This window comes from Aythya fuligula, chromosome 5, assembly GCF_009819795.1.
Source record: "Aythya fuligula isolate bAytFul2 chromosome 5, bAytFul2.pri, whole genome shotgun sequence".
Lineage (NCBI taxonomy): Eukaryota > Metazoa > Chordata > Aves > Anseriformes > Anatidae > Aythya > Aythya fuligula.
The window spans coordinates 46774719-46918897 of NC_045563.1; the positions used below are offsets into that span (position 1 = coordinate 46774719).

Consider the following 144179-nt stretch of genomic DNA (forward strand, 5'->3'; position numbering starts at 1 on the left):
CTGATATCAAATTAGTTTGGTTTTGGAGTGGTTTGGTTTGATTTGCTTTTTTGAAAATTTTCTGGAGGCTTGGGGAGAACAACTTTTACCTCATATTTACTCCTGGTGTGTTCTTACCACCAGGGCATGAGGTGAAAAAACTTCCAGGTGAGAAAAAAATAAAGTTGTTTTCCTATTTCTTTTTTCATTGAGAAGTGGGAGAACTGCCTGTTCAGCTGTCACTTTGTCTTCCCTGTAAGAGATCAAGTGTGCTCAAGACTTTCCACAATAAGAAACACCAAATTTTCCCTAACCTATTTTTGAACTACACACAGATTCTGTAAGAAGTTATCTCTTATCAAAGCAGTAAAAGAATAATTCTGTGCATTTACAGCAGGATAATGAAGGCTATGCAATATTATCCTGCAAAAATTCCAATTGAGTTATGATGAGTCTGTTTTCAGATAAGGAACTAATATTATTTGTAACATAGGCAACATTTTTTATAAGAAGTGAATATTCAGATTGTTTAACATTAATATGCATGTAATATATAAATGAATTATTTCACGTGCTATAAAACAAACAGATCAGAGAGATCATGTTTGCTTCTGAGGGAGGGAGTTTCTCTGAAGCCATCCCCCATCATGGCTGGTCCTGTAAAGAAAGTTGGTGGAGTTGTGGCTCTTCCTGAACTTCAGTGAGGCTTCTGCATATAGGTACTTTGCCCAAAAAGAAACGGTCTGTGGATGCACGAGACTAGAAAATGCAGTAGAATGTGCAACCTATATTGATCCACTACAATAAGAACAGGAAACCCTGGTAAATGGTATTTCTTAGAATATTTCAAATTCTCAAGGCTTTTCTCAGATTAGCAGAAAAACTCTCATCAGGAGAGCTTCTATTTTAGTCTGAATTCTTTAGGATATGAAGCTTATGCAGCAGTATGGGCTGGCAACCTGTCCTTCATAGGTTTGAACCTGTTGGCTTATTTTTATCAAATCTGACATATTTTATTTCCCTGTAAGTTTTATGAAAGAATAATTAAGACTCTTTGTTATCATTTTTCACAATATTATTGGTGTATGTAGCAATTCAGTTTTAGAATATTCCTCCAAAACTTCTATTGTTTCTTTTTTTTTCCTTTTTCTTTTTTTTTTTTTTCTATACACAATTAGCCTAAGATCATTGTGCTTCTTGAACCAAAAAAAAACATTTTAAAAGATATACTATGATCACAATTTTGTTGTAATGATATATGTAGTGTGAATAATAGCACTAGCAGCACACTGATTGATATAATAATAGGAAATTATTAGTTGATATCAGGGTAATTCAGAACAGAAAATAGCCCTTCATTCAGAAAGTATCTATAATATTTAGTTCTATTTGACACTGAGCTGCAGGTGGTAAAATGGGCAAAAGATTCACTCAGTGAAAATTGTCTACATTTTGCAGGAATTACAAAATGGGAAAATGGGAGGAAAACAATAGTAAAAGCTTTGGAAGGATGAAGAAAATGACCCTTCAATTATTATTACTTTTTTTTCTTTTCCTTTAAAAAAATAATAAAAAGCCACCATGTTCTCAGCTCTACATCCATTAAAGAAGAAAGTTCTATACACGTGAAAAAGGAAAATAATCAAGAGGTTTCTTGAAGACTTAAAGAGCAAACTACTTTAGTAATGATACAGTTGTGTATTGAAGTTCTATGTGATTTTCAGATAAATGCAGTGTCATGTTCAACTTGCCTCTTCTTAGGTTAACAATGAGCAACTAGAATGCAAATATCAAAGCGTGGGGTAATAGTGTTAGAAACACTCTAGAGAACTTTGCAGCTCTGTGTCATTGTCTTTGTTAGCCACTGAGCTATCACTAAATCTTTAGATCAGTGGAAGAGTTCACAGCCTTCTTGGCAGCCAGAAATTTTCATTGTGCTTGGATACTCAGAGCTGCCAGTGTCCATAGTCTACTGGAAAGAAATTTCTGTCATTCCCACTCAGAATTAGATTAGCTACAGAAAGCCTTGAGCTTGTGACCTCCATGCTCAGTTAAAGAAAAATTCTGTGTTTGGAGTTAAAATGATGATCTTAAAAATCTACAATTGTTTCCAGTGCAGAAAACTCAGCAACACAAGTTGTTGGTGGCAATGCATGGTAGCAGTCCCCTGGTAAATAGTGAACCAGATGCAAAGCTAGGTATCTCCAAAGCTCTACAATGAATCAATTCTGGTTACCTGGATGATGACCTCCCTCTAACAAAGCATTTTCTTTCTGTAACATTAGTGATTCACTGAAATTATTCCAGCATAGAGACAATTTTATCTTGTAAGTTACCTCACAGTCACCTCACAAGTCTAGAATTCATTTCCATTGCTCAGAAATTCTCACCATTAAGCTCATAGTACAGTCCTTAGGATTTATTTCAGGATTTACCACTTGTTCTCAAAATGAAATCTTCAGTGCAGTAAATACGTATATATGTTATATATATATATGTATGTGTGTGTATATATATATTCCCCAAGCCCAACATTTCTACACTTTTTTTTTTTTTTTTTTTTAAATCTATATAATCATTTCCTCAAATATTTAAAGGATTTTACTCTGGCTGAAAACTGTTTTTTCCCCAGTGTTTTCATTTAATTATTATTAAATGCATTTACAATTATAGAACAGAACACATGTTCTTGTGTGAGACAGCCAACGGTGTTCCAGTCTCTCAAGTGTCTCTCAAGTATTGATTTAGACATATTAGAGAGAGTTTTATAATCAATGCTTATTGTTCAATTGACTTCAGTAACTTTTAGGTGAATTTCAATGTGAGCTTGATGGTGGCCTTCTGGTAAGGACTGGGCATAATCTAACAGCTACTGCAAACTACCTTAAGTAAAGTTGTAAAAACAACTTTAAGTTGTTTTCCAATTAAACAAAAATAATAATAATAAATAAAAAAAATAAATCCACGGAAGAATTAGTATCTTGAAGAGCCACCTCAACAGGAAAATAAGCCATGTAGCCATTTTTCAAGCTAAGCTGGAAAAGGCAGACTTCAAACTAAATTCTAATTCTCTCTGAGCAGTGATGTTAAAATTCCTAAGGAAGATAAAAAAATAATAGCATTCTTGATAAGGAAAATTGAGGGAATGAGATCATCAATTGTAGAAATGACTGATAAAATTATTTAATTGACACTAACCTAAAGATAGATTTACACAAAAAGTATGATGGACAAATGATGGATTAACCGTTTGAGCATACAAAGAGGCTTCCTTTTTTTATCTGACTCTAATGAAGATGAAGAGGTCATTTTCCCCTTTAATTTGACAAGAAAATGCAAGAATTGTGGTGCAAAATTGGAATAAAATATACAGGTTAAAATACATTGTTTTAGATACTTTTTACAGGAACTTGAAGAATAAATTGTAGTCAATGAAAACAGAATTGATTACATTCTTATAATACCACCTGAATGCAATTTTTTACTTCACTTGATACAATTTCTGTGATTATACTCAAATAACATACATACACAGAAAAAAAAAATAAATTAAAAAAAAAAAAAGAAATCTGTCACAGTGTAGCTTCAGGTTTCAAAGAAGACTGCAGGGGATTTAACAGCTGAAAGCTAGGAAATTTCATCCACAAATGCATCTTTGATAAGGTAAAGAAGAACCACACTTTGCAAAAATTACCTTGCTGTTTTCCAGTTCTATCTAGTCAGAACGGCAAGGGTAATGCAGCGCCTGACAGAACATTGTCAAGAATGATGCGAAATATCAAAGCAAGTTGCTTGCTTCCCATTTAAGTACATTAGCATTTAAGGATCATATAAATTAAACTTTATTCAGGCAGATTTAAATTCAGTGACGTAGCTAGATTATTACAGCCATAAGACTCCTGACAAAAGAAGGTGGAAAACAGAACTACAAGACACAGTTTACACTTCTAGCCTGGATTACGAAGTTGTTACTTGAAATAAAACTACTATTTGCTTCAAAAGCAGTGAAAGGGAGGCATATTGCACTGTCCAGTAGCCTTTACTCCACATCCAGGTTCACACACACACTGTATAAAAGTTTGCAAAGCATCTCAAGCAGCTTCAGAAAAAGGAGCTGGAAGTATAATTTACTCTGTGCAACATCTGTTATGCTTTTCATACTAAAAGAGGGATTAGGGGGACTTATACTAAGTAAATTCATGTATTGCAAAAAAAAAAATAGAGTTTGACTGGGATTAAAGGGAACCAATATTGGATCCCGTGCCTTGTAATTCGATTTTGCACGTCCCCATGCTGGCTGTAACCACAGCTAAACTAAGCAAACTGGTGAAAATTTTCTGTTTGTAATTAACACACTAGGGTTAGTCTAATCATTGGTGAGAGCTTCAATTCTACCCTTTCACACAAGACCTTAAGGAAAACAAAAAAAAAGGAAAGATATTTCAGAGTCAAAACATTGCTGGCTTACAGCCTAGGCAACGAGCAAACAAACAAGACAGGTTTCTAAAGGACTCCTGCGTCTCCGAGCACTTTGAAGCAGCAGGGCAGCACAATAACGGAGTTTGTCTTCAGCTCGTTTTGCTGTGATGCTAGAGCAAAGGGCATAAGAGTCAAAGGGATTTTAAGGGACTGCAGGGAGCTCAAGGGAGAGCAAGTGGAAGAGGTGAGCACTGCATTCCCAAATGCAATACCCAGGCACCGTGAATCTTGCTAGCGGGCATCCCATGTAGACTTTTGTTTTTAGCTCTGAGCCTTTCTGACAAGGGAGCTGTATTTTGTTATATTTCCTTAGTGCCCAGCAGCACCCGAGGCCTTGCGAAGCTGCAGCGGAGGGAGGCCAGGCTGCCCAGAGCAGAGCTCCTCTCCCAGCTCCCCAGCCTACCCAAGGCTGTCGTAATCAGAGGTAATTGCCGGGACCGTTATCTCCCTGCAGCCCGCGTCGTGCTTCCAAATGCCTCTAATTGAATTGCTATCATTTTTTACCCTTCCTAATGCAGTGGCTTGGTGAGGGAAAATGACCCAGGGGAGGCGGAGGGGGGCGGTGGGCGGCTCTTGCCTCCCCTCCCAGGAGAGTGGCCCTCCGCTGCGGCAGCTCCGCAGCCCATAAAGAGCGGAGGGGACGTGGGGACGGGTGTGCAGAGCCTTGCCGTGCCGTGCCCTCAGAGCCGTGCCAGCTCCCTGGGGCCATGCACTGAGGACCCCCCCGGACCACCACGTCCACCCCGTCGTTGCCCGCCAGCACCCAGTGAAGCGCTGTGAGCAAGAGGTCATCACGCCCCGGCTCAAGGTACTGCCCTTCCTACCCCTTGCCCTTTCCCCCCCAGGGGGATTTGGGGTGCCAGACTCTTTGCAACCATCCCGTCCTTCCCAAAGGATGCTCAGCTCTGCTCCCACCAGCAGCTGGGGGGCAGAGGCGATGGGTAACTCAGAGCACTCACCCTGGTACGGTTTCCTTACAGATGCAGAGGTGCGCTAGTTTCCTCTTCCTGTCTTTCATCCTCTGTGCCGCCCTGTCAGAAACATTTGGACTGGTTTTATCTGTAAGTACTCATGTCCCACTCCGGGTCCTTTCCATTGGGCAGCATCTGTGCCTCAGCTGACAAATGACAGAAATCCCAGCAGTTATTTACCCTGTATTTAGGTATACGGGATGCAGGACTCAAATATTTTGGGCAGTAAGTGGGCTTTTACTTTGGAATACTAGACTTTTGAATTATAGCTCCCATGTAACTGACATTGGGACTAAAAGAAAAAATGTCTAGTTGACAGGACAAAATTCAGTGGATATCCCCATCTGACTCAGAAAAGGTAGTGTGCATAAGGACCTCGTAAAGCTCTCATGTAAATCCAAACAATTAAATGGAAATATTACCGTCTGCTAAGGTGATTATCTAATTTAATAATACAAACTTGGAGTATAAAGTCAAAATTGCTCCTTCCAAAGTGTGATTTGCAGTTTCATTCATATGGTGTGAAGCTTTTTGCTGTAGGTGGATGCTAACAGCGAATCTACTGACTAGATGGGAAGGGGGCAGGAGTGCAACAATAGTATTTTCTTTGACATTATTATATGCTATTCCTTTTTTTTTATCTTTTTTTTTTTTTTTTCTTATTTCAAACCTTCATAAGACTACTTCTGTTAAAAGAACATCCATTTGGGTGCTGCTTGCTTCTTGTCTTCAGAAAGTACTGTGTAGTTCATGCACTAACCTACTTGCCTTTTTTCTTCAAGGCAAAAGAAAAAAGGGGCTGGACTTTGAACAGTGCTGGGTACCTACTTGGGCCACGTAAGTCAAGCACTCTTTCTTGCATTATTTCAAAACTCATCTTTTTTTGTTGTAAAACATTTTACTGTTGTATGCTACTCACTTTTCTGATGACTACATTAAACCTGCAAAAACTGGGTCCTTGTTTAGTTATTTATTACGTGCCTATTATAGAACTGTGTTGCCTTAGACAAAAGATGTTCTCTAAAGAAGAATCATGCTGTGAGACTTTATATCCAGGTACACATTTGGTCACTCTTTGTGCTACTGACCTGAAATTTTCATATTGCAAATAGCTCCCCCCACTTTTTTTAGGGTCTGTGTCTGTGTTTGTCTTTTTCCTTCTCTTTTTTAGTGTGTTTGTGGTTTTTGTTTGTTTGCTTTTTTTTTTTTTTTTTTTTAAATGCATGGACGTATGGACATGTTATGATGTCAAAAGAAGACCGACAAAATGTGAAATTCTGGCACTACTCAACTTATTTCAGATTTCACTTAAAATCTATTTGAAAATGCCTTTACTACAGGGCTTTATTATACTACTGTTTAAAAATAGGAAGGAAAAAACTGTAAATTAAAATGACATAAAACTGCAAAGTATTGACAAGCAGTTCACCATGTGAAAAATATTTAATGTTTGTGGTGTTTAAAATACAGGAACACATATTGGTTTACAAAGATGAAGAATCATTAGATTAAAGAAAAATGGTAGATCATACATGCGTGTATATATATGACTCAATACACATAGATTTTAAGGGAAATTGAAATAAAGTGCTAAGCTGTCTCAAATATCTGTCCTTTATCATTTTTTCTTTATGTAGTATGTCTCATTACTGATGTTTGTATACTGTCAGTCTCAGATATATGACAGATACTACAGATATTTACTGTGACTCTCCATTTATAGACCACTAGCCTTAAGGATACATAAAAGCAGATTCATATATCTTAAATGTATTAACTAGTTTTGTAAGTTTATGCCCCAAAGCAGATCTAACCAAATTGGCTAGAATGGAAATGTGCTTTTCAAGTGTCATTTATCTAAGACTGGGTAATAGGAATCATCCTTTGTTGCAGGTCGTATTGATCAGCTTTTACTGATAAAGGAAATGCCCATGGCAAGGGGGAGAGAAGATGCACCAGGGGCATGTAAGATAGTTTACATGAATAATCTTCAAAAACTACCTGCAGTTTATTCTTAAGCAAGCTCATTGGCAGCACTTTCTAACAACTGGAGAAATGGTAGCAAAAACAACCTTCCAAATTACATATGAATGTACAATCTTGCAATTTATTTACAACTTCCACTTAATTCAATAATAACTTTGACAAGTATGTAGTACAGGACTTGGTCTGGTAGTACAGGACTGGTTAAATGATCATAGGATTGGTTAAATGATCAAGTCATAAGCACTAATTCAGAAGAAAGGTTATTTTATTTAGTGACACGTTAATTGTTTTGTTGTTGTTTTGTACATGTATCCATCAAAAGTGTTTGTTGTGTCTTTTTTTTAAATCCATAAAAGGCAAGCAACGTGACAAAGGTTGTTTTCAAGTCAATTAACTCCTCTGATTTTTAATTTATTTGTCAGATGCAGTAGATAACCACAGATCTTTTAGCGACAAACATGGTTTCACTGGTAAACGTGAAATACAGCCTGATGAGGATATAAAAGCAGGTAACAAAATTCTGAATACCAGTATTGTTGATTTGACTTTAGTTTTTTATGTAGTAATTACTTACTGTCATTGAGTTAACTTACTACCTAGATACAAGGTTACTCTTGCACTCTACCAAAAATCCCACTAAACACATGTAAGGAATAAAATTTAAATTTTGGCCTTTCATACTTAAACAAATTGATGCCTCAGGAAAAGTACCATAATCATATTTACTTAAAAGTAATATCATTTATTATATTTTAAACCTATTTTAATTTCTGTATATTCAAATCAGTATTTCAGACACTCAGGAGTTCCCTTTCTTCGGCAAAGAAGTGAAAGCATAAAGAATTATTTTCAGTAGGGAAACCTATATATATATATATATATATATATATATATATGTATGTATGTATGTATGTATGTAGGTTATATAAAAAATATATAAATATGTATAAATATATATTTTTTTTATTCTGATATTACAGAGTTATAACCAGACATCAACACTGTATGGCTATTTATGTTAGAAAATTCTTCACCAGTTCAAACAAACGAAAAATTCTCCATGTCTCACAGTATTTCCTGTATTTGAACAACCTTAATTATTTTCTTCGAAAGATTGGGTCCAAAAGCTAAGTCCAGTCAATGTATTTTTTTGAGGTTTCATGTATGAAAATTTAGTAAATGGGAATCAAAAGGATGCAGCCCAGATTTCTGTTAGGCTGTCTAGGCTCATCATCCAAAACTGGGCCTCTAAAACACGTGCTCTTTCTGACCAATGAAGAGAAATTGACACCTATTTCAAGGATAAGATGTAGAAATTTCTAGAAAAACCTGTCTCTTTCACCTGATGAGAAACTAAATCTGCTGCAGGCATCTAAAATGAGATAGAATGAATCTCATATTTAGACTGTCAAAAAGCCACATTTCTCACTCCAGTCACAGAAAATGGCACTTGTGTGCTGTCACATTCATCACCCCACAAATGGAGGAAGATAAAGTCCCAGCCCCAGAGATCACGCAGTTTATTTTAAATCCTCCCAATACAATACTAGTTTATCTAACAGTAAATAAGTTCATACATAATGGAAATGTGCTTCATTATAATTTCACGGAAATAATTACTCTGTAAATAGAAGAGCAGCATTAATATATACATTAGTTTTTGCATTTTCAGAGTAAGTGCTGTTTTAGTTCTGGTATGTACTTATATAACAACAAAACTAACACTATTTCCTCAAACACTGGTATTAAAGTAGTGTTTGGCTAGTCATAAACAAAGTGAGAGGAAGACAGCATTTGTAATCTAACAGTACAACTCAGACGGCAACAGATTGCCATTTGCAGATAAAGTGCCAGCTCCTTTACAGGAGTATGATGGTTAGGAATTATGGAACTCTTCTGCAGGTACTGCTGCATCTCCACGTTTAAAAGTAAAACCAACCAAACTAGTCTGAATAGGACATGTATATTAAACAACTGCTTCTATTATGGACCTCATTTTAGATGCTCTACTCTCATCAAAAGTTTCCTTTGAAGCTGAACTTTCTGATGGAATTCCTATCCAAAGGAGATATGAATGTAAAATTGGTTAAGGAACTAGAGCTCCTATTTTAAATGAAGTTGAAATGACCTTTACAAAAGTACCTTAAAACAGCGATCTACTTCTTACAGTGTTCCTGTAGAAGAATTCATTGCAAAGAACCACTCTGTTTCCTCAAAGGAACACTACAAAATTCACTAGCTCTCACGATATCCTAGAACTTGTAAGCTATGGTAGTTGCTTAACACAAGATCAAAATAAAAAAAAAATAAAAATCTATGAGCAAAATTAGGAAAATTTTTAAATTTCAAGAGCCTAACTCTTTCGCTACTGGAGCCCAAAAGTAATTGGCTATACAGACTTAAGGACCCATATACTTATAGGAATATGTATGCATAATATTCTCAAATACCTAAAAAATATTTATGCAATAATTATCATATTATGAATAAAATATGGGTCAATTAACTAAAAGTATAATGATATTAATCATAAAAAAGTCCATAACAAATGAGATCAGAATAAAAATTAAATGAAGAAACTTCAAATGAAAACACTAATATTATTAATATACGAATTAGCGTGTTTGTGACCATTCAAAGACTAGAAGAGAAGACATCTAGACACAAACTTCCACACAAATTCATGAATGCTGACTCTCTGTACACCAGAAACCTTTATATCCATTACGATTCATCTTAAATATTTTTCATTTGGGCTACACAGCTCAGTCTGATCTGTGCATCGCTACAGACCTGAATCATCTCTTCTGTCACAGAAGAACTCCCACAACAGTCACGTGCTGCAAAGCCAGTCTTTCAGACTATATTCTGAGATGAAACATGTCCTCTGTGATAACATCAAGAGACGGTATTTTCACCAGCGTAATAATGGACTGTGAATCAGATTCTGGTAGCCATCTCTTTTACATTCACAGAACTAAAATCCTCAGCAAAATTACCTGCCGTTTGTTCTCCAATATCGAACAAGCTTCCACCTTGTTGATAAAAAGCAAGCTGTCTCCATTTATTTACAGACAGAGCAAAACTATTACTCATTTTCCCCGAGTATAATAATGAGCTTCCAGAGAGCTTGATAATTTAGGCCATTTAAGAAGTATCAAAAGGCAGAAGATTAAAGGGGACTATATTGCACTTGATATATATGCAAAAGCACATATTTCTGAGCCTTTAGTCAAGTCACAGGCCTAGTTCGTGTGACTACACATCACTTCTGTAACACATGAGCAGACTAATGGGAACAAAGTCAGACTACATAGAGAACTTTTATCTGTTTGGTAAAGCTGATGAATTTGCTAAATTTACCTTTCCCTTCCTTCTCAGGCTATCAGACACAAAAAAGTGAGCTGAGAACAGAGGATATCTTTCTTCTGCAATTGGACTGGTATGGTCTTAAGGATCATGACCATTAAGGTGTCAAAGTAGTTCCTATGCAGCAGTGGCATAAAAAATTGGGCAATTTTTGATTCTGAGAATTGTAGCTTTTTACCTCAAAGTTGCTTTGCTTTTCCATGAAATGAGGCTTTCAATTCAAGGTGTTTTTGTATTTTTTTTTTTAATTTCATTTTTTCCAGATAACTTTTTCAGGGTACTTATAAACTCAGACACAACATAAAATGAATAGATCTTTACACCATGTTAACATTAAGTAACAATCAACATGTTTTCTAGGAAATCTTGGAAGACCACTGGCTGATGAAAACATTGTGCGCACAGTAATTGAATTTTTGACTTACTTGCATCTTAAAGGTTAGTGAACACTTTTTAAATCTGACTATACCTATCAGAATCACTGAAGATCCTGCTTCTGTTGTCCTTTTTGGTTTGAAATTTACTGAGATAGGACCAGTCATGAATGTACAAGCCTGCTACAGATTTGCCTTTGGACAGCGTTTCTGGGAGTAATGGTGGAAGGAGATGAACCGTCAATTTCACTTTAACGCATTTAGGAATATGCCTGACTTTAACAGCAAAGGCTGTCCTGTCAAACTGCAGGTCAATGAATAGCCAGCACAGCAGGGTTCTAATACTATTTGATTACTCCAGGCAGTGTGACAAAAGTAACTGTTGATACCAAAATTTTATGGACATGGCATATAGAATATTTGAAAACAAACTAAATACAGTCTGATTACATGGGAGTTATAAAAAACTGTTTGATAACAAATTAAATAAAGCCTTGGTTTACAACCAAGAGCAGTTGGTTGAAATTCAGAAATTCTTGTTACCAAAAAAAGAAAAACATCTTCCTTTATGCATGTATTCTACAATAAAGTTGCATCATAAAAATGCATGCTAGCAAACAGCCCAAAATGCTGCTACTAAAACTATGTGGAGCCACAAAATTTTGACTCTGTCACTCTATCCCTGCAGTTTCTTTTATATATATATAAAATATATATATGCAGTTTCTTTATATATATATATATAAAAAAATAAGTAAAATTATAACAGGAAAAGGTTCTTAACATTTAGAAGAAAAAATGTTTATAATTTAAATCATCAAAAGTTCAAAGATTTGCATCTTATAGTTGAAAGAAGAAAAACATAAAAATGTGTACTGCTGAAATTGGATTTTATGATTTATTTTCCAAGATTAATACACATACTTTTTTTTTTTTTTTTTCTTTTTTGAAGAGATGGGAGCACTTGACAATCTACCTTCACCAGAGGAAACAAACCAGTCTTGAAGAAGAATACATTTATATTTTGTTGTAGTGTAAATTCAGATTGAATTCTAAACAAAAGATCCAAAAGACCAGAAGATGAGAAGTATTGTTTGCATTAATCTGAAAAATGGTAAATGACATTTTGCCTCTTGGATTTTCTTTTCTCTACTGTAATGTTATGGTGTACAATTTTGCCTTGGTGAACTTTTTCTGTAGGTAAATGATAAAATAAAAATAAACAGCAACTACATTGTTTCATTTCCCTTTAAAGAACATTTAAAAAATAAATACAAAACAGCACACCATGTATCAGCTATAAGCCGCAGGTTAAATTGTAAGATTATGCTACACCTATAATCATAAAAAAATATGGTAAAAAAAAAAAAAAAAAGACAACAAATACTATGTATTGAGTTTTTTTAGCTAACTGAGACACAGGAGAAGAGTTTCAACTTCAGACTGTAGCCATTATAAGGTCTCACAGACCTATTTATCCTTCTACACTTCATGGTAAACATTCTTACTCTTCATATGTTCATAGACATGAATGTTCGTTCATCTGGTATTTCATATTATTCACCTGTAGTACATCAGCCCATGGACTGAAGCTTACTTTTACAAATTTAACTGTTCTGCACAGGTTTACACAAACTATATGTGTAGGCTTCCTATTCCTATGCCATCAAGAATACTGGATCTGTATTCTTTTATGAAGAGACTCTACTGTCTTTTCCAAGATTAAAAAATATTTTATGAGGTGCTTTAGTTTGAGTTCAGCAAAGAGCTTCAAGACATGCTTGACTCTTTCTGAGGAGTTTTGATGTAGCAAGACCAGGATGCTAGGCCCATAAAGGATGAATGTCATGGCAGAAATGAAGAAACGTTTTAGAGTATAGAGAATCTTATAAGGTTTCTTCATATTTGGATGACTTTGACACTCTGCTTAACACAAGGAAATCCTGTCCTTTCAAAACACCGTTTTCTAGAGTGCACAGACTTCGCAGAATTATTACATAATCTGTTTTTCACTTTTATCATAGCAGAGCACATTCTAGATGCCAAGCCATTAGTGGCTAATTTGAAACCACAAGGCTCTCTCACCTTCTCAATCCATCTGTACTGTTCTTATGGTAGTCACTCAGCCTCTGATCTAATGTCTGATGTACAGTTTCCAAAGCATACAATTTTTTTTCTCATCAGATTCAACAGGCTTCTGGGCAAGTCTTTCAGATACTGCTTTACTGCCTTTTTTTTTTTTTTTTTTTTTTTTTTGAAAGAGTAACAAAAAGTGTACATTGATATTGCTTCTAGTTTGACATTATTTCTAAAATTTATGGGTTTCCAAAACATAAAAAACCCTTAGTGAAATGTAATGTCTGTACATTAACATCATCCAGTAATTTCAAACTCATTTTCCATAGTAATGTCCACATTTCCAGTCAGAAATCTGAACCGTAACTCACTAAAATCAAGAATTCTTTCCATTGACTTCCATGGCCTTTGACTCTGAAATACCAAGAACCAGTAGTTATTTGCAGCAAAAGCAATAATCCATCTTTCTGTGGAAAAGCAGCTGAACCCATCGTCAATTAAAAATAACATAATTTATGCAGTAAAAATTCTTTTCTTTTGAAATAGCAAAAGAAACGAGTTTAAAATTAGAAGATATTACTTAAATTAGCATACTGCCAGGCTCATTAAAATTGGAACGGTCTTGTTGGAATGAATGTTCACTTGAAATTCTGAAATTTAAGATTATTTGAAATATTGAAAAAATCTCATTGGATCAAGTATCTTGGAAGATTTCCAAAACTGGCTAGGCAGGGAGGCCCACAAGTTCTTACTCATCGCACTGAATTTTTATATACATTTATTATTAAATAAAGAAGTAATCATTTAATTGCCTAAAGCAAACAACATATTTTCACTTAAATTTTACCACTTTGAAACACCTATTGGTAATAATATTCCAAAATACAGAGAGAGGTGAAATTATTAGTGTTTCTTCACTCTCCATAACACTATAATCTTTGCAAAAACAAAGGGCCAAAAAAAAAAAAAAAAAAGGTATTCTTCGTGGTCAGTTTCAGTAAGTCTTATTTTATTAATGTTCTTATTTTATTTAAAGCATGTCTTACATCTCCTCATCTCAGAACTAAATTGTGCAAATAGTTGGAACGGCATCTCCATAAATCTGCCGCTCAAACAAACACCTGATAAACAAAATCACCCTTAAACATTTGAAAACTATTAGTTTCATCAGAGCAAAAGCAAAAAGATTCCACAGGCTTCAGAAGAAAACAAAAATCCTAACCATTTTCTCTAGATTTCATTTATTTGCTCATTTCCATATATCATATCTCGCTTCTGTGTACACAGAAACCACGTCTGCACAAAGTCAAAAGCCAAAGTCTAGAAAATGAGTAAAACTTTGCTGTAATGTTTGCTAATGCTATGAAATTATTTGGCATACAAATTTAATACTGAAAATGAAGAGAAGGCTTGCATCATGCTGAATTATTGGACAATAAAATGGAAGATGAAATTAAATGTTGATGCAAGCAAAGGAATATACACAGAGAAAGAACTCTAATTTTACGTACGCATAATAACGGTCTAAATTATCTCCAGCAAAATAGCTTAGACTCATTGTACATGGTCCTGTAAAATGTCATTTTAAACTTCAGCAGCAGTCCAAAAGGCAAATGGAATGTTAGGAATCATTATAAAAGTAGACAAAACAACCCAGAAAACATCATTTTACCACTGTTCCCAGCTTTGACACCAGTTGCATTTCTGGTCACTTTGCAAAAAACAAAGGCTACTGTAGAAACATAAAAGCTATAGAGAAATACCATGACTATGCTCAGCAGCAGTGAGCAATTTTCATAAAAAGAGAGACTAAATAGGCTGAAACACTTCAGCTAAAGAGACTAGTAGGGTGAAAGATGGTAGAGTCACAGTAAAGGTACCTAGTGAATTCATTCTGTCTTGTAATCCAGGAATTAAAGATTACCTAATTAAATAAACAAGCAACATTTACAAACCCCACCCCAGAAGAAGAAGTCCTTTCCCATTCACCTCGTAGTGAAATCGTGGTACTGGCTGGCAGAGGACATTGTGGAGGCCATAGATTCGTGAAGGAAACAGCCATATTCAGAAGAAAAGTCCTTCAAAAGCTATTGGCCCAAATGAAACCTCTAGCTCAAAAAGTCTAATTGAATTGTTTTTTTATTGTCAATATAGAACACTTCATTGACATGTGTGTGCATGTGTTATACAACCCTTAGAGCCCGACCCATGATTTGGGGGTTAATTAAGCAGAGATTCTTCATCTGCACAGCACCTGATGCTAGTTTACAAAAGAAACCTAGAAATTCCACTTTTTCTTTCTTTTTTTTTTTTTTTTTTTTTTAAACAATTATACAGAAATGATTACTACAGTTAACCCAAAAGGTGTAGTTTTAATATAGTACCACACCTGTCAGATGGTCTCAGTGACATTTGTTTAAATGCAAAGCACTTTTGTGTAGAAGAGGGTATTTCGGGATGGCACAGCTGACACGGAACAGCCTATTCAGATTAGGAAGCCATTAAGCAGCTGACAGGATCCATGCATTTCCCACCTGTCTACTAATGCAAAGGTCAGACTGCAAAATTAGCATACAAAAATTAGACGGGGACTCAGAATACTGACGAAGTTGGAGGAAGCTTGACACTGGGATTGACGTAACTCTGCTTTCAAGTTTAGTGTTGTAATAGTTGAAAATATTAACTACAGCCCTTTTTCACATGACCAGCGCACTAACTTCCCAAGGTAATGGAGAACCTCAGTGTGAGTTAGTTCACAAAGGATTCTGACAATTTCTTTGCTCTTCATTTGCCTTTCAAGCAAGACAAGGAGATAACGATATGAGACAGTGCATGAAGTAACACATTAATAACTCACAGGAAAAGTTACAAAACTATTTTTATATGATTTCAGAGTACATGAGACAAAAAAAGAAGTCAGAAATAGACACGGGGAAACAGTTTGTAATCTATCCAGGATATAAATTACCTCAGGGGATTCCTAAGGCAGATACAATGTTTAAAAGAAAGCTTAGAACTAAGTTATATGAGCAGAAAAAATAAACTTTCACCCATTAATGAAGTTCATTAAAAAATTACAACTCTTTTACTGTCACTATTTTGTGTCCTATCATTTATTTTTACATAAAAGGAAATAATAATGCAGATACTTAATTTTGCAAGGACTGAGTATGGGCTGGGTATGGACAATGCAGAATTGGACCAAACAGAGAGAGCTGCAACTCACAGGTCCATCGACTACTCAGACTCAGGATACAAATGTCAGATGCTAAGGTGCGATACTTAGGGTTCAATATTTAATACCTCAGAGCATAGGTCATTTGTCATTGTGTGCAGGACTCAGCTTGCAGGCCTTACAGACCGAGCTTTAAAAAGCCAGGATTGAGTTACAGATGAGAATTATTTTATCTCCTTGCTTGTAAAGCACCGCATTATTCCAAACTACTTAATTTTCAGAGCAGTTGAGATTCAACTCAGGTATTTTTCACCACCTGTGGTATTCCTAGTTGAATTGATCTCAACAGATTTTCCACTGATTAAGTACATATAAATCATACAACCTTTCTGAGTGGTAGGAGACATGAGTCTCATATGGAATGTCTGTCTGAGAGGAAATTCTAAAATACATTCTATCACAAATCAGAATAAAAGTTATTATTATTTTTTTTTTCCTTCCTGCCTTTGCTATAATTTCCCACATATGCATTGACTATTTATCACTCATAAACACTGAAATAACTAGTTCGGAATGGATTGCTTCAACAGTTTCCCTTTCCGAATGTTTATGAACATGGTAATGTTCCCTTGAAGTAGTTCTTTTAATTAAAAAATGATCTATCAGATAATAATTGATCAGATTTATCAACATTATTGACATTATTTACATTTATCAATCTTATAGGTAGTATTTCAGATTTAAAAGTGAAACTTTGGTCCTTTAAGTCAAGATAAGTTCCTATGCCTTTTCTGTAGCACAAGTATTCTTTCCTTGCTGTTTATTCTGATTTCAGAATTACATCCTGCTTTCCTGCAGTTTCAGAAGGACGTCTTAATCCCCTTGAATTCCTGTTCTAAAAAATACTATATTTAGGAATCATCGTTTCTTTTTAGTGGATTTCACACCAGCTGATTTCTGCAACTACTAAAACCCTACGCAATGTAGACTCCAAAACTTTGCATGAGAACTGTACGCACCTCTTCTGCTTATGCAAATTAGTACTTGGGGACACTCATATTGGGCAACTTCTTTCTTTTAGGATTCTTCAGAGAAACTTCAAGCACTTTAAGTGAAGAGGGCAGCTCTGCTAAGTGACGATCTGAATCACCTTCTGCTCTCAGGTAGCTAAAAGGGTAAGTCCAGGCTCTGAATTCAGAATACTTTTTAAATTATGTATTTTTGCTAGCTTCTTCAAACTAAGCAGGATGGACCCAGGTCCAAACACTTAGAAAATCAGCAGAAGCAGACAGAAAAAATAATCATTTTTTTCAAAGCTAAGCATTACATTTCTGTATTACTATTCTAAGCACACTTTTGCAAATTGTGCCTGCTTGGCTTTTATGCTGGTTACCTACTTAGTTAATGTTTAAAAATGCATTTCTACAAAGTCAACTTATTAGTGCCAAATCTGACCTACTGAAACTTAGTATAGCAACACTAAGTTTTTTAAATACTAACTTTGCAGCAGGTTTATTTGTACCATTTAAGATCTGACCCATCTAGTGGAGCAATTTTATAAATAAAATCTCATTTTGTAAATTTTATATCTTATACTAAATATAATTCCAGAAGTAAAATCTATAGCAATCCTTACTCAATAAACAGTTCTCCTACATCCTGACTGCTGCAATGTAGATTGTTCATTAAATCTTTGTCATTTTGTGTCTTCAGAACCATCTGATTCAAACCATTAAAGTGATACCATAGCTGTGTATTATTTAGAAATGTCCTCATATCAATAAAATTCTAAATAATTTTATATAGTTCAAACTATTTAACTTTTTTTTTTTTTTCCAAAATACGTATATTTTCTTTGCCTTTTTTGTACCATTTTCATTTAAATTCCTTTTTCAGTGCACATTAGAGAGTACTTTCTCTCTCATCATTGCTCTCAAACATTTATTTACAAAACTAAGTTTGGAAACATAAAAAAAATTGTTGTATTAACAATTATTTTAGTATCCTTCTCACCACTCTACCTATCTATTGGCATAATACACACCAATTACCAGTGAGTCATATTTGTGACAGCGTTGACAAGCCAAATATTCTTGGCTAAGGGAACCTGATTTAACACATTTTTTCCTTTTATGATCAGTAGTAACTATTATGTATAGGCATTATTATTTTCCTCAGATACATAGAAAGGCTGTTTTTCTCTGGGGAAAAAAAATATATATATATATATATATATATCCTTTTTGACATCTTACCTTTTGTAAACTCAGAATGGCATCACATCTGCAGACAGACCTGAAATACTTACTTTTTTTTTTTTTTTTTTTCTTTTTTCAGAAAAATCAAAACCATAGAATCAAAGAATCACAGAATGCTTAAGGTTTCAACAGAAGGTAGGAAGAGACCTCTGGAGTCACCTGGTCCAATTTCCCTGCTGAAGCAGGGCTACCCAGAGCAGGTTGCACAGGACCATATCCAGGTGGCTTTTGGAGATTTCCAAGGAGGAGACCTCACAGCCTCTGGGCAGCCTGTGCAGTGCTGCCTGGGGTTGATACACTGTATATGTAAATCCTTCATCTTTAGCTGGTATCATGGCACTTTCCTTCTAAACTCCCTCATGCCACCTCCCTGTAAAATCACAGAGGCAGCACACCATATTTTCCTGGGAACATTTTCTGTTCAATACGCTAGCTCTGAGTCAGTATTAATAAATAGGGTTCTAAGTCAGCCATGAGTTCCTCACATATCCCAATAGCATTTGCACCTTACAGGGCTTTAAAAGCTTTGATGACTGCATCATCAGTTTGGAAACATTATTTGAAAAAGAGCTTGGTAGCTCAGTGCTGCTGAGCTAAAAGGCCAAAGGCTGGACTGGTACAAACTGAAACAATTTACTGATTTCTGGGAAAGAACAGGGATTTATACCAGAAAAGCCAGCCCAAAAAGGTAATATAAGCGCAGAGGTGAGTTAAAACAACTGTTAAACAGGATGCTTCATGTTGTTACCTAAATCATTTTTTTTGTTTGCTTTGTTTTGTTTTCTGAACAGAGGCATGCCACCATAGCTGAAATTTTAAGACACACTCTCCTGCCAGGATTTTGGGAATCAACAACAGCACGACAGCAGGTGGCCATACCTGTGGTTTCTGGATAGTTCTTTCTGGATAGTTCCTTCAACAGCAAAGCCACATACAAGCTTTAGACTGCAGTGATTTTTATTATTTTTTATTTCTGACCTTTGGGCTGACTGTTTGTATTTTTTATTTATTTATTTATTTATTTTAAGTGAGCCAAAGAGAAATCCTGAAGAGACATGCTGGTGTTAGAAAGAGAAGAGATATTGTGCCTCTACTGCAGTTGTGTCAAGAGAAGCTTTCTATAGCTTTAATGAAGGACGTGGTCTCTGGTAATTCTCTCTCCTTGCTTTGGTAACTGTAGCCTTAGTTATTTATTCAAGGAAAAAGAATTCTATGGAAAAATTTTAGACAAAACTTCTTCTATAAGTCAGTTCTTACATGGCAAGAGATTATTTCTATCTTCATATCCTTTCCTGACCTAAATATAAATAAACAAAACAAGCAAACAACCCTGTTATTTGACAAAAGTCAAATAACCTACAGGAAACATCAGGAATTCCTCAGAGAATGACTTATTTTTTTCTGCTTGCAAGTCCAGTAATTCCTCAACTCATAATATTGTTGGACAGGACAGCTGCTCGTAAACCATATCTGAAGAGTTCTTGCTTTTAAGATTTCCAGAATCAAAGGTTCAACAATCCCTACAAGAAAGTAGTCAGCGAGCGCTTCACTGTCCTTCACTATTAGAAAGCATTTTCTGATATAGAATTAGAATTCTCTTTCTGCCTTTTCTACTTAGCACTTTTATTTTTTTGATTGACCATGGTGCATTGAGTTTACAGGGCAAGGTTTTGGTGGCAGGGGGCTGCAGGGGTGGCCTCTGTGAGGAGAATCCAGCACCTGCCCCATGTTAGGTAAGGGCCAGCTCCAGCCAGCTCCAAAGGGGCCCGCCACTGCCCAGAGCTGACCCAATAAGCCATGTTGGTTGTGCTGGTTGTACCTTTGTAAGAGCAGATTTAAGACAGGAAAAACAAACAAACAAACTAACCTGTAGCTGGGAGAGAGGAGTGAAACTGTAGCTCCCAAGGTCAGTGCAGCAGGAGGGTAAGAGGTGCTCTGGGCCTCAGAGCAGTTCCCCTGCGGCCTGTGGAGAGGCCCCTGGTGGAGCAGGCTGTCCCCCTGCAGCCCATGGGTCCCACATGGAGCAGATCTCCACGCTGCAGCCCCCCCATGGGTGGAGGAGCCCCCGGTGGAGCAGGTGGATGTGGCCTGGAGGAGGCTGCGGCCCATGGAGAGCCCCCGCAGGAGCAGGCCCCGGGCCGGAGCTGCAGCCCGTGGAGAGGAGCCCACGCAGGAGCAGGGGGTCTGGGGGGAGCTGCTGCCCAGCCATGGGGGACCTGTGCTGGAGCAGTTTGCTCCTGGGGGATGGATGGACCCCGTGGGATGGAGCCATGTGGGAGCAGGTCTTGGAGAGCTGCTGCCTGTGGGAACCTCACACAGGATCAGTTTGGGAAGGACGGCACCCCGTGGGAGGGACCCCACATGGAGCAGGGGCAGAGAGGCACAGTGAAGGAGCGGTGGAGATGAAGCATTAGGGACTGACCGCAGCCCCCATTCCCCTGCCCCACTCAGGGGGAGAACAGAGAAGAGGGTAGATAGGGAGAAATTATTTTTTTTTAGTTTCTCACTGCTCTATCTTGTTAGTAATAGGTAATACATTTTTTTAATCTCCCTATGCTGAGTCTATTTTACCCGTGATGGTAATTGTTGAGTGATCTCCCTGTTCTTACCTCAACTCTCGAGCCTTTTCCATCATATTTCTCCTCCTTTCCCTTTGAGAACGGGGAGTGAGAGAGCAGTTGTGGTGGAGCTCAGCTGCCCAGCTGAGTAAAAACACCACAGATGGACACAAGAATAATTTTTCCCTCAGCTATTAGAGGCTTAATGCTTCAAGTTACTATGTCCTCTCTCACAACTCTTCTGGATTATGTTCTTAAAGCTAAATAACCACAACTTGCTGAAATTTGAGGGAATCATGGTAAAGGTTTCCAGAAGAAAAGGTTCAAGTATTCGCAGGGTCAAGGGTTATAGCTTTTTTTTTTTTTTTTTCCTCCTTTGAAGAAGCAATTTATAAAATTTATTAGGGTAGTTTTTTTCTTAAAGCTTTAACACCCTAACGTTTGTGTGTTCTGGTGAAAACAAAAGACATCTGTAAAGAAGATACAGCTGCCAGTTTAGAAGACATCGCAATCAATAGGACATCCTGTTCATCTGGGTGTGATAACAAATAGCCACAAGGTGGTAATGTTGTTCTACTTGAGAAAACCCATGCATTAGATTTTAAACAATACAAACGTTTGATTTACTTAGAATTGTAATTACAAACACCAGTAGAGTCTTTACAAACTAGGAAGTGAAAACAGACAATAAAGCATTGCATGTTTACTATTAGAGAGAAATGCAGTGGCTAAATGTCATATCTACTGCAAATTGTCAAAATTTTGTCTCTGTATTAGAGTGACAAAAATTAAAGACATCAGTGGAATAAAGGCAGGTAAGAAAAAACACAAGAATCTTGTGCAGTGGCCGTCTGGATGCTTTACTTATGTTTCAGTGAGAAATAATAAAGAGAAAAACACTCATAAGTAAGGCCTTTTAAACTTGACCAAATGAAGTAGAATGACTACATCAATTATCTGTGATAATTAAATGATTGTGTCATGTGACTAATTTTTTCACTTGTCTTCTAGCTATCGAATTTGTGGTTAATAAGTGCTCCTTGCACATTCTTTACCATAGGGATCGAACTCAAAAACATGTTATTCATGTGAGTACCTGTGCCACATCTAAGCAGCCAAATCCCCAGGAGCTGTTGGGGAGGTAGTTTCTGGGCCCTGGCATTCTGAGGGGATCCTGAACTCCTGCTATACTAAAAATTTGTCTGCAATGTACAATGGGATGCTCTACAGAGACATCCACACCTCACAAGCCAAATGGACCTGCTTCTCAGACCAAGGATTTCAGCATGGTCCTGCAGTATGCTAAACAGGAATAAGCAGAATTAGCTCTGTCTCCAGAAATCAGTGCTGTACACAGATGAATGCAGAATCCAAACGTGTAGAGCTGCCTGCTTTCTATTCCTCACTATGGCTATACATACTCAAGATAGGCTACCTGGAAAAGATTAACAGCTCTTCAGGGATCATTCTGACAGAGATTAAAAGAACTGTGGGTGCCCTCTCAGCTCTTTCCTTACATAAGCAGCATAGGCAAATGCCACATCTTTCTTCTGTGCAGTGAATACATTTCATATTCTGTTGCATTATTAGTGTTATTAGAGTGCTTATTGTCCCGAATGGTCATCACAATACAGATCTTCTGAAATAGCTAGTTCACAGAAACCAATTTAGAAAGTTACATCTTAATTTGTCATAATTTATCTGATACTCCTTTTGTATTTACCATGGAGAGATAATCAAAATCCAGTCAATCCAGCATTAAGAGTATCAAAAGAGGACTGAGCTGAAGTAGGCAGAAAAGGATTAATGAGCGGGTACAGGGGAAAAGCCTGCCAATTCTCTTTAACAATTAGGCTAGCATTAGTGTGTGAGGTGGATGTGAATGGGATTAAATTATTAATAAAAGATCAAAGCTACAACTGATATTACATTATCAGAGCTTGTTTGAGCAAGTTGTTAGAGATTGCTTCAGTTTGCTTAGGAAAAGATAGGAAAGAAAAAAAAGGAGATTTGGGACTGTCTGTAACAACAGTTCATCTGTCCCCTTCTGAAAGTCAGCAGGAGGTGGGTGGAAAATTTGTTTAAAGCAAGCACAGGAAGAGAAAGAGAGCTGTGATATAGTAGCACATTAAAAACTTGGCCAAGGACAGTGGACTTTCTGCAGTGCCTCACTGAAACATTTGAAGGATTGAGGCCTATACCTGATAATCATGGGAAAACACCTGACAATCTGTAAGACAGCTAGAGAGCGAGGAGATTGACTTCAATTTCAAAAAGGGAAAAAATATTAGCAGGTGGAGTAGGTTGATACAGCTAGAAGGTAGTAAGGGTAAAAGCAATCACTCTTCTAACGAAAGGAAGCAGAAGACCAAGCAGAATAATAGCATTGTGTTCCCCTGGGATCTGGTAAGTGGAGTTACTTGTGGATACAGTATAAGGCATAAGGGGCAAGCAAGTAACAAACACTATTAAACTCTCAGGAGCAAATTATCCCAAGAGAGGGGAAACGTATTTATACAGAAAAACAACCAACCAAGACATTTTTGCTACTTCAGTAGTTTAAGTGCCTGAAATTTGGGAAACACAAAACAAAACAACAACAAAAAAAGATGGGGGTGTTCAGGAAGGAAAAGGTCTGCAGTGAGAAAGAGTTCACAATAGGAAAGAACGCAAGAGCCAAAAAGAGAAAGTACTGTGCTTACAGAGAAGGACAAGGAAAATTATAGCCTGCTGCTAAATTGAAAGGAAGAGACAGTTAACACAGAGAGAATCATCACTGTTCCACTTTCCAGGATTTGGCAGCTTAGATATTGAATAAACCAATTTATTGCTAACCCTAATAAAAGTTATTTTGATAAAAACTCTTTTTAACAACTCTTTTTAATATAGGAAAGTCAGAGGCCAGACTTCATCACTTTGAAGATTAGTTCATGAAATATCATCCTGGGTTTGCTCAATTAAAAAAAAAAAAAAATATATATATATATATAAAAATAAATAAATAAATAAATAAATAAGAAAGAACTGATCAGCAGACACACACAATTATCTACACAACAGAGTTGGGTCAGTCTGTTTATGTTTCTTGTCCATAATCCAGTTCCTGGAAACGTAGATCCTTCTAGTTAGTTAAAATGAACCAAAGTTTCCCCTTGGGGATATGATTTTTCTCTTTTAAATTTCCTGAATTCATATTGCCACTAAGTATGAGCAGATCAGCTGCGGAAAATTGTTATTTTCTTTCATTTTTATAACTTCAGCTAGACCATTTTGGGGGAGGAAAAGTTATTTCTGTATTCCCACCATCTTTATTACTGTTTCTGTGTTAGCAGATCTGCTAGCAGAAAAATTAAACTGTAAGGTATGCTGAATTTAACATGCAACAGTCCAGACATAGAAAGCAATCCTATTTTCACTGTTTGCAAGATGTACATCGCTGCACACAGTGATATTTTGTGCATTAGAGTTCATCTTTTTCTGAAACGTGGGAGAACAGTTAATTTCACTTCATTGTCAATTGTCAATACAATTCACATTAGTGCAGTGCAGGTTTCTGTCTATAAAACAAATGGATAGCTTAAGCTAACCTCCTCAGGGAGAAGTTACCCTACCCCTCTATCCTCTATAGGAAGTATGATATTTAATAGTCAACAAAGCAGTGTGCTCACACGTGGGACCCTGATATTTCTTGCACTGAGTTATCTCAGCCGTGACCTTGAAGGACATACAAATGAACCTTTTCACTTTTCCCCTCAAAGAATAAACTTTTAGATAGCACATTTAACACTGTGTGTGTGATGTGATCCTCAGTAAATTGGAAGGCTTTCCTGAAATGAAATTGTGCAAAGAACTAATAAACATTAAAACCTCTGTGGTAGGGTTTTTTGTTGTTGTTGTTATTGTTTTTTTTTTTTTTTTTTGCCTAACAACACGTCACACAGATCAGTGGAGTGAGACAGACAAATCATTAGAGGAGTGCTTCTCAAAGTCTGTTTTAACTGAAGAAAACATAAGTTAATTAAGTCCAGACTAGAAACAGAAAAGATCTCATAGCCTGAGCAGACTGGTTCATGGAAAAAATAAAAGCCTTGATTTGCAAAATGCTTACTTATTTCTCATTACAAGCTATGGACGAAACAAAGGGTATTAAATGTTAAAAATCAGACCTGAAGTTTTCTGCAGTCCCCAAAATGGTCCCCAAATTACAAAAATCGCAAAACAATTCCCTTTGTAGAACTGGTAATACAGTTCTGGATGTAGAACAGGTACTGAGAAAGCCAAGTATGGAGTAGATTCCATTAGAAGGAGAAATTAAATACAACAGATAGCTTCTGTTTAGAAGGAATACAAACAGATTATTAAAATTTGACAGTTCTACAAAATCACAAATAGGGAGAAAAAGTCAATATGGAACAATATTTGTACATTTCTCATAACGCAAAAGTTAGTGAGGTCAAGTTAGGCTAATGGAAATACTTTGTCATAGCACATTGAAGAGCTCATTACAACAAAAGACTGCATCAAATATATGGACAGATTAAAATCTAATCCCTGATGGAGGCTGTCTGATTACCAAACCTGCTTATCTAGATGCATTCTTTAACACTGGTGACCTCTTGAGACTCAGAGGATAGAGAAGTCTAATTCCTTAAATGCCTTTTTCCTCACGGTTTTCTATAAATATCTGCAACTAGCCATTATAAACAACAGAATGCTATGTGTGATGACTCAGAATGAATCTTGTGCTCTTAGGGCAGCAAAGCTTTTACATAAAAATTAAAAACAGCTCATATTTAAGTTCAGGATTTTGCATATGCTTAATGTTTGGAATTGCAGAGCAAAACACCAGCATATCTTTAATGTTTTAAAGCAAGATATGAAGTTATTAAAACAATCAGGTCTTTTCAGATGAAGTCACTGTTTCAGAGTGGTAAATAGTTGTACAACTGCCCATTTTTCTTGGAACAGTTTCAGTAACTTATTTATCACATACCTGGTAACTCTCTGAAATCGTAATTGAACACACATAATAAAGACAAACATTAGGTTAAAACAAAGCCTAAAAAGCACTGTAATCACTGCTAGAGAAAAATAACATCAGATTCAATTTGTCAGGATATTACCAGTTTGAGAACTAAAGAGCATGTGTAGTGATACATTTAGGCCTTGAACTGATACCAGATTTGAAAATAACACTCTCCTGCCTCACCACAGGAAATTACATTTGAACAAGGTTTTTGCTGCATAGGAATGCATTTGCCTGTGTTTTCTGGACCTGGATAGTAGATGAGGAAGCCTGTGGAAGATGCAGTTGCAACTCATCTTTCCTTTCATTGTCCCAGTGAGAGAGAGGCAACTGGCATATGGCATTATGACATCTTGATGCTAGCCCAAGATTATCCTACTTTGAAGAATAATCCTATGACCAGTTAAATTTACCTCAGACATATTGTGTGTGCACCTCAGAAATGTTTTTATTTCAAGCTGAACCACCTGAAGATCATTCTAATAATGTCTTAGCCTAGTATAAAACTCCTTAAGCAAGTCCAACTTCAGACATTGGAACTCAAAGGGCAGGTAGCATTATAGCAGTAACTCTTGGGCCATCAATCACTCTGAAATGTTCTTGAAATACTGCACATAAATCCTTAAAGTCAAAAGAGTAGGTCAGATGTAGTCCTCAATTTCTGGAGCGAATCCAAAGATACTGAGTAGATGATTAAGCCTCTCTTCTTCGAGCATATTATTAATTCAAATGTCTTGTTTTCAAAGGTATTTTTAGAGGGGCTGCCTACTCAGTGACATACTGTTGGCAAACAGAAGAAAACTTCAAATTCTTTTCAGTTATGACTTACAAGCACTTGTCTTTGCCTGATTATTAATATAATAAGATGATTGCTTACTATGAAGATTCCTCTAAGTATCACTAAAGCAAGGCTAGCACTAGCTAGCCTTAAAAATAATGAGAACTGGCATTTAAAATCCTGCAACAAAATGCTTAGTTCAGAATTATTTATCTAGTGTCACAAGAGCCACATGACAAAACAAAAACAAAAAACATATGCATGTTCCCTTCTAAAAACTTGCAGCTAAAGTTTTAGTTTTTTTTAGCTTGCATAAAATCTTATCATCTACAGACTTTGCTCTCATAAATGCTTCCTAGCCAAAGAATTTCACATCATCTTTCTAGCTGTAAACAACCGATGGTTCCTCCTACTTCTTCACAAGAAACTATATCACAGATTCCCAAAATTGAATCAGTTCAGAGGAATAACAGCTAAAGATCCTGGCCCCTCAGAGCTAAGTACCATTCTTTTCCCACCATACATCGCTCTGAAAATTCCCTCAGACAAATAGTTACCTTGACTCTGAAAATACCTTCAGACAAATAGTTACCTTGACCTCATCTGCAATCTAAGTACAGCCTGCAAACCAAGACTCTTCTCCAAACCACATCAGACAAAGTAGTGATTGTGAATTGAAGATGAAAAGGAGCTGTCAATAAATAACTGTGGTGGATGTTGTAACTGTTGCTCATTTTATGATCTTGGAAGACACATTCTGGGTTACTCATTTCTATTGTACATACACAAGTGAGAGTGGCACCTGAAGGGAAAGAATCTCTGAAACATAAACCAGACATCTCCTAGTTCTAATCACACTAAACTACAGAGCTGACTTCAAGTTCCCAGAATAGATTTTTCTGCAAGAAGTGATTTGAGTTCTCACATTCTTTCTTCTTCATATCCACACTTCTTATAGCCACCATACAGAATGTGCAGATTTTACAGAGAAAAGGAGACGTGAGTTTTCATGTGAAATATCATCCTTTTACCTGTACTATGTACTTTTCACTCTCCAAACACTCCACATACACGTGGTGGAAATAAGTAATTCCATTATAAAGCATCACAAAGCCTGCTAAGATTGTTATTTAATTGCATTACTGACATGCATTTTGATTACGATATTGATGAGTAATGATATTACTGAGTTGAGGTAGGGGCAGAATTCATCTTGCCAAAGTTTAGCTAAATAGAAGTCACTTACCCAGTTATCTTCTGTCCCATACTGATGACCAGACCCCACGTACCATGTCATTTCTTTATTTAAAACACTACAAGAAGAATTTGGGCGATTTAATCTAATCAATTGCCTGAGCAATGCAAATCTCAACTCATGGTTACTGCAATAACCTTCAGGTTATCTGAGACAGGAGCAGAGCCTTGTCTTTTGAAGTCAGCATTGATGTTCTGTACTAGCTGCATGATTATTCCTCTGTCTGGACCCAGTCTCTTTCATACAATTTATGCCTGTTGCTTTGAACTGGATGCTGTGTTGGAACAGTTTTTCTGACTTGTTTCTCTTGTTTATCACTAGATGGCAGGAGATATGCCACTGACAATGATGAACAGTATTACAAACTTAATCTAGACAATTTTTATGTATTTTTAAAAAGTAATTTTTAAAGAATAACATTCATAACTTACAAGTGTATATTAGTTATAGCTACTTCTTTGTTGATGTTTTTCATCATATTAAAAGCAAAATCCTTGAAAAATAGAAATATTGTTTTCTGGTGTCGGTAGTTCTAACTCCATGGAATTACATACTCTGCAGAAGATCTATTCCCTGGTTTGGTACACCAGCTTAAATTTAGGGGAAAATAGAATGATTAAGGCCAGGATTTTTTAAAAATAAATTATTAAGTGAAGGAAAAATGTTAAAACATAGAAGAGACAAAAAAAGATGTATGCCTATGCATTTCTACTAAAGCTAGAAAAAAAACATGTGTGTGTACATGTGATTGGAACAAACAAAAGAAATGATCAACAACATAAACTTACTCCTAGAGACAGAGAAGTACTATGGCACTCCCCTTAATATAAATAAATAAATAAAACAGATAAATTCAAATACCAATGTTTTTGTTGCTACTCTAATTTTTACAAATAATGGTGACTAACAGAGCTCTATTAACAATTCAGATATCATTACCAGACTTGGACAATACATAACCTATGCCCTTCCATAATTATATCATCACTAGCACTGACAGCTTTCAAATCATGGCAGACCTGCAGCAACCTCTGATTATTATTATTATTATTATTATTTTACTCACTGCAGTCAGAATCTCTCATGAATTACCTGTTTCTGCTTTTTACAGTATCTAAATCTTAATAGGCTTCTAAACAAGGCATAAAAGAAAAGATAAGCAATGAAGTGAGTCTGGATTAATGATATCAAAGTGAAAAACATGTAAACAGGGACAACTCCACACTGAAATAGCTTTCTATTGTCCCCAGTCCTGCTGGGAGAAGCCCTATACCAGAGCGGTATCGTATTTTCTTCTATCACTTCTCATCATTATAAATAAATAAATAAATAAATAAAATTATTTTTGATGTAGTTACTTTGATCCTATTTGATTTCTAGTCATTTCAAAGGAGCCATTCTTTTCACCATAAATATGGCTAATAAATGACAACTACATACAACATTTGCTAAGATGCTTGCATCAAAGGAATTTAGCTTAAATTGACACTTTTCCCACCTGTTGTGTTAACTGAGCAATCTGTACTCAGGTGCTGGGCTTTGTAATCAAAGCAATTTGGAGCACCAGATTGTTCTTTTTATTTTTTTACTTTGTATATTCCACCACTTTTTTTTCTTTTTTCTTTTTCACCTCTTTCTTACTCCACGGCTATCAGATTGCACCCAGCAATTCAAACATGACATATTAAGGCAAGAGAAAGTAAAATTTGCAGGCAGAACTTGCATCAAGCATCACCAACCCAAGCTGCAGGTCTCAAACAACCAAGTGGCATCCTTTGTCTATGAATGTTGACGCTGCATAATACCAGCTTTTCAGTATCCCTTCTAGACTATTTAGGATTGAATTGCTTAGCTAAATTTACAGGGAATGGCCTGTCCATTGTTCCTCACCTGTTATATTAAACATCTAATAATGTGAGAAAATGTGAAATGTCACATTTCCCCCCAAAACACAAAGAAATTTAAAAACTCAAACACAAATTCTCTAGCACACAGACTAATTAGAAGCTGGTATTCAGGTCTGCCATGTGAACAAATTTTTACCTATTTTACCTCAGTGTAAAAATAAATCCATACCAGCTTCTCTGGATCATCCAGTTTAAAGAAAAATGCACATTTTGCATAATAAATCTACTTCAAAGACAGAAAACTGTGATTTTCAAAGTACAGAACAGAACCTCATTCACTTGTTTCAAATACATTTCCTCCATACTGGTTAACATAAACACAAAAGATCTTTTTATTATTATTATTATTATTATTATTATTATTATTATTTAACTATTATTATTATTATTTATTTATTTATTTGCCTTTAGGTAGCAGGAATTTGTGGCTAAAAACTATGACTTTGTTTCCATGTTCTGTCCAAATGTGAAAACTTCCCCTCCCCCATCCAAATAATGTAATTATACCTTAATGTTTCTCTTGTTACAAAGAATTGAAGCATTACATTGCCTTTTACCAGCCTCCTTGCTAGGACAGAATACAGAGGGATGTGTTTCTAGCTGCAGTAATTACCTTAATTTTGTAGGAACATAAGATTGCTGTGTAATCGGCTATTACTAATGCAATTACTCTGAAAAAATGACTCACAATGAGATGTGTCAGAGGTGCTTCTACATCAGCACAGATTGTAGTAATTTAATAATGAGTCACATTTGGTCTCTGAAGTGGATAATACTGAATGGCAAATATCCACGCTCCAATGAAGATTTATGGAAGCATTATTTTGGGGGGTATGCTTATAGGATATGCTACTGTTTTTTGCAAATTCACCATATACCTCTTCCTCTCCTTCACATGTTAGCAGTATTGCTGTAATTTTTACTACAGTAGACACCTCAACTGGGATCTGGGCCCCACTGTGTTAGGTCCGTGCTCCGGATCAGATATTCCTGACTCTTTCTAAAGGCCTAAGATCCTACTGAAGTAAAGGGAGAGACTTTGGATTGTTTATGGACTGAGACCTAAATAACTGGCAGACTAAAGAAAAACAGTAAGGGGGTCTGCTATTCTGCTTTACAGAACAGACAAGAACTATAATTCAAGAAGGCCCTTTTCCCTAAATCACAGCCACAGAAATTCAGTGAATCTCTCTCAAGACCAGACAGGAAGTCTAGAGCAGAGCTAAGAAGAGAACTCAGGTCCCCGAAGTCTCCATTTTGCTCCTTAGCCACAAACCATGCCCTTTCTGTAACACAGAGCTCTGTGCTGTGCAATGAATTAATAACATTTGTTAACTACTAGCACTTCTCAGAAGGCCTGTCTGACATAGCTTCGTTAGTTACTGACTAGGACGGTAAAAAAGAACTCTAATGAGTAAACAGCAAAGTATGCTACAGCAGGTTGCCATGCTGCAATATTTGGGATGGAGACCATCTGTGTACAGGTACCCTATTCATTGATTACAAGCAGCTCTGCAGAATGAAGTGACTTAATTGCTTTACTTCAGAAACAGAAATACAGACATGCGCCAAATACCAAACACTTATACAATTCTCACTGCAATGGCTATTGTAATTCTTTTTTCCTTTTTTCCTTTTAATTCCTGCAACCAAAAAATAAAAATAAAGAAAAATCACCTAAAGACAGAGATCAAATGATGACACTATCCTAGAGTTCTATCACACAGTAAGCTATTGCTATCAGTGCAGTAAAATACAATGCAATTAATCTAACAATTTTAAGTGTGTACAAAGTTCATCACTTTCAGTAATATTCATTACTTGTTAAGTATGCATACAGATGCCCAGACCTGTCCAGGGTTAACCCAACAGGGCACCAATGTTAGAAATTGCCAGATTCTGTAGACAAGGGAAGGGCTAAAAGTCAGCAGACCAACCTCAACCTGGGGCTAAACTAATAGGATAATAACAGAACAAATTTCTAGATGTAAAATGCTGAAAGTGCAGAGTCAGGAACTCCCTTTGGGTGAAAACTGAAAAGACAGTGAAAGGACATGTTCTGACTTAGTGGGGTCAATGGCAAGGATGAAACTATCAAACGAGGATGGAAAAAAAAAATCAGTAAAACTGGGAATAATGGTAAAAGAATAAAATGGTGGTGGGCTGTTTATTTGAGAGGGAGTAAAATGGGTCCCTGCTGAAGAGATCTGTGCCTAATCAAAACAACCTGGAACAGCACAATAAAACTATTGTTCTGACTGTATTCTTAAGACCCCAGTGCTATGGGAATCCTTGATGGGGGCTCCATTATCACTCAGGAGCTCAATTTAAGCTCAGGCCTTTGCTCCTTTCTGAATTACTTCACTGATACAACCGGCCCCAGCTATATACCATGGTGATGCTGACTCACTGATTTAAATTCCTGGTATGACATTTCATTTACTTCATCACTATGGACTTGTTGGGCAACAAATAGGACCATAGGTTAATTTTGTTACAGTCACAAGAGCTAGTTTGCTCTTTTTGATGAGGTACCATGCATATTGTTGGTGTGGTTTGTAGGCACAAGGGGCTGGATCTTCAAACATAGTCCCTTGCTGCTGCTGAGTCTTGTCTGTGTTCGGTTTAGAAGGGCCCATGGAACATCCATGTTACATTTCCCAAATGTGCCAGCAATTTCTTGTACATTTCACACATAAGAGATTCAAAACAGTACTTACTGTGCCACAGAAAGAGTCAGAGACTGAGGGCACCAGCAACATCAAATGACTTTGAACTGGCAGAACATTAAGAACTAAAACTAAAAATAAACTAAAAAAAATAAAAATCCTAGGTAGACCTACGTTACATAAGAAAACAACAAAACAAATTCCCCTGAATTTCCTGTCTCATGTGGCTGAAAATTCTTTCATGATCCCAAAGTGATTAATTCAGGCCTGCACATTTAGCATTCTAATACCTCTGAGAAAGTGAATACAGTCTGTCTGCTTCTTGCCTCAGCATCTGTTCATGTTCAGTACTTAGGGGTTCTAAGAATGACATAGCAAGAAGTATTGTTTCTCTGGGTCCCAAAGCTGAGTAGTAGAAGCTAAGTATGAGATTCATGCAAGGCAAATATAACATAATCTACTGGCTCTGCTTTTAAAAATCTCTTGAATATGCCAATGTACAAGAACCTAAACTCTTGTAGGACAGACATAACATACTGTCTCCAGGAAAAATATTTTATTTATGCAATTCTTTCCATATATTTATGAGGTTCTATTTTTAAATTGTTCAGATTCCTGGCCCACACTATATCCAGAAGAGTATTCTGCCCCTTTCTCCTTGAATGGTTACGAGAGTTTATTTTCCATTCTAAATGTATGTGATTTGTACTCACATCTTTTATCTAAAATGGCTTCTATTCCTCTTTGATATTTATACACTGGATTTATTTATAAAGAGTCATCGTATCTCCTCTCTGCCTTCATTTGCCTAGATAAAGCAGAAAATCTCCTTTGTTTGTTTCTAAAGATAGATATTCCACACACACACATTGATCCCAGTTCTCAGAACTGCACCTGTTCCAAATTAACTTTTATCTTTCTTAAGCACAGATGACCAGAACTGTACTTGGTACTCCAAATGAAAATTTGACAGCATTTTATAAAATGACACAAATGTTTTCCTGTGTCTACTAAAATTTTCCAATATTCCCCACAAAAATAAAGGCTATTATTATTTATTTATTTTTAAATAGCATGAATTCTTACCTACTATTCTGGCAAGATTATTTTTAATGAATCAACATGACATGGAGAATATCTTTATTCTTTTCAGCACAAAAGTCAGAAATATTCAAGCAAATATTATTAACCTAGCATAAATACATCTAAAACCAAACAGCATTATTTTTGATATAATCTGTCAAATCATTTAGATAACAATATGGCAGCAAATAGCTTACTCCTGCTGGAGAAAATAAAATTGAACAACAATGAGAATGCGAAGCAGAAAACATATCACAGAGAAGATATGAAAATTTTACACATTTTAGTTTTTATACATACTGAGTGTGTAGCATTTTAGATTTTAAACATACCAAAAATAAATAAACAAACAAAAGTTATTCAAAACTTTAAGGGAAACTGGATTGCAAATCTAGGTTTCAGCAAATTTTAATTCTGTATAAAAGATTCATAAAATCTTTTCATAAGATTTCATAATCTTAAAAGATTCATAAAAGATTTTTCTGTCACATACTCTTGTACTTTAAGATAGGAGAAAAAAGGACGTCAAATTCCTACTTTTTATTAGACAGGCTCTATGTCTACTAAAGCCACTGTTAGAAAAAAGTTAGGGGGAGGGAGTAGGAAGTGAGGGAGGAGGAGGGAGAGTGGCACTAAGAAAAGGATGCCAGTATTGTTTTAGATGTTTTTTTCCAACAATGAACACCAAACCAATTGACAATGTTGCTCTCTTTTCCAAAAATAGTACATCAGCAGACAGGAGAAATGAGTTGCCAAACCAGAGAAGATCCAAAGCTAAACACAGCAGATTTACCTACTACCACTGGAAATTAAATTGCTTCACCATTCACATAATAACCAAAACAAGACAGGAAATTTTTACTTAGTTTCTACTGGATGTCTACTCAAAAACATCCAAAGTCATTTTAAGTTAAACTGACTTTTAATTAGAGTCTAGGTAAAGACTGGGCCAATTCTTCAGAAAATCGTAAGTACAGAGAAAATCTTTTTTAGTAGGAAATGTAGTAAACTTTCTTTTGTATTAAGTTACTTGAAAAAATGTTGGATATTACATGGATTTCACTTACACCAGCATAACCCAGAAAGAATTCATGAGAAGTCAATGAAATTAGTCCTATGAAAGATCAAGGTAAGATCATTAAGCAGCGGCACTGTGGAGACTGACAATATATCCATATTAATACTCATTGGCTTTGTAATACATGGAAAATTATTGAAAACCTTCAGTCTTGCAGGTTTTAATTATGCATGTAAAATCTGGGATAAACACCTCCCAAATTCCTCCATGATCATACGTTCACCTAGACAGTCAGAGTATCCTCGTTTTTCTGCCTCTTCAGCTTGCACCAGGAGACAAGTACATGTTGCTTTCACTTCTTCCCAAGATAGATATCTCAGTCTGACAGAGAAAAAATAATTTAGTATAAAATATATCCATTTTAAATACAGAAAATAATTTAAAAGACAAACTTCAAACTTCTTAACTAAGGTACTAACAGTAAATTCAGCCTACTGCTGGCAAAGAAAACAGCACCAAGTTCCTCAAGGATTCCCGAAATGGCATTTTACCACCCCTTCCTTTGAATAAACTCTTTAAACTACCAGTTGTTAACATCGTATTCGGCTACATTATTAACATTATTCTTTCTTTTATGCAATTCAAATAAAGGCATAATTTGACATCATCTACCCCATCTATACATTATCCACAGCAGAAATTATTCAAATATTTTCAAAATTATTATTGTCTGAACACCACAAACATAATAAAAACAATTTTCTTACTACTTCTTTGGGAAAGGTTTTGTTAGAAATGAATGGACTGGAAGGGATTATGAAGATAATTAATTATGTGATCAACACAAAACTAACTTCTGTTTTTAAAGCAGAACTAATACGTAAGTCCTTGAAGTCTCCATAATACGTTCCTAAGGGATAGGAATAGTCTCCCCTTTATGTATTTATTTAATTAAGAGGGAAAAAGCTGTGTGAAGGTAATTCCTTTTATACAAACCACCTGTCATTTTAGTCATTATTTCTTAGGTAAATATGATACTGGTTACATGACACATTACTGAAGATAGACCAATGGGTTATGCATTACTATTTCCAACTATTCACCTGTCTTTCTCCAATTTTGGTAATATTTCCAATGCTGATGTTAAAACTGGGTTATTTCCTTCATTACTTCCTATGTCCATGTAGTTTAGCGCAGTCAGCTGTGGATTTTTATCTGGACTTTCTTCATAATTTTTGCAACCAATGCATTTACAAATAGAGGAACACATAATTTTAGCCTGGCAAATACAGAATATTTGTATAAAAATTATATAAAACTTAAATTAAACATACAACTGAAGAACGACTAGACCTATATCACCAGGGACTTATTCTAGATATACTGGTCTATATTCTCAGAGTGAGACTGTCGGTATCAATTTGAGGAAGCAAGTCAGTTCCCTCCAAGGATTCTCTGTGGAGAATAGTGATACTCCCTTGCCCTGTACACAGACAAATCACAGACTGCTCCCCTTCAATTTGTGGATTGAGCATTAAAGCTACCTGGATTGGCAGAAAACATTGCCTGCATTCATGATATTATGAAGAGTCTTCCAAGCCTGTTGGGGCCTGAAGACTACCACCCATTCCTACTCTTTCATGCAGGATCTAATGAGGCTGCAACACAGAGACTCCAAAATATCAAAAGGGACTTTATGTCCCTCAGAAAGATGTTAAAGGGATCAGGAGTACAAGCAATGTTCTCCTCCATCTTCCCATTTGGAGGCTGGGACCAAAGAAGAAGGAGATGAACAGACCAAGTGAACAATTGGCTGCATGGCTGGTGCCATGCTCAAGGTTTTGGGTTCTACGATCTCAAACATACTTTTAAGAGACAGGGCAATGCTGACACAGGATGGGGTGCACCTGACCAAGCGGGGCAAGAGTGTTCTGGTCAGCAAGCTGGCTGGCCTTTTAACTCATCAACTTCAGCTAGATTCAGTTCTCTGAAGTTAAAGACATGGCAAGAATGAGACTGTGACTCCTATGTTCAAAAAATTTTATGATCAACAATTCAAAGAAAGAACTAGTTACAAAATAAAATCAATGTTAAAGTAATAATCAACAATAGGAAAATTCACCTGACTCACCTCAAAGCACTCACAATAATTCTTGAGACATCCTGAACGCCTGCAATTGCATCCTTTGTTATGGTGAGGTTTAACTTCTCCCAGTTTTGTTTGCCCAATCTTTGGTAGGAAAGCTTCTGGGTTTCTATCGAGACAGACCTGAAACAAAAAATGTTAAATTATGAGACATTCAAAGACGTACTTTGAAACACTTGAAGAGCGCCGTGCAATATTTAACTACGAATTTCTTACTTTCTACTCATCCTTGGTGACATGAAGAACATATATAAAAGAGTCTTCTACAGCATGTGAAAGCAGAAATTCAAAGATTCCAGAATATTAAGCTGACTGGGCTATATCACAGAAAGCAACTCAAATTGGTCAAATAATATCCTAAATGACCCATCTGCTATTCACTTGGGGCTGGTTTTGTCTCACTGCTGACCCTACTTTCACCAGAAATAAAAAGTTGCCAGTGAAAAATAGTGCACATATGGTCACGTACATCTCATGAGTATTAATGATATTTATTAATGTTCCAATACAAGAACATTCAATGAAATCAGCATTGGATATTCCATTGGAAATGTAGTTTTTTTCACATCCTAAGACCTCACAAATGCCATGGACTACTAAAAGGCTGATTAAAGGGATTCTATACACTTTATGTCCAATATTTATGGATGACACAGAAGCTAGTATGCTTTCCTCAGGCACAGACAAGATCTCTTATTCTCTACCAGGATGCCATCTGCAACAGTGAAAGACAGTCATCAACAGACGTCAACAACCCCATCAGTACAACTACTGAAGAGCATTTGATTTGAAAACCAGTTGTTGCACATTGATCCCAAAAACTGATGTAGCTTCCACTGGTCGAATTCAGCAAAGTAATAAATCTAATTAGATCAAATTCTTCTACAATCCAGAGATTATCTGAATGATACAAAAGAGCTCTGGAGAGTTGCATGCAAGAATAACAAAGCCATTAATATATCCTAATTTTAAAGTATCAGCAGTAGAATAAGACCTTTCATTTTCACTCTAAACTTTACAAAACATAACAGACATATATACTTCTAAGATTAAATTATTGCCCAGATTTTGAAGTTTGAAACACAAACAAAAATCAGCCCCCATAGTACTCTATCTTTCATGAATAAATCAACCAGAAAGACTGGTACAGACAATTGCAGAAGATCTGTCAATGAGAATAATAATTTGGATAATGATAAATTCCTTTAAATTCCTCTAATTCCTTTAAATTCCTCTAATTTGGGGACACAATAAATTTTCCTTTAAGTGAAAACATTTCTGAAATTAAACTTGGGGTTCCATACTTCCTTCCAAGAACGAAAATTATCATTCAGTTATCATACCACCAGTTTTAATCCAAAGTATCAGAAGTTCTATAAAAGGAAATTAAATATGTATATATAGGTATTTATTTATGTAAGAAAAATATAGAGACACCACAGTGCTATTTAATATAAAAATAACATTTCAAGGAATTTTACTGGAGAAAAAACAATACTTCTGTATTTTTCATACGTATTTTTCACAAAGATGATACTGGTCTGTATTTTTTTTTTTACCTTAATGGCTTTAAATCGTTCAGTTTCATGAAGCGGATTGTTGTAACAATTATTGCAGTTGCAATTGCAGCAAAAATCACCATTGGCAAAGCAATCACAATATCTGTGATTAACATATAAGGCAAAATAAGAAATGAAAAGATTAACTGCTTTTAAATGTTATTCTATTTCAAGACAGAATTTATAGTTTCTACTCATGAAAAATGTCCCCTTCCTCAGTCATATAATCATACCCAAAACCATACAAAATCCTTCTCTCTTTCATTCAATTTTATGTTTTGTAAAACAAGCCCACTCCACAAATGAATCAAATTGTAATCATTATGTACACGGCTCCATGCATCTTATTTATGTAAATAATGTTTATGCATGTAAACATAATAATACTGTGCGCATAATATTTATGCATATATTATTATGCACGGCAGCCAGATAGATGCTTCACTACACAGCAATTACATTCCATAAATTATTTTCTGGATACACATTGATCATTACCTTCTAGCTTCTTATTGTATTTTCCGTATTTTTTATTATATTCAGTCATCCAAAACTCTGCACTACATTCTGAGCTTGTGTGAACATTAGTTTACATAAACTGTTGATCTTTTTAACTCAGGATCAGAGGAGTAACTTTTGACACCTATGGACTGTTCAGTGGAATACATTTATTGTATGTTTGTCCTTTCATATATACACTGCTACTAGCATTTATGAAATGTTGATAAACTATTACTTACAATTTAAGACACTGAGATTTTGTGCAGTTACATGGTTTCTTAGACTTTGTAAACCCTGAACGACAAGGTAGGCTACACAGGTTGAAAAAGGAAAAAAAATTAGAAAAAAAAAATACAAATACAGCTACTATGAAATTTAGTCTATACATTTAAAACAATAAAAACCTGTTTTGTTTTGTTTTGTTTTTTCTTTTTTCCCTCAGCACTATTGGAGCTACCTAACAAATGTAGAGTCACAGAGCAGGTGACAAAAAGAGAAGACTAAATAACCTGTAATCTCCTGCTACCCACCAGCTGTCTCTACCTGGGGCAAATCAGCCCCCAGTCACAGAATCCAGTGATAGTTGAGCAACTGCAAAGCATTCTCACCTCTCACCTTGGGGTTGCATCTGCCTTGTATTTAACAATGATCTCCAATTAAATATTATTAAAAGAATTCCACTAGTGTTAGAAATATGGGCAAAGCACATTACTTACATTTGGAAACATATTCACTAATTCAGAAAATTAAATGTTTTTCAGACACATGGACACCACAATTGCATTGATCGTAAGAAACCCTGGAAGCATGCTAGACAGCCTTGACCACCACCAACAGGCTTCATGACCACTGAGATACACACAGAAAGCATTTGTACAGAACTGCATTTGTATTACAAGAGAGAAGCAGCCATGTAACACAAAGATGTCTAGGAGTCATTTCCAGTATAAAATGCAGAAGTCATCATGGACTAAATGTTTCACTCATCTTACCCAGCTGAAGGCACTTTCACTTGCACGTTTGATTCTGGCTGGAATGTGGCAGTGCTAGCTGCCGATTGTAAGGATCCATGTTCAAACTGTTTAAGATAAAATTCATATAACTAGTTTATGTTAAGTTTTTAAAAAGACTTTCATGAGTTAGAAGAGATAAAGTAACACTGAGAAAATGCTCCAAGGATGCTTTGTTTGCCATGAATAGTGATAAAACTCATAGAAGTTTAAAACCATTAAAATTGCATGCATGTCCTCTGTGAAACTGCTCGGTATGTCAGGATCCCCATTTCCCCTGGCGTGAAGTACCAAGAACAGCTTTCAGTGCTGCAGTATTAGCGTACTGTTTTCAACATACTGATAATTCTATGTTCAGTTGCTTTTATTTCCAGTAGTCAACTGAAACTGGCTAGTGACTTGATAATTTACATTATGTTCATCTACCATATGACATCTAATTGGTTGAAGACTAAGCAAATTTTTAAAAAAGAATTAGATCACAGGCCAACAAAACAGACTGCAGATCTGTTGTCTCTTCAGATATGCGATTAATAACAGCCTGGTTATGGAGAGAGAAGGGAAGAACAAATAGGATTATGCTGTTAATACACGTAAAATGAGGGGCTGTGAGTAACTGTAAATCATGGTTATTTTAATTGGTGATTAATCTAGCTGACCATAAGGAAGAGGAAAATTAATATATTTAAAGCAAGAGAAGAAATTTAGGGAACAACAGACTGAGGATAAAATTAAAGAGAAAAGAATAGCTGTCCAGCCTATATCACTATGCCAGAATGTTTAGGCACAAATTTGCTGATATACTACTTCTAGTGCTGAAAAACTCTATAGTTGATTGTTTCCTCTAGCCCTTGGGTTTTCAGTTCCCTCCTTTATGACAATGATTGCTATTCACAACCCATCTGCTGTGCTCGTACTGACATCACATATTCATTTCACATAAATCAGAAGTTAACAGGTAAAAATTTGCAGTGATTTTTGCTAACAGCTCTGTTGGAAGTAACACACTAGAAATCAAACTTCTGCAAAGATTTCTGGTCTTCTGTTCAGTTTTCATTTTTAAAAATAAATTGAAATACTTTTCTACCACTTACTCCATCAGCAAAAAAGAAACATGAAAGAATTATGAATTAATCAGACATAATGACTACTAAATCCTAATCATGAGGAGAATGTAAAGAATTTTACTGGAAGAAAACAGTCCCCTTCTTCTGTAAAAGCCAATATGCCTTCCTACTCCCTCCCCCCAAAAGAGTTGCATAACAGTTCTGAGAAATAATATAATCTATTTAAATTCAAAATTCAAGTTCTGAAAACTGGAAAACATTTATTTTTCTCAGGGAAAACTATTTTTAATTTTGGTATTATTTCCAGAAAATTCTGAAACTGGGATAAGAGGCAACGGGCACAAACTGAAACACAGGGAAGTTCCATCTGAACACGAGAAAACACTTCTTTACTGTGAAGACAACAGAACACTGGAACAGATTGCCCAGAGAGGCTGTCGGGTCTCCTTCTCTGGAGATATTCAAAACCTGCCTGGATGCCATCCTGCACAACGTGCTGTGGGTCACCCTGCTTGGCATGAGGGCTGGAGTGGATGATCTCCAGAAGTTTCCAACCTCAACCATTCTGCTATTCCATGATTCTGTGATACCTTTATTGTCCTGGTTTCAGTTAGGACAGAGTTAATTTTCTTCCTAGTAGCTGGTAGGGTGCTATGTTTTGGCTTAGGGTGAGAAGAGTGCTGATAATATGCTGATGTTTTAATTGTTGCAGAGCAGTGCTTACACCAGGCCAAGGACATTTCAGCTTCTCACTCTGTCCTGCCAACAGGCAGGCTGGGGGTGCAGCAGGAGCTGGGAGGGGACAGACCCAGAGCAGCTGACCACAACTGGCCAAAGGGGTATTCCATACCATCTGACGTCATGCTGAACAATATATAGGGGTGGCTAGCCATGGGGGGGGGAGTGGACTGCTTGGGGTTAGGCTGGGCATTGGTCAGCGGGTGGTGAACAATTGCATTGTGCATCACTTGTTTCATATACATTATTAGTAGTAGTACTATTATCATCATTATTGTTATTATTATTGTTGTTATTATTATTTTTCTCTCTTATTAAACTGTCTTTATCTCAACTGACAGGCTTCACTTTCCTGTTTCTCTCCCCCATCCCAGAGAGGGAGAGGGGAGGGTGAGAAAACCGCTGTGTGGTGTTTAGCTGCCGGCCAGGTTAAACCACAACAGAAATTGTATTGGATGCAAAACTAATCTGTCCAGACTAACTAAACTGTCTTTAGAAAATTCATGGTTGTTATTCCTGACATAGACATAATAACCCTTATTAAGGAAAGTAAAAAGAATGTATGCTGCTACTTGATAAATGCAAAGAATAAAGCTTCTTTACCTCTTGCTCATTAAGATCCAGTTTACCTGAAACAGGCAAATACTGCCCCAGTACAGCTGTTACAGGGTTGCCCACATCTGAAAAGAAGATATTTACCTGAAGACTGCAGAACTACTACGTGTATACAGTTTATTTTTTGCATTTTTTTTTTTTAAATTAAGCATACCTGCAAATAGGTAGCTTGAACTTCTTATACTGACAAAGAAATTACTTCCCTGACACTGTCTGTCTTCTTTCTTCACCTCCTGTTACAATCTACTTTAGAAACCAAACTTACTCTACAATTGTGTCAATGAATGAATGAATGAATTGTGGCCTAGAAGTTCTCTCTCCAGGAATGTTTTTTTTTTCATTGCAAAGAAAAAGAATAAAAAGCTGATCACACACACACACAAAACAAAAGCAAAACCACCACCACCAAAAACTTAAAGAAGAAAAAATCGCCAATTTGTAAGCTAGGAATTTGAGCACAGGTTGTTTTTACTCTATGACACCAAGAACATTAAAAAACAAATGGCATAATGGCATAGAGTTATAATATTTTGATAAGATAAAAATGTCTGAAACGTGTTTATGTATGGTGCTTAATATTAAAAGGCTTTCTTTTCACATTGACATCAACATACAGCACTGTAATGAAGTTAATAAAATAATACATAATTATTAACAATTTAAATAAATAAAATGACAGTGATAAATAATGAAATATGCCATGTTTATCTTTCTGAGGAAGCTATATTTCAGTAAAGAAATATTCTCTCAAGTGTTGTATTGCTTCTAAGATGAAAATGTATTACTCCACCAAACATCAGAATAGCTAAACCATTAATTTTAGGGCCTCAGAAAGCACCTTCCTTAAAAATGGATGGTAATTCAAGTTCACCAAATGATGCAAAAATCAGTGGGACATTTTAAATCCCCAGGCTAAAGTATACCTGCGAGCCCTCGAAACTGCTCTTGTTTTATACAGAAACAGTGACACTTGGTGGCAAGCTATGGTAAATGCAAATGTATGCAAATATTTATGCTTGCATTGTATTCTACATATTCATTTCATCTTTCTTATTACATTGAAGTGCCTAGCATTTTTCAGTTATAAAATAATGTAATAACTTGTGATAGCTATGCTAACTGTGGCTCATCTCCCACTGTCGCTGCGTAAGAATATAAACACATGCAGTTGCACATTAACCATGATGTGCTTGCTATCTGACATGTTAGAGATAATTTTAACTTTCATTTTACCAGATTGAAGATAATTATGTTGGTCTTGATACTGGGGCAATAGATAAACTGGTTTTAGTTCCTGTGTGGCAGAGTTGTTTATGCAGAGTATTTGAGTACCTCCTTCCAACTGACAGATTACCTGGAATAAATAACTAATGATTAGCTTTCGTCTAAGAAACTTTAATTCTTAACATGAAGATATAAAGGTTTTCATAAGGGCAATGCGTTTCATAACGCTGCATAATCACAGACTGGAGTCTTTCAGACAAACTCATTATTATGCATTAAGTTGTTTGCTTTTTGACCCTTTCACTTTGTTTGGTTCTGGAAGCAGTTCTTGAGGTACCGTACTGTATCTCCTCAATCTAGTTGAGATGGACTCCTGGTTCTCTAAATTGTTGCATGGGGAGTGTTTTGCATGTTATGCATTTTTGTTGTTGTTGTGCGTGTGTGTTTTTTTTGTTGTTGTTGTTTTGTTTTGTTTTGTTTTGTTTTACTCTAGTTTTCTACTATGCTGGTCTAAGATTCAGTTCCCTAACCATAAAACACCACATTCTGTTTCAAGGTTTCATTTCACTTATTTAGAAGTGATTCCTTTGTGAGGTAGTTTTCATATTATCATATTTGCTTCTAGCAAGTATAGATAAGTAGAAAATAATATGTTATATACAAAATAGCACTGTACTTGATAAAATTTAGACTGTGAGTCTGAGGAAGTCTTATTAGTCTTGACAAAGGGCTTATTATGTAGGATTTTTTGGTGCATGTGTGGTATAAATAAGTTAAGAATTTTCTTTAGCATACAATTCTGCTATCAGTTACAGAATATAATCACCACAGGGTTGGTATCATTTCTGTGTAAACATCTGGGTTCCTCCACTACACCATGCAATGCTAATAACTTGCAGCCAGATTCGCCAACATTTGAACTCTGAAAAATTGTTCTGTAATTGTTCGGTAATTCTCAATAACATTTCTAATTGCCTCTCTTACCTCAGCCTGAAACATCAAGTACTACATCTTAGTAGCCATGCTTTAAAATCTACTTTGAATTCCAAACAAATACAATAAATTAAAAAAAATAAATGCATACTTACTATTTCATCATAGGCAGAAGCATTAGTCTGAGGTAAGCCACAAATACCGCTGGAAGATTCTAGTATATAAAATAAAGAATATTTTGTTTACTAAGAGATCAGTGTTTTTATACCAAGAGATCATTTATAGTGTTAATAAAGGCAGATTTTCATGTCACTATGGCATTACAGTCTTATGAAAGAATATTTAATATTCTCTTGTGACAGACTTGGGAAAAACAGACTTCAGTATGGGTTTGTTTGATGTCTCTAAAAGGTTTATTGTGCCCATCTGGTAAAATTCATTTAGCAATGACATTACGTTAGCAAGGCAGATGAATATGTCAGCTTCCATTGTAAAGACTGTATATTGCTAACATACAAAGGATGGCTGCGGGACTAAATGCATTATAAGGGACATTATATGCCAGAAAGAACAACTTGAGAACACTTGCTTTGCTAGATAGCATCTACATGACAGTAGGCTGTCTGTTTAACACTGACTGACATACAAGGCTTGGTACACAAAAAGGAAACTCAATCATTCTTTTGAGGGATACAAAAAACAACACGGGCCACGAAGTATCACCCTGCAAATACAGAATATTTGTTAAATAAGTCTCCTCAATACCATTAGAGAGAGCAGACTACATTCCACATCAAAAAAGAAGGCAACTTTCTTCAGTGCTCTTGGTCCACTCAGACCTGAGGAAAAACTATTCTTTCAGACCAAATCTAGCAGTCGGTTTAACCCTGAGCATGGTTGTGAACAGGCAGAATACACCAACTCAAGAGCTTACTATCATCAGCAGTATCAGAGCAAACCACAGTTTTAACACCTCTTGTCAGACTTCAAAGTGAAATAAAAACATTGTTTGACAAAATCCAAAGGGAAATTTTTTTGCAAGAAGGAATATTTTCTTCACACTCTCCTGAATGAATGGAGAAGGGGTATAGGAGCAAGGAAAAAAAAATCAAAAGTAAGACAACTACATGGTTGAAGCAACATGAACATACACAAAGAAATGGTGATCCATTTCAAACCTTGTTTCCTTCCAAGCCTTCTTAGCTCTACTAATGTTTTCAGAAATGGCTCAATGGCTCATAATGCAATTTTCCAAATCTAGAAAGTATGTTATTTAGCTATTTAAATGCTTTTCTAAGGTTATTGAAAAAAAAAAAAAATTCCACTCAGCCACTTGAGGCACTTACCATTTAAGCAATCTGGCAAGTTTTTTGACTGCATAGGGCTGGTTTGGATTCCCTTATATTGGTCATAACAAATACAGTTATTCTCACCTGCAACTGGAGGTATTAATGGTCTAAACACCTGAAGAACAGAATGTTTAATATGTTTAATTTATAACTTTTATATATTAAATGTCTCATTTTTAAAAAGCCAAACAAATAAACAAAAATGATTTATAGTGGCCTTCAAAATTATAAATTATTTACATTTTCAAGATATAATTAAGCACATAAATGCTGCAAACAGCATTACCAGATACCACTGAAATGTGAACATTATTTCTCCATTTTCTGTTCAACATGTAGTAATGGTTCAGATCTAATATACCTGTAACTATAATAGCATCATACCTAACATCTACTTTTGTATTTTCAATAATAAAGCAAATTAAGAGAAAATGGAAAAGATAAAAAACAACTATTTCTTAGTCTCAAATTAGGATTGAGATTGTTTGAATTGGACAATTTGCTCTCAGTCTTTATGTTCCCTACTTCCTCCACATAATATAGACAGCAGTTTGGAACGGTAAGTAAGCAGCACAGACACAGCCAATCAGCTTTTTTATTTTACTAAAAGTATGCGTAACCCAATTATAATTTTGTTCTAATACCTTCAAGAAACAGGACTGATTAAGGAAACACAGATTTAGTGTGGTAAACTCTGAGGGTAATAGGAAGGCAGCTGGTCCGAAAGATTTTTTCTAAATCTTATTTTTAGACCCTTTGTATAGAAGACCCAAGGCTAACAAATGTTTGTTACCTGCAGCTTGATTTTGAATAAAGGAACCATTGTGCCTTACTGATACCTCTATTTTCTGGAGAAATTTGAATCTTATCAAAAGGTCAAAAGACTTAAGATGATTATTTTGATTATTAAAGAACTACTGATAATATTGAGCATGAGCGTAGAGAAACTCCCAAGCCAGAGATCCTTTTAAACCATAACCCGAAATCAGAAAGAAACCTAAAACATGTAAGGTAAATAAGGTAAATATCATGGTAGACTTTGAGCATCTCAAGATGAAATGCCACTGTGAAATGCAAAGGGCTGGGTAATGTAAGCAATAGGTTCTGTGATGAGAGGTTTCCTGCACAGGTAGCCTCACAGCTGCCACATGACTTCAGCCTAGCACCTTGCTGGGATTTCAAAATAGTTTCTCAGACTAAGCTTTGGTGCTCCTCTAATAGCAGCCCACAGAGCAAAAACAAATTGAGGGGATTTCTGCAGAAGATACTATACAACCATAAAGAAATATAGAAGCACACAAAAGTATTCTAAATATGATTAGTCTGCATAAAGCACATGGATTTGGTCCTGTGAGCATCACAGAAAGTTTAATGATAGATAATACTTTATAGATAGTAACTGAAGCAACAGAGGTATTACCTTCAAAATACACAGAAAAACTTTGCCAAATGTAGAAAGTACACCACATACAAAACTACTTTCTCTACAGAGATTTAACAATATAGACCACAATTTACTGTTGCAAATTAATTAATTGTTAGCTCATTTGGACCATACTTTTTAAGATGTCTACTGACTCACCTGTAGAATTAGAAATTAATACAATATTTGTAATTTGTACAACTACCTAATACTTGCTAATACCAATGGTAGTATATAAAACAACAGTCAGAACTACATGTTCACTTCATGTTATTTATGGTAATACAAAACATAAATTTATTGCTGTATTTACTACGAATTTTGTTATAGTATAAAATTTATGATGTAACTTTAGACATAATGTGGATCTCATGTAAGTTTTAATGTGGTAGTTCCCCACATTTCAAGCACAAATAAGCACATACAAAATTCCTATTTCACTTAATCTTACTGGTACAGTTCTGACATTTTGATCGACTGTTTCTTCTGCTGAGAAAACGCTTGAATTTGGAACACTGCAATTTTTATGCTGTGTCATGACAGAAGAAAGAAAATGGACACCATCTGAAGGCAGATAAGGTGAACATGTATGTTCATCTTCTTCTGGAAGATTTAATTCCTTGTAATTTCCAAGATCTTCATTGCCACAGCTGTTGTTTCCATGTGGATATATTTCAACTTTTGCTATTGCATTCTGATTTTCAGCGGTAGGAGAATACTTAAAGTGATCCAACAGAGTCTCTCCCGCATTTACAGTGCATAAATGATTGCTTTGACTAGATGACAATCCTTCTTCAAATTGATTATTTATTACTGCAGTTTCCAGATTAAAATTTTCAGAAATAAAAGGATTATTTTGACTAAATATTTCAGTTACAAGTCCACCATCTATAACTGATCTTATATCGAGCAATATCTGATTCTCCATAGTCATAGACAGACCATCAGCTCCTTCTCATTTATTTGAAGATAATTACATTTTCTATTTCAGTATTCTTCTGAACAGCTTTTATATCTAGAAGTGAATGAAATAGACTAAGTACACACAATACTAAAGATTGATTCAATTAACATGAAACTGAAAAATATAACACTGCAAGTGGTCGTTAGGGTCCTGAATCTGGTTTTTAGAAAACACAGGCCACCACTCCAACGCAAACAGCTGCTTGTTACCATAAGAACGTGCCCTTGTAACTTTTAAATATGTTAACAGCATTCAGGCTTAAATCAGAATCTTTTTTTTTTTTTTTTTAATAGCAATCGAATCTGTCCTAGCACAGAGCCTGGACAGAGGTGTTGCTTGCAGAGCAATAATTATCCTGCTTCAGGTTCACAGCCCTAAGCAGCCCAGTGAGACCAAATGCTCTCCGTGCCACTACTGCCAGAGGCAGACCAGGCTCCTCCCTGCCCTTTAAGTACCACAGTGCCAACGTTAAGCTGCCATCGCTCCTATTTCTGGATTCAGACCACACCAACGCGGGGAGGCTCAAGCGTTAGGACACGCCAGACAGGGACGACTGAGGTCTCTCAGCTCCACACGCACCCATCACGACCCCCTCGGGGACACCCCCGGGGCAGGACTCGCCCCTCACTCCACCTGCAGGGCCGTGGGAGCCCCCTGCCCCTTCCCCAGGGACTTCACCTCCCCGGGGGCCGCCGCCGCCCCCTCAGAGAGCAGGGCACACACGGCCTCCCCCGGCCGTTACCGGAGGCCGCGCACGCGCCATAACGCCCCGCCCGGGGGCAACGGCCGCTGGCTCTCCACACAGGGAAACCTCCCTCCCCTCACAGGGCGCACAAGGCAGCTTGAAATGAAAAACAAACCAAAACTATTGAGTATTTCCAGGCAGATGCCGAAAGAGTAAATCTTAGTTCACTACTGTTAGGGCAGCTGGTACCAAAACACAGCAGGCACATTACAATTTCCCACTGTGTCCTGAGAAAAGCAGTAGTTACTCTCCCGCTGTACAAATTATGACCCAGCAACTGCATTTCCTTCCACTATACACTGCATAAACATTAGAGATTGCTCTTCTTTACCTTTTAAAAAGAAATAAGTTGTTAAATATGGGGGAACAGCAAAGGCTGTCACTTTAATTGGTGGCAGTTCTATTTAAATTTCAACTCTTGTTTCAGAGTTCATCCTTCAATGCGGAGCCGGAGGCTCTCAGATGGGAGTTGCTCTACCTCCCCTCTTGGAAATTATCTCACATTACAATAAGTCAGAGTCCCAAAGCCCTGCTGCTAGATAAGCTATTGTTTGTTATAGCCAAAAGGTATAATTTGTTATGCAGAAGACTGCTACTGATCAGTGGTGAGACCACACTTGGAATACTGGGTCTAGTTCTGGGCTGCCCCATACAAGAGCTACAATTGAGCTACTGGAGAGTGCCTGAAGAACAGCCACAAGTGATGGAGGGAGTGGAGCGTCCCTCCTAGAGGGGAGACTGAGAGCTGGGCCTGTTCAGTATGGAGATAGCTTGGAGGATTTTACCAGCGTCTATAAATACCTGAGGGATGGTGCAGAGGTCAGAACCAGGCTCTTTTCAGTGGTGCCCAATGCAAGGACAAGAAGCAATGGGCCCGAACTGGAACACGAGGGGGTTCTCTCTAAACATCAGGAAGTCCTTCTGTACTGTGCATAGAGCCCTGGCACAGGCTGCTCAGAGGCTGTGTGGGGTCTCCACTTTGAAGATCTTCAAAACCTACCTGGACATGGTCCTCAGCAACCTGCTCTGGGTGATCCTGCTTGAGTAGGGTTGGGACCAGATGGGCCCAGAGGCCCTATCCCACCTCAACTATCCTGTGATTGTGTGATTCTGTGAAATAGCTGGCTTCCAACTTCTGCTCCTAAAGCCCTTTCTACAACTCACTACTATACTGGATCACTATTAACTGTAAAGCAAAAACCAGTGCTGTTTATTGGCTTGCAGGCAGTTTCACAGAAACTTTCCAGCAGCTATTTGTACCTCATAAAAAAAAATCTGCACTAAAAACTTATGTTGTTTCTTTCTACTGACCCTGAAAAATTGTTCATTACCCAGCAAAATATCTACAGAACTTCTAAAACATCCCTGTAACTACTAAAATACGCTGAGTAGTCTCCTACTACCATTCCTAACTGGATTTAACAGCAATTATTTCACAAGCCCAGAAATGGGAGCAAGGGAGCCAGCAAAAAAAGATAAAAAAGACACAAAAACATTTTACTAAGTAGTGGTAATTGTGAAACTTTATTTTTTGAAGTCACAGAAGAGGGTAGAACATTGACACAGTGTTGAATGTAAATAACCAACCACAATAGAGTAAGTGAACAAGATAAAAAAACAGCTTAATACATTTTATACAAGAAAGCAATTGGTACAAAGGGTGAATTAGAATCATGATTTTCAAGGTCAGGCACACACCTCTTTTGTCCTTCAGAAGATCAACCCTTAAAAGAATATTCAGTTTGAGTGGTGTTAATTCTGGACAATGGTAGCCTCTAAATGCACCAAAGCTCTCCTACTCTGTTGCATTAAATAGCTGAATCAAGAAATTCTGAAAATGCATATTCGAGGTATTCAATCAATTCCACACTGCTATTTAATAAACAGGTTAATTTATCATCATTCAACCTGACTTTTACTACCTAGTCAATCCTAACCTGAACTCTTATCACTCATCAAGAAGTGATTCAAGGGATTCAAGGTTTAGTTATGGATGAATCATTTTTCCAAAACATTTTACTTCAACAATAAAGTACATTGTACTATAAAGTTCATTCAACTCTAAGTAATTTCAATTACATTCCTATGGCTTTTGAGCAAAGAAGCAAGTAAGTTTTACTGTATGTACACATATCAAACATCAAGATTTAAATTAATTATTTATTAATAGCCTACATTCACTGTGGATTGCTAAGATTTACATCCAAAAAGCATATTTTATTTACACGCTGTTGATGTTTTTAAGGAATGAAATAAAATCCTATCTGTTTAGGAATTATGATCTATCCCAAATTAAAAAAAAAAAAAAGATACATTTAACACCACTTTTAAACATTTACAATTACAAAAACAACTTTGTGCCAATTATGCTTACTCTAAGAATGTAAAATTGCATTGATAACTGCACTAGCTATAATTAGACTTAAAACATTTAACACCTGAGAGTCAAATCTAAACTTTTTTTTTTTTTTTGGAAAACCTACAAGCTAATATGCCCTATGTTAATTTAAGTATGGATTGGTCAGTGGTCAATACAAAAACAGTGCATTATTTCTGCAGCTCCAAAGGAATATATCGCTAATAATGTTGTTGCAGTAGTCTGATAAATGCCAGGCCTGTCAGCTGCAGTAAGGCTTATTTCAAAGTCTCCTTTCCCACACACTGTACCCAATCGAATAATGAGTCTTTGGCCAATTTCTATGGGGGGTCCTTTATGTAAGCATATATTTGCTTAAGTATGCATACTGGATCTTTGTTAAGGTTTCCTACCTCAAACATACACACAGAAGTGTTTTAATATCTAGAACATTGAAAAAAAAAACAAAACAAAACAAAACAAAAAACAGGAAAAGGCATATAAAGTTAGAAATACTGGCCAGAAAATATCCAAAAATCTAATGAGAAGTTTTGTATCATTCCCCAGAGTGCTTTCAAAATTAGCACAGCTCTGGAGCAGCACTTACTGTATTACTAAACATCGTGTACTTTACATTCCCAGAAAAATAAATTTGTTGCCCTACCAGGTACACTGCATTGCATGATCTAAAAAGTAATGACACCAATAAAGCCCGCGGAAGTGAAGCATCACATACCAAGTTACTTCGGTTTTGTAGTAACCATTTTACTTCTGCACTTGGGAATATTATGCCCCCTTTTCAGTGAAATTGTCCACCCTACTCCCCTACCCTAATTTCTTGTTGTATCCTCCAGAAACTGCTTGATCAAGGGCATCTCCCAGGAAGGATTTGATAAGGCTAGGATTTCCCCATTCTAGAGTTGATTTCTACTGCCTTCACAGCTTTTCTCATGTAGATAGCTGGCCATACATAGTATTGGTCCTTCCAGGCTGAAAGAAGGAAGACTGCAATTGCTCAACCTCTACAGGCAGCCCTGATTCCCAGACAATCCAACAGGCTTGCATTTAAATAATTTTTACAATTCCCTGGGATTCAAACTTACCTCAGCTGAGCACCGACACTATTCAGCAAAATAAGCTGATGAGTATCTGTAGCTCTGAAACAATTACTCCTACATTTCATAGAGAATGATCTTTGCTATTTAATATGAAATTATTTCATTAGGGCTTTGAACCTAGCTGCACCATACACAAAGATATTCAAGTCTACTTATGTCATACCCACCTAGTTATAATTTCAGAACTAGATATGCATTACTACTTCCCCTCACCCATCACTAAAATAATGTAAAACTGACTCCCAGCATAAGATTTTTTTCCTGGGTTTAGATTTTTTTTTTTTTTTTTTTTAAAGGCACTGGCATGAACAAGCACACAGGTCCATTTATATGGAAACAAAAATCAACAATGTGGCAAACGTGCTTGTAAGTAGTAAGAAAAATGTGATACCTTCTAATTTACATAGTATTTTACTACTCAATGTAGCACATACTTTCCAAAAAAAAAAAAAAAGAAAAAAATCCACTACACTAGTTGAGTGTGATGCACTGGTTTATATTACAATAGTGAGGTGTGATTCACTGTGTGTGCGTATATATATAAATATATTTATTTTTTTTAACATTTTTAAGAAATTAGTTTTAAGGAAGTCAATGAAGGTAAATAGCCACAAGTTTTGTCATTCATTGACATAAAGCAGCAGATACTTTGAAGAACATTCTACTATCAATATATACCAAATCAAACCTTTCGTAGGACTTGAGTTTAAGACTTGATATGTTTTATCCCTTCCATTCAGGGAGGGAAGTAGACTCAATTATAAGAAAGGGAAAAAAAAAAAAAAAAAAAAAAAGAACAGGGGTATACAGATTAAGGGAAAACTGCAGGAGTTAGAATACACATACCTTCATGCAATAATGCTATACTTCATCCCTAGAAACATACAAGATTTCAAAAGACACCCTTTGTGGAAATAAATTCTTCCAAAATATTGGAAAAAAAAATCATGAAACATTCAAGCCACTGCTAAGGTTTTCATAGATGATCAATAAGATTGTGACTCAGCTTCTTCACCAGCTATTGTTTGACAAGCCTTGCTTTCATTCACTGTTCAGAAGAGTCCCCATTCCGACAACAGGAGGTTGCTTTGCACCAATACGGCAAATCACTTTGTACAGTTTTTACTGTGGTTAAATAAACCCATGATGTCAACCATTGCTTTTTGGATGTTCTTTCCAAAGCGATGAGAATCCTTAAAAACAAACAAACAAGAACTATGAGCACAGTCAGGCAACGGTTGTCTTTTAAGCAAAAGAAGGAATTTTAACATTAAATTTTCAAACTTTGGGATATAAACCACAGAAATTCTAATGCTATATAAATTAATCCAGGTATATGCTGTTACTAACTGATGAGTTCTTCATTATGTATTTGTTTCCGTACAGAGAAGGGAGAATCTCCTTTTCAGAACATGTGCTTATAACTATGTATTACGACTTCAAAAAAAAGACGACTATTTTATACATGAAGATTTTGTAAAAGCTGATTTTTAGAAGACAGAAGAATGTTCAGAAATTGTATGACAACTTAGTAGTTGTGAAAAAGCATAAAAACATTTTTCAGTTGAGTTTCTACCAGAATCCTGAAACTATTACTATTGAAGAATTACATGAAGTATTGAAAATGAAAATTACATTTCCTTAAGTGCAAACAAAGTCTTCATGCTGTCAGATGAATGGTACAAGGAAGAAACTAAAATTACAAATATAAATCATTAGCTACATTATAAAACCTACTGCAGAGACAGCTTAGTATCAAGGCCAAGCACATGAAGTGCTGCCTTCCCTGTATGGACTTTTGCCTTGACTGATAAGTAAAATTACAGGGAAATCTAATGTATAAACTAAAAGTTGAAATTGTTTTTCAAGTGCCTATGTAAGAACAAAGTCGTATTTTCTAATATTTAATGATTAACTGAAGGCATCGAGATCTCTCGGACAAGTTAAGGTCAAAAGAGGAAAACTAGTTCAGCTATGTGATCCTGCCAAAACTGAGCGTGTCATAAGACAAAGAGGAAGGATGAATCAAAGCTCACTCAATAAACGCTTCTGAATCAGCAGGATAGTGAACAGATGCGACATTCTAATAGTTGGGTGTTACTCTGATAAATTATGATAATTATGTTTCCCAAGCACAGGTTACAATTTATGGGTCAACTTCCTTTCAGAACTACTTAGACCAAGCAAATTCAAAGAATAAAGAGCACACATTTCATTATCTTTACAACTACAGTCAGAGGCAAATCAAACTGAAAATATAAAACAAAAACCAGGAGATTCCTATCTTACTGTTTATGGGACAGGTATGAGTCATTTCACATAAATTCCAGGAACTATACCTGCATAAAGATGGCCTTCCTTATGCCTGAAAGCATAAGTGAAGTAGCATATGGTTTCCATGATTCATAAAGCTATTAAGTTTATAGAAGTTGAGAAAAAAATTAACATACAGCATACGTCATCCACAACACCAGGTGTAACAGGCGTCAAAACCCACAGTGTAACAACATTGTAAGTCCTACTCATTGTCTAAAAAATTTAGTAGAACAGTTTTACAAGCAGATATTCGTCAAATTTATTAAAATACAGGAAAGAATTGTCCCTTACTGTCTCAGAACAGGAGATTTTGCTGGAGACATGGAAATGGATAGAGTTTTCATCCAAGATAATGTAAGAAACACCATAACCATCATCAGCCACCTAAAGAAAGACAAAAACAAGTGCTATTTTTTTCCTTCATTTTCTACACGATCTTGTACATAATTACACAACTCTCACTGCGCAGTTTTTAACATCCCTTGCAGTTTTTCCTGAAGCAAAAAATAAGCTTTCTGTAAGCTTCCATCTTGACAAACCAACCAAAATAGACTAACTATCCTAATTTCTAGGAGCAGTCCTGTAGTCCCTCTGACTGTTCGTTTAATACAAATGCTTTTGGAAACAGATAAATCTAGTCTATCACTTGGTAAAATCTACTTAACAGACAGTGCTGACACATATTATCAACTATCACATTCAAATCCTGGTAAAAAATACTACAGCAAAGTCAGCAGCTCTTTAAATTTCTAAAAACATACTAGTTTCTTTAAAGGCTATGAAAGTTGTACAAAGTTTGATTTTTTTTTTTTTTCCTAAATCTAGCCACTACTCACATTTAGGAGGGCTAGCATACCAGTTTAATTAGCTTAATTTGGAAAAAAAGAAAGCATGAACATGTTTTTAATTAATCAGGAAATAATAAAAAAAAGTGAAATTACTTCTACAAATGCCAACCTTAAAATCTAGATTAAGTAATAAAGCATTTGTCTGTAATAATAGCCTGGCATAATCAATCTCTGGGCATAACTGATGTGATAAAAGCCCCCAGCTTATCAGAACATGGAACCCTGTAGCACATTTGGCAACTGTGCATTTCCTTAGGAATAATCCATTCCATAATCCCTTGGGACAAGGCAAAAAACATGATGTTTCCTCTAAGCACATCCATATCTTGGAAAACATTAAACACATACATTTAAAAGTGCAGCACGTGCTTTTAATGTGCAACACTAAGGTATTACACCTCTGAAATTTTTAGTCTGAAACTGTTTTCAAAATAGACACTTGTACTTAGCAAACATACTGGTCCAAATCCTCCACCACTGGAGAGCATTTCAGGGTTCTTCTTCAGATCAATGTGTTGCTGTGGTGTCTGACTCGTTGACAGCCTCCAAGGCTCCGACAACACCTTTGTTAGACAAGAAAGGGATGCAATCAAGTACAACATACTGCTTAAGAACATAATCAAGGTAAGTTATTAAACATTCAATAAGCAATTATTAAAGATAACTCCAGTTCATGTTAATGGAACAATCAATCAATCAGGTTAAAAGAAACAGCTGAACCTATCCCGATATGCAGGCCATATATGAGGTCTTGATGTTAATTTCTCAAAAAATAGCATTTCTGCTGCAAGAAATGTTATTTCAAAACAGATAAATCTGGTCTATAACCTGGTAAACCCTGCATACCAGGTCTTGTTAATAAGACCAAGAAAGGCAGCATTCAAATCCCAGTGAAATACTGTGGTAAGTCATTAAGTTTGAAAAATCTCTAACAATATACAGAAGTTTCTTGCAAGGTTACAGAAGTTGTACAAGGCTGTTTTATTCTTAACTTAAAGCAGGAATACACTCTTATTTTCAAAAGATGTACAATTTTTTAAAAATAAATCCTAGCCTTAAAACCTGGTTTAATAAAGCATTTGTCACTGTAACAAGCCGTGGAAAAAAATCATAATTAGTGATTTAGCTCACATTAACTTATAACAAAGTTTTTTTTTTTTGCCACAATTCCAGTAGAGCATTCTTAAGAGAAAGGCTGTAATACCTTGAAAATATGCTAAGAGCCACAAGTAGCCAGTATTTTTTTTAATACATATTACATCTCTCTTGTAAACCTCTATAACCTGTACATAACATTACTAAAATGCCCATTAGTAAGTGTAGATATAAAGCAAAACAAAACCAAGTTGTAATCTACCAGTAAATGTTAAGCAGTGCTACCTAAACACTTACCTTTTTTTCTGAGGAAAATTGTAATTACGTAAGTATGTAAGCAGATACCAGAAGACACTAAGTAAACACAGATTATTTCCTGTAATCAATAGACACCAATAAAGATCACTTACTTCCTTAAGGAAAGGAGAATCTACAGAAAGGTACTTGGAAACAACATAGAGGCAGAACAGATGGCGGTCAATGCCAGCACCAGTCATGGCAAGACGATATAAGTGCTGATGTTTGGTAGCTGCAAGCCGGAAGAACTTAAGCTTATTTTCATTCTAAAAAATGAAATAAAGAAGAAAATCAGGTAATGAACTGGATTGAGGGTGGGAGGTACAATAACTAAGTTACAGCAATGGCTCCTGAGCCTAGAGCATTTAAGGACAAAGTACAAGACAAGGCAGGCAACTAAGACCAAATACTAGAATTCACTCACTTTGCAACCTCACATATTTTCTTTCAGTATTAGCTATTACCTGCTGTAAATAGTGCAAAATGAAAACAAAACAATATTTTAAATGTGATATAACCACAGAAACAAACATGATTACAACTGTAGTTTATTACTTTGTATATTTAGCTTCTTAGCTACAGAAAAGCAAGTCTCAACATGACTTAAGAAAAGCAGGAACTTCAACAGCTATTTTAGAAGGCTAACTGACAACAACATATGAACGTAATGCAGAGGCTGACAGAAATTATTAGTTCCAAGCTCATTTTTAGATAGCTATTTTAAGATTTTTATAATATGGAATGCAATGCTGAAAATATGGCAACCTGTCACTTCTTATGTCTAGCATCACTGTATTTTATGCCACAAGCCATTCAACCCTCACCCCGCTCTCCGCCCCCCCCCTTCCCAGTAAAGTTCCTTAATGGGAATCAAGAGTTTAGGTTCCAAGTGATACCACAATTACCTGAAAACAATTAGCATAAACCTGTAGGTTGCTAGCAATAAGCTGGACATTATACATAGTAACTTAAAATTCAAAATAAATAAATAGTGTTTTCATTTCATTTTAAAGGAACAGTTACATATTGAAGATCATCCAGGATCACTATTTTTATTCCAGGTCCACAGTAGCAATAATTGGCATTTCTTAAATTAATTTTCTAATGAAGTGGTATATGACCATGTAATTTTTGGCTATTACCAATGTTGACAACGTATAACAGTCATTTCGAAATACTCACTTCTAAATATATACACATCAGCTAATCAGAAAAAATAAAAGTTGAACTACAATATAGTATTTTCCTGCATGAACGTTTATTCATAGAATCACCGAGCTGGAAAGAACCAGAACTGTTCATCTACTTAGACTTCTTCTCTTCCCTAAGATCAGATCAACTAAAGGTCCTTCCTGAAGAACCATTATGTAACTTACTTTAAGAGAAAAAAAAATATCTGTTTGAGGCTTCTGACTATTTACTTTTCTACTCATTATCTATCCTTAGTAGCAGAAAATGTTTCCCTAATGTGTTTCGTGCCAAAACTTAAGTCCATTACCTCTTGGGAAAGAGAACAGATTGTTCCCATCATCTTTCCATCAGCTTTTTTTTCCCCGCACTTGAGGACAGCCTGGCTTCCTACCTCTTCTCACTACACTAAGTTCACTTCTTTAGACTAGGCAAGAATAAAGAAGTTCAAGTTCTCCTCACAGATCCTGTTTGGATCTTTGTTACTTTCGTTATGACTCTCTCCAGTCCATCCATACCTCAAGTGTGGTGTCCAAAGCTGGGCATACCCTGCCACCTAAGGCCATAGTAGGGGAAGGAAAAAATACAGGGGAAAAAGGACTAATAAAAATAATAGGGCAAGACAAACTAAACTGAGTGCTGACACTTTCACAATGGTGTAACACTGAGCGTGCTACATCAGTGCTGAGTTACTGATTATTATAGTCCTACATCTTTTTCATTAGAACCTCTACCCATGCAGATGGAAACTCCCTTTAGCTTAGAAAAACCTGCAAACGCAATGATTTATTTAGCCTACTCTACCAGTGAAAACCATGACTATCAGTAGAATGAAGAACAGACTGCCATCAAGATGACCATCCTCCACGCTGACTGTCCTGCATCCTTCCATTTTGACAGCAAACATCTTTAACAGCATTGCCCAAGTTTTCAAAACCAAGCAGCTTTCCCCTAGGCCATACTTCATTTGTTTGCTCATCAGATCACAAGAAAGACTAAAAAGCCCACTGAAATCAAGATATGACAGCAACTACTTATTTCTTATGAATAATGTAAGCTTCCCTATCAGGGAGGAAAGCCTAACTGACATGGCATTACTTGTACACATAATAAAAAGTCACAAATCATCTCGGTTTTCTGGAATTCAGGGTCTGTAGAAGTTGGTATTCTGGTGGTTACTGCCATTCACCTTTGGTATAGCCTTCAATTCCTGTCATACTAGTGAAGGATGCAGACAATCATCTGATGCTACACTTCATTCCTCAAAACAAAGGCATAGATCTTTCCTTAAATCTTTTAAAACAATTCAGGAGTTTGTATGAATAAGTAGCGATAGCCATATGACTTACGAATTGTATTAGGAAACAACACAGTAAACTTACGCTTTCAGTTGGATCTTCCATGGTTCGAACAAAATTGCATGATTCAACAGTACATGAACGGACAGTTTCAGTCCTGCCTTCTCTGAACAAGCGCGTCATAGAGGCTTCATATGTCAAAGAAAATTTTCCCATGTCCTTTAAATTTGAAAAATAAGGACTTAAAAGGTTTATTTGAACATAGCCCCTTTCTTAATCAACAGTAAGGTTCAAGGTAAGCACACAGGATACGAATCACTCCACAAATTAAATGTTAAGTTTTTAGTAGCCCACCGTTAACAGTCTTATCTACAGATGATTAAAAAAAAAACAAGATTAATAATGGGATTTGATAAATACTAGTTGAACAACCAAACCAGAAAGGACTAACAAGGACTACACCATGCATTTTATATCCAGTCTTTTTCAGTCTGTTATAAACAGAAACCAATTAAAAAACTACCAAAAACCTGTAAGAATGTTCAGTGGCTTCCTAATTAATACAACTATGGCACATAATCCATAGAAGATTATGACATCCTAGAAGACTGTGACATCCTTAAGAATATTTTCAACCCCAAGTTTAATAGGATGAAGATGCATGGAAGCATGGGGATGGAAAGCATGTGAAAGAATGTGATTCAAGGATGTGAAAACTGAAAGTGAAAAAAAAAGTTGTAAAAGCTTATCTAACACATTAGCAACTCTTCCTGATCAAAATATACATCAGAACAGATCACAAGTCTGTTCAGCTTAAAATAAAGAGGATAGGTGGTTAGAAGAAAGAAAAAGGGGGGAAGGAGGGAAAAGAAATTAAAATTTCGTTATATTGGTGCTTTCTGAAAACAGACTGCAGAAAAAGTGAGCTACAAGAAAAAAAAAACAGGCAGGCACTTCTATTAATCTTCTTTGGGAATGTCCCTGACTACCCAATTAAGGGGAACTTCCAACTAAAAGATAAGTTTAATACCATTTAGATAATAACACTACTGGAAAACACACATGCTAGAATTTTCATATCTACGAAGTATCCAGAGATAGAACAACTAACGGGAAAAGAAAAAGCCGCATTAGCATCAATAAGCCAACCTTTGGACACTGAATTTCCAGCAAGTAATCTGTTCCGCATTTCTATTAACTTCCATGGAATGACCTTGCACAAGCAGTGCGAAGTTAAAGTACAGCGTACTTTACACAGCCATGTGTTTTAACCACAACAAACAGTTGCGTACTAATAGTACGCAAACATACTATTCCCAATTTAATGAGATTCTATAATCTAGATGACCATTCTTGACAGTTGGACTAGATGATCTTGGAGGTCTTTTCTAAGTTGAATGATTCTATGATTCTATAAGCCAGAAGCAGTCTGTTCTTACCCGATAGTGAGCAAGCTGCAGGGCAAGTTGAACGAAGGCATCAGGGCTAGTTTTTGATTTCTTTATTAGTCCCTTCCCAAAAACGTCAAAATAAAATGAACAGAAGTCCACATCATCTGCCAGAGCCGTGGCAGTGCTCAGAGACCTCTCAATCACTTCTTGGCACTATAATAAAAAAAGAAATTGCTTACTTATATGCAAATATATACATATGCATGCATTAGAAGGCATCTAAGAGTAATGTTGAAGAAGAGCACGCATTTTTAACTGACACATAAAAAATGTTGCCTTTCTGTGTGCCATGAACATCATTGTCTAATTACTCTTCCTTTGGAGAAGCTATCTTTGCCTGAAAGTTGAGATTCAAAGAGCTTTAAAAGAGTTTTAAGCCAACACTCATTTAGAGCCCAAAATTGGGCTTAAAAAAACACACAACATACTTAATTAAATGTATCACCAGCCATTACATTTTAAATTAAAGTGAAATAGGGTTATGGCAGTTTGTCTTGAACTCATGAAAAAAATAAAGAAAAAGCCTTCTGTACAGAACTTTTAATACTTAAAGACAGCTAATCAAAAGGAGATGTTACACAAGCACAATAATGAAACCATAGCAAAAAACTCTATAGCCGTACAGTTTCTATTTACAATGGATGGCCACTTGTTTTTGATATGTTGCCAAGCAAGAACGTTTCTAGTAAGAAGTTGAAATTTCCTAACCAGAATTTTAAAAAGCGGGTGTTAAAAACCCTGACATCATTTTAAGTGAACTGGGTAAGGTGAAATAATATCTTACAGGGGTCAAGGAAATTCAAGCTATTTATGAAGTTATCAGTAATTACTAAACTGATTTGACTGCTCAGGGGAAAAAAAAAAAAAAAAAAAAAAAAAGGACCTCCTAAGGACCTCCTTCCCCAGAGCATTATCTCCTCTGTACTTACTTCTTCTGGAATTTCCCACTGTAGTTTGGTAGGCATAGGAATATTTTGATTGGTATCTCCTTTGCAGTGTCCATCCTCTGAATAGCCCAGTTCAAGGTACTCAGTTGCCATTACATTCTGCAAAGATACATTTTCAAAATTGTAAATATAACATATTGCTATGAAATTAGAATTTTGAAGTCAGCATAATACAATTTCAATAGATAGTGAAGTATAGTACACGGTCTGTTTTCAAAGAGTGAGGATAGATGCTTTCCTACTACTTTAAGGGATTTTTGTCTGTCTTCTTCACAGGAAAACGTGAGATACGTACAAAATACCTGACTGCTGCAGTACATTTTGTTACATGGTACCGAAATAATCAGTGTTTTAATTAAAATCCCACCTCCAACTTAGCAGTAGTAACAAAAAGTCTTAGAGTCTTATATTTCACAAACTTTGTTCAATTTTGATTCTGAAGAGTTTCTGCAAGGTTATCATCTGTCTAAATTTGTTTGTAAAAAGTTTATTTCAGATTAAGTGCATATCCTTGCAAAAATTTTATCAGAAATATTTAATTCTCTTTAAGATTTGCATCCTATTCAGTGTTTATATATGTGCATTAGACTTCTTGTGTGAGGAAGTGGAATGTTTTCAGGATGGACAATACAACCTGAATGACAGGATAAAAAATTTCTACCTCACATGATTTCAAATGACATCCTCAATGTAAAAACACAAAGCAGATTTCAATCTGCTCAACATGGAAAGAAAAAAACTTGACAAAAGTCTGTTACACATACATACGTATTTCCAGTCTCTTAATTTAACTTTCTCACTTAGATGACAGAACATGCCAACTATGAAAAAAATCATTATATCTACAAAACACACCATGTATAAACACCTAACAATAGATAATTTCCTAGGAAACTGAATTCTTCTCAGTTTGTTTTGAGCTTTGTAATTCTTCACAGAAAAGGGAAAATCTAAGAGTAAGAACAAACAAATGAACTAAGTATATCTTAGTATATTCACTGAAAAGTAACTTTTCCATTACCCAGAACAGCTGGTCTGAACTAGACAGTCCAGTCAACCTCAAACAAGTTTTGACATTCTCCCCTGGTTAGCGAATGCAATTAGGACTTCTTGTTCTTACAAATAGATGCTCTCAGATAATAAAATCAGGACATGACTTGGGGGCATCATTCAGGCCTGAGTCCCATTTGCACAAATACATAATGAAATTAGAATTAGCTAATATTTATGAGTGATTGAGACATAACTGTTTATAGGCTTAAGCTTTGAGAGAAAAAAAAAAACAAACATTCAAATAGGATTTCAGGCAATAAACTATGCTCATGATGGAGAAATCTGTTAAAAAGTGCCTTCATCCCATTCACTGCAGTGAAACGAGCTAATTAAAACAACATATCAGTCTACACCTCATAAAAAATGGCTTAGAGGAAAAGTTATACTCCAGCCTGTATCTAAATTTTAAAAATAAGCACGGGGTTTGGATAGCACAAGGAAGCTTAAATGCTTCAGAAGCATGCATATATGCACCATAAAATGCTGTGTTAAACAGGCAACAGTGTATTTATACTGAATACTATAAACAAGCGGGATGGAATGCTGTATCACTTTTCTGTGAATGCATCTGTTGTCATTAAAATACAATTAAGACTTTAAATTTAAGGCATAGCAACTTCCTAAGCATTTTTAAAAAAATTCTGTAGTTGCTGTGTAAAACCGAAAATAGACAAAACTGAAAGAGGTCCGTAAATCCTCATCAGCTCAATAAATGCAGGGGACTGAAGACAAATCCAATGATCTTCAGAGGACCAAATAATGTTATCTTTTACGTTCCTTTTTTTTTTTTTTTTTAAATAAAACAATTACCTCCCACAGGTGTCCAACAATAGGCGCATCTGCCCAAGAATGCTCTGCATTCAGACCCATTCTGCCATTTTTGAATACTACAAGAGTAAATGTTTTATCAAACCACCTACAAAAGAAATTGAGATTATGTTATGGATTTTTATACTTTAAGAACATTTTTACACTGTATCTTCATCTCTACCAAAAAGACATTCAAACGCACAATGCTTTTTTGTTTGGGTTTGATTTTTATTTTTTTTTAAATAAACAGACAAACTTATTGGCTTAGAAGTCACTAACTCATGTATTAGCAAAATTCTAAAAATAAGATGTTTTCCACAGAATCGATACTGTACCTGTCATAACATTTGCCATGTATTAGGGACTTTGCATATGCATCCAGTGACTTCCCTGGATCTTCCTTCTTGTACCCTTGCTCGATGTCATCCAACGTCACAAAAAATGCTGCTTTTTCAACAGCATCTAGAGACTGTTTGTTCTTTCCACGGCTAAAATAAGTCTGTCGAGCCTTAGCCCATGGTATTCTGCAGAAAGAATTTGGTTTACAGCCAAGTTACAAAAATCAGTCAATATTTTATTACCCTTAAAATCACTATGCAACATTTCTCCTACTTTTATCAAATTCAAAGCTACTACTTTCACTATGTTTAAACTACATCAGAAGGGGAAATTCTAAGAACACAGATATAATGCAAAGCTAGGAAGCAATTCATTATCAATTCCAAAGTGATCTTATAGCACCCTTCCAGTACTTAAAGGGGGCCTACAGAAAGCTAGAGAGGGACTCCTGATCAGGGAGCATAGCGATAGGACAATTGTAATGGTTTCAAACTAAAAGAAACTAAAAGAGAGTAGATTTTGATTAGACGTCAGCACGAAATTCTTTATTCAGAGGGCACTGAGACACTGGAACAGGTTTCCCAGAGAAGTTTATGTTCTGTCTCTGGATGTGGCTTTGAGCAACCTGGTGTAGAGGAAGGTGTCCCTACCCATGGCACCGAGGTTGGAACTTGATGAACTTGTGAAGTCCTTTCCAAGCCAAACCATCCAATGATATCATCACACATGCACACCTTACTCTTCAGAAGTTCAACATGTCTGCTGCACCCCAAACGTATAGCATAGATCTACATTTAGTAACTGAACAAATAACTGATCTTGCACCTAGAACTGAGTATATGCTGCTTTATTTTGTAGGTGCAAGTCATAAATATAGAACAGCAGTTACTGAATTAACATTCTCTATCTTAAATTTTAGGATATTCTTTAAGATGCCAGGAAGCCTCAGAGCAGATTTAAGCTTTAGTTCAATATGCTTAACACTGAAAAGCTTCAAATTACTATTCTTACAGCAAACAATTAAAGCAGAGTTCCCCAGCTTTTCAGCTAAGTATAAGGAGCCTGTATACAGCACTGACACTGCAAAATTACTTTTAACTCCCTGTTATTACAAAGGGCCGTACAGCCGTTACATGTCAGCAATATACTTCTTAATATATTAATTAAAAAAAAAATGATAATAACCATACCTATCTCCTGCAGTAAGAGCTGCAAGTTTTGCTTCACCAGCCTGAGGCTCTGAATCATCATCAAGAATTCTTTGCATCTGCTGTTCAATTTCTCGAGGTTTCAACAGTCTACCATCATGGTACAGCCACACTTTGAAGTAACGCCCCTTATGGTACACAACAATGTGCTTGCTGTCTTTCACATGCTGGAGAGTATCTAGAATTGTAATCACTTACGTGAGAAGAAAGCTGAAGTTTCAAAATACCAATAATACACTATATAACATCAAATGCCTGCTGTATGTATTACCAGTTAGCCACAGCTTGCTTCTTTTAACAAAGAAATAAAATGTAGAATAAGAGGTACCACTCCCACACGTTAATTCAGAATTTTAGTACACAAAGATTGCTGCACGAAACAGTCAAATACCCAGATTTGGTAATCACGTAACAGTTCCACGGTGGAGACAACTAAAGCAACTACATCTGCATTTCTGTATCCAAAAAGTAAGCAGTACCAGTGTAGCCTGATGAAGCAGTCAGCAAGAGAACATGCTGGGTAAGTCTGGCAGAAGGTACATCCATGTTCATAAGCTTTTTTTCATGCTTACCCTGGCACATGCAGACAGAATACTACCTCTATAGGCATGAAGTGTCACATTACAGTAGTCAGTGAAGAAGAAACCTAGGCCGCAAGTTTGTCCTCACTTTATTTACAAATATAAATCCAATTGGGATAAGCCTAAACTTATGTCATGAAGGCATTGTGTCAAACCTCAAGTGAAGGTTTGTAAGCAGCCAGGAAAAGTCCTCATTTGATGAAAACTGTTCAGTTCTTTCACTACTCCAAAGAACTGTTTTCATTCTTATGCATCTGAGGAGACCAGTTAACGAGATGGTAAAGAAAAAAAGCCTAAGTCATGATTCTGAGAAATTTGAGAACTGTTGCACCAGGAAAGAGTGCTCAGAGCACTCAAAGTATAGAACTCTTAATAAAGTATAGAGCACTTAATGAAGTTTAGACAGGTATGCTCCATCCATTGATCAGAAGCATTTTCATGCTTCTGTGAGCCTATTATACTATTAAAGAGCACCACTATCACTTGGAAAGCGCAATCGAACATGCAGATTCATCACATCATGGAAGGCATTTTAAAATAAAAATAAAAATTGAGGAGCTGGAGTTACCCCAGAGTTACATGACTAACTTCAACAGGCATAGGACCTAAAGTGAAAATGAGAGGACCTAAATGAGAGAGGACCGAAAGTAGAATGTGACAAACCCTGCTTTTCTATCTATAGGCATTATTAACGAATGCACACATCTGCGTTCCCTCAAGATGTATTCAACTTCTGTTGTCTGTAATGAGAGCATGTTTACACCTACAATGAGAATGTACACATGAACTATCTTGTAACTAACTTGAACTAACTTGCAGATACAAATGTTTTTGGGGCTGAGCTAATATGATTGCTTGTGGTGATCATATAAACGTATTTGTAATGTTCCGCAGTACGTAGAAGTTGCAGAAGCAGACTGAGATGAAAATGACCCTACTGTAATTCAACAGCTGCCTCCCTTTATTCAACACTAAGATGTGAAAATTTAGTTACTCATCACTTAGGATAATCAGACCATTACTAGAATTAGGGTAGGACAGAAGCTCACCACCACCAACACTGTATACATTTTCTTAATGCATTACAGAGAAAGTTTTGGACAATCTCCTTATTACAGGTGATTTCACTTATCTGGTATCTTACAGTGCATGCCAAGTGTCAAGGCAATACTGGCAATGAAAGAAACTGACAAGACTAAGACTGCCTGTAAACCACGTAAACAATACTGTTGCTCATATTGAGAAAAATACATTATGATGTTATTGTGAATAATAAACAGAAAGGAAAAAAAAAAACAAGAGATGACATATTTTAAAATAACTTTGATAAAGGAACACGACTTTCACAAAAAAACAGATATCAAAAAGGAACCTGAAAGAGCAGAATGGAAAAAAAGTAAAGGTTATATACACATTAAAAATATGGGGCAAACAATTTCTTGAAGTCATCTTATAAAGAAAGAGACAAAAAACCACTAAACTTTCAAAATTACTCTGAAAGAGAAGTCATCTATACACTTTATGGCAATTCATTACTTCTTCAGAAACAACACTATTGGTGTCCTGTCTTTCAGATCCTTACATGGGAAAATACGATTTTAGCAGAAAATTCTCCCTAAACTGTAAATTCCATGATGTTTTTTTCTCCTTGGATGGTCCTGCTTACCTGATTCCACCCCTGGAATACGGGATGTGTTAAACATCCGCTCCCACTGAGCTGAGCAGAGCGGAACAGTTGATCCCATCAGAAGAATCTGCACCACAAATACACATTAAATTGTAATTTGTATACAGTTAGAATATTAACAAGGAAAGAAAAACAGTCTGGTTAAAAAACAGGCTGTAGAACAATGGGATTTATAATGCATCTGTTTTTTTGTGGTCCTCATCTTGACTTCAACTACATGCGGAAAGTTTCATTGACATTCCAGTAGCTGCATTTCCACATCCCCCCTCACCTTACCAAAGCTCTCCCTTCAGGAGGCATAACTAAAACTAGTTAGCATCAGAAATCCAAGGATCTCTCTATGGTCAGTCTGGATGCAAAAGATACACATGCAGCAAGCATTACCTCTTCACTTCTTTTTTTGTTCCTAAACAGCCAGAAGGAGGTTTAAAAAGTTCCAATTTCTCAGACATGCAGTTGCATACAACTAATTACACCCCTGCCATGATCTTCAACAGAACTCCTTAATTGCTTTAACAATATTTGTTCACTACAACACACAGTCACAGAGCGGGATAGAAATTCAGAATGGGATTCATCTTGCCTATCTCTGCTGCCTACAATTCAGCACAACTCTCCATAGGATTTTCATGTCATCTACCCTTAGGCTACCACTGGCCCACTCTTAACCTCAGGGTCTACTCCTTGCCTCAGGCAGCGAGTGCAGAGTCAGAATGGTATGAGGTACATATCTAGTGGAAATCAAGTGTTTCTACACTTCTGTTCAAAGACTTTTTTTTTTTTTTTTTTTTTTAGTTTCTCTAGCATCATTGTTGCATCAGGTTAAGAAACGAATAAATTCAGCTATACACTGCAGATTTTTATCTCCCGTCTTGATAAATTAAGTAAATACATTCATCATATTTGGTGGACCTACTAAGCTAGATAATTATGAGCATAAATCTAAAAGAACAACATGAAAATATAGCAAGCATTATGGCATTCAGTGTAGCATACAACTTTCATATGCTACTCCACTTAAAATCCATCCTTAAAGCCAGTATTAGCAAGAAATATGGAAATGTTTTCCTATGAGATTTTCAGACTTCAGTGGCTTGGAAGTACCATTACGTGCTTGGTACATACCAATAATTTGTGAGGTGGTACGATTAACACACACAAGTGGAAGATCCTATTTTCTTTTGGGCAAATAGGTACGTCAGTTTCAAATACTGAAGTCAGTTAGCATGACTGAAGTCTGTGTTTCTGATAGCTGGTACTTTCTGCCTACATGCAATTCAGGTGACAACCAAAATGTTTTAAGATCACAGATCTAGCTGCACCTTACTTATTGTTCTGGCATAAGATATTCCTCTCCTTTCCTGCTCCAGAAAAACAGATCAACTTCTTACTGGCTGTGCTGGAAGAGATCAAAAGCCATTTAAACTTATATACATACTGGCTTGATTTCTTGTCTGTCCAGTTTTTTCCGGTAGAGCAAGATGGCATGGATAACATTACCAGCTCTAGCTGCCTGTAGGGTTGTGGGTGTTAAATAAAGGAAGTCCTGTAGAACAAATAAGAATTTTAAGTTAATTATCACCATACTACATTGGGAAAAAAAAAAAAAACTCAGTACTTCTCATTCATTTTTTTCTTACAGTTTATTCTGGTCAGTAAAGAAGAGGCTTTAAAATATAATGAAGTATGCTAGTGCAGTGACTTGACGACTTCGAATTTAAAATTTCTTCAGTAGTCAAAGTCTCCTTAAACAGCATCAGTCTGAAAACCTACATGACAGCTATTAGTCATTCCAAATACTATTACTAAAAAGTTAAATTCAAGACTACAGTATTTCCTAATTTTGTTTTTAACATAAGGGTCTTTTGCAAATGTCTGTACAGAAAGTAAACTTGTAAATAAGAACATACAGCTGTGTTACTAATGAAAGTTTTACATTGAGATTTTAAAGATTGCTTGTGGCAATAAGTACAGAACTGGATAACAACTCATTACTGCATGAGTCTGCTTAAATGACAGATGTGCTAAGTTTATTATGAAAATAGCACTGTACTTAAGATATTAGTTTCAGGTTATACTCAAGAAAGAAAATCACCACATACTGGAGTTCCAAAACAGAAAAAATGAAAAAAATCACTGGCAGAAATTTTACAGTGGTTCTATGGCAGACAAGATGTTCACAGCATTTACCTACCATTGCAAAATAGTTACTATTAACCATAATTGGTCCACGTCCTCTAAGGTAGATATATTCTTCCCACCAATCACTAACCTGCAGCATGAAGAACAAGAAAATGAGTAAGACCTCATCACTTCCATAGTTTGTGTTTATGTTAATGACTCAACAACACTCCACACAGAAGCAGCATGAAAACTGTTAGCTTGCCCTTTCACTTAGGAAACACGCAAACAGACCAAAATCCTCCACTAAATTCTGTTAATATTTAGGGGAAAACAACAACAAAGGTTGAAAAAAATAAATTCAGCTCTAGCTCTCTGATCATAAGCTTCTGAAGGCATCATCTTCATATAATGTTTAAAATGCATCAGATCTCCTGAATGTGAAGTATGCCAGGGTAACTATAGATCATCTTAGTTTACCTCAGGCTAACTTGTACAGATAAATTTTAGATAATACCTCAGGAAGGAATTATACTACACAGTTCTCACTACGGTATTGGAGTCTGCATTTTCTTTTTGATAAAAAACTACGCATTTGTTATGATTCTTTACTTCACTTTCATATGCTTTACCTGCTCTATATAAAAAAAATTGTCCTAAATCCCTCTTCTACCTGGTCAGCCACACCCAGTGTTGAATTATAAATCCTAACAAGGTAACGAACAGCTTAAAAGCAATCATTACAGCTAAATTACCAGCTCCAGAAGAATAAACATAGAAATGAAGATCCACTCTTTCAAGTTCCATTTGCGACACTGTTTACTAAATCCCAGATCAAATCATTTCTGTGCAAATCAAGTGGTCTCCGCTTTACACAAATATTAGTCAATTTCAGTTGCTTTCTGCAACATTCATTCCTTTTTAAATGTTAAGCCAAAAATGCAACAAAGAACAAATAAAATAAGGTCAGTTGAATAGTTAAGTCTCCTGTTTATCTACTTACATAGTTTGTGGCCCACCAGGATTTTAGCTTCAAATACCACTGAAGCCTTGGTCCCAAATTAAATGCGAAGTCTTTGGCAAGACCTTCCATTCTTTTGAACTCTTCATCATTCATAAGTGGCCGGACTGATTCCAGATACTAGAACACAGGAAAAGAATCAGCATCAGTGTAGTCACCGACATGTAGCTTCTTATCATTTCTACACAAAATATTTGAACAGTAGACAGAGTATTCAGACTGAATACATAAGGTTTCAAATGTTATGTTGTTACAGTTAAGACTATACTCTATTCTAAATATTTGCCTGTGAAGTACAAAAATTAGATCTTTTCTACATATTTGTCAGCAAATTGCAAGTGGAAAAGGTCACTTTTCTAACATACATTCTCCCCTCAAGAGCAGAACATATCTTAAAGTACTTATTGTATTGAAGAACTCAGTATATAAGCGTTAACTTGTTTCTTTTTTCCTTTTTCAAAATAAGTTGGAAACTTTTGGAATTGTTTTTCTTCCTTAGAAATTAAATGATTCTGCTTCTTTAGCATGATGCAGAGAATTTTTTTTTTTTGTCTCAAAAACAAGAAAATCAAATCTTCAGCTTCTATGACATACTGCCCTACTTTGCTGCAAGACTTTTGTTTCATAAAACACTTTTCTGTATGCGTTAGGGAATGCAACAAAACCAAGATGTATCAGAAGCCCTGGAAGTCACATTTCATTGGACAGCGTTATGTAAGTTGGTATCATATTGTTCAACATGAAGCAAGCCAGCTTCAAACTGTCGTTGGTTTTAGTGATTTGTCATAGGCCTTGTTTTAATTTCTATGGAGACATTTTAATCCATTAGACGACATTAATACTACCATGCAATGATTTTAAAAGACATGGGAAAACAAAACAAAACCAAACAGTCAAACAAAATCACAATGGTATCTAAATACTGATTAAACCTTACTAAGGAAAGTGAATTAAGTTCAACATACCCTATTGACTGTGTCTTTGACAGCTGGAACTGGCAGTCGTGGTAAAGATGTCTGGAAACTGTACAACATGGGCTTACGTCCCGAGAAGAGCTTTACAAGTGACTGAAGAAAAAACAAAACCAAAATACACACCCCAAATTATTAGATTCCACAAAGGAAAGTGACAAGAGTAATAAGGAATAACATAGCTCTGAGTTCCTTTCATCAGTAAGCGATACATTTAGCAAACTACCACCTTTATCATTGTTTCACAAAGTTAAAAAGGCACTGACAGAAACTAACTTCCTAAAGGTTAAAACATTGTGTCAGTTGCAGAAATTGTGTCATGGAGTCTTCCTGTCTTCCCACACAATCTTTTAGTTGTTAAGCAATACTGTTGTTCTTGTGTGGCACGCTTTGATCTCAAAGAAAAACAGAGATGGTTACTTAGTGCTTTGTTTCTTCATACATTTCCTCTGCGAAGGCTAAAGAAGCGAGTCTACCTGTTGATATTTCACTTTTATAATAGGCAGTAAAAAGAAACACCCTACATTGTACTTTAAAACAGGATTCATTATCAAGCCTCTCATTCAGCTAAGGATCTTAGATAACTACAGGCATCATTAAAAACAATAATAATGGTTTGGAATCATGATTTGATATTTTCCACAGTTAGAGCTCAGTATCAGTATTATAGATTTACAGGGAGTTTCTTTAAGCATGAGACTGTCCCAGGTAATCTACTGCACAATTTGAACACATCAAGTTGTGTGAGCATGCCGGTTGTTATACTCAGTCCTTCTGTTATCAAAAAACAAACAAACAAACAAACAAAAAAAAAAAAAAAACAAAACACAACCAAAACAGCCAAAAGCCAACAGTTACCATTTCAGCTTCAGATTTCAGAGCAGTCCCTACTTTTCCATGAGACTGAAGACAGAAGCAGCATTTCTATCTGTGGCTGCCTCTGAGCTGTGACATGCACTAGGCTGAAAGTCTAGACCATGCAGCTTCTAGATTATACACAGAAAGATATTGGAACCATCACCCCATTTCAGCATGAAAGTAAAAACAAGCATTAAACCACTGATCCAGTGGAACCTTTATTGTGAAATCCAATCTGGGCCCAACAGACTACACAGCACATTGCACACAGTTCAATATACTAAATGGTATAATAGTCTGAAGACAGATGAAAACTGAGGATTTCCTTTCACTGTTTAATTGCAAGAACTTGCCCTCTCTACCCAAATTACAAACAACTGACAAGGCTACTTATTAAAATATTCACTCCTCTCAATTTCCTTGGTCAGCACAGCTACAGGAGGTTGTTTCAGGCAGCACAGACATTAAGAGTTTGTGTTAGCAACAAAGACCTCCCTGCAACAAACAGATCTGTTAGATGTGCCACAGTGATCAGCCCAATGAAATCTGAATGTGCTTCATGATGAGACAAATTTAAAGCTGAATGAGAAAAACACTCAGCGTTTCACAGGAAAATCTACTTTCCTTGCATGAAAACAATTTTATTCCAGAACTCAGGCAAGGCTGACACTTTCTTCAGACAGAAAAAAAGTACCTGCTCAACTGACAGACAGAAAACATTTCACAGTATTTCTCTTAAACTCAATGAGAATTTAACAGTTTGAGACCATTAAATTGAACTGACAGACACACATCCATAATTACTTCTCCACTTTCATATCCAGACACAGCAAATGATCTCATTCTTGCACATGTTGCATCTGTTCCAAGAATGTTTGTCTTTTGTTATTTTTAAACTGCAACTAATACTTGGAATTTCCCCTCATGCTGATCAGAAAATTTGACTTATTTAGAGGCTGGAATTTTCATCCAGCCTGCAAATCAATTTATACAGTGACTGAATCACAGCTCAAGTTTTCTATCTGCATGACGATTTGAACAGAGAACAATATACCCATGCTAATATTTTCATGCTGTTAATGAGCATGAAAAGCAGCTGAAAAAAAAATCAAAAACCCCAAACATACACATAGAAACCTCTCCTGGATGATAAAAATCTAGAAAGCTAAGGTACTTGGTACTTTCATTAGGGAAACCAGTCTTCTCTTTTGTTGGAACTAGCTGAAGAAAAGGTAAGGAATTAAAATAAAGATTCATATTAAGGAGAGATGGGACACTGTTGGGCATATATTTATATAGAGACTTGTTTCTAAAGCATATGTAACGCACAAGAAAATAGAAAAAAATATATGCAACCTATAATATAGGGAAGTATATAAATATAATACACAACAGGGCATGGTAAGTAGCATTACAGTTCACACTATTGAAGGCTGGCGTTATAAGCTAAGATTAAGAGCTTTAACACATCTATTTGGTAAGACATGCTGAAAACCCTGACAGCGGGAGCTTCAAGCAACTGACAGAAAGCCTTACCATTCAGAGCCTGTACTGTACAAATTCAAGTCATGAGGCTCTTGACAGTGCTTCCAGGAGAAACTAGTGATTAGAAATTTAATATTCATCTGTTACAAATGAAATTTTATTTTAATCTATATTCTGGATGTTGTTGATTACCTTCCATAATAAATCATTACATATTGTTAAACATAACCGTTAATTTTTGAGGCTAGAGACACTTATTTTATCTTAGTAGAGCACTTTAATTATTTCTACATTAATATTGGAAAGAGAGTTAAAATGACCAAGTCTGAGTAACAAAAGTTGCTTCATTTTTGGAGCACCTATATGTATATTCCCTCACTTGACACTCATCACTGCCTTTCAGGGAGATGACAGCCTCTTAGATCCTTTTCCAAAGCACCTCAATTATCGAGAGGAGCCAAATCACTCAAATCTTGTGTAAACTGTGTGACAAGCTACCTACCTCATGTTTTTGCTCCAACTCTTTTTGGAGTCATACCACTAAAATTGATTGAAGGGACATTTAATGTTATTTTCTTCAAACGTGGGATTAAGTTTGGAATGGATGACTAGAAACACCAACATTCACCTTCAACAAAGTATTAGGGTAGCACTTTGTGGGGAAAACAAGATTTTTTGGTGCCACGTGCCAAGAGAAGTAGGTATTTGAGTCACAGAATCCCAAGACATTGGCAAATTTAGAAGTTATTTTTAAAGTGTTTACTCTTCCTTCTACAAGGCCATACTGAACAGTTTAATTATAGCATCAAAAAGATGATAGTAATTAGAAATATTTAACAGCCTCCCATCTTAGGATACAGAAATGCAAGTGAGAATGAAAAAAACCTACAAAGTTATACTTTTTAGGGCCTTGAAAACAAATCAGATGCACACTAAGATAAAACAGAAAGACAATATATCCTTACCATCCAAAGCTTGGTGCCTGCAGAAAGTTTGCCGTGTTCAGCAAACATCCAACCATGGTAGGAAAGCAGCATTTTGAGAGAGTACCGCATTGTGACAATAAGGGCAACCCAAAGCCCTGTGCCAAAAAGTATTCCACTGACGATGTTCTGTGTTTGATTTGACATATAGCCACTATTTTAAGAAAAAAAGGCAATATCTGTCAGTTAACAGCAGTTTAAGTTTTAGAGAGAACTTAATATTGCAAACCTAAGTCCCGTGGTACTACAGGCAGACATTACAGAAGCCTGTTTGCCCCTTTTCATTAAGCTCCTTTACAAACATCCTCTCATACAAGAAGAACAAAGGCAACAGAAGTTACCAACCGTGCTTCCCAAACACTCATAAAACAATGCAGTAATACTGGTACAACAACCTACATGTTTCATACCCTTTTGCTTTAAGATTTATGCTTACTCTATCACAAACATACTGTTCAAAAACTTACACAGTTATATATAAATACTCTTAATCTAAATCCTGTCAAACTGATTTGGTTTAGAGAACAGTAAGTTTTCAGGCTACTTACGTTGTATCAAGGGTTCGGTTGATTTTAGCTATTATTCCTAAAGAAGGATCAATTTTGGCATACATTGTTGACATCACACCCACAACTACAATAAGCCAGCTAGATGGGCTAGCAGGGTAAACACCAGTGATAATTCCATTCTGGAAAGAAAAGCCTTCACATAATTTTTTCATACCAAAGTGGTTGACTTCATATTACCATGGAAAGAAACAAAAATCAACACATTTAAGTCATTTAGTTTTAAACAAGAAGTTAAGATTATCCAGCATTTTCTTACACGTGCTTAACTCATGAGTAAGGAATGGATTTTAGTGAAGTTTAACTGCTACTGAATATTGTCACAACAATACCAATAATTAAAGGAACTTCAAAAGTTTCTTTGCAGATGATACGGACAGTGCTTCAAGTCTTACTAAAAATACTGAAGTCAGCAAACTTCCTTGGAGCAAATGGCACTTCAATAATTCTCACTTAGCTCTGGATCAGGCCTCTCTAAATGAATAAATGGCAGAAAATATTCTACTAAACAATACACTGAAAACTGGAAAATTTCTGTCATGGAAGCAGTCCTCAAAGCTTTAAGAAATCTTTATTAAGACTACTTTAAAATATATAAATTTGAGTGTTAAGAAGATGCTGAAATTAACCGGTAGTTTACCTAGCTTTTTACTAATAAGATAGATACATTTAGGATCCCATGAACAAATAAATTCATAGAAATCTGTATCAAATATCAGTTTCATTTATATCCATAATACAGATCAGAAACATTATTACATAGTATAACTCTTTCAAAAATTACCTGAAGATCTGCCTTGAATATACCCCACATTTTCTGTAATTTGAAAAATTTAATTTTGGTAAAGATGTAAATCAAGAGTACAGTTGTTTGTGTGTTGTTTTTTTTTTTTTTTTTTTTGACCTGTGCTAAAAGATTACATAATTACATCATCTCTTATGAAGATAAGTAAACTAAAACTGCTATTAATTTCTACACCTGCTTTGTCTTGCTTTCCACAGAACAGATCAAAAAGATGTATCCTTGCAGTCTTTACACTGTCATTTTAGCACAGCATCAGCCAGTGCTACCTTCCTTACTATCTCTTGTTAACTAAAATCCATACAAGTCATTCACAATAAGGAACTTTATTTGCCACAGAGGCATAAAAATTAAGTTGTGCTTAAACAAAACTTCGATAAATCTATGAAACACTGAATAACCTTCACATTTAGTAGGCTTGACTAATTTTAAGTACCTTGAATCTGATGAACTTTTTCTTCCATGAATGGACACCAGACAGATAAATTTGTTTGAGTGCCTCATGGCTCATCCGCAGGTCGATCCCATCTGGAGTTACTGTAAATTGAAATGCTACCGCTTGATGGGCTTCCGCCATTTTTGAAGAGTTCTGTCAAAAAAAAAAAAAAAAAAAAAAAAGATTAAAAAAATTAGACTTTGTTCGAAGGTACTGGGAACTAGCCCATTTCTGTCAAGAAGTCTTCTCCACAGTCATTTTGGAAAACATTTCAAAGTATGACAAATTTACACATAGAACTTCCCTCTTCTTCACAGGCTATGCTTGCACTTCAGTCTGAGCCTCCGGTATGTTAATTAAGGTACTACTTCTAACCACAGCTGCTGAAAATGGAGACAAAACACTCATATATAATTTCAGCGTTTTGGCAGGCCTTCAGTAAGCTGAATATCGTGCGTACACATAATATATAAATCCCCAGCACAGAGCAGGAAGTTAAAGATATAATATTCAGAAGAAGTGTATTGCAGGTAAGTAGCACCTCATTCTGCTATGATAAAGGGATTTTTTTTCTTCCATAATTTTAGAAACAAAAGGTATTTAAAGTCTTCAACTCAGCTAGCAAAACAAAGCAGCTTTGGGCCATGCCTTCTTCTGAAATAGTCTCCTTCCCTTACTTTTAAGCTGAGAGGTCAAAACAATACGACAGCACAGCCCCAGTTCTCACCAGCAAATAAATGCAAAAATTAAAGCCAAGCAGGGAAAAAAAACACAACTATCAGAAAAGTAACCTTCATATAAACAAATCTGAAATTAAGTAAAGAGGAAATTTAATTGAACTAATTATGCCAACGTAACAAATCAACAATAACACAAGTACAGTAGAAAGACCATCATAACGGGCAGGCATACCAGGCTAAAATAAAATCCACCAGCAGTTAGAATAGAAACCCAACTGAGATCCAGTTCACATACATGTCTTAACTCTCTCTGAGGATACTGTCAATTTGAATTGAACTTTTAAGTTGTTCTTTATCAACTTATCTCCATAGCTTCTTTCTTTCCATAAGCAGCATTTCCACACAGATACCCTGGAAGTTACCCCTACTCATCATCACAGTAATGTTGTTTGAGCATCTACAATCATAGATGGTCTACAAAACACAGATTTTTCTAGGCAGGCTCTATGAATAGCATTGAAGTTGTTTAGTCCATATATTCCTGAGGAGACCACTGTGATAACAAAGTCTGTTGTACACACGCATTTATTAGCTTACCAGAAATTCTGTGCATAAACTTAAAACCATCATCCCCTTAGAAGTACAGCAAAGAGGTAAAGGAATCCGTATTCCCATTTGTAGGTCAGGATTCAAGGGCAGGTTTTAACTTCACATTTTACTGGTACAAAATACAATGTAATCAACACTAAGCGCTCTAAAGTAGCACTGGCATTTGTCTTTAAACAGAAAAGTACAACTGCTTCATACCTTTTGAATCCTAAATGCTTAAATTTACATTTCTTCCACAAATCTGAAGCTTAAACTGCTTAGCAAAACTTAAGTTCTGCTTGACCTTCATCCCTTGTAAAACAGTAAGTCAGAGCTAACCAGTGCAGTTTAGCTGGGCAATTCAAAAGCAGTCTATTATGCTATAATGCTCCTCCTCTTTGCTGGAAATATCCTATAATGTGAAAACCATCTGGAGGACAGAAGGTGTAAAAAGGTCTGTGTATGGTAAGGATTATAAGGGAATGCTACATTAATAACAGGCCTAGGAAATAAATATAGGAAGAGAAGGAGCACTAGGCAGAAGAACAAGATAAGTGCTGTTGCCCAATATCTAGTAAGGCAGTTGACCAACAAGTAGTGACTGCAATATATGTAAAGTACCTGTCCCTCAGCCAGCCTCTAATGATCCGCCTCTGCAATACAACTGCTCCTACAGCAGCTGATGGTAATTCAGAGATCTCCCAAATCCGTCAGTCACTGCTCAAGTGTTAGAGGCTCAAAATCCTGGTGAATCAGACTTTTGGCTTCCAGAAGAGTAGCTAAAGCTCACAATGCCGTACAGATAGAATGCAGTTGGATCTACGCTTGTACAGCATTTCATTAAGACAATGAAGAAACAAAATCAGCTTTTAACATGAGTCTCAGGACCTTTAAGTCCTGCATGCTGTAGCAACAACTGCAATCTGTAGCACTTCATGACTCAGTCACTAACAACCGTTCATTTGCAGGGGCCGTGCTGTTGGCAAGCATCAGGAAGTCAGTCAGCTGGGTATTCATTCATGTAAACTGTGCATCAGCTCTACATTGAGGCCAAAATTGTGTGAGTGATGAAATAGGCAATAGTAATACATGGCACACCCTGGACACAACAGGGCTCAAAAAAGGAGAGAGCAATCAAAGAATTCATCGTAAGTTTAGTGCTATTATTAAGACCAGGGTTAAAAACAAACAAAAAAACAAAGAGACACACACACACACCATATCCCTATGTGGAGAATCAGGCCCACAGACTCATTTCGAAAGAGCCACCTGGCTCTCCAGATCACACATAGAATAAGACACTGGCATCCCAGAACATAAAAGTAACAGATGAACTAGTTTCTGTTACCCTTCAAGTCCCCTATGGCTTCTCAGCCTGGAAATCCTCCTCCTGGTTTGCGAAGAGAAAGGATTTCAGTAAACCCTCCCTCTGAAGTGCATGTGTTTCTATTGTCCAATGTAGAAAAAGTTATAAATAGCATTCATCAGAAACCGTCAACCTGATATATTAACAACACTAAATTTAGCATGATCATTAAATATGCTTCAATAGGGAAAATATTCCTTATTACCAAATGAAGCACAAGTGAAAACTAATCCTGAATCAATTAAACAAGCCCTGAAAACAAAGACAGGTTTGGTTATAGGACTGTATTACTTGACCCTGAAAGATATAAAACCAAACGGCTTGTTTCTTTTCATATCCTTTTCCTTTACCGAAGGAAAATAAGTCTTTAAGACTAGTTTGTTTGTTCTGAGTTATGATGGCGAAGTACCAAAGAGACTTCCTGGAGTGCCTTTCTTTGAACACTTCTTTTAGCTCTTAAAGGCCAATTCAATCATAAGCTGCTGTACACTTCCCCTCCTTTGCATTCCTCTGCCATCACGTGCTTGCTCACAAAGTAGGTGAAAGAGCACAGGCTGCAGGAGCATGCGCGAGATTTTAGACTTCACTTACCACTGTTGGTAAGGCAGAGCCCACATCAATCAGCTAGCTAAGACTGAAACAATAACTTCTTTTAACTTAAGGCATTTTGGTCAGCAAAATATTTCTGTACAGCATATGTTAATTAGCCCTATTCCCAGCAGCGAGCCATAACGAAGAGCTTACGGCCTTAGCAGCTTGGCCAAGTCTTAAAGGAAAAAAAGAGAAAGATGAACACAATTTCTACAAGTAAACTTAAACAGTTATTTTCATACTTTTGAGCGTTCTTTTATAGAATTAACATATCTGACAGACACGTTTGCCCCCTAACTTGGTTCAATTTTATTTTATTGAAGGAGAAAGCTGTTCTCTGCTCTCTTCTGGTTTTAGTTCAATTTGAACGTGCTGTAACAGCTGCAAATGCTTCTCCTCCTCCCTTCTCATACTGCATCTTGAGCCAATCAAAACTTACCACATTATTTTTCCATTGTTATAAACAAAATACTGCTAGGTTGGAAGTCAGATTTTTGGTCAAGAAAACACAAAACATGCCGTGAGGCTCAAGCCCTGATAGATCTAATGGTCTGAAAATGGTAAAATGTAAAATCTATGTTGGTTTGTCTACTACACATAAAACCTCCTCATTGTGCTGTTTCTGCAATTTCAGGACATTGTCACAACAAAGACCAAGGTTTAACTTTTTAGATTCTCATGCCCACAGTCCTAGTGATTTCAGGGTGAAACCCCCAGACAGCCAGCTTTATATTAGGGCCTACATGTTCCTATTTCCAAGGAGATGTTGGTCTCAGCTCTGGGAAATCTGAAGCTAAAAAACATCCCATGTCCAGGAAACATTTAGTCAGACATGCAAGAAGACACTTCTGGTTGGTAACCTCTCTGAGAGATACAATACAGAACACAATGTCTAAAAAGACAGTGAAAGAATTTTCATGTGTATCTTAAAAAGCACCAGGCCATCATACAAAAGAGTTAAACGTATTAGTGTGCATTGAGCGAAATAAGTTATTAATTCCTGAATCAGATACTTTTGGAAATGCTATTGAGTATAAGCCTTAATATGTTTCTGCAGATTTCATAGGCTTTATATGGATAAAACGAGAGTGTTTAAAAAAAAGCTAAGGAAAGCCAGCACCTCCTCATCACAAAAAGCAACTCCTCTCCATATCCATATTGCCTCTAATCTCAGAGCTCATCCTAGCCCCCTGCTCAACTCATACATTTTCTCTAATTCCTACTCCTCTTGCAATAGGGAAAATCCAGCCATCTCTCCTTGGATATAGTCCAGTCACCAGGAAGAGACGTTACTTAAATGCAGTTTTCACATCCACAGATCCTTCTCCTGCAAAGGAAGGAAATTAACAAGTGCAGAGTAAAAACAGAGAAATCTTATTCATACAGCCCTGAACAGCTAAAATCTGGGTGAAAGAATTCTGTGACTCCCACTTTAAGCAATATTAATTTAGTCTGAAGCTCTCTTCATACTATTTTGACATCTACTTGTATATTAGCTTTTATATATGGTGCATATATCTGTCAAGAATCAAACTCAGTTCATCCAACAAATCTCTTCAATGATTCTACTTTGGCAGTCAATGGTTGACTCTTTTCTTGAAGAACAGTGACTGCTGGGAATGCCATCACATACCACCCTGCGCGAGGTTTAATACTACCACAGTTCTCAGACAGACATCTCTGACACCCAAACCGTTGTTCGTTGGTGGTGGGCAGACTTGCAGCATCACATAGCCCTGTGCTAAGAGTTAAAGTATGCTACTGGATTCAGCAGAACCTGGAAACCTCACACAGATGCACACATCTCTAAGGAAGAAAAACAATTTGAACTTCCTTCAGGAGATGAGCTTGCCACAGCTTTTAGAAGAAATGGTCATCCAAAAAAAAAAAAAAAAATCCCATTTGCATCTTCATTTGTTAACATTATTTTGGTGGTTTAGGATAGATCACTGAATGCCAAGTCTAAGGACAGACTTAATGAATCAGAGCCCTGGGTTAAAACACTAAAACACCTGCACTGTGTTTGTTTTAAAAGACAAATCAAGTATTTTGTCTCTCCCAGTTAAGCTCTAATATATAAATATGCATTTTCAACTTCCTTGGAAAGTCAAAACTATGAGTGCATTTTGTTTATATAAACCAATAATTGCTCATAATTGCTCGTGACCGAAACTGATCACTTCATACCAGATACTAAAAGTAAGATAATCATGAGCACTGAGGTGCCTAATTCTCTTCCTGGAATATTCCTTATTTCTCTTCAGATTTCTGCCATTGATGTTCCTCTGTCAGTTACACTTACATTAGGCAGCAGGATTTCTTCTTACACAAACAGAAAGACATTTTTTGCAAGACTTTAAGTACAGCTGGGCAACAGTCATCAAGGATGTCTTTGCCTATTTGAATTCTGCAGAAGTTCTCAGGTCTTATCAAACTGGCACCCTCTCAGATGTTTAGCAGAAAAAGTAGTATCTTTCCAACTTTTTAAATAAGCTTGAAATAAAAAAAAAAAAAAAAAAAAAAAAAAGGAACCACCATTCAGCAGATGGACATACAGGTGGGAGTGGCTGACAGACCGGGGGTTGTATTGCCACTCAGATGGGCTGAAGAAATGGGCAGGTTAAAACCTCTTTAAGGTCAACAAAGAGAAGTGCAAAGTCCTGCATCACAACCCGGTGCATTACCACACGCTGGAGACCCGCTGGAAATCAACCCTGTGAGTTGCACAAGGAGCCAGCAAGGGGCCCCTTGCAGCAGAGGAGGTTCACAGAGCCCTGGGACACATCAGGAAGAGCCTTGCCAACAGGTCAAGGGAGGTAATCCTGCCCTCAGGGCCGCTGAGGCCTCATCTGGAATTCTGTTTTAGGCTCCCCAGTACCAGAGATGAAGCTACTGGAGAGGGTAGTAATTAAGTGAAGAGCGATTAAGATGACTTGAAACACCTCTCCTGTGAAGGCAGGCTGAAAGAGCTACGGCTGTTCAGCCTGGAGAAGAGGCTTGCTCAGGAGGGATCTTATCAAAGGGTATAAATATCGGAAAGGTAGGGTGCAAAGAGGACAGAGCAGGGCCCTTTTCAGCGGTGCCCCGTACCAGAACAAGAGGCACTGGACACGCACTGAAACACAGGAGGGTCCATCTGAACGTGAGGATTTTTTATTTTATAATGTGATGGGGCCCAGCACTACCTATCCAGAAAGACTGTGGAGTCTCTGTCCCTTGGATATTCAAGAGCTATCTGGATATGATTTTGGACAACCAGTTCTAGGTGATCTTGCTTGAGTGGTGGGGCAGCTGGATAAGATGACCTCCAGAGGTCCCTTCCAGCCTCAACCATTCTGGGACTGTTGGTATAAGAGCTAAATAAAACAAAAATCCTGTATTATTTTAGCAAGGGGACACTTGGCATTCAAGGATCTTGAGTCCTGCAATCAGGGAGAAGAAAACAAGTGCTAGAATAGAAAAAAGAAGCAATTGCACAAAGTGCCTTACAAACAGCATGCTTTTCTTCTTTAATCTTCCTTTTACATATTTATGTACCAGGCATAACATTTCAGGAAAGAATACATGGAGAGCTGGAAGAACGCCTTCAAAGGCATGGAAAGAATGACAAAGTTTAGAATTTCAATGCTGGGTTCAGAAGAAAAAAAACAAAACATCAATACAGAAGAAGAATAAAGTTCTCAGTTGAGCCGTGCAAAGTTCATTATCCCCTTCAAAAAGTCCCTCGGGATGGCCTGAGTGCAACACAAAGCATCCAAACTCCAGCAGTCAGTATCTGTAGCATCCCATTTACAGTAGAGCCCGCACGTAGACCAAAATTCCCAGTTTATCATTAGTGCTGCTCATGTTGAACATAAAGCTCTGTTTTTGAGAAAGGTTTTGTATTTAACTGCATAGCTACCACAGATTCTTCCTGAAATTTGTTTTTTTTTTTTTTAAGTAGATCTACTTCAAAAAAATAAGGCCTGAACAAGAAATCTTAGGCATAAACAATTCAATTGCTTTAAAAGAACAGCACACCTTGGAAGTCAAATTGGGAACAGATGTTTAAGTGGAACAAGTTCTCTGCAACCGACAAAAAAATACCCTTAGTTTGGAGAATAAAAGCAGCTGGATTTTGCAGTAGGATTTGTACATTTGTAGATTTTACATGAACTTTTCAGACAATTCTTCACCTGATTTTTTTTTAAACATTATTCCAGTAACTTTGTCCTCTCTGAAAGCACTAGTGTGTTAGTATACAACGTTTATGGACTTACGTAGTCATTTTGAACGCTACTACGTGGTTGCATGAAAGCTAGCTAGTCTAGAGCAGGTAGATTTCTGATACAAGTGGTGGGACACAATACTAACTTACTGTTGCATGTATATAGATAGAGGAAAGGAAAACAGTGACTGGCCCTATCAAATGAAGAGCCTGTGTTCAATAACAAAGCTGATGTGACTTCAGTAAGGTGTTTTCACAGTTTGCTACAAGTACAGCAGATTTAGTCACTGAAGTATATGCTGCACAGCAGTATCCAGCACCAATGCAGTAACTCAGTCAAATCTGCTCTTATGTGAGTGCCTCTGTACCAGTACCTGACACAGCCTATCCTCTAGCATTAGGGCAGAATTTTGGTAGGGCAGGCAGCTAACCAGAGGATGCCAAAGACACTTTTACTCACAAGCATCTGGTGCTCCTGTGATGCACAGCTGAACAAAGCTCAAACCAACACGTAAAGCATCCAGTTCAACAGAAATCCAAACAAAGATCAAAGTTGTCTGAATGTACATGCATTAAAGTTTCCAAAAAGGTCACTACGCCTCCCAAAGGAAACTGTTTTTGATCTATAATTATCTTCAGTAAACAGCATCAAATATACAGCCGAAACATTTAATCGTGACCAAAAAGACATTTGTTTGTTGAATATTTTACTAGCTAATGCCACTTTCTTGCAGTGTAGATTAGAGTTCTGCAAAAATGTAACAAGATAGCTCAGAAAGAGTATAGGGCTTATTCATGAACCATGTGATATTTTGCAAGTAGCTGACTTCTGAACTTGCTGTAAAGATTAACCAACAGTGTTATTCACTTAAGAATCTCTATTTCTAACTAGCTTCCTTGCATACCAATTTTCAGTAATAAAAAATCATGCTTGAGGCTGCTGCCCAAGTCTTACCAACAACTCACCTTACAGTGATTAAGCATACTCTAACAGGTCTACAGACACAAAATCATTAAGAGAAATCTGAGGAGTAAAGCCAAGCCATGCCTTTGCAATAAACAGTCACGAGGATTTAAGTCACTCAGTAGGGCATCTCAGGTGAAGCTGGTGACTACAGCATAGAAATAAAACAAACCAAGCAATCACTCCCCTTTAAAATTTGCATTAAATGATGATCGACTGAATGTGATGTTAATCTATAAGTTAAACTGACGGGCTCTCTCATACCTTGTTAGTTGTGACTGAAACAAGCTAAAATCACTTTAAGTCTCCTAGAAGCTGAAGGTGATATTTATTTATGCATGAGTTCTCTCAAAGTTCCCAAAATATGACTAGTAGGCCAATGTGTGAAGTGGCTTAACCAAAGCATCAAAGAGAAAGGAGCTTTTCCCTCACTACCCATTATGAAAGTTTTGCGGGGTGGTTTTTGGTGGTTGTGGGTGGTTTTTTTTGTTGTTGTTGTTGTTTGTTTTTTTTTTGTTATTGCTAATCATTGGCTCTGATCGCTCTCATCCTCACTTATGGCTGAGGTCCCCTTACACTGCAACGTTTTAAAGAATTACTTACATCTAAAAATGAACAAATGTTGTGGTTTAACCCTAGCAGAAGACCTGAGTACACGTGCTTCTACAGGTACAGCAACACTGCAAACCTCACCCATAGCACACTGAAATCAGAACACCTCAGCAGTACTGCCCCACTGACCAAGCTATCAGTTTGTGACCTGTCCAGCATTTTCCAAGATCACTTCTGGGTATAGATTAGCTACTCTCTGCAGGCAACTTCTTTGGAATCTTGGCCCAATTTCTTTATCCCCTTCCCAAGAAGGGGACTGGAATGACAGGCATATGTGAAAGGATGAGATAACAACAAAACACCCACAGACAAACAAACAGACCAATGAATGAAATGTGAACATACCTGAACAGCTCTGTCTGCTTCAAAAAAGGACTTGAAACCTGCTTGTCACACAGAAGTCTTCCGCCCCACAGGCTCACCGCAGCTGGACTCTTGGGTAGGTCAGGACACGCTCAGAGCCAGATTCATTCCAATGCTGTCAGCTGCTAATATCCATTAAGCTACAGCAATGGCAAATAGTTAACTGCAGCTCTGAAACAGAAAGTCAAGAAAAACAGTTTGAACTTTGAGTCACACGCAGCTTTCAATGGCTCAGGACTGGATCAGACTGGAACCATTTAGTCAGAACTGATGCCAAAGGAGAAAATTGTCACAAACAGCAGCTTTGATACAGTGGTTTTTACTACACTGGATGAATACACTGGCCTGATCTGTCTGCATGTAACAGGTCCAAGATGGCAAAGAACCGTGGGATGAACAAAGTTCATCCACTACTCTGCTACCCTCCCGGTTATTTCTGGGGGATGAAATTAGTGGTTGCTGGCTAGCTGCAGTAAGAGAGGTGATCTTGGGTGCCTGACTCCAAGGCTAGTTTCATCTTGCAGTTTAAGACAAGTAAATGCAAGTGTTTGCTTATAGGCTTTAATCTCCCATTACAGTCAAACCAGATACTATCAAGATGTTTTGGAGACACGTTCATAGAACAGATTGCTTTCACTGACATCTCCACAGGAGAAAGACCACAGATAGTAAGCTGGCTTCTCACCTAGCAAACAGCCAGGCAAAGACGGGAAAGTATATCAAACAATGCGCTAATTACCAGGCTAATCCCTACAGCTTATGGATCATACAGCCTGTCTCCTCCTCCTGAATAGCATGTTGCTATACAACATGGTTCTGTAATGTACACTCCATCAAAAACAACTACAACAAAAACTCCACTGCTACACTCCACAACTGTAATCAAAACCGAAACTCTTACAGCTGTCATTATTTACAACATTTTCATTACAGGTTTGCACATACTGCACTGTTCCTAGGTATTTTAGATAATTCTAGTCTTCACTGCAATATGTTACACAGTACACATTCCAGCAAGCCACCTCTTCTGACCTTCTCAAAATTCACAATAATCTTGCTGAGTAAGAGATAAGCACACACACACAAAAAAAACACTGAACAGCTACTGTACTACGCAGAAACCTCACTCCCCCCTCAAAAACCTAAGCACTAGGATCTGGTTACTTTAAATACTGCTATAAAAGCCATCACTTAGGCATTTAATTACAGTAGTTGTCTCCCTTCTTTATCCCTTTGCACTAATTAGCTTCTAAGCTCATGCAGTAAAGAATTATGTTTATCCCCTCTGTGGTAACAAACGTTTCTAGAACTGTAGGCCTTTCAGCAGCCCTACAAGATGTCCATCTTCCAGCGTCTCTGAAGTCCAAAAACATGACCACAATGTCAGGTGACCAAGGACAAAATGAAGGAATTACTATCACAGTAGTTCAATGATTATTTACTGTGTAAGGATGAAAGTCTGGAATACCAAAGAGCCACATCTAAGCATATTCCTAATATTTAAGCCAACCATTCAAATTAAAGCTAATCCAGACACAGGAAAGAGGGATGCTTTTCAGCCATATAGCTTGTCTTTCTGGAGTTTGGGACTATGATACAGCACAGTGCAGGGCAAAGTCAGTATCTTCAGAATATGAAATAAATAAAAAAAAAAAAAAAAGAGAAAAGTGTATTTCCCTTAAATAAAAGCTTCCACTTAGGTCATTTTTTACACAAGACTTTCCAGAACCGGCCACGCACCACGCTGGGGATGCAGCGCTCCGGCCACCCCTGCGTGCAGCCAAGGCGAACACCCCTCCGTCACGCACGCACCAGACCTCCAGCCGCTCCACGCGCTGCCGGCTCGATCCGGTTCCCTTTGATCCGGTTCCCCTCGATCCTGTTTGTCCCGACCCACTCCGCTCCGCTCCCCGCCGCAGGGCGCCCGGAGCCCGCACCCTGACCACGCCCACCCATGGGCGGGGCCAAGCCCCGTAACCACACCCACCGCCCCCAGGCCACGCCCCCCGCCCACGTGACCGCTGCCGGGAAGTGGGTGAAAGGTCGCGGCGCCGAGCCCGAGCCAAGGCTGCCCCGAAGGCAGCGCAGCGCCCTCAGCTCACACGCCTCAGCTGTGGGATGTCACGGTCCTTCTTTAAGCTAGGAGTAGCCTTTCCTTGCAGCAGGGTGCTCGGATTGAGGCTGTCGCACCCCCAGAACATCCCCGAGCTCCCAGCAGGTCACGGCTCTGTCGGAGCCTTGTTTCTGTGTGAGCAGGTGAAGCTGCGCTTCTGCGTTAATTAATGGAGAGCCACCTCACTCACCTACAACATCACAGCTCAGTAATTATTAGTTGTATCAACGAACCAAGAGCACGTTCCCGGTGCCTACTGTACAACTCACGTTGGGCTGAGGACGCGCGACCGCGTTAGCCAAGCGCATGGATCCAGAAACTGAGGAGGGCAGGCAGGAAAATAGAATTGAGAAACCCCGCACAAAACATCGTCCCCAGCCCCACTGCTGCACTCCTACACACGTGATAAGGAAATGAGTAGTCCTCCGTACAGTAATTTCCTCTACGCTGCGGAGTTTCAACACAATCGTCCTTCAAGCGCTGACAAATTGCCAGGTGAGAGGCGCAATGGGCCGCTCCTCTCCATCCCGCTTTGCACTTTTTCCTTCCCCCCAAAAAAAGGCACCTGACGCTGCAGCTCCGCCACCAGCACCACAGCTATAATAAACAACCAAAGTCACGCCTAACGCTGCTTTTTCCCATTGAAAACCCAAGACGCGGCACAAAACCTTCACGGTGCGTAAAAACGCGGCGAGCAACCGGGGACCAGCAGCTGCTGCCAGCCCTCACCTCTCCCTGCCGCAACGAGCCCAAGCACACCTCAAAAACCACTTTTTTACGGTGACTGCGCTATTTTCGTGCAAGTTTCACAGCTTTTAGCCCCGGTGTCACGCAGAGCTCGGCAGCAGGGATAAAAACCCTGGGGGGGAAGCTTCTGGAGCCCAAACCAGGGGGCAGCAGCCCCACAGGCGCCCCCCTCCCCACAGCCCCGTCCCCTCCGCCGCCTCCCGCACTGGGGACACCTCACGGGGCACGCCGGCGGCTCAGCCCCGCTCCGGGAGGCTCCCCCGGCCCGGCCGGCCGCCACCCACCTGCTGAGGGCCGCCGCCGCCGCTCAGCGGCTCCACCAGGGGCGGCCCGGAGCCGGCCGAGCGCAGGAGACCGGCGCCGGAGCTGGGAGGCGGCGAGGGAGGGAGCGAGCGAAGGAGGGCGGCGGCCGCTCCCCTCACACGCCCCGCCGGAGCCGCGCTTGCCGCCCGCCCCGCCATTGGCTGCCGGTGGGAAAGGGGGCGGGGATTCGCCGGCGGGGCGGAGGAGCGGGAAGGGAGGAGGGCGCTGATAGGTCATCGGTGGGGGGTGCTGGGGGGTGATTGGTGGGCAGCGCCCAGGGGGGCGGGGTTTGAAGGGGGGGAGTTATGGCGGCCTGAGGGGAGTTGGGGAGGGGGGATGGAGCTGAGGTGGGATGGGGCTGTGGGGGTGAAGGGGAGCGGTGTCAAGGGGCGCACAGGGCTCCTGAGGCATGGAGGTGGCCGCTCCCGGGCGACAAAGCCCCAGGGATTGCGAGGAGAGGCAGTGGGGGTGTAGAGTTGTTGGGATATGGGTGTAAATTGGGGTAATGTAGCACATGGGGGACCTGCGAGGGTGCAACGAATGCAGGGAGGGGGCTGAAGAAGGAGGTGCGCTCGGTGCTTCCCAAAAGTAATTGCAGGCTTCCAAAAATGCAAAATCATGGAAGCAATCTAAATAAAAGTGTCAGTCCCAGAGCATGCAAAAGTTGAAATGATTAAATTTTATGCTTGCAATGGGCCAGTCGCTTTTGGGTGTCAAGATCTTGGAGTTTGAATATCTCTGTTGCACCTTCTGACTTCAGTATGACAGGTGCAGGAAGTTTCTGTCCTGTCTGAAATGACGTCAGACTACGGTGGTGTCGACACGACAGTTCTGAACTAGGACAATTTGGGATTCATAATCTTTCCCTTGTGGGCAGATCCACCCAACCCCACAGTCCTGCCAGCTGGAATTTCCAGGATGTGCCTGAAGGCTCCAAAGCACACAAACATATGATGAAATCCAGAAGCATGGACACTACAGACTGAGCCTCTCCCACATCCTTAAGATCATGCAACGTCAATAAAACGAAACGCTACTGGTCAGAATTTTCACCTCCAGTGTTCCATGCCTAATGATGTGATTTTAAGATGTTACTACTCCAGGAAGAAGCATAAAGCCCAGAAGAAAACAAGGAGAGGAGGCTTAGGTCTATTAGTATTAGTAAGAGGGGGGGAAAAAAAATAAAAATAAATAAATCACCACAAACCCATTTATGCGCCCAAGTTCAGCAGCATCCATGTTTACATGTATTTAGCCATAACAGGTATGGCTAAATAATGTATAATGTAACTTGAAGAGTTAGAAGAAGGTAATTAATAAGTTTTGTCTCTTTGGTGTATGTGTTCTACAAGGAGATTAAAAATAAAAAATCATCTGCATATTTTTCATTATGCACAAAGACAACCTAAAATGTCTTGATGTTTGTTGTTGAATGTTTTTTCTTCCGGGTGCTTTTTACCTTTGAAATATTAAACAAGCAAAAACCACAGATTTACACCAACGCAAGTGTGCTTTCTCTCATTCTACCAGGAGTTTCCTCATATCTTTGTCCCCAGCCAACATGTTCATCTACACGGTAATCAGGAAGGAATCAGTCAGCTGGGAACAGTTGTTGGTGTTGTTTATTTTCTTCTCATGAATTAGGGAACACCCAGATAAACTTGTGATTCTAAGCCCCCTGCAACTAACCTCCATAAGGACATGAAAAGCATTGCATTACATGAGGTTGTGTGATTGTGTCTTAGCCAAACTTGACTTGGCTCTGTTTTGCTGGCAGATGTAAACATAACATTACAGATAGTCCTGTGACTAGTTGCCAGTGGTCCTGCCACTATCACCTAGGTCAGGCTCTATTCACCCATTAACCCAGGTGAAACAAGTCAAATACTTCCTCGAGTAAGATCGTCCTAATCAGAACATGGACCATCTTTTACTGTGGCTACTGCTCCATTCTCTCTGCTAAGTACGCTTTCTCTTCATCTAGGGACATAAGGTGATTCTGCTTCTCATGACTGGAACTGTAGTCAGCTGCAAGCCTGCAATGTGGCCTGGAATTCTAACCTTTCACTGCCCAGCAAAGATAAGTCATTTTTTCCACCGTAATTCACATACTGAATATGTGCTTGGTACTATAAGACCTCCTAGTAATTAATTCTGATTCTTACAATCCAAAGAAATCAAAATAATCAATGACAACTATGCAGACTGAAATAGTTTAAGTGTAGCATTATAGATATGTACCTCTTGAATTAAATCCTTCTGGTCAGCTTACCCCAGTTCTTCAAGATTTCTTCTCTTCTGTACATGCAACATGGCTTCTTTGCAGCAGCTTTTCTTCTCCAGTACTGCTCATTATTTTTGCTTTTGTCTATTTTTGACAGATTTTAATGATGTCACATCACTAAACCTTAAGCCTGGATCATGTTTGGAAGTTGGTTATCCTCAATGGAAACTCGTTATCCTCAACATGATTTTGCATTGTTCTCTTTTGGTGTTTTTATTATTATTACATTGATTCAGTTTCTCAAATAGCTGAAGTCAAGCAATTTTAATATAGACAACCAACTATCTTGAATTGTGTTGAAACTGATTTATTCTGCTTATTGGAATTGAATTGTTCAGGATTTTCAGCACACAATTGTTCGATGTAGTCTTAGTTGCTTCACCAGCTATTGTCCCAGTTTGCTTACTAGTCAGACAGTTTCATTTTAAACATCACCAAGACAGTTTATTTTATTTTCCTTTGTATTATCTCCTGTGATATCTGAACATGAAGGTTTCCGTTTCATAATTAGGACACATAGCCACTGGTAACCCAGCATCCCTCAGCAATTTATCACTGATAATTTGAGTGGCAAAACACATCTGTAGTAAGTGAATTGAAGAACAGCTCCAAAATACACCTTTTGTAGACAGCTAAGTGCACGCATGTTTGTATGCCAGGAGTCAAGGGTGAGAGCAAGGCAGGCAAGGCAGTGCCCTCCCTGACAAGGGCACCATCCCTTGGCACCTGAGCAAGGGGAGCAGAATAGGTCCAGTGACAGTAAACAGGGTCAGCCGGATCATTTGACACGTCTGCAGCAATGAGGAAGTCCAAGGTTGTCAAGCTGGAAAACTGAGTCAGGGTCAGGGTCCAGATCAACAGGGAGCGTGGCCAGGTGGGGGACTGGCTGCAAGGCCAGGGCATCAAGGACAAAAGCTTCAGCTGAAAAGCTCCTTCCAAGTGAAGCAGGGAGCCCCGCTGAGGCCCTTAGATCCTCCCCTAACAGCTCTTATCAAGGCTAGAAAGCTGCACCCTGTATCTGAGGCCTTGCACCCAAAAGCCACGGAGGCATTGAGGAGCCTGCTCAGGGTCCTGACAGTATACACACATACACATGTGCACACTCACAGAATAGATGCATTTATCTGTAGGAAAAGCGGAGATCTTTACAAAACCCAATAGCCAAAAGGTACAGGATTTTATGTCAAGAATCAAATTTATGTCAAAAATCAAAAAAGAACCATTGCAAAACTGCATTCACCAGTCAGCACATATACTTACTGGTGAAAATCCCTGGATGATTTTGCCTACCAGAAATAATACCCATGCATTGCCACATCCTTCTTTTCTTACATGTTTCAGACCACTCCTGACTCCCAGGCCCTTACTGCTATGAGTCAACCATCTTAGCCACCGTTGTTAATACTGACTAACACCAAAATGTACCAGCAGAGTAATGGAAAGGAAGACTTTGATCTGGCTTGTTTTTTTCCTTCATTCTTAAATACTTTCTCATGAGGATATAGAAGCAGTCCAATTGATATTTAAACAGAAAAGAGAGTTGTCATGTCTTACCCTGTCTTTTTTTTAAAAACAAAAACAGATACAGGTCACTACTGACATGGCTTGACTGCATTGTCAACAGGGATATCAGCCTATCCTGTGACATTCAGACCTAGCGGAAGGCATGCTGTGTGTATCTGTGACTTCAACAGCAGAAGTTCTAAGAAAATAAATACGTTCTTCTTCTCTTAAACATTACCACTGTTTGAACTGAACTTCTATTGTATTAGTTATTCTGGAGCGGAATGAGCATTCTGATTTTACAATCATTCAAACTGTGAAATGGTTGGTCAGAACACGTGACAGGTTTTGTTTAGTGTACCTTTCCAGTAACTACTCTAAACCCCTGGTTTAGGCTGTCAAACTAGGCTTTAGGGCATCTTTGGAAAGTCAACACTCACAGATGCCGCTCAACTAGCGAGCAATACAGTGTTGCTTTAGAAATTTCATAATGATAACTTCAGGTGGTGAAAACCCACCTAATTTCCCCAGATTTGACCCAAGAATTCTCCATGGCCAGGGTTATGCTCCCAGTGCCTGGACTTACTGTTTTGTACATATGAGATATTCCTACCTTTTGCAACATGACCTCCAAAGATATGACCTGGACCAAGTGAACAGAAAAACTAATCAATACCCACTGAGAAGTGTATAAATATAAGCCTAACATGTTGCTGACTGAATTGTCCTTAAACTTAGCAGGTCAGTTACAGAAGTTTTACAGAAAGGGTTAAATTTATGATCAAATAATGATGATAGAATCCACTGAGATTTTTTTTTTTTTTAAAGTGCCTGAACATATTTGAGAAAAAGTCCAAAAGGAATTGTGGCATCTGCATGCTTAAAACACCACATTCCAAGCACTGCACTGCTTCTCTAATATATTTTTAATACATATTGAACAGTAAGAGCAAAATGAACAGCACTGCAGTGCCATACAGATGAGACTGTCCTTTTGGACAAGCTCATAGGTGTTCCTCTGCTCAGAAAAATATGTAAAGAGCCTATTTGGAAGGAATTGACAGCACGTGTTAGATCTGCCACACACAGAAATTTTTAAACTATCTGTTTTTCATAACTCTCCTGATGTTTCAGTTCTTTTCCCTGAATTTGAGTATTTGTCCTCCACAGTCACATTGGGTGAGGAATATGGATCACCTGATATCATCTTTGATGTGAGAAAATGGATGGCATCCCAGGTATAAAGGGCATTACTTACAGCATGTGCCTAAGGTTATGTTTACAGTAGCAAAATGGAGCCTGGCCAAGTTTTGAAAGGGAAGCATGTAGGCAGGCGTTTTCTAAAGTAAGGGAGAAGTCAAAAACACAATACCAAAGGTCCATGTATATTAATTAGAAAAAGCTTTAATGAATGTTGCAACCTAATAGTGGTTGTGTTTGGGACACCCCCTAAATTCTGCAAAATTCTGAGAAAGAAAATCATCTGGCCTGAAAATATATACCATTATGTCTAGCAAAATTAGAGGTTTATTTAGAGGTTATTTGGAATTTTATTTAGAAGTTTATTTGTTCAAATTGAAGAATCTGGCAGGGACTTTTGGGAAGACATCACGTCTACTTGTAAAACATTTCAAGTAATCCACTGTCAATAGAAAATCTGTCTCTCAGACTAACATTCACCTGCAAATTAATAGCGTAATTTCCTTTAACAGTTTCAAATACTAGGCATACCTTGAGGGGTTTGTACTGCAGATTTTTGGGGCTCATAGGGTAAGAGATACTGTATGTGCTATTTTCTACTTGTTTGCTACCCACATAGGTCTGGGAGGACAATGGCATTGTCAAGTATCTGTGAATATTTGCTTCATTTCTAGTATACCAGTTATATGCCTTACAGTAATTCCCAGACTGTGTCCAGAGACTGAAAGAGATTGATCTGCTATTTAGAGTCCAGGCCAAAATCAAAGGAAGGGAGTTTAATTCCTTGCTGCACTTTGGACTTTAGGGACAAAGCACATCAGCTCAGTTCCTCAATGTTATTCATGGTTCAAGGTAAGCAGAGCCCATGGGAACCCCATGCAAAAAAAAACAAAACCAATAATGATAATAATCTGTGCAGCTGAGGAGCAGGGAAGAAAGACTCTTTTATTTCCCATGATCATACCATTTTAGACAGGATAAAAAAATGCAGACTAATTGCCTCCAGCTGAATGGATTAGATTATTCTTTCACTTTGTGCATAGCTTTTGGAAAAATAAAAATAAAAAAACGCATTGCAACACTCACTAGACCACTATTGCTTACGTAGCATGGCTATATCAGTCTAAGTCTTTTCCCTTTAAATGCTTGCAGTTCATCCATAGGCAACTGAAGCACGTCCACAATTCCTCATGTCATTTTCCTTATGAATTATCATGCCTACTCAGGTATGTCTTCTTTAATGACCAGTAGAGCTTTGTGAGGACACATTTTATCATTCCGCCCATTGCTTTGTGACTGTATTGCTCTACATTTCAGAACACCTCCCAGAAAATAAAGGAAATGTGGACCAGGACAACCCCACCTCCCATCAAGCCTCTTTTGGCATCTATTACCAGTGCCAGTGATATTTGCAAACTGAGCCAGAGAAAATATCCTCTACTGAACACCATAGTCACAGTCAGCAACTAAAATTCACAGTGCTGCCCTTTACAAGGATTGTTCACCAACCGCTCTTTCAGGAAAGAAAAGGATATTCTTACTATGCATAGTCCCCAAAGACATCTCCATTTCATTATAGTATTTATGCCAGCATAAAAACTATCCGTGCTTTAGTTGCTCTCTTGTTGCACCAGTAGGCTTCCATAAACAGGCTTCAATATGAACTCAATTCCACAGCCCTTGTTTCAGATGTATAATGCATAACCAAGAGATTTTCAAGCCCTGTAGATTTGCAGCATATGCAAGTCTCATCTTCAGTCAAGGCTGAGTGCACACATACAATTAAAATCTACCTTTGTACCTTTTCTATTGAATTTCCTTATCTTTCTATACCTGCAGCCATAATAAAACATAGTGTACTTGCCACATGCTTCCTTTACCTTCTGTAGTACCACCAACTTAAATGAAGCAGAGTACTGAGTGGTAAGAAGGGGGGGGGGGGGGGGGGGGGGGGGGGGAAACCTTCAGTAGTTGGAGGAAGATGGGAGAAAGCAAGTGCCAGACAGCTTATAGAAGAGGCAACAGGTGAAGCCAATGATAGCAGCATTGCAACAGCACAGCTCCAAGCTTTGAGTTTTCAAAGGAAGTTCCACTGGCAGCCCCAGAAGGGAGAAGCCTTCAATTATTTGAAATAGACAGAAACTCTGGCTAAGATAAGTATTGGCAATGTTTGCATTGGAAGAAAAGCAGCTTAAAGTCTCCCTGCTTAGTTAACCTAGATGTTGCACATCCAGGTTACAGACACAGCTCCTCACCTGCAGCAACGTACCATAATACTCTGTGTGTTGGCTGCGCCACAGCTGTTGGGACACAGCCTTAGCTTCCCTGGTCATCCCGTGTGCTTGTTGTGTAAGCAAATATCACTACTGATTTGTGGATTCGTGGTGTTAATCAAGACCAGAGTGAAACGCTGGAGCAAGGAAAATGTGCCAAAGAGAATCAGATCAGGGAATGCTTGAGCAAACTGAACATATATAAGTGCATGGGCCTTGGTGGGTTGCACCCATGGGTGCTAAGGGAGCTGGCAGACATGATTGTGAGGCCAATCTCTGTAATCTTTGGTGAAAGATTGGCTTTGTGGGTAAATAGCTAAGAAAAGCACCTTAATATTTTTCAGTTTCCGAAGGAATCAAAGTATTTAGTCATGTTTAACAGTCGTTGTGTTCATCAAACCATTCTAATAAGTAATAAAAACTGCTACAGAAAGCAAAGTGGTTGACCTATTTACAAACATTAACTACAGCTCCTATCAAGATGGGCAACAGAAAGTAAACCAAGCAGTGTAGAAGTACTCCTGTGCTGTTTGGCTAATTTTTCGAAGTGATGTAAGCATCCAGTGGACTTTGTCCGTATTTGTGACTGAATAGTTCAATTCAGTGTAGAACTGCTGAGTTTTGTGATCATGCACCAAGCACAAATTCTACCTATACATAATCTAAAATACACATCCAAATCACTAGAAGAGCTGAGGACAATAAAGAAAGGTGAATGAAAGCAAAGATCATCAACATGTTTTGAAAACAAGCTTTTCAGAACCTAAGGAAAAATAATATACATGACTTTGTAGGCTATTTACTGACCTGTAGGCAGGTCAGCTTCCTACCTAAGCTGTATCTGCCAGGCTGCTTTTCAAAATACTGTCAGCCAGGGAATTACTATTGCAAAGCCCCTTGTTCTGCATGCTGGAGCCTTTGCACTCCCATCGTCTGTGAGAATTAGTTTTGCTTGCATTTGTGCCTGGGAAGCTAATGAATTTAGGAAGTGCACAGATGACATGCTGGATAAGTAGAATACCACCACACATAAATATGTTCCTGTACCTTAATGAAGGAACAGAAGTAACAAGGGAAAAATCACTAAGATTAGAAAGCCATTAGAGTGAAGAATTATTAAAAGCACAGAGTGCAAAAAAGTCTTAGTGTTCTCCTATATGACAATACACGAGTAATTGAATTGGTCAGAGACAGGACTGAAATTAAACCTCTCCTCCAAAAAGTATATTTTTAGAATGATTTTAAATGACAAAGAGTGGAGAAAAGTAATATTTCTATACATCACAGAATACAAGAACTGACTACTGTCTACCAAATTGCATGAAAATGGCAGTGTTTCTCAGGATTTCTTAATGCAATCCTAATATTTGTAGCAAAGTGTTAATGACTCTGCTAGTGACTGATCTTAGGTGGCTTTTCTAGGAAGTTAATGCGATTTGAATCGTGAGTTTTATGCAGGAAGATTTTGGTTTTAGAAACAAATACATGAAAATGACTTTTTGGAAAGAACACATGTGGGAAAATTACATGTACAGCTAAAACAGTGCAGTTTTTTAAAAGGCCATAATATTAGGTCTTTCATAAATATTTTAATTTTCATGAATGCTGAATTTAATGTCAGAAAATTTCAAGGCACTGAAATTATCACTGTGAAAACTTAGTGAGTTATTTCACTGTTTCACAGTAGGTCCTTAGTGAACAGATATCAGCTACTTATTTTATTGAACAAGTGTTTTGTGCAACATGTTCAGTACCCGAGCTGGGAAGAATCTTTCTGCAATAGAAAATAGAGCTTACTGCCCTCGTGTGGCTATTGATAAAAAAAAGGGCCTTGGAAAATTTATTTTCCAGGACTGAATCCAACATAACTACTAGAAGCAGGCATTCACAAAGCACAGACTGCGCATTTTTCTCATTGTGAAACTTCCTGATCTTGCCTTTGAAGCAGCTGTGATTTGTCGTACCCTAGCTCTTGACTGGATGGCCCAGCAATTTTATATTGCCTATTTCTGTGCTCTTCTAAATCTGAGGTGGTATTTAGCTCCTCTGTTTGTAGAGAGGAAGCAAATTGTGGATTCATTTTTTTCATCCAATGTTTTCTCTGACTAATCTTTTGTTATTTCTTAATTTGCTCAGAACTACTTTTAGGAAGGTCAATGTTCTTAAAAAGACCAGCCTGAAATTTATTTAAGCAGTTTTTGATTATTGTATTTGAGAAACTAGCTAAATGCAAAGATCTTCTCTTGTCCTTATTCGCAAGGTACTTCTCTTAGGCCCTTTGAAAGTTTAAGGTTTTTGTTTGTTTGCATTTATTTTTGTACAAACTCCTACAGATTGCAGGTTCCCCAGAGATATCTGCAGTTACCACTGCCCATTCTCCCCAACCCCACCCCAGGATTTGGGCTGGACATGCCTTACAAAGAGAAAATTGTGTGGTTCTGCTGAACCTCCTGTGAAAGTATCCAAAATACATGAATATATATGCAGATGTGATTGGAATATTTGGAGATTTGGTAACATCTCTCACCCCTTTCATTGCTAGGCTTTGTAGAGGGGCTCCTGGCCACATCCATCACTACTTTTCAACAGCTATAACAATAATGAAACACAGATGAGCTTGCACAATCTCTGTTTTTCTTCTATTGGGTGCATGCTTTCACAATCCTCTTTTGATGGGGTGGTTACACTGAGGACACTACCAGCCCTGTGAATTCATGATTGGCCTTCCCACATTGTACCTGCAGCCTCCAAGTGGAAATATCACCCTGTAGTGTAATGAGATGCCAGTATTGCATCTCATTGCACAGAGCAAGGCTGTTCTTGCCTGGAATTATGCATGTAGGGTGCTGTCAGTTGTCCACCCTCCTTAGCTGAAGGAGGGATGTTAATTAATGCATGTGGCCTGTGCAGGTGTGGTACGCATAAGGTAGTATAAGTGTAGGGTAAATAGTTGGTATAGGGCTGCACGACCTGATTTTACTGAGTAAAATTAGGTATGTCTCCCATTCCTGCTCCTCCCTACCAAACCTGCTTGCTGCAGTCAAGAGTTGGTGGATACCTTTGAGTCTGACCTTGAAAGCAAATGGCAGGAACAAATAGAGAGAGGAAGTCTTTCTCAAATAGCCTGTCCTTTTGAAAAAGGACACAGGCACAAAAACACTTCGTATCCTTGCCCAGAATGGACTCCTGAACTGGACAAGACATATGGTTCAAGGTTTAGCAATGTATTTATCTCTCCCTCTGTAAATACTGGTGCTAGGACACTATCACCTATTCTGGTGTTTACACTCCAGACTTCTGACAGAGGGGGTGGGCAAGTGTGGCTCAATCACATCTTGTTCAGCAGAATCCCACCAAATACTATCCATTGACATGGCAGAAGTGTTTTGATACCCGCTGAAATGGACCCAAGGGAACGGCTTGAAGCTGTGACAAGGGATGTTCAGGCTGGATATCAGGAAAAGATTCTTCACCAACAGGTTGGTCAGGCACTGGAACAGGCTCCCCAGGGAAGTGGTCATGGCACCAAGCCTGCCAGAATTCAAGAATTCATACTCAGTAGTAGCTTTTATATTAAAAATTGCTTCTAGGTTTTGCAGCCTACTGTGTTCCACAGCCACAAATAATGTGATCTAGGGCTCAATCTCCAAGACCACCTAAGCAGGAGTGACAAATAAAACAGGAAAGTCCAAGACAGTGTATTTTTGGTGCATGTCTAGTATTTGAAATACCCTTCTCTCATAGATGCTGCCACCAGATAGTTCTCAAAATTCACTGTTGTATTTTAACACTGGCAAGCAGCTAAGCATCACACAGCCACTTGCTCACTCTACCCAGGTGGGATGAGTGAGAGAATCAGAAAGGTAAAAGTGTGTGAACTCATTAACTCTAGCCTGGTCAAAACCATTACAATCCTCTCCTCAAATTTATGTATTATTAAGGTATGGGGATAAGAAGTAACACAGCGTAAGTTACAGAGCAGATTGCTGAGCAACCCATAGTCAGCACCAAAGGCACAAAATTGTGCAAGAATCTCTTGTAAACTAAGGTGTGCTTATGGACTACAGGTGGTAGTTAGTAGCACATCTACTTATTGGAAGTACTTAAGTTTTCCCAGAAATATTTAGTTTACTTTAACTAAACTCAGTTGACTGTAACAGAAAAATCCAACAGTTTAAAGACAAAATAAGCTTCAGAAAAGAGAAGAGCAAGACTGGCATGTGAATCAAATTGCTAGAGCCAACTCTGCAGCAGTCTCAAGCTGCATGCCCAGCTTGTCCTCACAAGCAGCCCAAATGCTCAGTGCTTCCCATTCAAAAGTCTTGTCCTAGGAAACTCTGAGTGAGGATCATGGGTCAAACAAACATGAACTTAGAGGCCTTTGGGCCACTCAGAAACACACTTGGAGGCCCCTGGGACACACAGGAGCACAGAGGTCCCAGGGGCTACCCAGGAAGGCACATGAAGGTCCCCAGGCCACACACAAAGGCACTCAGGGGCTGCTGACAAGCAAATAGCATTTGGAGGTTCTTGACAGGCACCAGGAGGCACTTGGAGGCCACAGGACCTCACTGAGATGCATACAACAACCACTGGGCCACACAGGAAAGGCCAAGGAGGCTCATGGGTCGCACTGGAAGGTATATGAACGGTCTGGGACCACAAAGAAAGTAACACCAACGACTAAAAGGTGAAGAGAAATTTCCTTGGACAACCCCTAGGCTGCAAAGTAAGGCACTTGGAGTCCTCAGGGATGCACCAAAACACACTCGGGGGCCCTTGGGAAGCACAGAAAGGCACAAGGAGCCTTGGAGGCCTCACTGGAAAGCCTGGGAAGTCTCTGAACTGCACAGAAAAGCACCTGAACGGACACAGTAACATACCCAGCCTTGTGTGAGAGGCGTGTCTGTGGAAACATCGTCCTCTGCAGTGCGCTCAGTGCAGATGCAGGGCCTGGGCATGGGGATTCCACACACCAGCCTCCTCAGCACTGCTGCAAGGGCAAGGAGACAGGAGCTTGGACACCTCACCTGCAGCAGCATACACATGTTCTTGCATTCAGCAACGTAACCTGAGAGATACCAACTCCAGATGTCTTTGAGTGCCTTCTGATGAGTGTGATGGTCCTCTGAGCACCTTTTGGTGTGCTTTTGTTTGGACGAAAAAGACCTGGAAGTGCATTTGGCATTTCCCAGATGCCAAAGCCCATTCTTGACAACTACCCTAAACTTTCCCTGACCCTAAAATTTACCCTAACCCAAAGCACTAGCCTTAACACTCAACACTAACTCTAAACTCTACCCCTAAACCAAAATCAGGTGCCTTAGAGTGCTAAACCCTAGTCCTGTCATTAATCATAACCCTAACTCTAGCCCTAATCCTAAATGAGACTCAAATACCCAACTACTTCTAAACCCCTAATCTAATCCTAATCCAGACATGGACCCACTTTTGGGAGTCTTCAAGTGCCATCTGATGAGCACAGTGACCCTCCGAGTGCTTTCTGAAGCTGAGAGCACTGAAGAGCAACAGGAGAATCTGTGTTCACGTCTCTCTGTTTTTGTCAAGGTGAGCCCTCTGGTGGACACCAGGAGCCTTGGAGAGATTTTGACGTGCAGCAGAGGTGACTTTAAGGGCATACCAGAACTTTGAATGCAGTCTGGATACCAGCAGGGGCCTCTCTTTGTCTTTTGTTAGAACTTAAGAATGTGGAAGTGCCTTTGGTAAACCCCAGGTGCCTCAGAGTACTAATCCCTACTCCTACTATTTATCCTAACCCTAAAAATAGATGAGTTACTAAATAAAACCCTTAATGTCTACTAAACCTAACTGCGTCCAAGAAACTGACCTACTTACAATAATTTTCAAGTGTCCTCTGATGAGCACTGTGGACATCCAAGTGCTTTTCGGTGTGCTTCACCTGAATCTGAGAGGGCTGTGAAGAGCAGCAGAGGTATCTATATCTGTTTTGATTCTCTGCTACAGATAAGTGCCTTGTGATGTGCACCTGCAGACTTGGAAGGACATTCTGTGCTCCAGAGAGGCCTATGAGTACTTGTTGATGCTCACAAGGAGCTAAAGTAATGTTCTGGGCATGCCAGGAATCTAAAATTAGGTATGGGAACAGAGCCCTCTGTGTGTCTTTCATTAGAATTAAAGAGCCCAGAAATGCCTTTGGTATTGCCCAGGTGCCTTGGACTTCAAAACCTAATCCCGACAATTATTTTAAGCCTAAATTGATACTAAAATTTAGCCTAAACTTCAATGGGAACTCTAAACTCTGATCCTTAAACTAAATTTAACCCAACTAATGCTAACCTTAAACTGCAAACCCTAAACCTAAACCAAATCCAGGTGCCTCATCTCTATCATGAGCACCATGGCCTCTGATTGCTTTTAGGTGTGCTTTACCTGAATCTGAGAGAGCTCTGAATTGCAGCAAGGGGACTGTGATCAACCAGAATCTTTTGATGCACGCGTGGCCTTATAGGGTTTTTCTGTGCTCCAGAGAGGTCTGCTGGTGCTTTCTAATGTGCACCAGGATCTCAGGTGACTTTCTGGGCATGCCAGGAATCTCCAAATGCATTTAGGTATGCCAACAGGGCTCTGTATATCTTTTATCGGAAGTAAGGAATCTGGAAGTGCCTTTGATACACCCCAGGTGCCTCAGAGTACCTATATCCAGTCCTATAATTTATCCTAACTATATCCCTAACACTAATCCAAATACTATGTAAAATCTCAAATATAATTACTTCTAAACCCTTAACCTAATCCCAAACTAGGCCACTGATCCACTTCCAGTGGATTAAGTGCCATCTGTGGCCCTCTGAGTATTTTTCTTGTATGCTTCACATGACTGTGAGAGGGCACTGAACTGCAGGAGGGGCATCTGTGCACATTTCTGCCCTCCATGATGGTTTACAAGTATCTGCTCCAGATCAGCATGGTTTTGCATGTCTTTGGTGGGTGCCAGGTCCCTCTGAGTGCCAATGCCTGACTCCAACTGTAAAACCCCTATCCTAACATGAAGCCTTTTCACTATACCCAGTGCTTACCCTGACTCACAGACTGAAAATAACCAAGACCCAATCTTCTACGAGGGCCTTCTGTGCAGCACTGTGGCACCCTGAATGCCTTTGGTGCACTCCAGTCCCATTTTAATGTTTATTTGAAACTCTAACCCAAATTCAAAGCTCAGTCATAACCCATACCCTAACCTTAATCCTAAACCAAACACCATCCCTAATCCTATTCCCTACCCTAAATCTTAACCCATTATCCTAACTTTAACCACCATTCTAATCCTAACGCTAGCCCTAATCCTAACACTAACCCACTTGCAGTTGTTCACAAGTTCCTTCAGATGTTCTCCATGGCCTTGTGAGTAATTTGCTGTGCAGAAGATCCAATATTTGTTTGAAGTGCAAGAAACGTATAGAATCACAGAATGTCCAAAGCTGGAAGGGATTCACAAAATGATTATTGAGTCTAACTTCTGGCTCCACACAGGACAACCCAAAAATCAAATCATATGTTTGATAGTGTTGTCTGAATGCTTTTTGATCTCTGTCAGGCTTGCTGCTGTGACTGCTTCCCTGAGGACCCTGTTCCAGTGCCTGACCACTTTCTGTGAAGAACATTTTCCTCATATCCAATCTGACCCTCCCCTGTCCCAGCTCCATGCCGTTCCCTCGGTCCTGTCACTGTCCCCAGAGAGCAGAGCTCAGCGCCTGCCCCTCCGCTCCCCTCGTGAGGGAGCTGCAGGCCGCCATGAGGCCTCCCCTCAGCCTGCTCTGGGCTGAACAATCTAAGCAGGACATCTCTGGTCCTGCTGCTGCCTACCAGGAGCCCTCACACCTCTGCTACTTGGGGCACAAAGAGCTTTATCTCTGCAGGGAGCCTAGGTAGCTGTTTCCCTTCAGCCAGCACCACCTGTATTTTTTCCATCCCCCAGCAATGTCACTGCTGCCTCTTCTTCCTTTGGCCACTTCAACTCTTTAGGCATTTTCTACCACTTTTTTTGCAGCTCTTCTGGCCCTGCTTGACCAGTACTGCCAGCAGGTGCTGGTAGCCTGTCCCTGAGGATGCAGGTAAAGCAGCAGAGACCCAGAGTCCTCTGTGCAGTTTTTAGTTTACCCCAGACATATTTTTGCCTTGTGCTGTCCTTTACAGCTCTTTGAGACTCTGGAGCCATCTGCAAGTTACCAAAGTACAGGATAAACTGCAAAATCTTTTATCCCAGCTAGCTCTTTTCTACTACTGGACAAAGCTCAGCCAAGGGTTGGGGTTAGAGCACCCACTGATGTGTAGCTGCAAAGGAGCTGCCAAAAGAAGGGCAAGGCTGCAAGGAAGTTTCTTCCCCAAGTGTTTTTTTCCCTATGCTATCAGGGTAGGGGGTGGTCCTCAGCCAAGGTTCTGGTAAGTCTTGGGTTAGGATCCCAGAATCTCTCTTTTATTGGCTCCCCAGAGTCTTTGTTTTGCCTGGTGGTCTAAACCAGAGAGGTTGATTTGCCTTTTGATGCACCTAAGAGCCACCCATGTACCTTTTCACATACTCTATGGCCTTCAGTGTGCCCCCCCCTTGTTAGCCCCTGTACATCCTCAGAGTTGCAGTAAGATTGGTGAACAGACGATCTCTGTACCTCATGTTTTTTCCAAAGTCCTTTGTCTGTAATACAAACCTCTTCTCTTCAGTCCAATGCGGAAAGCTGAGTGGAAGGCAATCCATTCAGAAGGCAGAGTTGATTTATAGATTTTTTTTTTTGTCTAAGCTAATCATGCTTTTTTTCCAAAAACTAGGAAAAATTTTATTTTCCATGTTTTCAATTAGCCCATACCTTTATTATATTTTTACCATCATTACCACACCCCTAAATGAAGGTTCATTTAGATTTCTCAAACCAGTGCCAGTTTGAGGACTCACAGGGCATGTATCCAATTCTTATCTACTACAAGAAATTCTCAGCTGACTTCCCACAAACAGAACTGAAGAAGGTATTTTTCTAGAGGCATACATGTAGATACATGTAATGTATCCACCCCACACACACACTTCCAGAATGACTATGTTGAAATGCATAGATCATTTTGTACTAGTTTGAAAATATATTGGAAGTGTACTGGGGACTAAGAATGCCAATAATCACAGCATTTCCCTCAAGAGGGAAATATAGTATGGCTGCATATTTGAGAATCTGTTCCGGTTCTGCCTTCATTAAACAGAAGAGAATGCATTTTTTTTCCTTAAAGAAACTAGGATTATTTCTTACTAGAAAATTACTAGCACTAATACACATTTGCTTGCAAGTGCACGGTTCCAGGAATTCAGTTGCATTACTTCTTACTTTATTACTCATACACGCTACTGGATAATAATACTGTTATTTTTATCTTTATGACTAATAACCATAAATATAGTTTATGGATAGAAAACACTAAACCAATCTGAGTGTTTTATATTAGCAGCTGGCTTTCACTGCTCTTACTACTTACTAATGCCTCCTTTGCTATAATTCCTCAAAAAATCCTTCAAAAAGAAATACAAAAGAAAGTTAGCTATTTTACTTATCAAAGAGCTTGGATCAGATTTGTAAAATATAACAGATCAAAGAAACACACATGAGGAATGCTCCAAAGAGTACCTAAGTAGCAGGCTAAAAAAAAGGCAGTAAAGAAATTTTGAAAAGTGAATTGAGCTTGAACTGTATTTTTGCGTGGCAACTGGGAATGCCTGGTGTTGTTGCAAATACTCTAGAGAGCAATAATAGGAGCAACGCTTATGTTGTTATTCAACTACATATTACAACTGCTATACTCCAAGTGTAGTTTGTAGTTTATTATGATGTAAGTGCATTGTTAGGACACCACACTAATTCAAAATCTTGTGCAATTTCAAATGACTTCAAGTAAGGAAACATTGTATTAGGTGTTAAACATTGCACATGAGGAGACTGCCATGAACTTGTGTGTGCAGCTACACCAGTCCGTAGATCTGACCTGAACACATGCTCAGAACTGCTTCTTGGCCTTGTTTACTCAGACACTGTTAACAAAAAGTTTCTCCCTGATCTAACCATTCAGCTCCTGCTGGCTTTATTCACTTTTAACATATCTGAACCAAAATATCAGGAAAGAACAAAAGAAATATTCAGATAACTTCACATTGATTGGAATCACATCCTTCAGTTCTTATCCATTTTATTCTTCCTTAGTCCCTCGTTGTCCCTGCTCCTCAGCTTACTGGGGGTGCAAAGACATAGTAGGCTATATGTGGCACCATCAAACTTTGTCTTCCTATTTGTGTAGGTAGGCATCAAGCCAGAGCTCTCCTGAATTCTTCAAAGAGCTGAGAGAGAGAGAGAGAAAATGGGCACATTACATGTAGATGCTTAAGGGAGTGTTGGTGAGGACAAGGGAAACAAGCATCTCCACATGCAGATTTGTTAGAAAGAGCAAGACAACCCCTGTTCTTAAAAATTCAGTCTCTCCTATATCCTTCTTCAATTTTGTTCCCTATGTGTTAACTGTTACTTACTGCACAATGTCTGCAAAGGCGGTGAGCAACGGTTTGCATTGGTACTCAATGCCATGCTTGGCACACAAGGATTTCACAAGAGGAGCCACCTTCCAGTAGTTGTGTCTTGGCATTGTGGGGAATAGGCTGTGAAAGGAGACAAGTTCTCTTTCAGTGCCCCGACAAGAAATATTACCTTTCAAACATTCCTGTTCTGTTCATTACTACTTCCTAGGACTCTTACAGCCCACACTAAACAGAACTTTTTGCTGCTCCTGTCTCCTCTTTCCTTATGTTGTGCTTGTAGCCCAAGGAACTCATAATATTTTCCTGCTTTACCCCTCCCTTATTCTTCTACTGTTGTCTTTCATATCTGTTTTTTCCAAATTAAGTGACACCATAAACTAGGAGAATCCACTTCTGCCCCCTTTCTCCAGCTGTAATCATCTCCATAACTAGTCAGCACAGGAATGGAGATGGGTACATCCTTCAATTGCATATCTCACTACTCCATCAGGGTATAAACAGGTTGCCTTGGCACACACATTTTCACAGATGCATATGAACTACCACTTTGAATAAGACTTGTTGCTACCTGTATGTTTCCACAGATCCTGCCCATATTCCATTTTCAATCATAATTCCAGTCTTCCTGTGGGCCCGCAGTGAAGGTATTGAATTAACTATCATGATCTTTAGGGTTTTCAGATTTAGACAAACGCACTGGTGCCAACAACAATTTGTAGGATTCAGAGCAGAGAATAGTGCTCTGAAAAAAAACAACCACTCTCAGGGTGTATACTCACTGATGTTCAATCTGAAAGTTCAGATGCCCAGTAAACCAGTCATTGAACAGGGACTGCTCAACATTACATGTTGCCTGGAGCTGGAGAAGGGGAAAAGAAAGGCAAAGTTAGTACAGGTTTGTTACTGCAGCCTTTTCCATTTGTCTCAAGAGCACACTATACTGTGCTACTCTGTTCTGTTGTTCTCTTTCAGCCCAAGCTGAGCTACCTCAAGGCAAGAATCATAACCCTCCTTCCCTTGTGTAGCAGCAGTTATACAGACCAGCTAGCATGGACCGTGGTAAAACTAGGGGTTGGCTCTGTGCTCCTGTGAATGCATATGAATAACACAGTCATGTTCTGAGTCTTCTCAAACCTACATCTCCAGAAAAAGCAGATATGGACAGGTGCTTCTGTGATGGTTTTACTGCTAGCCTCCAGTAAGTCACTGTGCAAAGAGGGGATAGTAGTTGACATCTTGTTGGTGCAAAGGAGCTCAGCCAGAGCAGAACATGAACTTCCATCTCTTCAGGAAAAAAGGTTCACCACTAAACCACATCCCTAAGTGCCACATCCACATCTCTTAAATATGTCCAGGGATGGGGACTCTACTACTTCCTTGGGCAGCTTATACCAAGGCCTAACCACCCTTTCCACAAAGAAATTCTTCTTTATATCTAATCTAAATCTATCCCAACTTGAGGCTGTTTCCTTGTGTCCTATCATTTGTCATCTGAGAAAAACAGACCAACACCTATGTTGCTCCAGCCTCCCGTCAGGTAGTTGTAGAGACTGATGAGGTCTCCACTCAGACTCCTTTTCTCCAGATTAAGAAAGCCCAGTTCCCTCAGCCACTCCTCACATGTTGCTTTTTAGTCCCTTAACCAGCTTCATTGCTCTTCTCTAAACATGTTCCAGCAACTCTTTTTTTTTTTTTTCCTGCAGTCATCCTATTAACCTTCACTTCCCAGTTACCAGCAGGATTCACCCTTAGTGCAATACAGTAGCTGCTCGTCTTGTGGTTAGAATTTGTACCTGTATGGCCACAGTTCCCAAGGGGAAAATATTTTACCTGGGTAGACACCCAGTCCAAATTCTTGTCGTAGTAAATATCCATTGGGATATGGTTCATCTGTGAAACCCAGACAAACCAGCTGCTCTCCAGCATCCTGCACAACCAAACAAGAGGCCAGAATTCAGTAACAAGTAAATGAGTCAATGATGAGCCATTGAAATGACAGCATAGCCAGGCTTACAAATGCATGGGAGAGCACCAGCCTGACTAATCCAGCACCTGGAAGTTTCATATTTCCTTATAAAACTCATCATTACTTAATATGTCTTGGTATGAAACTGAAGTAGCCTGGCATTCGTCCTGGTTTTATTTTTAACTAAGGACCGAACTAGATAGAAACAGTAAAATGATCTAAGCAGAGTATGTCCACTGAAGGCTATGCTGCTGATTAAAACATTTGCAAGCCCAGGGTAACCCTTTTTCCTGTTAAACATTCTTTAATTAGTAGCAGAACCAATATCAAAAGCACTGAACATTACATAAGGTGAGCATTTCTCTATTTGGTAATCATTCGGTTACATCTCTGCTTTCACAGAAAATGATTAAGCAGAGTTTAACTTTTAAAAAAAAATAAACAGCAAAAAAGAGTTGGTAAAAGAGAACACAGAAGAATAAGAATAAGGTAGAGGCAGACAGATGGAAAGAATACACAAAGGAAGGCTGAAGTATCTTTTTAAAAGATGTTACCTGAATATAAAGTAATATGCCAGGAGACTCTTTATTTCTAATAATGATCCATAGGTAAAAAAGAATCTGATATAGAAGGTCAGCATCCAGGCCAAGTCCTACCAAACCCGAAGACAATAAAATCATTAGAAACTGCATTTCCTAAATCTTTTTTCTAAGCATCATGTTATATGTAAAAGAAAACTTTATACATTCAACTTCTGTAGGTTTTTGCTGTAGTTGTTTGCTAAATTGAAAGAACTAGAGAAAACCAAGTTACAATAAAGTATCAATGCTTTCTTTTCACTCTATAATTGAATTAAATTTTATCATTTATTCCTAGTAAGTGGATTAATATGTTAGCAAATAGCTAGGCATTCAGAAACCCAAGTATAAGACATATCAAATCATTTACAATGACTCCACAGTGAACAAAGTGCTAGACCAGCTATTTCATTTTGCCTGGAGGTTGCTCTACCTTTCTGTATTTGTAACACATGCAAGAGAAGGAAAAATGAAGCATAAGCACTGTCTGTCTGGCATAGGAAGCAGTGCAAATTATATGCATACTGCTGACAAATAGAGGACAGCAGCTCCTGCAAATCCACATTCTCCTGTTTCTGAACACTGTGGACATGCACTCCATGATTTTGCAAGCAAGACAAGGCAGTGCAGATCAAATAGCCCACTGCTTGTTTCCAGGCCTTTATCAGCGAGCTGGGGAACATAATGTGTTTAGCAGAAAGGATACATAGCCACTGAAAAATGCTGCACCAACCTGACTGTCTTATTAGGCCTAACTGATGAGCAAGCTGGGTCATGCAGCTTGGGCCTGAACTCTTGAGAGAAGTAGGCTCCATGTTCAGGAGAAGGATTGAAAGCCCACAGCTAACCCCATGGTTGCACAAATAGCAATACTTACCACCCAATACCTCTTGGTATATGCGATATAAAATGTGTGGCAGTGGAAGTAGGTGGGAAACAGGAGCGGAGGAAGAGCTGTAATGGAGAAATCATTATCACTGGTAATATCGTTCACTGAATGACAGATATCAAATCGCGAACTGGAAGCAAAGGATCCCTGAACAACTACTCGATATAGATAGTAGTCTGAAGAGTTTTAGGGCTGCTATCATCCAGAAACTTCTGGATGATCTTAACATGCATCAAAGAAGACTAACATTTAGTGATCCTTGAGCCTGCTTGTCTCAGGTGATAAAACAGAGATAATATGAGAAGCTCTTTGAAGTTTGACTGCAGCTCAAAAGTAAGATCTATAAGCCCCATTAGTAATAAGTGTCGCAGGAGAATGAAGATACTCACTAATGAAGAAGTATTTGTGCTGGTGATTATATGGCATGTATTTTTTCTTTTTGATTCCAAGCTATGAAAATAAACAATAAAACAATGAGTGGAATATAAGTAATCTGTACAGGTAACTTGCCATTTTCCATCTTTCTTCCCCAGAAAGCGCCCTTTTTGCACACTTTCCATAACCATCAGTACTGTCTCCCTCTCATGCACCTGTCCTATTACTTTACATACATGCTTTTGCTATAAACCCTCACTCCAGTGACTGCTTTAATGCTTTACTCTGTGAAGTCCTACAGAAATAAGCAGTTAAGCAAACCTGAGACTTTTCTTCAGTAGGAGAAAAGTGAAATGTGATTGCTGAAAAGTAGTTCTACATATACTTAAAACATACCTTGGGACATAGTAGGAAATAAATTACCATCAGATACCACCATCTGTGCTGGAAAGGAATAAGGTAGTAAAAGCTATACCTGAATGTGTTATCCATTAAAAGATGGTGTGACCCATAAGCATGAGTTATGATAAAAATTGAGAGTAAATTGAGGTGAACTTTAACTGTTGAATCTATTGTTTTTGTGTTCCTTGTTCATTCATAAGTCACTTGGCACAAGCTTACATACCACAGCACTAAATTATACTACCAGTCAAAACCAGTCGTTTTCTTTGTTTTCATTTTCTACTTTTTTCTTTGATTCTGTAAACTTAAGTGACAATTTCAATAGAAGAAAAAATAAAATCACTGCTGTAGTTCTGACAAGGCCTCAAAAACTGATTAACTTGTGCAGTAAAAGGGCTGCAGCATTGTCCTCAGCTGTTGCTGCTGGCAGTGGACTAGCAGTACAAGCTGAGAGCATCTTATGTAGTCAATGACTTCTGCACATGAGAGGTACTTGACAATAACCAGTCCCAGAAAACTGCAGAAACAGCCAGCCACTGTTTCTTCAGCACTGTTGTGCCAGCTGCCTTTCACATCAAGGCATAAACAAACCAGAGCAGCCTGCATCTGTGAGCCTTAGACATTAATATTAAGAAATAATCCCAGACTAACTGCATACGTGCTTTATATTAGTATTCACAAGTTACCTAATAATCAGTAATTACTGAGCTGTTACAAAACCTAGTAGGTCATTAAGTTGCTATAACCATTAGTAGTCTTTTCCTACTGGATTTTCCCTCCTATATGTAATGAACATTTGTCTCTTATTTGTTTACAGCAACTTCTCAAATGCTTGAGCAACTTTTAAATAGTATAATATAAACTATGACCTGCTCACAATGTCTAAAGAAAATCGACAGATGAAAATCTTTTTTTCAGAAACTATGATTACAGTTTTAGATATTTATGATATACTGTGCTTTTTGTTGAGTAGGGTGTTCTTCTCAGTTGCTAGTATATGACCACATGCATACACAGACACTGACCTCCACAGAGAATTTCTTCCCCAAAGTAAACAAGAACGGGTGCATATCAATATCAGGATCTTTCTGGAAGCAGTTGGGTTTGGCATGGTGTCGGGAATGCAAAAGAGTCCACCATTTGGCTGATGCTCCCTGTTTAAGTGAAGAACAGAGCATGAGAACCACAATGCTCTCAGAGCCAGATTCTCTCCCTTCTTCACCCAGTGCTGAGCACACTCCTACAGAATCTTCAGAACACACACTTGCTGAAAGGCCATCAAATCAAGCAAGTTGTTCCAGGATCAATCACTTACAATCAAGTGGCACATGACAAACTTATGCAGCAAGTGGTTCCACTTTGTCTTCTTGAAGACTGAGAGATGTCCTAAATCATGTTGTAGCCATGAAGCCTGGACCTGAAAGAGGAAAAAGGAAATCTTGGGAGTAGCACAAAAGGGGAATCAAGACCATCATTGCCTCTAAATTGGAGAGACATGGATTTGATGGATGGACCACTTGGTGGATAAGGAAATAGCTGGATAGCCACACTCATAGTTGTGGTCAATGGCCTGATCATATCACAGAATCATGGAATTGCTTGGGTTAGAAGGCACCTTAAACACCACCTGGTTCCAGCCCCGGTTCCTTGGGGGAGAATGCCACCCACTAGATCAGGTTGCCCAGGCCCCATCCAACCTCACCATCAACATTTCCAGAGAGGGCATTCACAGCTTCTCTGGGCAACCTGTTCCAGTGCCTAACCACTCTCTGAGTAAAGAATTCTCTCTTAACATCTAATCTAAGCCTCCCCTCTTTCAGTGCTAGGACAAGGAGGAATGGTTCTAAGTTATCTGCCTGTGTAAAAAGTAACAGATGGCCTTTAACGTCCCTTCCAACCCTAACCACTCTATGATTCTGTGAATACATCTTGGGAAAAAAAAAAAAAAAAAAAGGGAAAAAAAAAGCTACAGATTAGGCATACTGGGAGCTCACCACAATTAAGAATTTCTTCTTTGCATCTTCTGTGAAACACAAGTCATATAGAAGTTGTCATCTTAAGCAAAGGAGAACTGTACCAAGTAAGGTAGTGGAGAGCTACAAAACTGCAATAGTATGTGTATGAAAATTGACATAAATCCATGCATATATGTTGTGGACTCTATTGCTTACCTGAGAAGTGCTCAGCATCACCAGAGAGACAATAAAGGGCATTAAGGATGTTCCAAAGTAGAAGAGAACGAGCCAAGCAGCAGTATCCAACAGGAGGATGTGAGCAAGGTGCAAGAAGAAGAAGAGTTTATTTGGCTTCAGAAGTCCCATTTTCTCAACACTGGCACGCAATTCACGGAAGTCTTTTACAAGCATTTTCTGTGGAAAGCACAAGTATTACACATTCCCTGCTCCTAGAGTGTAGCGCTACAGCCTTAAAAGCCAATAAACATTTCAAGCGAGGAAAGAAAGATCAAAGTCTGTTCAAATGGACAAGAGCTGGACTTGCACACCAGTAAACTTCATCACTGTTCTCCTACAACTACTCTATGCTTTTGCCCAATAAAGTACATAGAGCAGAGGAGCAAGCAGAAGCTATTACAGAGGAAAATGTCTGTACCCCCAGCTCCTAAGACTATGTCTAGCACCTGTGCTTCTTCCACCATCTCCTTGGCAATAACACAGGGGTCATGCAACAGCTGTTTAGGGCTGTAATATCTTCTGAATGCTACTGGTCCATAGTCACCAGAGCCCAGCACTACTCAAACATTGCCAGGCAATAGTGAAGGCATGAAGATTTAAAAGACATCCAGAACCTTTCCTCAAATAGTCAAATTAGGGGAAGAAGTGCATGTGTGTAAAGCACTTATTAGAAGGCATACTGTATGCATATGATGACATTAATCCTCCTGTGCCATCACTTTCACCAGAACAATGCATACCTTCACTTTACCCTTCCCACAATTAACAGGGGAGGGTCAAACGTCTGTACAAAAAATGGAACCCATAGCCCAGCTGGCCTCACGTTGGTCACTGAGGAAGTAATATGGAAGAAGTGACTACAGTCCAGGTACTAGACCAACCTACCTTTGTCTTTACCAGCTCAGCAGATACCTCACAAGCCTGGCTCCTGTCTCCATGAAGCCCAGCCCATAGGAGACTGCCAGACCAGTTTGCCAGTCATTTCTGGGAAATGGAGTTTGTAAGGAGCAAGGCACATGCAGGCTCTACTGCAGGCCAGCTGTGGGAAACTGGCAAGGCACAGCCTCACATGGATAGGACATTCTATCCATATATATAGGAATGATGAACTTGCTGTTCTGGGAATTGTTTCTAATGCCTGGGTTACATGATGGCACGTTACCTTGTTCCCCTTCAGCATGAAATTATGCAAAGGAAGTCAGGGCAGACAAGGAGGAATAGAAGAAAACAGTCTTGGATATAGGAAAGGAATTAGGTGCATACAACCCTGTGGACAATTGCACTCCAAGACTGCTTCTGATCTATTGTCTGCACCCCTCTTTGGCATGTAAGATTGGTTATTCACACACTGGCATCAGCAGTTACACAGTTTGACCTTGAGACTGCTACAGTAGGCCGTCCAAAAGGGCAATGAATTAAGTTTCACAGTGTATTGTCAAGGCTGATGCACTCTACCTGCATTCTGTCCCTACAGATACCTACAACAGAAGGGGAATACAGTCTGAAAAGTTACTATCTGTTGAAGAGAACTACTGAGTGGTTGCTTAGATCTTTCTCAAAGCAGGGGAAAGAAAAGTTGATAACAAATATTCATGAGAGCCAAACAAGCCTCTATACCTTATGCAGTTGCTGGGATGAAAATTCCTTAGGAATCTCATTCTCTGACAAATAATATGGATTTAGACTAATACTCATTTAGGATTTTTGAGTAGTAACAAAAAATTGTGAAGAACCTGGATCACATTGTTCTAGAAACTACACTGATCTAGAAAATCAAGTTATAATCTCAGAATATTTGCCTTTAATCTTTGGTTTATGAGGATAAACTTACATTTTTAGTGGGCTCAATACTGGGTTGATCTGGTGCCAGCTCCCCGATCAGCAGTGGCTTCAAGTACTTGTTCACCAGTAGCTTGTCAACATGGAATGCTACAAATGCATCCTGCAAATGCAGAAGAGTAAAGAAAGAGATAAGAAAAACCATCGTGTTACTGACCCCGATCTCCTCAATATGCTGTGCATGCTAAAACATTCACGGTGGAGGAACCACAGTAACAAAGACCTTTATATCTCCTCATTTTTTACATCTTCCCCTCCATCACCTTTACCCTAATCTCTTCTTAAATGAGATTTTATTATTTAACTGGCAAACAGAGAAGGTCTGGCTTCAAAGACTTAAATTACTATGGATATGCAAGCTGCATAATACAAAATTGAATTGAACTCAATTACATGTCTAAAGTGGAATTTAGTTTCCTTGCCTTTCTTCCCCTTCTAACCCCAATTTTAGTGACCTTTCACTCACCCTTGACAGTCAGGTGTCCAAAATACCTTCCATCATCAAACTAAAAACATATTTATTGTAAATTTATCAGAAGACTGTTTGCCTTGTAAATCCAACTTCTTAAAGGAAAAAAAAAAATGGTGGTTGTTATTCACAGACATAAAGGATTTTGACCTTTCAGAAATATACCATTATCAAAGAGTAAATTCTTGCTTTTCCTCAACTAGTCAAGTAATAGCATCAAGACTTCTGTTATATTAAGGCTAAGTAATGATGGAAAACTAAACTATAAGTAATACAAGCTCTGGAGGAGGAGATGGACAGGTGATAGCAATGAGAAGCCTGCTTTAGGAAACATGTCACAGCAACAATCCAACCAGCCCTGGGAAGAGAAATCCACTCCCAAATTAACTAATACAGGATGGATTTCGTTGAGGACTAAGTGACGTATGTAGGGAGCTTTTTTCTAGCACTTGGAGATATTCCTACAGAAATTAATGCAAGAATGCAATTTATATGAACAAGCCTGGTTAGGTGTTACTGATCTCTCACAAAGATAAAAGCATGAAAAAACAACAGTGTGATAGCTTCCAGGCAGGGCTAGGGACAGAAAGGGCAGAAACACAGAGGAGGAAACAACTTCACTGACAGAGAGAGCATGTAGGGAGTAGCTGGAGCCCTGAAAAAGACAGGAGTATGCTGATATGCCACAGCTGAGGCTGAGCTGAGCTGTGAATTCACTCCATGGGAATGAAACTCCTCCCAAAGATTCTCCAGCTGTGGAGAATGGCTTTTATCCAACCAAGCAAACTTACTTCATCTTACTGCTCTGCTGGCATGTCTGCTTTTGCACCATCTTTCGTCTGCATCAATTTTTGTTAGTCTAACCCGAACAGAGTAAGTGTTTTACTGTGTTCCAACCCTGCAGGGCTACTCTGTGCAAGTGTGAATTAAGAATGGTTGTGTGACAAAAAAAACAAACAAACAAAAAAACAAAAAAAACACTGTTCAGCTAATCGCTTTGAGGCTTTGAGTGAACTGCTACAGAATCTGTCCTATATTCTGAAATAACAAAATAACACAGGCCTGGGCAACTGCATGACTAACTATGTTGCATATACACCTCAGACTAAGTACTGAGCACACAGTCACTATCACAGTGAATCTCTGCCAGCAATTCCAGCAATGAAATTTGGCAATAAATCCCAGTTTTAACAACAAGCAAGAAGTGTCTCTGCAAAACAATCTACAGCAAGTAACTGTATTTCATACAACACTATACATCATTACAGCCTTCAAAACTCAAGCGAATTTGGTTAAACTGCAACCCAGCCTCACGACAGTTGTTCCTGTTTCCTAAGTTACTTCGTTCCTTAACTCTGCTTTTCTACACTTTGTGCGAAGACACTTCAACAGCATCAGCAGTAACAGGGCTCTTCTTTACAGTTTTGTGCGGTGCGACCCTTGCTAATATTGTGGCATTAATCATACTCAGTATTTCCACTCCTCTTCTCAATTTTGTTAATTAACGCTCCTTCCTCTTTTTGTCTGCATCCACTACAACTAAAGGGCCTGTGAGATTCATACCATCTCATGAAACTCCACTGAATACTGAAGAGGAATTACTTCTGTACTGGGTCTGTCTGGGATGTTAACTTTCCCTGCAACATTCAGGTTGTAACTCAGTGTGGAAATAAAGTTTGCTCCAAACAAGATAGTTCAGGTTCACATATAAACAGGATACAGAGTAGAGTATCGAATTCCACAAACCCTAATTTATCTTGCTTCTGTTATAGATTGACCAGTGCCAGCTTGGCTCTTTCTGCTCCATGATCCTGCAGTCTAGCCGTGCCTATAGCAAATATTCCATCTTTTACTTGCTTTCACGTTTTTTTCTGAGGCCGAGATGCACAGCCTGCAAGCACACACAGTTCAAGCAGGACAAGATACTCCAGTATCACATGTATCAATTAGCTTTGAACTTTTGTCACACGAAACTGGCTGAATTCTGACAGGGCTTATTATTTGGATATGGCATCAACCAGTAAGAGCTAGCTCAGATCCTAGAAACAAAGCACCTGTATTTTTCAAGTTCATCCATTATCTGGGGCTATCCAGTATCCTAAAATGAAAGACGTCTGACAGTGCTAACTAAAGAAAATGAATGATGGAAAATATGGAATGCAAAATGTTGCTAATATAAAATTTGAAGTTTAAACTCAGTGGACTGAAAATTATTATATTTTTTTTTCATGAATATCAGTCATCCCCCATGTGTGAGAGATTTAGAACCTATTTGCCTCGAGTTGCTTTTCAAAATACAGAGCAAGGATGCAATCCTGTTTGTCACATCTTTGTATAGATGCTGATTTACTATTATTTTCAGCATAACCTGTACATACTAGAACACCAGAAGTCCAGAGAATTTGCTGAACAATTTCCTGTGTTCCTACAGGTTTCCGTAGCTTTAAAGATAATGGTCAAACAGGAAAGGTGATGAGCAGATGTCTTTTTGCCCACAGACTAACTGACCAGCAGCTTGACATCAGCTAGCCATCTGATTCGTCCAATTTGGTTCATTCCAGGTATCAGAGGGACTATGGGCAGTAACTGCAGCGACTTTCCTAGAAAACTGCTTGGGAGAGCATACCACCTTCCCTTCCCTTCCCTTCCAAATTAAGTTGGGGAAGCACTTTGGAAGAGATTCCTTTACTAAGATAAGGAGAGCGACTGCTGCAGTTGCCACAGGACTGCTGCAGTACCACTTGCAGATTCCTCACCATATGCAACCACCACAGTACGCTTCCAGTAGCTCTAAAGTGAGCTCAAGAGATAAGAGCCATCCTGAAGTCTTCATCTGGATTACAACCACAACCCTGGTGCCCCCTGTCTTCGCTGCCCTCTCCATCCATCCCCAGCCTGTGACATCCCTCACCGTGACATCCTGCCCGGCATGGCTGCTGAGGAGCCGGGCACCCCCGGGATGCTTCTTGTAGAAGTGGCTGATGTCGTACACCTTCCTGTCGATCACCAACCACCGGTCCTGGGGTGGCGGACCCCGACCTGAGCACTGCGCAATCTCCTCCCAGGTGAAGCAGCGGCGGGACCACAGGGCTGAAGAAGCCACCACCGGTTCTGGGTCCGGGTCTCGGTTCTGTTTCTGGTCCTGGTCCTGTTTCTGGTCCTGGTCTCCAGCTGCCCAGTCCCCATCGCCTTGCAGCAGCACCATCCTCCTGCTGCTTCTCCTCCAAAGGCAGCCACCGTGCCCTGTGTCTCCCCAGGTGTATAAGGGATGAGTCAAGCCCCGACCCGCCCCCCCAGCCCACGCCTCCCTCAGTTTTTCAGCCCTGAGAGAAATGACAGAAGTGTTGAAGAGCGTGCCTGGATGCAGGCAGAGCCCCTCTGGGCTTCACCTATTCCCCAAACAAGCAGACAGACAGACTCACAACCTCCTCTTCCTTGTCCTGGCCCCTGCATTGCAACCCAGGCATAAAAAAATGCACTACTATTGAGTGTTAGACCACTTTTTCTCACCTGGCTCATTCTGTTCTCAAGATGTGCTTACTGGGCTCTCCATCCATCAGGGAAAATCTTGCTTAAAATATACCTTGTTACCTCCTCCAAGAAGAATGAACACCCAGAATGCAGAGAAAAATGGGAAGGATTCCCCAAAATCAACATTCTTCTCAGGGATGGAGAAGTTAGGATATTCTCAGGAATAATCAAAACACTGTTTTCTGATGCAATTGAACAAAGAAAAGATATTCAGCAAAACAGAGACGTAGCATGCAGCACTGCAACTTTCCAAAAATATGGGAATGATCAGGTTTCTACAGCTCCAAACACAGGATGAATTAATCCTTGAGGAGGAGAGTTTTTCTCAGACATTCTGTCAGCTTTAACTTGTAGCAGTAGTACTACCTTGGTATCACTGGAGTAGCAGAGAATTTGAAGATGATTTTCTTGTCCACAGCCCAGTTGCTAAACAGATGGATGAAGAAGTGATACTTTGGCTGGAGCAACTAGGCCCACAGGCTTCACATTATGAAGAAAAATTTAGGAGGTAACTTGTTACCTCTCCCCAAAAATATCACTCTGTATCTCTGTTGGGATATTGCAGCCTATGAACCTCTTTGTAAAAAAGGTGATTTATATACCAAGAGCAGGCCAGGGAGGAGGAGGCTTCCACGGTGCCCTTTGCACTGGAAAGTCTCCTCAGGCCTCCACATTTTATGCTCTTTTTTTTTTTTTTTTTTTTTTTTTTTTTTTTTTTTTTTTTTTTTTACCTCAGGTAAACTTTAGATGGCAAACACAAAATGTTATGTGAGGTTGTGATGGTAGGCTATTAAACTGTTTTTTTCTCCCCCTGCCCTTCCCTCCCACTTCTAAAATTACTAAGTAAACTGTCAGGGGAAAAATAGTACTATTAATTCCAGGAAATTAGAATTAATTACAAAATAGCACTTGGTTCAGCTTTTCCTATCTTTCTTAAAAAGGTCATAACATTCACAAAATTTTCTCTTTTAATTTAACAACAGGCCATAAAGTCATGAAAATATTGTAAAAACACACCTGAATCAATGATTTCATTATTCCATATAAAGAGAACTCATGTTAAAGCCTGTATCAACATCAGTCAGGATGGAGAAGCACACAATTCAGATAATTTTCAAAGGATGTTATCAAATCTGAAAAATTAATTTGTCAGAGTTACCGCTATTTCATAATTTGCAATATTCCACTTGATCTAATTCCTAAACATTTGTAACATTTCTCACACACTTGCATTTTTCTTCCTTTACTTTTGAGTCTGCTTGGGATAACAAAGTTCTCACTTAGTAATAATTCTGCAGTCCATGGTTCTGGTTAGAAAATTATTAGATCCAAATAACCATCAGAAATCTTACAGCTAACACAGTTAAGCTGTTTAAATAGTGTTTATGGCTTTTCTCCTTTATAAGAAGAGGTGAAAAGACTCTAATTGAATTCTCAGCACAGCTGCCAATGACAGCCAATAAAATAAGATGCCTTAGAAAAAGTTTAGCAGTCATTATCATCGATGTGTTTTGTTTCTTCTTTTCTTTTGCAGTAGGCAGTCAGAAAACATCTTTTTCTTCTTGTTTCTGGGCTTTGCCATCCCTCAGTCTTACTTTTGGTACTTTTTACAGACTATGTTTGAGATAAGCCATCTCCAGTGCACCAGTACACGCCTTTGGGACTACAGCACAACGTGTTCCTTTCAACATCCCTCCTACATTGAATACTCAATGTTGAATATTCAATAAAGAAAGAATTCAGCTCCTCTTGCCCTAGCTGATTCCTCCTTATCTGCTTTTTCTGACCATAAATTCCACATGAATTTAAATAACTTCAACAATATGACTGAGACATTTCCTATTTTTCCTGTTTCAACTTTATCTCTGCCTCTCTGAGGATACCGAGATGGCCAGGGAAATCTAGCAGTACACAAGAGATTTAAAGTCACATCCCTCTGATACTTTAACTTTTTAATGATTCACAGGTTACTAAGTAAAATACCTGAGAAAGTACCTTTTTTTTTTTTTCCCCAATCATCTTTTACATAAAGCTGCAGGTACCACTGGATAACTAAGATGGGTGTGGAAAAGCTCCCCCCTGTATGCTATGGCTTTTAGTACACTAAGTACTCACTATTACTGAGTGCTTAGCTGCACTTGGTAAGCTTCTTGAATGGGGCCAGAGTGGAAGATGTGTATGCCTTTAGACTCCTACAGGTGTGAGGCTAAAATAAATAAATAAATAAATAAATAAAAAAAGCATGATTCATTCAGAAACTGTTGGTTGGAAACTTTAGTGAGAGGTATAAAGCAGCATTGAGAACCTGCCTCTTTCAGGAGATAGTTAGCCAATCTATTAAGTGCTTTCACATATGTATGTATGTATGTTGAACCCTTGGATAACTGAACTTTTAATTACTCCAGAACGCACCACATAATACAGTCAGAGAAGAAACTGCCATGTAGTTTGTATGGAACTCATGACTTCACCATTCCTCTTGGTCTATAGACATTACTCTGAAAAAAATGCTAATAATAATTGCTAATGCATCAGCCAACTGATACAATTGAACAATACATTTGGTAACAAACAGGTCATTAATCAGAGTCACAGCTATCTATTACATGAAGCTATTCAATTTTTTTTTATTGGAACACCCTCCCACCTGCCATTAAGCTAAACTTAGGTATTTACAGTATTGCTACTCTCTGTTTTCACATTTTGCAATGTCATTTCACAAGAACAGATCAAGCTGCTAAAAAGATAAACATCAAATAATGACCGGAGAATCTACCTACCTGCTATCCAGTTCTCTCACGTATCCCACATCTCGTTCTGTAATCCACTCTTCCTCTCCACTTTCATCAGGGTGAAGTGGAACAAACCTGCATCACGGTCCTCTCTTAAACTCTTGTGTCATGTCAATGTGTAAATCATCAAGCCTAAAAGTAAAAATAGTTTTTGGGGTGGAGCTAAATGAATCTTGAATACAGGTTAGAGTCTGAACACTGATTTTCCAAACTGAGCTGTTGCACCTCATAAGTGATTCAAATACTTGCTGACTCCGAGAAGAACTCTGTTGGTTCCCTTTCTGCAGGCCATGGACCACATGGCAGATTCTTGAACACCAGAGAAACATTAGCTAGATGAATGACACCAAAGTCATGTCTTTAGCCTTCTTTAGCATGCACAAATGCTGAAAAAATAGTCTTGTATTTCCATACAGATTATGACTTGAATACTGATGGACTCCATAATCAATTTCTACATTTGGAAAATGTCCTAATAAGTAATCCAAGATGATGAGAACTATAATAGTGCTTGCATTTCTGCTATGCTTTAGACTAAATATGTCCCTACCTGCTAACACACTATCTGGGGGGATGTTCTTTTACCCTGGCAGGAGGGGCAACTGACAACATATTTGCAATGGTTTGCCTACGACAAATATTTTGAATTGTTCTGAATGACAAGAAAGAAGATAAGGTATTGGTTTGCTTGATAATCAGCATATCAGACTCAATGTGCCTTCCTGCATTTGCTATTCTGGACTGGTAGAAAATCAATTCAATGTATTGCGTAGACTGCTTCCTTTGTTTTTGTAACTGAGTAAAATCTTTCTGATGGCTTACTCCTTCATTACATTTGTGTGGGCAATGGTAACAATTTCACTATGTCACTGTGAATTTCAATACAAGTAACTGATGTATATAGCCAGAACAGCCACAGTGCAGACACCAAAATCTCCATAAACAGGGATCTCTAAACACAGCAAAATGATGCACAAACTGGAGGAAAAAAAACAAAACAAAACAAAAAAAAAAAAAAAAAAAAAAAAAAAAAACAAGCAAACAAACTATAACAACAGAAACAAACAAAAGTGCTGCAGCACATTCTCACCTTGCAGGAAGGTGTTGGAGCTACTCTTTTTGATTAGTGAGAGTTGGTGGGACAGATATCCTTGATCTGTAGAGGTCAGGCAGAAAATCAACTTGTTCACTACCCACAGCATGGGGAAGTCTGCTATGTTCGCTCCACCTGCACCGGCTGGTGGCTGGAGCTGACATGAAGCTGTGTGACGCCCATGCTCCAGTTCCTGTCAGCCAGCAGAAAACACTGCTCAAAGCTCTTAAAACTGCTGTGTCTGCTGTAGTCTGCACTGGGGGAGCTGTCCTCCTAGACATGCCTTTCCTGCCTGGCCAACAATGCCAGGTCACAATACTTTCTGGTAGAGCTCCAGAGCGTGGAAGCCAGGTTGCTTCACTCCTGGTCCTGGTAGCCAGCATCAGTGTCCTGTGCTGTCTGCAGTATCTCCAATGCAGCCTATACTGTCATGTCTGGCTGCCCTGGGCCACCCATAACAGTGTGGTTTTTACTGGAACTGGTGGGTCTGTAGAAGATACAGATCTTCTGCCCTCCAAGATACCTTGTCTACATAGACAGCATCAAAAAGTTTGTTGCTATTCTGATTTCCCTGGTGCAGGAGCTCCAGGGAGTGTAATTCGTGTAATTCAAGGAGGCAGACTCAAGGTTCTTTCCCCAGGAGTGCCCATGGAAAAAGCCAGGGGCTTCTGTGATAAGGACAGAGCAGGTTTTTTACGGGGTGGGGAGAAGGTAGAGAAAGAGACGTTGAAGGCTTAAATGTCTTCATGTCTTTTGCTAGACAAGACACTGTGTCTAGGCTCCAGGCAAGGTAGTACATAACAACATAAATATTGTGAAATATTTCTAAGTGGGAAGGAGAGAGTAGCCTCACCAGGAGCTTCTAAAAAGTCTAGTAGTTTTGCAGCACACAAATGTACACATTTCTGTTATCAAGTGATTCAGCAAGATCTGCTCATTAGCTAAGCTACTCAAGTATCAAGGACTTGAGCTGCATAAACATTATTTTCAAAGTATTTTTAAGTCTTAGAAGAACGCTAATGAACACCATAAATAACCAGTATGAGTGATGCTATGAACAAATCTCTACAAAGAAATAACCCCTCTACCTTTCCTGTTGAGTGCTGCACAAATTAACATCTACTAAATATGACTTGTCATTGACAACTAACCAAAAATTACATCCTTCATCTTCAAGACAGGTGTCCTTATCCTGTGCTTTTTAACTTTCATTTTCATTGAGGATAAATGTCAATAGTGGTGGACTCATATAAAAGTATAACAGAACATCTCTTAAACTCTTCATAGCTTTCATGAGGGCTTAAGCAGGCTGCTCCATGTTCCCCTCCAGTTCAAAATGCTGACCATGAACTCTGTTTTTTCTACTGTGAATTGAAGATCATGTTTTAGAGAAGAGATTACCAGTGGCATGTAGCTTGATCAGAACAGCTCCTCTAGAGCCACACAGCAGAAGCACATTATGGAGCACTAAGCCACTTCTGCAGTGGCCTGTTGTACATCTTCAGAAATTCTTCACTGAGCATTTTTCATGGTCCTGATCACTGATTTAGAAAAGACTCAAGTGAGCAAGCCTCTCATAGTGTTTAGAGCAGCTGATGTGGCACAGAGCTGATGCTGACATATTCCTTCCGGATGTTTGACACAATTTGGGTGTGCTCAACTGGTTAACTAGCACTGTGTTGAGAGGTCCTCTTGCTAATGACACAGCAAAGTTGGTTTCTATTTGTGCTACTTTGCAGAAATTTCTGAAAAAATAAATAAAGTAAGCCAGTGGGGGTCAGTAAAGAGGCAAAGCATATGCAAAAGATAATATTCTGACTGACAGATTTGTTATGCTTACACCTATTACCTTGCTGCTGCACAGCAGTCAAGACGGTCACTTACAGTTGTGCTATGGCTCTCATGTTTCCATGGGATATCTATAGGAGAGGTGTCTAAGGAAATAGTAGACTGATACCTGATGAAATCGACCACCTGACAAGGAAAAGAGAGAGGCATTTAATGTCTTTTTTGCCTCAGTCTTTCACAGTAATGACAGAACTTGGGCTGCCCACTCCTCTGAGATGTCAAGCACTGGAATAAATTTCCTATCAAGGTGTTTGATGCTCCATGCCTGTCCGTGTTCAAGAGGCATTTGGATAATGCCCATAATAATAATCTTTAACTTTTGGTTAACCCTGAAGTGGTCAGGCAGTTGGACTTGATAACCTCTGTAGGTCTCTTCCACTCTTAAATTAATATGTGCCAAGCTATTTTATGCTATGCTATTTTGTGCTATTATATTAACAACACTGTAACACCTTGCATCTTCATGTGATGCAATGTGTTCTTTCATAATAACAGATCTTATCTACTGCCCCCCCAAAAAGCATCAGTGTATGACTCAAGATTTGCTGTACAAACATATGCTGAATAGAAAGAGTGATATCATCTCCTTTCTGTCACACCATGCTACACCCTTTTTCGCTAGTACAGCTGATTATGCTCTGTTTTGCTGATAACTGTACCCACAGTCACTGGGACTTAAGCCTTAACCCCCTGAAGAAATTATGGAATCATATGGATCACTCTCACACTTTGTCCCCTCTTTTAACTTTTTAAACTCTTAAGAAAACCCTGCATTGCTCTCATTTACTTCATTCCAGACTGCTTGTCAAAGCACCAGGTGACCAGTTAAAACATTCTTGTTATATTTCTATCTAAGACCAGAAGTTCCCTGTCACAAATTCAGTGCTGAAGAGTTACTAAATATGTGTCTCTACATGTCTGAACAAACACTTAAGTGTGTCAAGATGAAGGAGAAGCATTTCAAGGTGATGGAAACTCAGAAAACAATTTAAAAGTCATTTGAGCCAAGCTCTAAATACTGTGTCAGAAGAATAGGATGAATAAGATGAATACAATATACAAAGAATGTATATTCCTTGTGGCATGGTGGTTTGGGGAACTATCACTACATGTTGCAAGTGGGGAAGGATAGCTCAGCGAGTACCCAAACAGTCTGAATATTTTTCAAGTTTCTGTCCAACTCATGCAACATGGCAAAGGAAATGGACATTCCTCTAACACTCTGGTTCCTGGGGTATGTTAACATAGAATAAATTCTAGTGCTGCTAATATGGCAAATGGAAGATAAGCTGAAAAAGAAGCCAAGTACCAAAACTTATGGAGATTATTGTAGTCACATACTTAAAGATGCATAAGATAACAGACATTGTAACATTAATGGAGATATGATTTCTCTTATCAGCTTTCTTTTTCACATCTCAAACTTTACAATGCCTGACAACAATTATCTTGCTAATACAAAAGAATGTAGAAAAGGAAGACATATTAAACAATCACATAACACTTCTACTCAAATCTATACACAAAATTAGGTGCATGATCACTTACTTACTCCAGGATGCATGAAAAGACTGAAAATAAAAAAAAATTAAAAAAAAAAAAAAAAGAGTTAAAGTTATACCCAGATCTTTATATTATTTGAATGATGTTCTATTCTGCCAGCTCCTCTCTCTCTCTCTCTCTCTACCCCTACATACACACATACTCAATTTAATTTAGTATTACAATGAACAGAACTTGTCTATATTTTCCATACCAGGACAAATATTTAGGTCTAGAGTCATACCTAAATTTAAGTGTCTAACTTCAATTAACTTCCTGCATTAAGAGGCCACTTAGACTCTCCATGGCTAGTGCAATGAGAATACATGCCTTGAGTGGGTGACTCAATTTTTGGCAGGCTGTATCTTACTCTACACACTAACTCAAAATTTGGACCCTTTTAACCTCTTGGCCATGATCCTGGCACCACAGTTTCACCTCTCTAGAATCAAAAACACAGACCAAACAACTGGTAATCTCCACAGCACGAGAATCCCTATTTCCTGCTACTTGATATAATCTATGCAAAACAGCATAAATATGAGTTATGACTGAGTGTTTCAAAGGACGCACGTAACACTGTCATCTGTTCAGCAAAACATCAGAGAGAGGGGTTGAAACCCCATAGAAAACCTTAGTCTTTCCACATAATCCTTTATCACAGCACCGCTAAGATGCCCTCTCATTATCCAGTTCATTAACTGGATTATTGACTAATTATTGATTAATTATTGGGTTATTATTATAATAACATTCACTTGGAAGGCATACCTGGAAAATTTCCAGCTGATTTCCACTTCACACTGCCAGTCTGTGGAGAGAGTGATTACTATTGCATATATACTTATACTTATTTTCTTAGTCCTCAGTTTTCATAAATGTGTCTTATAACCATATTACTTATTTTCCTAATCTTCAGAGATTGATGTTCCGATGTGGATAGTATATGGAAAAGGCTGGATAAAACAGTCTAGCAACAACTACAACAACAACAAAAATGATGAAAGGAAAGGAACAAAAACAATCTCAAATATGGTGTAGAAGGTGAGACATGCTTCTCATTGGTAGTGGAGAGTCAGCAGAGAAGCTTCCTAAAGATAATAGTTTTGTTACCATCACACCAGTAGCAGGGATGGGAAAGTGCTAAGAAGCCAGGAATCATGCATGCATTTAGATGAACTCTTGAGAGAAAGTTGTGACAGTGTCCACAATTACTGTGCATATTCTTCTGGAAAGAAAGACAAAAAGAGGAGTATTCTTTACATACATGCCACTGCACCTTCTTGTGCACCTACAAAGGACAGGAGTTGTGAATTTCAAGAGGTAAAACAGCACAATATTAGTAAACCAGTAAAGATTTCCTGCACATGGAGCTTATAGCTTGTGTCCACATTCTGCATAGACTCACAGATATCATTTGGAGAAAGCTTGTTCTGTGTTAGTAGTTGGAGAAAACTGATTACTACAACTTGACCCACAAGGTAAAGATCCACCCTGCCTTCCCACCTGAGGTATGTCAACAGGTACAGACAAGTCACATCAAATAGTAGGTGAAAACACATTGCATAACGCTATAATTTATCTTCATGAGAAGTCACTTCTGCAACAATAAAGACATAATACGTGCTTCTTTCACTAGATCTCATGAAAGGTGCTTCCTTTCTTTAAGCACTGCATCAGTGAGAGTAAATGTAGCATTTCTTTAAGCCTTCAAAGAACAGCTGAAAATCATTATTTTTCGACAGAATTTAGATACATACCTACTTACACATATATGAATTTGGAGAAAAATACTGAAGAAAAACAACCTGAAAATGTGCTTGGTTCCTTTTGTTTCCTGTCATATGAGCAACACCGCAATTCTCTGATTTACCTAATAGAGGCCCCTTTTCACGTTTGAATTAATCTTCCTGGGGTCCTGGCAACCAACAGTTTGCACAGTCATCTAGAAGAGATTTTCCTAGTTTTGTACAAGAGCCCTAGCATTTGTCTTTAACTGCTGATAATTTCTTGTCTGATGGTTTCTAAGTTTGTATTTTTGTTTTTCATGGAGGGAACAACAGTATTGGATCACAAAGGTCATTGGTCTCCCAAGGCTTTCCCCCGCTTTTTGCTTCCAGGTTATTATCAGACAGTAGCCCTGTCCATCTTAAGATATCATTAACAAAGACAGCACTTAGGATTTTATTCCCCAATTTGGAAATCTATTACATTCTTCCTCAGACTTTGAATTCCTCTGTGATCCCAGACATATCATGTTGACAAAGGAAAAACTCAGTGTACACATATGCGTACTCTAAACAAACAAAAATGTGTTAACTTGAGTGAGGCTGAGCTCATATGACTCTGGAGTTAACTCTTTTAGATAACTGAGGCATTGGAAAAAGTATAGCTACACAACTTTTTCCTGGGGTAATTTATCCCGTATGGTAACACTGCAAATAATAATAATAATAGTAATAATAACAACAACGACTTTCTACCTCTAGAGGGCACTCAGGCATTATATGAATAATAATGAATGTGCAGACTGCATAAATACACTGGATAAGTACTTTGAGCAGCAGTCTTTGTTCTTTTTATGACTGACTAATATAGAAACAGAATGACCTGAAAATGAAATAATGGAAAAACGTGGCCACAAAATCATAGCAAAAAAAAAAAAAAAAAAAAAAAAAGGAAGACTGAAGCATACCAGTAGGACTAGTTTTCAAGTAGCACTTGATTTAAGGGCTTTATAAGGCAAACTGGCCTTATTTCATGATAATATTCATGTTACAGACTGAATGCTACTTTCAGTTTTAATTTTGAATGGATGAATGAATTTTACCCCATTATCAGATCTGTTTTGTGTGTGTGTGTGGTAGTGGTTTCTTTCTTTCTTTTTTTCTTTTTTAACTTAAAAAAAAAAAATCCTTTAGTGCTTTAGTGAATATAGCTCTTCAGTATCAGAAAGTTTTTCTCTATAGTGGTGCAGAGATAGAACGTGCTCCATGGCATCGCTCTGTCTAAACCGGAATAAGGTGAGCATTGGAATAATTCAGGTACGAAGAATGAATTCATTCACTTAGCTTTATTTGACTAAAACCACATAGTCTAAATGACTTATTTATTCTTTCTCTGTAATCGTTTGAGAAAAATGGAGAGCATAAATTTGATCTAGAGACGATCTTACCTTTGCACCTTTGCTTTCATAAATGGAATTACAGAGGTCTTTAAGGAACTGTACTTTCAGCTCTTACCACACTTGTTTATGTTTCCCTGAATGATCAAAACAAATTTCAGGAAAAGTCTTAAGAAATAGAAAAATCAAACAAATCAAACAAACTTTTGCAGAATTGCCCTCTTACAATTACCATGTGCACTCATCACACCTCAGCTGTAGTAATGAGTCTGATTTTTCTTATTCTTCCCAAGGAAAAGAAAATATTAAAATCATGGTCAATCATTCAGCCAATCTCAACTGAGAACTGGTGCACTGAACACTTAAGAGTTGTCTTACAAAATCCTAAACACCTACTCACTTTGTGAGAACAATTTAGTCACTTTTATTTGAGGGAAACAAGGGGGAGCAAAGCAGGGCAAAGTAATTCATTCTGTCAGTTTGGAACCACTATCAAGATTAAAAGGGAGGATCTATATTTTGTAGCTGGACTGGTTTCTTGCACAACCTTTGCTTAGCACCTACTAGGTTACCTCATTGTCAGGTGTAACCTGAAATGATTGGATCCACATTTAATCACAATTCATCCTTTCTTTTCAGATTTTCTGCTTCCTTGCTAAGTGAGGATGTAGGAGAACACAGCAAATTGAATTTACTACTAGAATCAATAATACAAGAGCTATTGCTCCAATTTTATTGTATTTACAATGAGTTTCATAACTAGTATGGTAAAGTTTTTAATTTCATGTCTCTGCTACCAGGCCCCTTATCATAAAGTTTAACTGTACACTGTTCTATGCAGAGTTTAAGCTCAGCTCTCTGGTCCTAGTGGTCATTTATGGAAAGTTTGATGGGTCTCAAGCAGGCATAAGAAAAAACATTCATAAATTATGGCAAATAATTTTTTTTTTTCTGTAGGAATTAACTAAATGATACATTAAAAGACAACTGAGAATTGCGAGTAATGATCTGAGGGGAAATGAGGCATTAAAGAAAGGTTTGTTTGTGTATGGAATGAGTGTTATTAAATTCATCTGTCTAGCTCAGTTCTGTTCTTATTACGCAATTATGCTGGAATATGGAAGGCTAACTAAGTAGAGCTAGGAGCTGTATTCTGAAAGGCCTTTATGCGTTGCTGTGAGACAGTCCAGGCTTAGGTTTGCATATGACCACCAGATCAATAGAACTGATGATATTATAGAAGAACCCCGTTACTAAGCACGTGTAGAATTTTATCTTGGGAAAATCTATATTAAAAACTGGTAACTATAAGCAAAACAGATTCTTTACTCTCTGCATATTTGGGAACACCTTTCACTTCTGCAGTGAATAAAGATGTATCAAGTTACCCATATTCTTTTCAAAGTTAGGTACCTAGCCAAAACTCTCTATTAATTCTCATATTCCAGACTTGGGAGTAGCCACTTCAGATACTTGCTCTGTATCATAATGCCTTCATGAATTCACGTGGTTCCACCAGAAGTCAACATACCATCACCTTTCCAAAGAAATCCACAGTACTTCTGCTGTCTTGCTTCAATTTACATTTTGATTTTGTGTATCAGAGGTGTAAACAAATGCTGAAGCACAGCTAAAATCTTAATATGTATTCCACCACTATTTCTAAAGAATATGTTTCTAAACCAAAATTGCTTCTCCCTAAGGAAGGGCTTCTCCCCTTCCACACTAATCCTAGCTCTCAGAAGTAGTGTAAACAGTATTGCATAATCTGAAAATATCTAAGGGAAAAAAAAAAAAGTTAAAAGATTTTGGTAAAAAGGTAAAAAAGCAACCTTAAAAAGATTAAAAAAATATAAATAGTTACACCTGAGGTTGACAAAGCTATTATTGAGGTAAGAAAAGTTAAGTTTACTGAGGTAAGCCAGACTCAAATAAGGATCTGGGAAAATATCTGTTGTGTAATGAGCATTGGTTAGTGATAGGTTGTTGGAAGTTGTGTCTCAGAAGAATGCTTCTCACATCTTGTCAACCAGTATAATGTGAAGATAAGAAGCAATTATATCAGAGTGTAATATGGATAGTAATTTAAGATGCTCATCAGATACCTTAGAAACAATCTCACAAGACCCTCTCCATACTCTAATGGAGCCAGGTAAAAGGGAGCCCCGAGCAATGAAGGTGAAAGGCTCACACCTGAGCATCTACAGGAAATACAGAAATTGCTCAAAGACATTGCAAAAGAAACAGCACAGAGGTGTTAAAATGATCAGTGACCTCACAGAATGTTTGTTTGTTTGTTTGATTGATTAAAAAAAAACAAAAAAAAAACAAAAAAAAAAAGTGTAAAACCAGATATAGAGGATATCTGGATTGGATACATAGTCTTATGTCCCAAAAAGTTTTAAACTTGGCATTTTTATAATGCCACGTTTACATATGCATCAGTTCCATGAGGTCAGATTTCAGTGTATTTTTCATTTTTCAGTTGCTATAAGTGAGATCTTGAAACAGAGGCTTGAACATACAGCCAAACTCTAGGGAACAGGGCTTTTGGTAAGGCTGACCCATTTAGTCCAGCAGACACCTGGGCCATAAGAAACATGCAGATGAACTATCCTTTTGGTTTGTCAATGTAACAGATAAATGATATTAAATGTTAGGAAAATGAACACCTAAAACCATTATAGCAACAGGCCATTATCTGGTGGGCTGGAAGTCCTCTGTGCACTGATCTCTGAAAGGATATTTGGATCAATTAAAATGGGAACTGGAATTAGGAAAAAAAAAAAAAAAAACAACAAACTGTGACCTCCATATCTGAAAAGGCCCAAGACCACTCATGTTCTTCTTGTTGGTGTTCTCTGTTTTTTTTTGAATCACTGCAACTAGGTCCTACCATTCTCAAATGCTCTTTAGAGTTAATATGATACAGACCAGCCTTATTACTGAACATGGGAAGCTGTATGCTATTCTACTCTGGTATGATTCAAAAAGGGTGAATCCATACATGGCCATAGACAGAGAAGGGACACTGTGAACTTCCTTATAAGTAGTTGGGAGAAACAACATAACTGTGAAAGAAAATAGTTTGTCCTCAACAACACCCTTGTTATGTGTCTGTTTTTCATCTTTTGCAAAGACTCACAAAATAGCTGATAGCTGATATTACTTCCTACATAACATGAAGCAGAGTTTGTATGTAGTCCTTCACTGAATTTCAGGCACAGGACTGCAGTCCATTTCTTTTTGGATCTACATCCTTGAAACCAATGAATCAAGAGCTATCCTAGCTGAATCTGGCTCACTGAGGCACAAACCCTAGATGTCTGCTTGGATTTGTGGATTACTGTCACATAGGTTAATGAGATTGAATGGTTTTCTTTTTCTTTTATGTCTATAGACACCATGTTCTAATGTTTTGTCCTCAGATGTACTGTGATCCACCTGGACGGTTAACCATGGGAGGAAATTGATAGCATTTTAAAAACGCTTAGTCTTCATAAGTGTAGCCCAACATGATGGATATTAGTGGCTATCATATTTCATTTTAATTCTCTTAATTGCTCCTAATCCTGCCTGATCAGACAGAGGCCTTGGACTACACCTGGGGGTTACCTCTAAAGATCCAAGCAGAGTACTAATTGTTTAATCTTAGCCCTGGGCAGCTACTAGTTGCTTACATACTGATTGCTCACAGACTATAAACCTAAGGAAGAGGTGATGCCAGACAAGCAAAGCACTCCACAACACATTGGTTGGCCCAGTGCTGCAAGTGCTGTCTTTTGGACATTAAGCATAGAGCTTGACAGCAGCTAGGATTACACCTGGATAATTTGAATCTTGAAGTAGGACCTATAAAACAAGATCTCCCAGTGTCCTTAGACAGAAGGCTACAGGCAACATAATTAAATTAATTTGAATATATCAGAGACATAAATTACATTTTCCTTTGTAGAAGGCATACAGTGGTTTTGTGAGTTGCAGATTGAGGCAAAGAACTGAATTTCATTAGCCTAGGCTGTTGGAGTCGGTCCCAATCACCACTGCTAGAGTGTCACAGGGTATATTATACAGAGGGAGCAAAGGAGACGCAAACTACTCGAAGACCATGATACCATATCCGTTCTCTCCATAGTCTGCCACTAGACATTAACCTAATCAGGAGAGAGCTGAAGCACTCCTGCTACTTCTAATGCTTTGGCATTTAGCCCAAGACACTGAGCTGAGTTGTTTTCTTTTTGTTTTGTTTTGTTTTGTTTTGTTTTGTTTTGTTTTTTTCTTGTGGATGCATTTTCCATTGTGGTACCAGCATTTGTTATTCTATTGTGAGCTCTGCAGTTCTGAGTTCTTAACAGTTCAGCCCTCAGTAGTCAAAAAAATGAGTAGAATTCTGTATTTATGAATAGAATTGAGAGAAGGGGAAGAGATGCAATAATTTTCCATCTTCTGTATGATCAGATGAGGTTGAAACTTTGATCTCAGTGCCTAAGAGGAACCCAAAAACCAGTCAGAGCTCAAAGATGTTTTTTTGAGGTCAGAGTAGGAGTACTTCAGCATTTAAAACATTCACTTATTTTTTATAATATTTAAAGCTTTAAAAAGCCCTAAGCTATTGAGTTCTGTCACTTGAATCTTGGGGCTTGACAAACTGATTTCAGAGACTCCAGAAAAGAACCTGCATGAGGAAGCGGGAATCCACTTTTGACAATGTTCCTGTGTTCCCACATCATTCATGAGACAGATTGGAACAGGTTAAGGTATTACAATTTTACCTCAAAAGAAACACCTTCTGCAGTCACTGTGATTTTGCCATTAGTTTTCCACAGTGAACCAGATTTTGATGTCCTGCCAGCATCACACCATAGGGAATCTATGGACCCATATGTGACCCAGCCACTTGTCACCTCACTTTACTTGCTGTTCTTCCTTATGCAACCAGAGCCTTCATCTACCCTGGAAGCAGAAGGCCAAGCACTGAATATGCACAGTAAGCACAAGCCACTTCCCTGCTTAAGTACTTTCTGCTAAGTACCCATATGCAGAATTACTACACACAGCTTTTAAAATATTCACTTATTTTTCTGCTGCTGATGCAGAGGTTACACATGGCAATTGGCTGTGGAAAGTGGTTAACAGATTTTTCCATGCAGTATGATGGGATTCACCCTGGTGTAGTGAGGGAGGGTGGATGTCATAGTTGGACTCCCCTCAACAATTTACCAAAGGTCTTAGAAGCCTGAAGTCCAGTCCCTGCTGACTGGAAGGTAGCCAATGTTATACCCATATACAAAAAGGGCATGAGAGAAGACCCAGAAAACTACAGCCCTGTTAGTCTAACCTCCATCCTTGGAAAAGTTAGGAAGAAGATTATCCTGGGTGCTAACAAAAGAATTGTCATAAATAGGGCTACACCTGGCTGGCAGCTGGTCACTAGTGATATTCATCAGGGATCAGTTCTAGGGCCAGTCCTGGTCAACATTTTTATCAATGATCTGGATGCAAAAGTTGAATGAATCACTTGCAAGTTTGCTGATGTTACTAAACTGGGAGGTGCTGTTGACTCCCAGCAGGGATGAGAGACCTTGCAGAGGGATCTAAATATCTTGGAGAACTGGACAATCAACAATGGCATGAAGTTCAGAAAAGGTAAATGCCAGGTTTCTGCACCTGGATGGATTAATGCCAGACACAGGTACAGAGTGGGAAATGCGTGGCTAGAGAGCAGCTCTGCAGAAAAAGAAGTGAGGTACTAGTTGACAGCAGGCTTAACATGAGCTAGCCAAGAGGGCAAAGTGCATTTTGGGGTTCACTACATACAGCGTAGCAAGCTGGTCAGAAGAGGTGATTTTCCAACTACACTTAGCATTGATGTGGCCTCACCTTGAATACTGTGTGCAGTTCTGGTCTCCACAATATAGAAAGGATGTTAAGGTCCTTGAAAGTGTCCAGAGGAGGGCAACAAATCTGGCAAAAGGGCTGGAAAGCACGTGCTATGAGGAGAGGCTGAGAACATTTGGGTTCTCTAATTTGGAGAAAAGGAGGCTAAGAGGTGACCTCATTGCTCTCTACAATTTCCTGAGAAGGGGAAATGGAAAGGGAAGCACCAATCTCTTCTCCCTGGTAATCCGTGACAGAACACATAGGAACAGCACAAAGCTTCACCACGGGAGATTCATACTGAAAATTAGGAAATATGTGTTTTTTTCTGCGAGGGTGGAAAAACACTGGAACAGGTGGCTGATGCCCCATGCCTGTCAATGTTCACAAGGCACTGATATCCTCATTAGTATGCTTTAACTGACCACTAATTTGGTAAGGAAATGGATCTTTGTAGGTCCCTTCCAACTGAACTGTACTCTGTTCTCACTTACTTTGATGGTCAGTGTATTTTTTGGATAACATTTCCATGTTAAGCAACACGAGACTACTAGTATTGTATATTATCAGTGTCTCAAAGGCAGGCAAAACTGCATTCTGTCTTTGTCATGTCTGAATAATACTGGCTGGCACTGAGAGTGTTCAGAAGGCCAAGGAAGCACTAAGCTATCTGTTATGGACACAGATGGTCCAGCTTGAGCAGTAAACAGAGAGGTGTTCATACAAATTAAAGAATGAAAGGTCAATCCACTTCTAGGACTAACTTCTAGGACAGTACCACAAGGGGGCAAACTAGTAATATTTTTCCTAAAGCTTTTCCTCGATACCGGATGGACCTATGTATAGTGTTCTATTCAGACTGAAAAAAAAAATAATAATAATCTTTCCTGTGGAATTCATGCCAGGATCACCCACCTGTTCTGACGCTTCAGCAAGTAAAAAGGTTAAATGACCTGTCAACAACAGGACATAAGTCAGCTCAGAAGTCTGCAAATACTCAGTGAAGCTGCTAAGGCTAATCACAGAAAAACCTAGGTGGCACTCAAGGTACAAGCTTTAGCTGCAGATCAAGAAATAGAAGAGAATTCTGTCAGGATGCAGCAAAGCCCAGCAGCTCCCTGTGTGATGGGGAGCCAGCAGGGCCACAGCCAAGCAGGGCCATGTCAGCCAGGGTCTATCTCAAGGCCAAGAGAAGGGCAGACCTGCGATGACAGCCAAGTTCAACTGAGGCCAGATCAGCATGAAAATAGTTTGTGGTTATAAGAGGGGTCCTCAGGTCAGGGATAGGGGCCAGCTGAGCTGAAGCCCAGCACTCCTAATATGCAGCTCAAGGGGGAGAGAGAAGACCGAACACTAAGCTTATATGGGACAAATATATGAGCCCCTGGGCAAGGTGAAGGTCAGAAGTGAAGCTGGCCAGGGTCATTAAGGCCTGTTAGTGTACTCAGGGCCCTCACATGTTCCATCTTTACTAGAAAAAGCATAGAGAAAGAGATGTCATTTATGATGTGTGTAATAGCCTCGTAACTAAATAACTCACTCAAAGCTGTCTCCTCACTTTTCAGTGCACTTCCTCACAAGCTGAAAATCTAAGAGGTCTCTTTCACTCTGAGAAAGCTGGCATTGTGCAGCAAAAGGTGCAAAATGCACAGAAAAAGACCAAACAAATAGAGTACTGCAGCTCATCAGTTAAAGGTTTGATCCAATGCAAAGACATCATTGTTCCTGATGAATCTATCACACAATACATTTTGTCACTTAGGAGGCAAGGACAATTCATAGCACCGAACTGTCTCTGTCTTTATACGTTAGCTGCAGTAAAGCTATGCTACTAAAAATATATTCAAGTAAAATGGTGTGAATAAAAGTCAAGAGGAAAGCACAGAATTGCTACAGATACAACACCTTAACAAAACAAACAAGCAAATCACAGAATGAAAAACAGGTGAAACTGAAGTCCTTATTCTGTGTGCTGTTAACACTTAGTGAAACTTGTCGTAGGTAGGAGAATCTTAACCACCACCACCAAGCAAAACCTGGGAGGATCATTTCTGGGGACCACGAGCAAACCATAAATGACCTCCATTTCCTCCTGGGGATGAGTCAACAGCAAGATTCCAGTGAGAATGCTGAAACTCAGTGAGCTACTGATTAGTGTTAGAGGAGATAGTGAGCACAATGTACAGCTCAGTTGATCTTTTATTACAGCAACCTTTCAGTACATTAGCTCTGCTTTTTCCCTTTCTGACTGAGAAGATAATCACAGGACAAGAACATGTTGTCAGATGTTCAATATGAGAACAGATAAGTATTGCAACTGAGATGTGCAAAGCTTACCCTGAAGGTAAGGAGATGTCTATAATTATTTGGATTATAACACCTGTTTAATAAGGAGAACTTACAATTATCACTTTAGCATTTTTAAGGGCTAAGTCTGTAAAATATAGAGTTCTAAGAAACAACCTATTCTCTAGAGCAAAAGAAAGAATACTAGAGATTCCTCTTTACATAGTTACAAACACTTCCTCTCATTATATCATAGACCACTGGTCACACTCCCAAGGACAGGAGAAGACTTTTCAGGTAAACTGGAGCAAAGAATGAAAGAACAGTGTTAGCAAGTTATGCGACAGGATAGGCAGATTGTGTTAGGAGATGTGACATTTCCATCAGTTGCTGATCTCAGTTCCACTATACTGAACGTTACCTAGATTTGATGGCTGCTAATTTGAGATACGCAGAAAAAAATGGGAAAGATTATTTCTCCCTTCTGTTGAATGAGTAGAAAATAGTACCAACAGATCAATTAATAGCAGCATGTTAACACAGAAATCAGAGAAACCAGTCAAAGCAACAGCAGTGAAGTCCAGTCACCTAGGAGCAATGAGCTTAAGGTTTGAGCTGATAATAAGGCTTAGCCTTTTATTAACCCTATGCAAAACAGATTAAAAAAAAAAAAAAGTGTATTGGTTTCAGATCTCAGTTGCAATAGGTGTATCAACCCATATCCATAGTGTCATTACAAACCACTGATGCTTGAAGAATGATACATAACAATATAGTCTCCAATATACTGTAATTTTTAATTATTAATGTGACAAAAATAATTAGAATGTTGTACAGAAATGTTGCAAGTTAAAGAAGAGCAAAACTTCAGTGCTAATGAAATCACCTTTTGTATTTTAAGGTTATTAATACACTATGATACTAGTTAAGCAAAGCTTCACAATGAGACCAAAGAAAATGCAAAGCCAGATTTGCTATAACCTTAAGGTACAGATCTCAGTTTTCATTGTGCAGTGTAGCAGCATGTTTAATATCTTAAGCTACCATAGTTGCAGAATAACAAAGAGAAACTTCAGTCATTATACAGCATTCCCAAAGTAAGTTAAAGATGTCATATCTGAAGTTATTCTACAGCTAGTCATCACTGGAAATAATTATTTCTGATAACACCACCTAAGTTTATCTTCTAGCAGTTCTTCTACCATTACATGTTCTACTATTTCTATCCTTGATGTAGCTTGCTTACTAAGTAGAGACAACAGTTGTTTTATGCTGTTAGAACAGAGCAGTGTTATATCCTGAGTGAACCAGTAGAGGAAAGAGAGAATTTTGGCGTAACTACTGCTTCCAGAACAGGAGACCTTGCTGGTGACCACCATCCACCTACTCTGCAGGCTTACAACAGATACTGGAGTCCAGGATTGAGCATGCTGTCAAGGATCAAAAAAACATTGAGACCAAAGAAAGAAACTGCAGCCCATGGCTCAGTTTTGTGAGACTGAGCAGTCTGTGATGTAGGCCTCAGTTTGCTGAACCTTAGTTTTTTCTTCTTCATTAAATTTTGCTTAATAAATAAATGAATAAAATGCTGATGATGCAAGTAAGTATTTAAGTAGGCTCACAGAAGGTAAGAAAACTAAAAATGAAGCAGAAGTGAAGAATTCATTGAATCAGTAGCAGCAAGTACCTCAAGGACTCAAGAGGAAATTACTGACATGAAAGACAATAAAGACCTGTGGAGTAAAAGCAGGGAGAAAGAAGACAATAGCTCAGCAGGATTGGGGATCTGCCCATTCCAAGGAGTTGCAGCAGTTGACATTTCCCCACCCAGATAATGACTGCATGGATATGACATTCACTGGCATTGGTGAGCATGTGGTGCTTTGCCTAGCACTGTGCTGATCCTGGCCATTTACTGTGTGCATTAGGCGGACTATAAATAAGATAATTGCTGTGGACTCAACGTGCATACAACCCTGCTTGCATGTGTAACTGCACACTAAATAAAATTAATATACATGGCTTAGGCTTGCAAACAATAGGTATTGATAGAAAACGTAAAATTCTCCAAACTCATGCAACACCTGTGAGGCTGAGATGTCAACGCTGAACTTGCAGGCTTTCAATCCACTGACCTCCTTTCATCTGTCATGCAATGTGCCTTAGAAGCAACTAATGGCAAGTGGAGTCTTCTGTGTAATTCAAAGGATTAAGAAGCAGGGACTGAAACACAATTTTAATTGGATGATTTTCATCTTTCATTTTATTTTATAAATCTAAAATAAGAGTCAAACACACTTAACTCATCATAATGCAAGTTTTAACCTGCCAGGAGGTAAATAGTAACAACCCATGTTGTTACAAAACGATCAAGCCAAAGAAAGCTATAAATGAACCTACACATACAAATCTATTTTTTCACTGTGATACAGCCTACCATCTTCAAATATTTTGTCTTGCTGTTGCCAATAGTGGTTTCTTTCTGTAAGTGGTAAACTGAAAAATAAAAATAATTTTAAAATTATATACTAAATAAACTAGTTTTTAATGTATAAGACTGGAAAAGGAAGAATTAATAAGTTACACACTGTTCATATTACAAGGAAACAAGCTCCATTTATCTGTGTTTACCACCGAACTTCTTATTAGGTTACAGCCCTTTTCACTCTTGGCCAGTGCTGCAAATTCACAACATACTGTTATTTCAGCTTTCCCTGAGATCTGAGTATAGAACAGGAACCAGTGGCTAATCTCCAACAATTAGTACATCCATTCATTTAAGATAGATAAATAAAATTCAACTTAGCGTGGAGCAGAGAATAAGGGGGAGCTTAAATAGCGGTTGTACTAGAAATATACCAAGACATTTGCTTTATCAGCTTTGTGTTCTTATTTGCTGCCTTCTTTGTAAGTCTTTGGGTTATATTTAAACCTTAATTGAGCAAGAGCCTGAAAATAAAAACGAGACTAGAGAGCTGATTTCTTAAATTCAAAAATGAGATTGTAACATGTTTGTATAATTATAGATGCTGTGACTTTACTAAATAAGTAAAGGTTTGATTATCACGATTGTTAAGTGCTGACTAACCAGAACTTAGCAGTAAGTATAGTCTTCCTAGACTAATCTTCTGAAAAGATTGGTCGATTATATTTGAAGTTAAATTACTTGAAAATTTGAGATGAGAGACAATTTTAAATGTGTGTTCACACTATATCTAAATTTTTCTTAATTATGATTGTCTCAATTGTTCAATCATCTGTACCAATTATATGTTACAAACTAAAATGCTATAATCATCCTACCTCCACCAAAATCGATATAGTATATACCTGTTCAGATGTATTTAGGCACAGTCCCAGGAAGTAATAACAATAAAAATAGGTTCACCTGTGCTTGGTGGTTGGGCTTAGCTGAACAGTATGTTTGCATTTTTGCCTTTTCAGTCAGAAAAAAATGGATATGTATTTGTTTTTACTTTTCAAAAGATTAGTCCCAAATTACGAGTAACATAAGTGAAGCTCAAAGTCTAAATTTTGGTTTTTCATTGTCTTCATTCTGTGGAAAGAAGATATAAAAGGAGCACTGATACCATTAGCAATATGACTGTTGCTGAATGGATTTTTAATCTAACAAGTGCAACACGTTACTCCAGTTTCTGTCTAAGTCCTACCTAGAGCTTGCAGGATATCCCTTCTCCTGACCCCTTGTAATATGTAAATCCAATAGCATTACCAAAACACAGGTGCTGGGTCACCAGGTTGTGGTAACACCCATCATGGAACTGGGAGTCATAACAGTACACAGATTGCTGCCTCTACAATTAAGCAGCTCCAAGCCCTAAGTGGGACTTGGACTGGAACTGCTGCTGAATAGCAAAACTCATGACCTGCCAGAGGTCAGGGATGCCTCCACTGTTGTCTGTTTCCTCCAAGGACTGAGGGAGCGATTCATGTTCTTTTAGGCAAAGCTGGAATCTAGGTTATTTTTATTGTACTGTGTGCTAATAAATGAGGATTTGACCCAATCTGCAGAAGGTCCAGGTGACTAAAAAGTCCATGTAACTGAGAATTCTAGAAATTCATTGTAACTGTAAGCTATGGTAAGTGCTAGAAGTTCTGAAAAAAACTATAAGCTACACTGATTGCTAACATTTTATGTAATAGTACATCCCTGACTATAATCACAATCCTGTGGGCAGCCCTCTTTCTTCCAACAATCCCTAAAGAGCCTCTCTAACCTCTGTAGTGTTGGGTGGCAGCATGGCTGAGCAGAAGCATATATTCAAGAAATGCAAGAAGGACAAAGCCTTCTCTCCTTCACATCTCTCAAGAGAATTATTATTCTAATATGCTTCGACAGAGCAGATGTTCTGCTCCTCTTTCTGCCATGACCTTCACAGATTTCAAGAGAGCAGAAAAAAATAGGAGTTAGGAACAGCACCCTCTCCACACCACTACCCCATTTCCTTACCCATCCACCCCCCAATAAATAATTAAATAATCTTCCCATGCTGTTCTAGCACATTTTAAAGCTTTTAAAGCAACATTTTAAAGCTTTTTTTTTTTTTTTCTTTAAAAAAAAAAAAAAAAAGCTTTTAAAGAAACAGGGTATAGGCTTTTTAAAAAAATATACACAGTGACGAAAGGCTGAGTTTTACCTCACTGGCTATCAGTTGTCACAGCTTCTTACAAAAGATTGTTTTCTGTTTCAAGGTTGGTAAGAGCAGTTAAAACAAGTGAATTAATAAAAAAAGGTTTAGAAAGTACCCTGAGAACATCTCTTTCATTTTCACACACCCACAGCTTGCAACTATATTCACAGGGTTAATTTACATCATCCCATAGATTGAGCAAATTTTGTATGCTGCAATATCAAACTTTTAGTTTATGTCCCACAGCTGACATTTAAAGCTATTATAATGAATATTTTTATGATCCGTACATGCCTCCCTTCCTTTGTTCATTCATGTGTATAGGTGATGTATAAAATCATTTCTGATTCAGCAAATTGGAGTTGCATAATGGTGTGTTGAAACACTGCATCAGAAATATGAGCAGGCACCAATGGAAGGCAAGATGCAACAGTCTGAAATTTGTTACCTCTGTTCATCCCGGCAAAATGTTGATAAAAAAGGGAATCAGCTTGAAATCATATTTTTAATGGGATGTGCATTCTCTCAAAACACAGGAAGGAAAAATCATGCAGAAACAAAGTGGTAATTATTTTTTTCATATATTTTATTAGCTTTCATACATATTATTATTGAGTTTTTTTTTCTTCATCATGTGCATAACCCTAGTGCCCATTTCAACAAGTGCTAAAAAAAAAAAAAAAAAAAAAAAAAAAAAAAGGAAAAGAGGACAAATCCTTTTTTATCTTCATGAGCACCCAGAGCCTTGTAAAATCATATCTACTGTAACCAGCCAAAGTTGCTATGGCTAATTCATAGTTCAAGAGGAATAGAAGACAGACTAGGACTTGGAGAGGGTGTGACTGCAAACATCCTAGTAGGTTGATGGAAGAGGAATGACTAAATTCTGAGAAAAGCTACCATTTAAATCACTGCCAACAAAAGTTTCAGTTGCCAGAGTTGCTGCTCTTCTCTTTCCCCGCTGGATAAGTCCATGTATGAAAATAAAATAGACATTGTAATTAATCAGTATTGAATCTGATTTTATATCTTCCTATATGAGCCTAAGTCTATGAGTGATGAATGTATGCATAGGACAAAGCTGCACCAGACTTGTATTAGAACTGGGCGTATAAATAAATTTCTAAAGAATATATTCAATGGATTTAAAGCCTAAACAGCTAAGAATGTATAACAACTATGGAAAGATCTCCTTTAGATTGTTCACTGCAAAACTTGAAAGACCCAGTCAAGTTCAGTGTAGTCAGTGTAAAGCAGTATGTTATGCCTCATATTATGTAGTAGTGAGAGATAAGGCACTTAAAATCACTCACCACA

The 144179-nt window shown here is 38.1% G+C and overlaps 4 protein-coding genes across 7 annotated transcripts; 1 reads left to right on the forward strand and 3 right to left on the reverse strand.

Annotated features, from left to right (window-relative positions):
• Positions 1-5099: 5099 nt before the first annotated feature.
• Positions 5100-12396, forward strand: GAL (galanin and GMAP prepropeptide). Of its 2 annotated transcripts, XM_032188863.1 has the most exons (7): positions 5100-5266; positions 5439-5519; positions 6212-6266; positions 7323-7394; positions 7838-7924; positions 11145-11222; positions 12111-12396. In XM_032188863.1, exons 2-7 carry the CDS (start codon positions 5439-5441, stop codon positions 12161-12163), a joined length of 426 nt encoding a protein of 141 aa, XP_032044754.1. In that variant the 5' UTR covers positions 5100-5266; the 3' UTR covers positions 12164-12396. The 2 variants fall into 2 exon arrangements, with proteins under 2 accessions (XP_032044754.1, XP_032044755.1); XM_032188864.1 differs by lacking the exon at positions 7323-7394.
• Positions 12397-35185: 22789 nt separating this feature from the next.
• On the reverse strand, positions 35186-46926 carry TESMIN (testis expressed metallothionein like protein). The gene is made up of 11 exons (XM_032188041.1): positions 46897-46926; positions 46101-46218; positions 44910-44968; positions 44648-44743; positions 43831-43951; positions 42586-42662; positions 40160-40245; positions 38667-38769; positions 37093-37230; positions 36065-36240; positions 35186-35342 (listed from the first exon to the last, which is right to left on the reverse strand). The coding sequence occupies exons 1-11, from the start codon at positions 46924-46926 to the stop codon at positions 35186-35188; spliced, it is 1161 nt and encodes a 386-aa protein (XP_032043932.1).
• Positions 46927-52075: 5149 nt separating this feature from the next.
• Positions 52076-89681, reverse strand: CPT1A (carnitine palmitoyltransferase 1A). Of its 3 annotated transcripts, none has more exons than XM_032187815.1 (20): positions 89586-89681; positions 86424-86612; positions 77071-77223; positions 75815-75954; positions 75249-75420; positions 71935-72036; positions 70952-71089; positions 70022-70099; positions 69266-69373; positions 67807-67894; positions 65542-65737; positions 64348-64536; positions 64013-64118; positions 62132-62248; positions 61191-61355; positions 59836-59970; positions 57379-57531; positions 56332-56436; positions 55317-55409; positions 52076-53902 (listed from the first exon to the last, which is right to left on the reverse strand). In XM_032187815.1, the coding sequence occupies exons 3-20, from the start codon at positions 77209-77211 to the stop codon at positions 53816-53818; spliced, it is 2313 nt and encodes a 770-aa protein (XP_032043706.1). In that variant the 5' UTR covers positions 77212-77223; positions 86424-86612; positions 89586-89681; the 3' UTR covers positions 52076-53815. The 3 variants fall into 3 exon arrangements, with proteins under 3 accessions (XP_032043706.1, XP_032043707.1, XP_032043705.1); XM_032187816.1 differs by lacking the exon at positions 89586-89681 and adding an exon at positions 88259-88348; XM_032187814.1 differs by lacking the exon at positions 89586-89681 and adding an exon at positions 88254-88348.
• Positions 89682-107160: 17479 nt separating this feature from the next.
• On the reverse strand, positions 107161-119322 carry LOC116489595 (acyl-CoA (8-3)-desaturase-like). The gene is made up of 12 exons (XM_032188042.1): positions 119029-119322; positions 115641-115751; positions 113789-113986; positions 112933-113034; positions 112643-112771; positions 111230-111290; positions 110829-110905; positions 109928-110025; positions 109238-109334; positions 108187-108266; positions 107402-107527; positions 107161-107212 (listed from the first exon to the last, which is right to left on the reverse strand). The coding sequence occupies exons 1-12, from the start codon at positions 119320-119322 to the stop codon at positions 107161-107163; spliced, it is 1425 nt and encodes a 474-aa protein (XP_032043933.1).
• Positions 119323-144179: the final 24857 nt, after the last annotated feature.

Bases quoted from the DNA above. Each gene is read 5' to 3' on its own strand.
- GAL (XM_032188863.1), top strand. From the start codon at position 5,439: ATGCAGAGGTGCGCTAGTTTCCTCTTCCTGTCTTTCATCCTCTGTGCC. The intron at 6,267-7,322 runs GTAAGTCAAGCA...CCTTTGTTGCAG, and splicing joins TGGGTACCTACTTGGGCCAC to GTCGTATTGATCAGCTTTTA. The intron at 7,395-7,837 runs GTAAGATAGTTT...TTTATTTGTCAG, and splicing joins AGAAGATGCACCAGGGGCAT to ATGCAGTAGATAACCACAGA.
- TESMIN (XM_032188041.1), bottom strand. From the start codon at position 46,926: ATGGTTCCTTTATTCAAAATCAAGCTGCAG. The intron at 44,969-46,100 runs GTAAGTGCCTCA...TTTATATACTAG, and splicing joins CTTGCCAGATTGCTTAAATG to AATCTTCCAGCGGTATTTGT. The intron at 42,663-43,830 runs GTAAAATGAAAG...TCTTCTTTTCAG, and splicing joins ACATAATTATCTTCAATCTG to ATGTGGGCAACCCTGTAACA.
- CPT1A (XM_032187815.1), bottom strand. From the start codon at position 77,211: ATGGCGGAAGCCCATCAAGCGGTAGCATTTCAATTTACAGTAACTCCA. The intron at 64,537-65,541 runs GTATGGTTATTA...TTCTTTCTGCAG, and splicing joins GCTCTTACTGCAGGAGATAG to AATACCATGGGCTAAGGCTC. The intron at 64,119-64,347 runs GTACAGTATCGA...TTTCTTTTGTAG, and splicing joins CATGGCAAATGTTATGACAG to GTGGTTTGATAAAACATTTA.
- LOC116489595 (XM_032188042.1), bottom strand. From the start codon at position 119,322: ATGGTGCTGCTGCAAGGCGATGGGGACTGGGCAGCTGGAGACCAGGAC. The intron at 113,987-115,640 runs GTAAGTTTATCC...TGCTTTCCACAG, and splicing joins GTATTGAGCCCACTAAAAAT to AAAATGCTTGTAAAAGACTT. The intron at 110,906-111,229 runs GTGAGTATCTTC...TCTCCATTACAG, and splicing joins GCACAAATACTTCTTCATTA to CTCTTCCTCCGCTCCTGTTT.